Source organism: Schistocerca nitens, chromosome 1 (assembly GCF_023898315.1).
Source record: "Schistocerca nitens isolate TAMUIC-IGC-003100 chromosome 1, iqSchNite1.1, whole genome shotgun sequence".
NCBI lineage: Eukaryota > Metazoa > Arthropoda > Insecta > Orthoptera > Acrididae > Schistocerca > Schistocerca nitens.
The window spans coordinates 52,184,278-52,328,456 of NC_064614.1; positions in this window are offsets into that span (position 1 = coordinate 52,184,278).

Below are 144,179 nucleotides of genomic sequence, written 5' to 3' on the forward strand. Positions count from 1 at the left end.
GGAGCTATTTTAAAGCATACTCTGAGAGGTACCTGACTGGTTTACAATCTGGACCGGAGGCCTTGTCTTTACTAAGTGATTTAAGTTGCTTCGTTACACCGAGGATATCTACTTCTATGTTTCTCATCTTGGCAGTTGTTCTTGATTGGAATTCAAGAATATTTACTTCGTCTTCTTTGGTGAAGGAGTTTCGGAAAACCGTGTTTAATAACTCTGCTTTAGTGGCACTGCCATCTGTGACTTCACCGTTGCTGTCGTGCAGTGAAGGTATTGATTGCGTCTTGCCACTAGTGTGCTGTATGTATGACCCGAATCTCTTTGGCTTTTCTGCCAGATTTTCAGACAGTATTTTGTTGTGGAAATTATCTAAAGCATCTCGCATTGAACTACGAGCCATATTTCGAACTTCTGTAAAACTTTGACAATCTTGGGGATTTTGCGTTCTTTTAAATTTGGCATGTTTTTTTGTTGCTTCCGCATCAACGATCTGACCCGTTTTGTGTACCATTGGTGATCAGTATCATCACTTATTAATTAATTAATAATATCTCTCAACTGCTGTGGAGCCGGCCGCGGTGGTCTCGCGGTTCTAGGCGCGCAGTCCGGAACCATGCGACTGCTACGGTCGCAGGTTCGAATCCTGCCTCGGGCATGGATGTGTGTGATGTCCTTAGGTTAGTTAGGTTTAAGTAGTTCTAAGTTCTAGGGGACTGATGACCACAGCAGTTGAGTCCCATAGTGCTCAGAGCCATTTAAACCTTTTTTGAACTGCTGTGGATACTATCTCTTGGAAAACATTCCACAGCTATTCTACACTTGCATGATCAGATCGGAAGGAGTGAAGACTGTCTCTTAAAAAGGCGTTAAGAGCATTTTTATCAGCTTTTTTAAATAGATATACTTTGCGTTTCTTTTTGATGGTTGTAGGTGTTACGGTATTCAGCCTAGCAGCAACTGCCTTGTGGTCGCTAATCCCTGTATTCGTCACAACACTCACTATTTGTCAAGGATTATTTGTTGCTAAAAGGTCAAGTATGCTTTCGCAACCATTTACGCTTCTAGTGGGCTCATGAACTAATTGTTCAAAATAATTTTCTGAAAAAGCATTCAGTACAATTTCTGATGACGTTTTATGCCTGCCGCCGGCTTCAAACGTATAATTTTTCCAGCATATCGAGGGTAGATTAAATTCACCACCGACTATGATTGTATGAGCGGGGTACTTATTTGAAATCAGACTCAAGTTTTCTTTGAACTGGTCAGCAACTATATCTTCTGAGTCCGGGGGAGGGGGGTCGGTAAAATAGTTTAGTCCGATTGTCAGGTATAACACAGTTTACTGACATTGATTTGGCAACCACCCAAATCACATCACATGAATCTTGTATTCCAAAAAAATAACTTTATCCTTTATTTAATCTTGTGTTCTACATTTTGACCATTTACTGCAAGGTACATTGGCAATCGTCGTTCGAAAGAACGACGAACAGATGTTAAGTACTGTAGATGATACGGTAGAGCATGCACCAGCGATTCGGCGACGCATATCGTCTGGCGTAGCTGGGGCTTCGTCATTGACTGCATCTTTGAGTGATCCCGAAAGAAGTAAATCAAGAGGAGTCAAATTTGGGGACCTGGCAAGCCGTTTCACGACAGAATTTCGTCCTATCCAACGCCCAGGGAAGCTCTCTTTCAGGACTTGGGTTGGAACACGGAGCGAGTGAGCTGGACAACCGATGAATTTAGTCGTCGAGTGACATCCACTGTCGAATATCCAGTGGTACCTCTTCTAGAAGAACAGGCAGAGTGTTAGAAACTGTGCTTACGAATGTCCATTTAGAACGCCTGAGATGAAGTAATGACCCACAATGTAATTTTCTGTGATGCCGCACAATACATTTACGCTCCACGGCTGTTGATGTTGCACCTGACGAAGCCAGTTTGGATTTTTGGCTGCCCAGTAGTGCATGATATGTAGATTTACCTTACCGTGGTCAGTAAACGTTGCTTCATCCGTAAAGAGCACACGTTAGAAAAACGTAGGGGCGTCTAGCATTTACTGAAAGACAAACCAACAAAAATTTTGTATTACTCTTCAAATAACAGTCGTCGAGTGCCTGATGTAGTGACATTTACGCCGACGGAAATTCTGTCGATCAGGAACCAAATGACTCTCGTGTGGCTGGTTCCACATTCCATAACTGTGCTGATACATGAGCGTCATAGCCAGAACGGCCTCTTCGTGTTCTCTGCCAGTTTCAGTCTGATCGCACTCGCGTCTTAATAATTTGCGCGTCGGATATCTACACGGATAGATAACCTTTAGCCGCTCGATTTTTATGGCATTTCCTTTACATTCACCGCATAAAAGTAGTCTATCCAATTTCTCCCCACTGGTGCACATGCCTGCACGCAACGAATGTTTAAGCAGAAACTAGCAGCCTCCAGTGCAGACAAGGAAACAGGCAAATATGTAGACATCTTGACACAGAGTAGGACGAGAGCCAAACCGCTAATTCAGATTCCGTCCACCGTGCTCTCACATTCTAGGACATTTCTCAAATTTTTTTACGACAGGTTTCAACGTCAACTTCAACAAACGATATAACGATGTATCACTGTAATTGTCTTTCAAAGAGCTACCAAATGCAGTTGTAAAAGGTATACGGTTCCATTTTAGAACACTTACTTGCATCATTATCTCCAAATATATATATATATATATATATATATATATATATATATATATATATATATATATATATATATATATATATACTACTGGCCATCAAAATTGCTACACCACGAAGATGACGTGCTAGAGACGCGAAATTTATCCAACAGCAAGAAGATGCTGTGATATGCAAATGACTAGGTTTTCAGAGCATTCACATAAGGTTGGCGCCGGTGGCGACACCTACAACGTATTGACATGAGGAAAGTTTCCAACCGATTTCTCATACACAAACAGCAGTTGACCAGATTTGCCTGGTGAAACGTTGTTGTGATGCCTAGTGTAAGGAGGAGAAATGCGTACCATCACGTTTCCGAATTTGATAAAGGTCGGATTGTAGCATATCGCGATTGTGGTTTATCGTATCACGACATTGCTTCTCGCGTTGGTCGAAATCCAATAACTGTTAGCAGAATACGGAGTCGGTGGGTTCAGGGGGGTAATACGGAACGTCGTGCTGGATCCCAACGGCCTCGTATCACTAGCAGTCGAGATGACAGGCATCTTATGCGCAAGGCTGTAACGGATCGTGTAGCCACGTCTCGATCTCTGAATCAACAGATGAGAACGTTTGCAAGTCAATAACCATCTTCACGAACAGTTCGACGACGTTTGCAGCAGCATGGACTATCAGCTCGGAGACCATGGCTGCAGTTACCCTTGACGCTACATCACAGACAGGAGCGCCTGCGATGGTGTACTCAACGACGAACCTGGGTGCACGAATGGCAAAACGTCATTTTTTCGGCTGAATCCAGGTTCTGTTTACAGCATCATGATGGTCGCATCCGTGTTTGGCGACATTGCGGTGAACGCACATTGGAAGTGTGTATTCGTCATCGCCATACTGACGTATCACCCGGCGTGATTGTATGGGGTGCCATCGGTTACACGTTCGGCACCTCTTGTTAGCATTGACGGCACTTCGAACAGTGGACGTTACATTTCAGATGTGTTACGACCCGTGGCTCTACCCTTCATTCGATCCCTGCGAAACCCTGCATTTCAGCAGGAAAATGCACGACCGCATGTTGCAAGTCCTATACGGACCTCTCTGGATACAGAAAATGTTCGACTGCTGCCCTGGCCAGCACATTCTCCAGATCTCTCACCAATTGAAAACGTCTGGTCAATGGTGGCCGAGCAACTGGCTCGTCACAACACGCCAGTCGCTACTTTTGATGAAGTGTGGTATCGTGTTGAAGCTGCATGGGCAGCTATACCTGTACACGCCAAGCTCTGTTTGACTCAATGCCCAAGCGTATCAAGGCCGTTATTACGGCCAGAGGTGGTTGTTCTGGGTACTGATTTCTCAGGATTTATGAACACAAATTGCGTGAAAATTTAATCATATGTCTGTTGTAGTATAATATATTTGTCCAATGAATACCCGTTTAACATCTCCATTTCTTCTTGGTGTAGCACTTTTAATGGCCAGTAGTGTGTATGTACATAGCTTTTAGCACTGATATCAATGGATATACTGACATAAGAGTCGTCGGACGCATTTTACGATTATGATACTTCTGAATTTTAAGGCATTTACAATTTCATTTTTGCGATATTTAGCTGGAGTCACCCCAAAACAAACACTGGTCATCAGGTTTCTTTCATGCGACGTTTGGCGTCAACGGATAGCGTCGGTTTGTCTCCAACTATATAAAGCGGAGTTTTAGGTGCCCATTTCACAGAGCGCTCTCAGATTAATCTGGTACGACATTCTTTTTATGGACTTGTGTAGAAAGCGACTTTAAGGCCAGTAACCCAGCAGCGACTGAGCAGCACGGCTGCGTGGCTATGGTAGTCAGCTTGGGGCAAGAAGCTGCTCACCCGCTGCTGGAGCACTGGTTATTCTTTGCGTTTAATGTCTCATCTTAAAAAATAAAACAACGCAATACAACGCTTGTGTGGCGACTGCCGGAACTACAAACTGTTACACTACCGACGATGAGACAACTCTGTCAATTAGTTCGCCCGTTATGGACTTTTGAACAATGGATACATTTTTTTGGACCCCTCTGCATTTTGGCAGAGTATAGTAAAGCTTTCTCCATTGTTCTAACGCTTACTTTGAGACTGACGGTCGTCGCTCGGAACAGTTATAAGATCAAGTTGTTGTTGTAATGATGTATTTTTTATGTTAATAAAAACTAATTATTCATTTACAAGGTGTGTCATAATCGAAGGCGTAAATGCATACAGTTGAAAGTACACGAAACTAGAAGCAAAAACGTCTCAGTAAACATAGGGTCGAAAACGCATACCTTAAGAGCTAAGAGCAAATTTTCATCTTCGACACTGTGAAACAAATCTCTTTTACTGCAAGCTCTTTGCTTTCCATATTTTGGGAAGTGCTTTAACAATCATACGTTAAGAGCTCTGAGCACTTTTTCATCTTCACTACTTTGAAACTTAACTCTTCTAATGAACAAATGCTCATAACTTTTAAGGTATGCATTTTGAAGCACACGCTTACCGGACTTTTTTTCTTGTTTTGGTCCATACTGCCACAACCAAAAATATGGAAAGCAAAGAGCTTGAAGTAGAAGAGATTTGTTTCACAGTACCTAAGATTACTCGTAGCTCTTAAGGTATGCATGTTCGACCCTATGCTTCTAATATCGTGTACTTTCAACTGTATGCGTTTACGCCATTAATTATGATACAGCCTGTACATCAGTTAGTTGCCTAAAAATACTCTGTTTATAAACATCTACTACCTATAAAATGTTGACGCTAAAAATTTGATACACTCTAATACACAGTATTGTGGCTTCTTTGACGGAGGATGACCTTGATTCGGATTCCATCTCTGACTAGCTTCTGTGGGTTCGTATGACCTGTCGCTTGTTATCTCTTCACGGTGACTTCGCAAATTGTGGTTATAGAAATGGAGAAGTCTGCCTCTGCGCGTGGATTTATTCAGGCATGTCTGCCTTCAAACATCGTTATTGGTACAGGTAAAATGGCCAGGAAAGTTGTAGTTCAGAGAGCAGCAGTTGCGAAACGAGCCTGTAGCGTGTGCGCCGCCGCACAAAGCAGAACAACGAATTATTCAGTTGCAGAGTGTGAGTCGGAGAGACGTGTTAGCATTTTCACTGACTTTTGAAAGGCACTGGGATTTGTGCTTAGTGCGCGAACTGTAACTTTGTTACAAGTTGCATGTAGGGTGTCTGTCTGTGGTGCCGGTAAATACTTAGGAGAATGTCAGAAATTATTATCATCGATAGCTAAAGTAGGGTGGAGTTTAAAGAGAGATTGGAATGTACTCTCGTACATTCATGCTTACGAAACCAGTGAATTGCGGGGATATCACTACAACTGGGTGCTACATTTATCGTATCGCGTTGCATAGCGTGGAGGGATTTGACAAAATGTGAAACATTCAGCTGAGACAAAATCCACTTAGAAAAGATATTTACTGTAACAATACATGCTTATTAAATACCAGAAATTAGTTACTATAATTTAAATGTGAATCTGCAAACGGGATCTCACAGATAAAATCAATATAAGTAATATTTTGATACCAGACAACAGTATGGTGCTTTACCTCTTCGTTAAGGTAATCATTATCTCATAAATAAAAAGTTGAATTTCGAATGATTTTATCACCCGTGCAGTAAGTGAGTCAGTGAAAACTCTTTAGGAAAGACAGGTAGTATGGTGAAAACGCTTCTGGATCCCTACTTGGGAAAAGTTTATTATGTGAGGTTGTAAAACTCAGAGGGATTCCAGTAACAGGTTAAAATTGTAATATAAATTGTCCTTTTACCAAAATGTAACGGACACCGTGATTTGATTATGACTCCTATTTCCTACTTCTAGACAATTAAGTCGCTGGTACCTGTAAAAATGTATCTGGCGTAATGCTGTGAGCGCCTTCATTCCTGCTTTCACGTTCCAACGACGAAATTCAGGCAAGGTTCATGCGGAAATTTTAGATACTTGTACGCAGAATGTGGTAATGCCATTTTCGCTGATAAATTTTCATCAGTGCCCCCCAGAAATTTTAACAATCAATGGAACCTCTAAAATGGTTTTATATTTTGATCCGTGTCACTGCTAATTGCAATACCTATCCACCACATAATGAAAAACACATATTTCCTTCGTAATCTATTTACTAGAGAATTCTTTGATCATAGGTTTGAGGTGTAAGCGTCTGTGAATTAATAATGAGGTCAGACAATATTTTGAAGAATTTTTAATGGGTTTGGGAAGGGACACTTTGTTAGTTCAGTCTATAATAAAAATTCAAACTGCTACGTACACATGGTATTTTACTATTAAAATTATAACGTGTTACTGACGCCGCTTGACAATGTCCCAAAAACTGTTGCAATGAAAATGACTTTGAAATACCTTTCCTGTAAAACCACTTTCACGAGAAATCGAGTAACGTCGCTTAACCAGGAGCAACAGAATGAAATGTTGGCAATTAGTATCATTATATTACACTATAAAAAACCAATTATTGCCATAAGGAACCTAATAACGTAACAATAAGATGAGACTGTATATTGCCCAGCACTTGAGACATGTGTAAGATGTAATCACTCTAGAGATTAGCTCTGTCCCTTTGTTGCTTTACTGAGTATTGCCCCATGGAAATGGTATGCTCTTGTTTTCTTCCGAAATAAGTTATGCGGTCACTTATAGACAATGCAATTATAGACAATACAATTTAACATGAGGCAACTTGACGCTCTTGACACATACAAAATTATTGGCAAACGTTAAAGAAGCAGTAGATTTAGGAAAAAGTCTTTGGCTGAATGAGATTTGAAAGGCGTACATTTGAATTTGTAGCTTAACACTTACAGACAATTGGTAAATTTACCTCTTTGCCATCAAAATAATGTTTCTGTTGTCAGAACAGATGTTGAATCAATACAGTGTGTACTCTTAACATTAGGAGAGGTAGAAGGGAAAAGAATTTTAAGGTAAACCTCGGAGCAAACAATTGAAGAGAACGGCAATTTTAGACTGATACGAGATCGGATAAATTAAAGTATACCTTGCAATCTACGAAAAATTGAGGTAGATAGTTTGACCACGTTGGATGTATCACCACTCAACAATCGCGCCTGAAACAGTAACAGTTGAAATGCTTTTGCTATTTGCTGCGATTCGTTTCCTAAGTATAAAACCACCCTCTCTCCACTGTTTATCAAAAGGGAGTCCTAGACTCGCTACAACGCGTTGGCCGGTTGAAGTATCTGTAAACGAGGCGCGAGTGATATGTCTGGCGTTGGTCAGTTACTTTGGTTACTTGAGTCAAACAGGCTAAGGCTGTGTGGAAGCATAATCAGTAGGGAACTTCGTTTTGGTCCTGAATTCTGTTTCTTTCGGATTTATTTCGGGCCGTGTTCCGTACTATTAGGTGGTGGACGCTAGCTGCAATCTGCACCATGTTGCATCACACGTGATGGGAGATATCACAACGGACTCTCAGATTAAGCAGCGCATTTCACGCTTATCTACGTACTCGCCCGCATTTGTTGATCGAGCTAAGGTTGGCCTAAGTACTCTCTCACACTCTGTGCTCGTTCAATTCGAATTTCGCTTTACTCTGTGACTATTTCAGTACCGCGAGTCCGTGTAGATAATGGTATCCACTGTTACTTCATCCATCTGGAAGCATTCGTGGCATTCAATTGTTCTATCATTCAATTGACGTGAGCAAACTGTTGTGGTAAGATATTTTTACGAATATTGTTAAAATTTTATAAAAAGAACCAGAGGTTGTACAGAGTTGCAGGGAGAGCATAAGGGAACAATTGACAGGAATGGGGGAAAGAAATACAGTAGAAGAAGAATGGGTAGCTTTGAGGGATGAAGTAGTGAAGGCAGCAGAGGATCAAGTAGGTAAAAAGACGAGGTCTAGTAGAAATACTTGGGTAACAGAAGAAATATTGAATTTAATTGATGAAAGGAGAAAATATAAAAATGCAGTAAATGAAGCAGGCAAAAAGGAATACAAACGTCTCAAAAATGAGATCGAAAGGAAGTGCAAAATGGCTAAGCAGGGATGGCTAGAGGACAAATGTAAGGATGTAGAGGCTTATCTCACTAGGGGTAAGATAGATACTGGCTACAGGAAAATTAAAGAGACCTTTGGAGATAAGTGAACGACTTGTATAAATATCAAGAGCTCAGATGGAAACCCAGTTCTAAGCAAGGAAGGGAAAGCAGAAAAGTGGAAGGAGTATCTAGAGGGTCTATACAAGGGCGATGTACTTGAGGACAATATTATGGAAATGGAAGAGGATGTAGATGAAGATGAAATGGGAGATACGATACTGCGTGAAGAGTTTGACAGAGCACTGAAAGACCTGAGTCGAAACAAGGCCCCCGGAGTAGACAACATTCCATTGGAACTACTGACGTGACGGTCTTGGGAGAGCCAGTCCTGACAAAACTCTACCATCTGGTAAGCAAGATGTATGAAACAGGCGAAATACCCTCAGACTTCAAGAAGAATATAATAATTCCAATCCCAAAGAAAGCAGGTGTTGACACATGTGAAAATTACCGAACCATCAGTTTAATAAGTCACAGCTGCAAAATACTAACACGAATTCTTTACAGACGAATGGAAAAACCAATAGAAGCCAACCTCGGGGAAGATCAGTTTGGATTCCGTAGAAACACTGGAACACGTGAGGCAATACTGACCTTACGACTTATCTTAGAAGAAAGATTAAGGAAAGGCAAACATAAGTTCCTAGCATTTGTAGACTTAGAGAAAGCTTTTGACAATGTTGACTGGAATATCTCTTTCAAATTCTAAAGGTGGCAGGGGTAAAATACAGGGAGCGAAAGGCTACTTACAATTTGTAAAGAAACCAGATGGCAGTTATAAGAGTCGAGGGACATGAAAGGGAAGCAGTGGTTGGGAAGGGAGTAAGACAGGGTTGTAGCCTCTCCCCGATGTTATTCAATCTGTTTATTGAGCAAGCAGTAAAGGAAACAAAAGAAAAATTCGGAGTAGGTATTAAAATCCATGGAGAAGAAATAAAAACTTTGAGGTTCGCCGATGACATTGTAATTCTGTCAGAGACAGCAAAGGACTTGGAAGAGCAGTTGAATGGAATGGACAGTGTCTTGAAAGGAGGATATAAGATGAACATCGACAAAACCAAAACGAGGATAATGGAATGTAAGTCGAATTAAGTCAGGTGATGCTGATGGAATTAGATTAGGAAATGAGACACTTAAAGTAGTAAAGGAGTTTTGCTATTTTGGGAGCAAAGTAACTGATGACGGTCGAAGTAGAGAGGATATAAAATGTAGACTGGCATTGGCAAGGAAAGCGTTTCTGAAGAGAAACTTGTTAACATCGAGTTTAGATTTAAGTGTGAGGAAGTCATTTCTGAAAGTATTTGTATGGAGTGTAGCCATGTATGGAAGTGAAACATGGACGATAACTAGTTTGGACACGAAGAGAATAGAAGCTTTCGTAATGCTGAAGATTAGATGGGTAGATCACATAACTAATGAGGAAGTACTGAATAGGATTGGGGAGAAGAGAAGTTTGTGGCACAACTTGACCAGAAGAAGGGATCGGTTGGTTGGACATATTCTGAGGCATCAAGGGATCACCAATTTAGTATTGGAGGGCAGCGTGGAGGGTAAAAATCGTAGAGGGAGACCAAGAGATGAATACACTAAGCAGATTCAGAAGGATGTAGGTTGCAGTAGGGACTGGGAGATGAAGCTTGCACAGGATAGAGTAGCATGGAGAGCTGCATCAAACCAGTCTCAGTACTGAAGACCACAACAACAACAAATTATGCCCCTTTGTGTTATACTCCAGATTGATTGTAGTTAGCCTGTGTAAAGCTTCTTCCTACACATCCCACAGAGCTAACGTTGATTTTGCAACAGGATCTGCATTGGTCTCCTTACTAAGTTGACACTCCCTTTGTTTGTCCTTGCAGCTACTTGCTTTCGCGTGTTCACCACGAGCACTGACCACTGACCCCCTGTCCTATTGAACCGCTCTTTCTAAACAAGCAGTGCACGACTCATAGCAGCGCACAGCGTTTGAGATAGATGAGTTTAAGAATTTTTAACATTGTGCAGCCCTGTCAGCAACTGTGATAACTGAACTTGTAAAACGTCAGCCTCAGTTGCAAATAGAAACCAATCATTACCCAGGTTTCAGCCAAATTAATTTGACCTTCTTGAGAAGCCAGTGACACTAAACTATTTCGTGCCAAGTTTGGCCATGTCAAGTGTAAAACCGTAGTAACCAGTAATAAATCTACATTACTCGGGCTGAAGAGAAACACGGATAGATGCTCATCTGCAAAAGCGTTACTCACATGTGTCAAGGAAAATAAAACTCTCTTAAAGGTGTTGTAGCACTAAGCAATTAGCAGAGAAAACAACACTTAAAAAACGTATTGAGCATTTGAGGTCATGTCAGAATTTTATATAAATGCTATTAGCACTACTAGTAATTAATCGCTCATTTCGTTATTATTTTAAGTGTCAACGCCAGACAATACACCACCACACAGCACTACTTCCCTCACATCTTTAGTGCCACAGCAGTAAGATTTTGACGTTGGCGACAATGGGAGAAAGTGGTTTATCGATATGAAATGTCCCCACTTGTTCTGAAATGCCACGGGGAAAACATCTAAAAATTGTGCACTTTGCTTCCCTAGGCCACTTTTATTTTTGGGTGACAAGGAAACACTTTTACTTTGTGGACTGACATCTTAACACAGGCCTGGGAAAAATGGTTCAGGCCTACTGTGTTGCATTTCACACGCAATTCTATGAAACAAAGCTCTCCAATCATTTCCAAAATTTTTCAGTTCTAAGATAATAATTAGTTCAGTCAAATCACTATAAATTTTACATATCCTTCAATATGGTCATAATTCACGTGAGAAAGGAGACTGCCTGTTATACCTGTGCAAGCTACTACAACTTCTCTACTGAAGCCAGAAAAATTATTTGTATCCCTTAAAAATTTTGGAATACAAGATATTAGATAAAAAATTCTTTGACATATGCATTTATTCCCTAAAATGGCCAATACACGCATTTGTAAGGAAACTCGGGCTCTACTCATTACAGAGATGGCCAGTTTCAAATGAGGCGCTTATTTGTAGCAAATATTATGAAAATAATTAAGTCTGTTGGAATACATCTCAATGAAAAGAAGAAAAATGGTGACTCCTGATTGATCGGTGAGGCTGCGAGCAGTCTGAAATAGAAGACAGCTCACACAAAGTGCATCGAATAGGGGCGATATTTGATGACCGAACAACGGCCTGTCACAACTGTGCTCGTGTTAAGGGTAATAGGAACAAAGAAAGTTCTTAAAATTTATAATATAAATATTTAATTTTAAACATATACGATTTACGCAGACATTTTGTTATGAAAACGAATAAATCAGTGTGATGGATGAGGTTGCATATTTTTGCAAAGATTTTCAATTCCTGGTTGAGTAGAAGAAAATGCTCAATCACTAGCAGTATTGAATTTGCTTCTGTATTTCGCTTTCATTGCTAAATCTGTTGAAAACGCCCTTTAGCACAAGTGCTTCAAACTGGTAAGTACAGTTGCAGTGCTCGCTTTGCTATTCTGGGATAAACATTCAGGTATTTACACAAAATAATGACTAATCCATACTCTCAAAGTCATATTAGACTGCAGAATGCTTTTTAATTTGCAAAGATTGTTTTTGCAGTGTTTCCGACAGCACAACTATGGATCTGTTGCCAGTCTGTAAATGTTATTACCATACGAACTAAGCAAGTAGCGTTTGAATTCGTCAGATAGATGCTGCAAATCATTTTGTTGTGGCGTAACAAGCTAGCTACGCCACACTGAGAAGGAAGCCGAAAGGCACGCGCTAAGCTACAGCAGGATGGCCTGAAGTCTGGAACAGGATACGTATTGAATACTATAAAGAAAATGCGTAGCTTTGGAATATACTTAACTTTTAATGCTTCCTTTGGTACATCTCTCTTGACTATACAAATGAGACTCGTAAGATACATGCACTGTGACAATTGGCGCCTTGCTAAGTCGTAGCCATTAACTTAGCTGAAGGCTATTCTAACTGTCTCTCGGCAAATTAGAGCAAAGGCTTCGTCCGTGTAGTCGCTAGCAACGTCGTCGTACAACTGGGGCGAGTTCTCGTACGTCTCTCGAGACCTGCCGTGTGGTGGCGCTCGGTCTGCGATCACACAGTGGCGACACGCGGGTCCGACATGTACTAATGGACCGCGGCCGATTTAAGCTACCACCTAGCAAGTGTGGTGTCTGGCAGTGACACCACACATTTGACATTTTATTTGTAGCATCCCGATGATAAACTATGTTCGAATCTCCGCCTTGCAATTTCAAATTCATTGAGTTCGATGAAACGAAAATATCTAGCGGATGAAGCACCACGACTTGGACACTTGGCTTTCTGAATTCCACACACAATTCAGTTTGGTTTTGAATTTCCAAAAACTGAAGCACTTCATCTCTAAGTTCAAATAATTTAGATAATATATTGCCTTTTGAGAACCAGCGTACTTCGGTATCAGATACCAGATCTGTTTCCAAATATTCACAAAGGGCCGTAAAAAGAGGATTATTGAACGCACTCTTTTTAACATGTTTTACAGTTGTGTTGCATGATTTTAAGACGTCGCTGAATTCATTTGGAAGTATCTTAGCTGCTAATGTTTGACGGTGTGTAACACAGTGAATTAATCACATTGGGATTCTTTTTTCTCAATATATGCACGAATCCTGAGCGAGATCCTAGAACTGACGGGGCGCCGTCTTCGTAAGCGACGCTCATCTATTGCCACGATATCGCTGTCGTTATATGAATCACTTTTGAAGTAGTCTTTAGCTCTGTATAAAATAACATCCCGTTTCTAATTGTTTTGTGTTGTATATATCAAACGGAAGCTAACGGTTGACAACAATTTACAACATCTGTGCTCTCGTCTAACTGTAATGCGAAAAATTCTGATTCTTTCACTGCCCGCACTACCAGATTTGTTTATGTCTTTCACCATATCATCAGTCCGACGTTTCAGGTGGTGTGAGGCAAGCTTTTCTCCGACGATATCGATTTTCTTAGCCTTTGCCATAAGTAGCGATAACTCATAGGAAGCTAAGATTTCTTTCTAAACAGTTTGAGCAATGGAGCCAGTACTATCCAACTTCATACGTTTCAAACTTGCACATTTTACAGCAAAACCTCCATCAGATTACCTTCTAAAGCGATATGTTTATTCCACAAACGCCGTTAGAGACGACAAGGTCACATTTGCATCGCTGCTCAATAATTCATAACAATATAAAAAATTGCGCCAGATGGACACCATTGTTTTTGCCTCACCAAAAGTGTATTAAATGTAATCATCACTGTACTAGCGTTTCTCCGGCAAACAATGACGAAGTAAAGAAAAAAGACTGCTGTACAAGTCGACAGTTCACTTTCACATCACAAGTACACGCTACTGAACTGCTTCTTTGGTCGAACACTTCAGTCCAACTATGACTCGAGTGCCAACGCTGCTTAGAAACGAAGCTTCTGCTGGCAACCACTACCATATCGTCGACGCTGTGAGAAGTCCTAAATAGAAGAGAGTTAGCGCGAAGTGTTCCGAATCGGGTCGACGTGCGACAGCTGGCCAAGTTTTTCCACGTTTGCTGTACTCGTACGCTAATGGTTCCAGCGGTCTGACTGGTAATACATGAAGCTCGAGAAAAACAACGTATTACATTAAGCAAATTCTTACGTAAGGCTTTGTCTGTTGTGAGACATAGCAAGTACTTGCTGGTGTAATTGATTATTAACATCAATTAGTAACGCGAGCCTAATGAAGTGAAGTGCGACCACAATTTTTGCTCTCGTTTACAGGTTGGAACCTGAATGGTTTCAAACGGTTTCCGTTAACTCTAAGGCTAGATCAGCTGCATTGGTGGCAGTTTCTACATGTCTAACGTGCGCAGAAAAGGTGCTTTTGTGACACCAAGGATGTCGCCAAACTGTGGAGGTCTCAGAGGAATCGTTTGCCGTTTTATGTTAATGTTGCATTCTACATCTACCTCTATTTTTGCTAACCACCGTGATGTGCATAGCAGAGGGTACGTCACACTGTACCAGTTATTAGGGTTTCTTCATGTTCCATTCACGTATGGAGCGTGGGAGGAACTATCGTTTGATCGAGTCTGTGCATGCTGTAATTATTTTGATCTTATGTTCATGATCCCAATGTGAGCGATACGTTGGGGGTTGCAGTATATTCCTAGAGTAACAGACTTTCTCTGGATAGCTTACGTCTATCTTCAAGAGTCTACCAGTTTATTGCCTTCAGTATCTCTGCGACCCTCTCCCACGGATTAAACAAACCTGTGATCATTCGTGCTGCCGTTCACTGTATACGTTCAATACCCCTGTTTAGTCCTATCTGATACGGGTCCCACACACTTGAGCAATAATTAATAATTTGTCGTAAGGTCTTATTGGACCAAACCGCCAACGTCATCGGTCCGTAAGTTTATGCACTATGTAATCTAACTTAAACTAACTTACGCTAAGGACGACACACACACCGATGCCCGAGGGAGGACTCGAACTTCAGACGGTGGGAGTCGTGCGGACTGTGACAAGGCGCCTCTGACCGCGCGGGTACCCCGTGCGGCCCTGAGCAATATTCTGGAACTGGTCACACGAATGATTTGCAAGCAATCTCCTTTGTTGATTGATTTTACTTACCCATTATTCTATCTATAAACCAGAATTCTGTCAATAAACCGAAGTCTACCACCTGCTTTACCCACGAATTAACCTATACCATCATTCCATTCCCATGTTATCGCGCAGCAGGCGGGCGGAAAACAAGAGTGCAGAGAAAGCGTAAGTACCCTTTGACGCTTAGGATCACATACAAATTTCGTCTACAGGTTTTGAGTAGTCCATAGTAGTTCCAACCTGAACATAAGAGCAAAAATTGCGGTCACGCTACGCCCCTTGGGAGTACGATCACTTCCAGTGGGGGATGGACCATCACAATGTCCTTAGAGAAGGGCTGAAACATCCGAGTATATCAGCAATGTTAGACGTTGTCAAGAAGATCCTCCTTTGTCGTTTTGGCCCGCGAAACGTGTAGGAATAAATGGCCCAGGGAAAGAGGAGTTTCATTGACGCCCTTTATGCCAACCCCATTCTCCCCCGCGCCGAGGCCTTTTCGTGTCTATTGTGATCGGCGGTGCGTCTGACACGTGAATATGAAAACCGCGTTATTTCGACGCTAGTTTCCGCGCTTTTGAAATCCATCTCAGAAGCGTCTAACGAAGTGGTGTAATGTGGGTACGAGGAGGCTGTGGCGACCTTCTAATCGTGTGACACTTCTACGGTGGCGTTGGACAGAGTCGGCGTGAATTTTGGTGCCAAAGTGACATCTTTAACTCATTTCTTCCGAATTGCTGTAGCACGGCAATGTAGTATCGTATTTCTTAGCCCGACACCGGGCAAGCGACTTCCAAGTAAAATATCTCCCCTGTACGGGAATATACATAACGGACGAGTGAGTACAGGTTATAGACACAGGACTGACTACATATAGTAGTTTGGGTCTGGCCGTAAGTCGTGCTACAGAACATAACGTAGTGCGATCGCCAGCGAGAAGCGGGAAATACGAGTTCAAGTCCCCAACTTTTCATTGTCGTCATTCCGTTACACAGCTGACAGTTGTCCATATTCGTAGTCGCGAATCCATTTAACGTATTGTATCACGGCTGTAGTCGCCGCAGTGCCTGTTTCGTGGAACATCCTTGCACGCCCCAAGGAATATTGCATCGTAATTCGGAATAACTGAGGCACTGCTGTTTGGTAGATATGTCTGACGTTTATAACAGGCAGTTCCTCGCGATAAAAATCATTGAAGGTTTAGACACCACCTTTGTCGGCTGCAATTGACAGCATCACAACCGTGCGACTGCAGCTCCGTGGCAACCATTACTACCTCAACATCTGATCTTTTCTTGCAGAGCAAACTACAGGGTGGACAGCAGTTACCAACTAGTTTGAAAAAATTGTTAACAAATGGTTACATGATGGTAAACAAAACAGCCTTTAACTAAAGAGCCGCTGGGCAAGTTATGTTATAGTGGTAAATTATTTTTCCCTTGAATAAGAACTCGTGCCTGTGTGTGTGTGTGTGTGTGTGTGTGTGTGTGCCTGTGTATGTGTGTGTGTGTGTGTGTTTGTGTGTGTGTCGTGTGTGTGTGTGTGTGTGTGTGTGTGTGTGTGTGTGTGTGTGTGTGTGTGAAAAAGGGAAATAGAGGGGATGGGGTAGTGTGACATTTGTGACAATATGTTGGACATGCGCTAAAATTTAATTAGTGTAAAGCACTTTTTTCGATTTCCATGTATTAGTCGATGCCTGAGTTGATGATATCCAGATGTCACAAATTAAAATAAAACTCATGAATAATATGATTACAAACCCAAGGCACTGAAGTCGTTGTTGTTCATGGTCACCCATGTACCAACAATCAACGACAAATTTTTCGTCTGTCATCTCCTTCCTTTTTCCACCTTCCTCCAAACTATCGTTCTGTCTTGTTTGTTTTCATCCTACCTTTCGAAAATCTGCTGGCTATACACCTACTAGTCGACTTTGAAAGACGACAATTGTTTTGTAACTTGAACTTAGATGTTTTACATGATCTAAATAGAGTTCTGAAATATTTTTATTTTAATTTCTCGCCATTCGTTAGGCAATCCCTTTTGATAACGCATGTCTGACTCAAATAATTAGCGACACCAGATAAAACTTATGAAAGTGCAACTGAAACGTCCCCTTAGAACATTTATACAAGACTGTGCTTATACTGACACACAATATTTTGTTAGCGCAACGCAATCTGACTTTCAATAATCCCTACAAAAGAATGGGCCCCTGACTAACATTAAACTATAACTTTCACAAATCACTTACCTCACAAAAATCTTGGTTACTCCCACTACTGCAATACAGCGATCGCCACTACTGCCAGCTCAATAGTCATAATATATATAGCAGTTCATGACAAATTTCAAAACTCCGCCATCTCTCTCCCCACATCCACCACTGCTGGCGGCTCACCTCCAACTGCGCAACGCTATGCGCTGTTCACAGCCAGCTGCCTAACACTACAATGGCGAGTATTACAACAATGCAAAGCAGCCACAGACTGCACACAGCACAGCCAGTTATTTTCATACAGAGGTGGCGTTACCAAGAAAAAAAACCTAAACAGCCTACTTACATAGCCCCCATGCTCCCCACAAAAAATTTACAAATTGGTTTGGGCAGTGGCCAATACAGATTTAAAAAAAATTTTTCATAATTACAATAACAAAGAAATCAAATGCACACACTTATTGATACAATGTTGGTCAAAAGCTGAACTTTCTCACAGTCCATAAAGACAGTCCTGATCATTCATCACATTGCAGTGTTTTTCTCAAAGTCTGAGCAGTAAAAGAAAATGAACACAGAAGTAGTGGATTTCAATGCAATCTTGAAGAAGTAGCGTTGTCCTTCCAACGGAAAGACAGTACTGACTCTCGACATGCAGACAGGTCATGGGCCACAACAGAGCAAACCCACAGCGGAGTCAATCGAAGTTTTGAAGAATATCGTTTGGTAGGTCATCACAGAGCAGACCCACTGTAGTCCTGGTAGAGATTACGGTATTGGTGGGCCACCAGAGGTGCAGACCCACTGCAGTCCTTGTAGAAATAATGGTATTGGTGGGCCATGAAAGATGCAGACCCACTGTAGTCCTTGTAGAGATAATGGTACTGGTGGGCCATCAAAGATGCAGACCCACTGTAGTCCTGGTAGAGATGGCTAGCAGCCATCCGTTGCGACTGTGCAGGTGCACAATCACCATCGAAGATTCTTGCGGAGAATATAGCAAGTCCATAAACCACCACTTGCGCACTCACGAAGTTTTTTTCTAATTGTCCTTAGAACCAGCAATGCTGTTATCCCGTCCCTTGCTGAATTATTAACACACGTGCAAACACTAACAGTCCCTACTTCTCACATATTGTCCATATACTATGACCAACAGAAACGTGTGCAGTGAAATGGAACTAACAAGTTACTTAATTTGATGAACTGGTGTCAATTACAATTTTATAACATGAGAATATAATTACAAAGGTACAAAATACATCATTAAATAACATAACAATACAGATAACATTTATAGTGCAGCCTTTACAAAAGAATAGAAATAGACATATACATCAGTGTGACAGGAATTATAAGTACCTACATAAAAGATCAGAATAACTTTTGAAACATCAACTTTACACATAAGCATTAAAACAAAACAGAATAAATAATGTCTAAACATCTTTACAAAGAAAATAGCATATTATTAATGCAAATTGTATTTGATGATAACAGTATTCCTCATCATAGTGAATGTAGCTTAGTATTAGAAGAGAAAAAAATTCTATGAAACAGTACACAGAGACAGGAAGAAAACAAATACACATAGGGGGATAACACAATGGAAAGGACAGGGTTCGTTTTCAGTGTAACTTTTGGTACTGCAGTATTTAGCGAACAAAACCTTTTTTGTTCTTGGAGATCTCCCTTCGTTCATCATTATTCCCAAAAAGTCCTATCTGTACCTCTTTTCTGTATTCTAACCATATTTCTTTCATAATAAATATGGCTCATTGTACAATACTCATTTAGGCCCAAATCGTTTTCATATAACTTTCAAAGCATTCTTTCCCTATTGTCAATAGTCAGTTTCTTATGTAGTCTACCCCCTCTTAAGCTAACTTATATCTACTGAGCTCAGATGCTAAACTAAGGGACGAGGCAATGCAGCAGCACATAACATTTTAACACAAACAGCAATGACAAAAAAATGGAAAATTGCAAAGCAAGCTACAGTAAATCTAAATTACCAGACAATGCAACATTACAACTAATATGAGCCAATGTGCAGCAACAAGAAAAATAAATCAGTAGTAAAACTAGCTTAACAGAGTAATACAAAGTTAAATTCAGTAACACTATGCCTGGCAATCAGCAGAAGCAAAGGTAATAAATTATATCTAAACATGACATAGCTCAAGCAGAAAAAAAATATTACACTAAAAATGGCCATGTCTAATACCTATGTCACATCTTAACACTAGAGCGATGCTTCACGAGAACTTACACTAGCAGATAAGTTACCAAATCGTAAAGAAATTATTTATGCAATTCCTGTGAAGGGAAATGTCTATTTGTGCTCCCTCATTTTTTTGAAATATATCACAAAACTATTATTTACTGGATCTGTAGACAGAAAATATTTATATTAGTACATCTATAAAATTTTATTTGAACCAATGCTGCAGTGCAGCTAGAAACTAGATATCAAATGAAATAAGCAACTATGTACAAAGTAAAGCATAAAAATATCATTCAGTAGTCATGAGGCATTTCATAAGTTAGTAGAAAAATCTCTCAACTAGAGAGACAGTAGTCATAATCAGGTGTATAGACATAAAAATATTTCTCGTCATTTCATTAGGCATCTCAGTAAATATCATAAATTAAGAGCTCCACAGTGTAATCATATGTTTTCAAGTTCGACCGTGTCGTTTTTGCGATGCTCTCTACAAAGGAACGTCAATAGCGAGGATAATGGCCTCCCTTTTTTTTTCTACCTGTGCCACTGAAAAGGGCTCGCAATAATGGCTTTTTCTCCAGGCGTCTGACACAGCTGGGTGCCCGCGACGCATTATGTGCAGGTGGTCACTTAACTTTCGTACGGAAATATTTACGACAGCAGTTTCCGCTACAGTGACAGTCTCATACAAAAAATTTCACAGGTCAAGAATTAGCGTTACAAATCTGTAGAAACAAAATCTTATTGATATAACAGTGTCCAAAAAAATTTTCGTCGGCATTGTGATACATTCACGCATTTACACACATTTCATAACTCTTAAAAATTCTCTGCTCATTTCAATAGTGTCATCTACCTCAAACGTACTTAAAAATTATGCTCCCTTACCAAATATATCATTCAAAGCTCTCATAGTATCACAATGGTTCCGGAAAAATATGAGCATTTCACAAAGTGCAGACAAAATACAATTTCATAAGTGTGAAGTTACCCAACTGTGAAATTGCGTAAACATGTGTCACCGATGTAGTAAAAAAAAATGTTTATCTCTCAGTTAAATGATCGGATAGCTGTGTAATTTGTGTGTTACAGAAATATGGTACCGATGTGTAAAGTTGTATAAGCAAATACCATATTAGCTTGGGCTCCTTGTGCTTGCCAAACACATGGTACACAAAGTAAGTGTGTACTCCCCTGAGGATTAATGTAATTATACCCTCAGGTGTTACAGATTACAGCAATGGAATGAAATGTATCACGGAAAACCCTTGTATCATTGCACTTCAAATATCTTTAAAAAAATAAATGTTTTAAGTGCGAAATTAATCACTCAAATACGTGTACTGTAGCGCTAAACTGTGCGTCATGTTGTAAGATAATCTCTGTGGAAGTCTCGTAGTTATCGTCCTCCGAAAGCTAAGTTCTGCAGAAGTCAATGTACTTACCTCATGATAAACAAAAGTGAAATGCTTTGTGTATAGATATCGTAGTTATTACGCTTATTGTTGTGATGAAGAAAGTACTGTACCGTAACGTATTGTTGTGCTACAGAAAAGGCTGTCTCATTGTAGCTATACCACAAAAGTTACTACTAAAACATGTTTAACTTTCCAGAATAATTCAGAAAAACTGTGGAGATATAAAACAGATACACCGCAAAAGCAACATTGTAAATTGTCACTGATTAGTAGCGTCGTGATAAAATCGTGTAGCTGTCACAGAAACCAAGTACTAAGTCATCTTTAATCTCACACAAACTACTTCAAATACGGAATGTGTTTTCAAGTAAACCAAAATGTTGCATTAGAATCTCATTAGCAGTACCAGTAAGTGTCCTAAGTATGTAAGCCTGATAGTCGTTACGTAATCGTGCAACTAACAAGCAAGAATGTACAAATACAACACTGTGTCATCTGTTCACTATAACAATACACTCGTAATTTCTGTTTAAAAATGTTCCCTAGGTTCGAGACTGGATGTTTAACTTCAAACATTTTTGCATATTAACAGATTCTAAGTCAGACAAAGCATACTAGAAATGTGAAGTGAAACGTTTTATGGCAAAGACAAAGTTAAAAAACAGATTATCTTTCAATAAACGGTTTTATATGTGAAGTGTGGTGAAATCCTTTACTCTTCATAGTACTCAGAGTTTGAACTTGAATGCAATTGTCATGCGGTGTACGTCGGTAAAAAATACTGGAATTTTTCTCAAGGTTAGCGTCTATGTTATTTTTATCTGAGCCAGCCGGCGCACGCGGCAGTCTGCTGTGCGAGTCATTGTCTGTCTCTTTGTTGGCGTGCGCCGTTATTTGGATTAGGAGACCTAACTTCTACAAATTCGCCTTGCCAAGAGGGCCCAGCTCTGTTTGAATCCCGCCAGGTCTGATGCAATTCAGGTCTGTCGTTACGAATATATCGTCTGTCGTCATGTCGGTAGTTCCTGTAGTTTCTTTCTTCTCGGTTAAGTGGTGGAGAATTTCTCCCTGAATTATCACTGCACGGTGGACCGTTGCGTCTAAAGTTATTCTGTCTCCCGTAATAATAATTGTTTTGGTTCCCATATTGTCTGTTTCTCTGATTGTCTCTGTGATTGTCATTACCACGGAGAGGTGATCTTTCCCTGTAATTATTACTACTCTGCCAACGGTTGTCATACGGGTGGTGTCTGTTTCGGTCACGATTTGTGTTGTGAGAATAGCCTTGTCGCGTCCAGTTATTATTTCTTTCATCGCGGAATTGCGACGGATGTGATCTGTAATTGTTGTGCTCGTGCGTTCCGCGATTGTCAGTGTCAATTTCCAGTTCTTGTAAGAGTCCTTGAAATGCTTCAATGTCGTCTTTGCAACGTCCTGCCAAAATAATATGTCGTAAATGTTCAGGCAGTTTGATTAAGCAAATGCGAATGAGTTCTGAGGGGCTGTATGGGTTGGAAAGATACTGATTCTTTTGTAACATGTCTTCAAAATATTTCAGAAGACTGGAAAATTCAGATTGTTCGAAATGTTTCATCATTATGATGCTATGTTTTACTCAGTCTTGTGTAGCTTGAGACCAATATGCTGAGAGGAAGGCATGATAAAAATCTCCTTCATTGTGACAATCGTGAATGACCGATCGCATTCTTACAGCTGGTTCATTCTCCAAGTAGCCACACATAAATTCTAATCTGTGCTCTAATGACCAGTTGGGGGGAAAACAATGAGAGAATTGATGGAGCCACGCTTGTGGATGAATGTCGTTGGCAGAATTCTTAAATGTTTTGAATTTATGTGTAGTAATGAACAGCTTATAGTCAAAGTCATCATATCGGCGAGTCGCATATCGGTCACTGTTACGTCGTTTCGGCGGTTCCATTTCAAAATTCGGTGCACCTTGCCAATTTCTTTCATAATTTCCGAAATGCGCTGTGTTATTATTTTGTGGCTGTTCCGTATTTCTATGTCCCTCTTCCTGTATTTGGGCGCGAGTGTCCTCTGAAATACGTAATTCTTGTATTACTTGTGCCAACTGATCTTGTACTTCCCGGATTTCTCTTTTGTACTGTGTATTGATTTGATTTTGATTTTGTTTGAATTTTCTAATTTGTTCATACTCTTCTGTGTCAGTGAAGGCTACAGGTCTTGTGTCATTCAGATCATCATCTATCATTGTACATAAGTTAGTGACCTGATCCGAAAGTTCGGCTACTTTCTCCGATAGTGAACACATTTCCTCAGTGTGTTTTTCTGAACCAAGTTTCAGAGTGTCCATTTGTGTTGAAATCGAATCTACTGTGTCCTTAAAGTTTTCCTGAGTTTTTGCAAGTTGCGTAACCGAATCGGTAGATGCAACTGAGTCAAATTTAGCTTGCAAGGTCTCATGATTTTCATGAACAGTAGTTTGCAGTTCTTTTATGGCTGCTTCGTGATTCTGTAGTGCATTTTCATGACGCGAAAAAATAGGTTGGAAATGCTCACAAATTTGTGTTTTTACGTCATTACAGACTTTTTGACATTTCGATTCAATGTGATGTAACTCAGTAGTTAAATCTTCACGTGTTTGCTCAAGAGTTTGTTCCAATGAGTCTAACTTTTTAAGATTTTGTTCCATTGTGTCTAATTTTTTAAGATTTTGTTCCATTGTGTCTAACTTTTGAAGCTTTTGCTGTGTTTGTCTCTGGTGTTGTTCCATTGTGTCTAACTTTTGTAGCTTTTGCTGTGTTTGACTCTGATTTTGTTCCATTTGTTTCTGATTTTGTTCAAGCGTTGTGTCTAACTTTTGTAGCCTTTGTCCCATTTGTTGCATTAACTGTAATAACAATGCACTGGTGTCTGAAACACGTTCCTCAGTGCTTTTCGGCAGTGAAGTTGCACCGGCAACATTCACATTTTGACAAGCAGAAAATGTGTCTTGACTTATTTGAGAAAACGGTGAGGACCCAAATCCTGAATCCACAGCATTTGCGAGATTGTTTCCTGTCATTTCGGATTCCTGAGGCGAGCTGTCGCCGACCGATCGATCGATAATGCTTCCCTGTTCTCTAATTGTTTCACTGTCTACACCATTGTTTGTCGCCCGCTCCATTTCCCTATGCACAATTAACAAATTACTACTTTGAACATCAGTTAATTCATTACTCGGTGGCGCTAACACACTACTTTCGTCTTTACTGTCATTTCTCAGTTTACTTTGGAGCCTAGTATTACGTTTTTCACACGCCATTAATGTCACAATATTTCATACGATAACACAGAAAAACACAATTTGAAGAGCAAAAATAAGAGAACACATTAACATAGCACTGAAAATAATATCTCGTTAATTGTAAGTGCAGCTGCGAAATACTTGCTGCAAATCTACATGCATGCCACAACTGTTTTACTGTACAACAATGAAAAACTACAACTACAAAGGAAATTCTCTCTATGATTACGCGCTAGCAATAAACAATAGCTGCACTAATTACACAAACTACAAGAAAAAATCAGAAGATTCCAGTGAGGTATCCTAGGCTAAGGGTCGACATATGAAACGTCCCCTTAGAACAATTATACAATACTGTGCTTATACTGACACACAATATCTTGTTAGCGCAACGCAATCTGACTTTCAATAATCCCTACAAAAGAATGGGCCCCTGACTAACATTAAACTATAACTTTCACAAATCACTTACCTCACAAAAATCTTGGTTACTCCCACTACTGCAATACATCGAGCGCCACTACTGCCATCTCATTAGTCATAATATATATAGCAGTTCATGACAAATTTCAAAACTCCGCCATCTCTCTCCCCACATCCACCACTGCTGGCGGCTCACCTCCAACTGCGCAACGCTACGCGTTGTTCACAGCCAGCTGCCTAACACTACAATGGCGAGTATTACAACAATGCAAAGCAGCCACAAACTGCACACAGCACAGCCAGTGATTTTCATACAGAGGTGGCGTTACCAATAAAAAAACCTAAACAGTCTACTTACACAACGTAACTTTTGTTCTTGTGTTTCAGGACAGAAATTCCTTGATATCAGCAAGGGAGATCTGCAAAGCTAGTAGATTCTTAACGTAAAGTGGTTTGTCTTATACACAAAGACTATGCGTATGTGCATCTACATCGGCATTATTACTCTGCTATTTACAATTAAGTGCCTCGCAGAGTATTCATCGAACCACTGCCAAACAATTTATCTATCGTTCCACTCTTGAAAGGTGCGTGAGAAAAACGAGCACTTAAATCTTTCCGTGCGACTTCTGACTCCTCTTATTTTATCATTATGATCATTCCTTCCTATGCAGGTATAGATGAACAAAATATTTTCACAATCGGAGGAGAAAGTTGGTGACAGATTTTTCATCAGAAGGTCCTGCCGCAACGATAAATGCCTTTGTTTTAATGATTTCCACCACAATTCAAGTAACAAGTCCACGACACTTTGTCTATATTAAGCGATAACACGAAATTAAATATCCTTCTTAGAACTTTCTCGATGTCTTCGATCAGTCCCATCTGATGATGATCCCGCACCTCACAGCAATACTCCAGAAGAAATCAGAAAATCTTGGTGTAAACAGTCTCTTTAGTAGAGCCGTTCCAGTTTCTAAGTGTTCTGTCAATAAATCAGTCTTTGGTTTGCTTTCCTCACATCATCATCTATGCGATCGTTCCGGTTTAAGCTATTTGTAATTGCAATTCCTAAGTATTTAAGCGAATTTATAGTCTCTACATTTGTGTTATTTATCGCGTAATCAAAATTTGACGGATTTCTTTTAGTGCTCACGTTGATGACTTCACACTTTTGATTATTTAGTGTCAATTGCCAATTTTCAAACTATATAAATATTTAAGTCACTTTGCAGGGGGTTTCGCTCATCTGATGACTTTAAAAGATGGTAAATGACAGCATAATCTGCAAACAATCTAAGAAGGCTGATCAGATTGTCTCCCACGTAATTTATGTAGATCAGGAACACCTGAAGACGTGTAACAGTTTGTTGGAAAACGCCAGATATTACTTCTGTTTCATTCTATGACTTTCCGTCAGTAACTACTGAATGACTTTTCTGACAGGAACTCACGAATCCAGCAGCACAACTGAGGCGATATTCCACAGACGCGCTATCTGATTGTGAGAAACGGTACCGAAAGTCTAACGGAAATACAAAAACATGGCGACCAGTTTGACATCCCCTGCGATAGCGCTCTTATTTCACGAGAATAAAGAGCTAGTTATGTTTCACAAGAACGATATCCGTGCTGCCTGCCCGTCAATATATCGTTTTCTTCGACGTAAATCATAACGTTGGAAGACGGTATACGTTCGAAAATCCTAATTCAAATAATTGTTACTGACATAGGTCAGTAACTCAGCGTATTACTTCTATTTCCGAAGATCTTTTCATCGTGTGAAACGTCCATGGTGGCGCTTATCAGAATTGTGGTGACATCATTAACCCACCTTACAGCTCACATGAAATGAGCTGTGACCTTTCCTTCGCATGTGTCGATACCTTTCTGTTCGCAGCGTTGCCGAGCCAGAGGGTGACGTCACAGGACGTCACGCTTTTGGCCCTTAGAGAGGAAGGTTGTCTCGAACTTGAGCCAAATTTCAAAATCATGCACCGCAGTAAGAGGCAATAACGTGGTTTCGAAAAAGTAATCCTTTAATTTCGTTGCACAGTGTGCTTGCTATCGCTGTCGATATGATGCCCTTACTCTACGGGAAAATATCCAACAGGTGTCGACTTGCCCTCTAATTTAGTGTTGTACTGAAAAGAACTGAGCGTAGGCTAAAACTAGAACGCCGTGGTCTGTATTACTCAACGCAGACGTTAAACTATTTTTAGCGCGTAGCGCGGCAGGTAGCTTTCTCTGGGGCAACGCACGTATTTCCATCGTGGGCGGCGCAGCTTTTCACCTAGCCAGCCAGCTACTCTCAAGTAATGCGTTTGCGCCTGGCCGTGTGCCATGCAAATGTTCGATGTACGTGACGCGGCCGCGTTCGGCCTGTGTGCATAAGCGTGGCGCTAATGAGCCAACTATAGCACCGGTTAACCATCCAATTAGGCTCCAATCTGGCGGCGACACGCCGCTCAGTTTAGTAGACTACTGTCGTGGACTGCGACACACCGCCGCAAATCCAGCGAAAGCCAGCCTTTGAGCAGGTCGGAAGTGTGCGCAGATTTACGCTACTGTGTTCTTTAGCGACGTAGCTCACCGGACTGCTCTCGTTTTCTTGTTTGGGACGCATAATAAAGAGAAAGAGCCCGATGGTAATCGATTACAAGAGCTGTGGCGAACATCTGCATGCATCCTTCACGTGGTTAGGAACACTACGAAATGGGACAGACGAACACGTCACACACAGGGAACATAAGTAGAGAGAATGGAAAACATATAATTTCAGGAAGGGATGTAATAAAGAAAAGTACTGTAAGTGAAAGCTCATACAAGATCTCACTGCGGGCCATTTTACTGGGTGGTCCATTGTTCGTGACCGGGCCAAATATCTCACGAAATAAGCATCAAACGAAAAAACTGCAAAGAACGAAACTCGTCCAGCTTGAAGGGGGAAACCAGTTGCCGCTATGGTTGGACCGCAAAATGGCGCTGCCATATGTCAAACGGATACCAGCTGCGTTTTTTCTAAATAGGAACCCCCATTTTTATTACATATTAGTGTAGCACGTAATGAAAAATGAATGTTTTAGTTGGACCACTGTTTTTCGCTTTGTGATAGATAGCGCTGTAATGGTGACAAACGTATAAGTACGTTGTATCACGTAACATTCCGCCAGTGCTTCTTGATACACTACCCGTGTTAAAATGAACCGTTTACCAATTGCGGAAAAGATCGATATCGTGTTAATGTATGGCTGTTGTGATCGAATGCCCAACGGGCGTGTGCTATGTATGCTGCTCGGTATCCTGGACGACATCATCCAAGTGTCCGGAACGTTCGCCGGACAGTTACGTTATTTAAGGAAACAGGAAGTGTTCAGCCACATGTGAAACGTCAACCACGACCTGCAACAAATTATGGATGTCCGGCACATAGCTCGCGTCCGATTGAAGCGGTATTGAATAGCATATTTCATGACAGGTGGATTGGTTGTCGAAGCACCATACCATGGCCTGCACGTTCACCGGATTTGACGTCCCCGGATTTCTTCTGTGGGGACGGTTGAAGGATATTTGCTATCGTGATCCACCGACAACGCCTGACAACATGCGTCAGCGCATTGTCAAAGCATGTGCGAACATTACGGAAGGCGAACTACTCGCTGTTGAGAGGAATGTCGTTACACGTATTGCCAACTACGTTGAGGTTGACGGACATCATTTTGAGCATTTATTGCATTAATGTGGTATTTACAGATAATCACGCTATAACATCATGCGTTCTCAGAAACGATAAGTTCACAATGGTACATGTATCACATTGCAACATCCGAAATAAAATGTTCAAACATGCTTACGTTCTGTATTTAAATTTAAAATAACCTACCTGTTACCAACTGTTCGTCTAAAATTGTGAGCCATAGTTTGTGACTATTACAGCACCATCGCTCACAAAGCGATTAAAGTGATCCAACTGAAACATTCATATTTCTTTACGTACTACACGAATATGTAATAAAAAAATGAGGGTTCCTATTTAGAAAAAGCAGTTGATATCCGTTTGATCTATGGCAGCGCCATCTAGCGGGCCAACCATAGCGCCATCTGGTTTCCCCCTTCAAGCTAGACAAGTTTCTTCCTTTGTAGTTTCTTCGTTTGACGCTTGTTTCGTGAGATATTTGGTCAATGGACCACCCTGTATAATGCTCATCTGTTTCGAGACATTATCAGTTACTCTGAGACTGCCTGTATGGAAGGAATTCAGAGACTCTTGTCCATGATTGTAGTATTTGGGTACATTCTTTACGAAAGTTTAACATCGCTGTTCTAGAAATGAAATGGGTATCATTTCGAAGGCAGAGAACCACGGAAGCAGTAACGTTCTACGCGTCGGACAGTGAAATGACGGAATTCTGAATGTGGCAGGGAAACAAGAAAATCGGAAAAGGGAATTGCGAAGGCTGAATAACAAGTGTTTTTGAAGTGAAATGGAAATTACATAAAGATATTTATCTAGATGAAAACAGGGTAATGCCTACAGCAGAAGAAACTGAAATAATGAAAGTAGGATTCGTTATGAATAGGAACGAACTCCATACACTGTCTTTGGCGGGTCAGTAGGTAGCGACCGACCACCGTGTCATCCTCTGTCAATGACGTCACTGGATGCGGTATGGAGGGGCATGGAGTCAATCTTCGTGGCCTGATGCCGCTGCTAATCGGTCAAGCAGCTCCTCAGATAGCTGAGAGTACCCGGTCCCAGTCCACAGACCACGCAAAAATCCCTGGCAGCAGCGGGATTCCATCCCGGGTCCTCCGCATGGCAGTCAGCCGCGCTTATCACAAAGCTACGGAGGCGGTCAGTTATGAACAGAAAGACATATTGATAATTGCTACACTACAGAATACTCAGTGTTATGGTTATTCTCATCAGGACTGACGGCAAACGAAATTCAATTACATTAGTTCGACCTTAGCTCCTGATGTCACAAGCAGAGGAAGAAAAGATAGAGACAAAGTACGAGGGTACTTAACGAATAACAAAGTTTGTAAATGGAGACGAAAATCCAAGAACTAAAAATGGATGGGGATGCCTTTATTGAATGAAGGAATAGAAGCTACAGAACAATACTGCCTTGGCACTAGAAATGCAATTAATTTCGGTTAGTAGCATCAAATTCGCTGTTCAAGAACCACAAGAGACAGAGGTGCACTTTTAAAAGGTCTCCGAATGCAACACGATAATCAACTGATTTAGCACGATGACTAAGAGATACCGATATCGGATTGTAATGTTTTCCCAGCAACAGATGAGACTCAAAGTAAATGTTGAAAACTGGTCTGAATTTTAAGACAAAAGTTAGAAATTATGTCGTGAAGTATTGAGGAATCGTGGTATTCACCGGAATTCCTAAGATTGCAGATGCTGCGATAATGAATATAGCGGAAAGCATTTCCGTTGACAGGGAAGAAAAACCGCTAAAATGAGAATCACAGATGTTGCACAGAGAAATACCTGAACAAGGAAGGTTACTGTGGTGAAGCCTTTTTATTATAAATGTGGTGAATCCTTTTTATTATAAATGAAAGATCACACGACACTGGTGTAATAAATAGTCTACAATATATTGCAGATTATCGCATTTGGGAGGTGTATTTTTCTCATGGTGTATAAAATATTACATAAAGAATTGGCGAAACAGTCAATTAATACAATATAAATTCATCAAGGAAAGAATGAAATCAAAAAATTCAGGAATAGAAAGTCATTTATGTCTGAATTCAGCTGGTAGAACAGATAGGTTAAAAGGGAATGGAACCAGTTAAAATGTGAAGAAATACAGAACGAAATGGTCATTGCAAGTAGAGATTCAACGTATTGGTAAGTAAATGTAACTTTGGGTAGTTAAAAGCATTAGTGTCTATATTAAGGGAGCATGAGGAATTCTATTGCTGAACGCAGCTCACAGGACGGGCAGAGGGAACAGTGCATTCAAGGTCATTTCGAGGTGGAATAGTTCACTTCTGTAGTGATATGGATGAAATGAGTGTCGATGTGGAAGACATAGGGGATCCAGAAACAGGGTCTGACTGAACTCCGGAAGACGTGATCAAACAAGATAAAAAGCATATATAATAGTCTATCGAGATTGTTTAGAATCATAAAGCGAGCATTGATCAAACGATTATTCGCACGAGCGTGTAAAATCCACAACTGAAGACATTCCTTCGGACTTTCCGAAGAATAACAGCCACGCAAGACAGAAAACACTAAGGGCAGATAAGTGCGGAAAAAAACTACTGAGGAGCTATTGGAGGAGAGTAAGATAAAGGCAACAGAGAGGCCCAGAAATAACGTTTGGAAACGTAAATTTCTGATAATTGAGGCACGACTAAGGCAGAATCATGACAGTTTAACAGGTTTCGTCGACTGAGAAATGGCTTTCAGAGACATGAAATTTTGCAAGATTTTAGAAGTTCTGTGAAAAACGTGTATAAACCATACGGAAAGCTCATTAACGGTAAATAGGTACAAAACACACGTAAGAAAAGAGAGAGATGTATATATCTCCAACAAATAATTTAGGATAAGAAATTTTACCTTTTTAGCTTCTGTACGGTCCTTGTAGTAGAACTCATTCACTACCTCTGTCCATTTGATTTATCACCATTTGTTTGCTTTTGTTTATTTGCCAAGCAGTTACTTTAGGTCACTTCTGACCATCTAAACGTTTTTAAACACCGACAATATGAAACTAGCGTCGGCGATGACAGAGAACGAAAACATTGATCAATATTCTTGACTATGTTTCATTTGACTGCTGTGTGACAATTCTGCTTCCATCAGACAACAGCAATGACAGTGATCGTTGGGAAATGGCTCGTATAATTTTCTTAACTGAAATCTAAAGGGCAGATCTGAATGGAAGGCGCATTATGGACTTGAAGTTCCGTATCTGAACATTTGGTTGGAGAGTTAAATACATGAAGTAAATGACGCTAATAATTTATTGGTGTACAATATTTACTAACTCTGTAGGGATGTTCCTTCGGTGTTCTACGCAAATGTCGGAAAAAGAAAAATCCGCCGTAATTATTTTGCAGTTATTCCGGTTTCCAATTAATGAGCCCAGATGCATAGAATGAAAAATCACAAGAGTCCTGTACGGTATTCTACTCTGTATCTCTCGCAGCTAATCTGACGACCTACTGGGAACAAATAAATCTAAGCCCAGACGATCGAACAGGATGATACAGACCATTGTATTGTTTTTGAGAGTTGAAGTTAGCTATCAGCAATACTTATTTGCAGCGGAGTGAGGACGTGGAATAATGTGTCGTATGCAAGAAGCAACTGTTTAAACTTAGTGACATCTGCCTTACGAGAGAGGCAACGGTATTTGGTTTGATCTTACAAGTTTATATTCGTGGTTCCAATATTTGTTCTAACATTGGAGAGAAATCCAGATTTGACAGTGATCGCTATTATGTCCGTTCTAACGACAGTTTCATGATTAGCAAAGCTAACAAAGATTGTTCAGTATTTTCTACATATTTTGACGAGTGTCTCTTACTCTTTTCACTGCGAATGCAAAAACGTCTCGGAATTTCTCTCCCACATTTCATAACTAGTGACACTTCGTAGTGTGAATGCTTTATCCTCAAAACCGAATAATCTCTTCAGTGGGACTGCGAATTCTGTCCGTTTCTCCTCGTGTTCAAAAATCAAGCAAATTCCTGTGTACTCAAGCTCATAGCTGCTAATGTCTCGGAAAGTTTTTCGCACGTCTCTTGACGACGTTCTTCCAGAGTATTACATTTAACTCTCGAATTTCTTTCCTCTGTTTCTGTTTTAGTTCTTCCCGTCGTAGCTAATGCTCAAACGATTACACTAGCAACATGTTGTAACATGGGCCACCTTTAATTTGCATCAAATTTCGTTGAAATCACTGTATACATGGTTTTCACTATTATAGGTACTAACGGAAAGGACGACTGCAGAACAATCTAATAAGCAAATAATCATAATTATCATAGCTCCGAAAACCACGATTTTCCCCAATACTACATATTACCACTGAGTACACGACCACCTTTCAACAGAGTCCTCGGCGATCAAAACTGTTTATATTCTCTTGAGGACAAACAATTCACAACGAGAGTTCCTACATGGACATCGGTCGTGTGAAGGCAGACTTCAGCGTATCTCCTCTTCGCTGCCCATACACTTTCGAAAAACCCAGGCACATCTCGAGTGTAGAAAACAATCCGCAGTGTGTTCCCGTAGTTTATCAACGCTATCAGCATAACTGGAACACACCAAATATCACCACAAAAATAATCCAACGGGGTTAGGCCAGGAGACTCGAAGGATAAACAGTTGTAGAAATCAGTGCTACTTATTCCCGAACAGCCACATGAAATAGTGCTGGTGCACAATAATGCTTGTGCCGCGTTTGCACCATTTCACCAAAAACTTCATCCAAGCATCACTAACAGTGTCGTCGCATTGGCTTCATATAGCGTCTCCTCGAAAGACTGGTAAAAACTGTAGTAAAATGTTATGACAACCACAAGTGAAGTGTGTGAATAACGGGCAAAGCTATGCGTTTTTATGTTTATAAATGCGCTATAAATGGTCGAATATTAGTTTTGAACGAGAAAAACTCTCCACCCTTACGTGTCTTGAACATAAAAATATTAATAGTAAATATATTTCTGTGTAACAAATAATAAGAATAACAAATATTATATCTTGTCAAGGAATTTCTATATAACTGTTTGATGAAGACTTGGATGAAAAAAATGATCACTCCAGTGTCAGTTCCCGAACCTATAGACGCTTTTGTACAAGGTTTTTTTCTGAACGCACGATTTTGTGACTTGTACATAAGTCTTTTTCAGAATATATGTATAAAAAGTATTTGTCCTTGTAATCTCATTTCATACCTCTCCCGCCATGTGGATATAATTAAGTGGAAATAATGAATTACCTCTAGAATTCAAGTTTTATCATTGGCCATCTGCCATTATTTTGTCGTAATGGCGTCTTCGCAGTCATTACGTCAAATATAATTAATCACATGTTTTTCTGGCTTCATCCACAAGATAGCAGGAAAAAGTACCTTAAATATTTTTGCTGTCAGGAAAATAAAATACTTTTTGCAGAAAAGTTTTCACAAAACACGCAAGACAAACGCAAAGATAACAATACCAGACTCAGTCTAGCTTCTGAGTAAATCGCTGACTTGTAAAATATCTTGTTTTCACAACCGTAAACATTATTCAAATCGTAGTTAGCAGTATAAAAGGTCAGTGTTTAACAAAGAGTTTACGTAATATTGAGAATAATAGTGCAGCTACGTGGGTGGTAATATTGTGTCTCTCAATGCAACAATATTTAATTATCGGGCGTTAACTACTACAGCTTTAGTCAAACCTAGCGTATTTCTGAACTAGCCGTGTGTGTTCACGCTACCTAATACCTTTAATCAGAGTTATTTGCCTCCGTAACGGCATTGATGATTGATAGCGTATGTTTTAGTTGCTAATACGAGTGCGCGAAACATTCGCAGCGTCACGACTTATAAAATTTTCATCCATGATTCCAAACGTAACAAAAGGACACTTTTCATTAAAAAAAAAGAAAATAGAGAGAGAGATGACATAATGACTGCAAATGAGCACACTTCGTAGAACGGAAACCATTGGTTTTCGGACCTGCGTTTATTGGTATCATTTGCTTACTTTACTGTCCACTACTTGGTCCTTTCGTTTGCATCTGTAATAATGAAATGCCCGGTACAAAGTCATTTTTGTATTGTCCCGTGTTGCCAAGATATGCATTATTGTACGTGAGTGGTCGAAGTTATCTTTCAGGGCAGCAATATTTCAGTGTTTCCAGGATCACTTACGTGTTCTGATAAAAATTAAACATCAGTATGGCTGAAGTTAAAAGAAGTGGGCATCATCACATAATTTACATGGTCATTATAAGTAACACCGACATATTCGAATCACCTTTTGGTTGTGTGACTGTATGAGTACAAGGTTTAGTTACTTCAGTAAATGATCTTGTGAGTTAACGAGCATTTCGCTCTCAATTAAGTATATGGCCGAAAGAGTCAGCCTTCAGAAATTGCGAAACGAACCCAGTCGTCCAGAACCGTACGCCACGAAGGGCACAGATTCACCACGAGATGGGGAAACTCACAGGCGTCTATTGTCTATTGAGGTTCTAATGGTTCAAATGGCTCTGAGCACTATGGGACTCAACTGCTGTGGTCATAAGTCCCCTAGAACTTAGAACTACTTAAACCTAACTAACCTAAGGACAGCACACAACACCCAGCCATCACGAGGCAGAGAAAATCCCTGACCCCGCCGGGAATCGAACCCGGGAACCCGGGCGGGGGAAGCGAGAACGCTACCGCACGACCACGAGATGCGGGCTGTCTATTGAGGCCTAAGCGCTGTAGTGTGTGAATGAGACAGACGAGAACCTACGTCATAGGGAAAACCAATAGAAGGCTTTTGTGGGCAACGAGACTTAGCAGTGTTAAATACGGTGGACCTAAGATCGACCACAAAGTGAAACATTTATGAAAACTGTTTAATTCTGTAGTAGTGCTGGGAATCAAGCCACAGTAATCTTAATCTGCCATCCATACATTTTCAATAAAACTTGAATATTGATCATATCTATAATAGTTTATTTTGAAGATGGTCGAGCTTTGGTTATTTAAACATGTTAAAATGCAAAGTTATGTGGAATAAGGTGTAGCCAATCAGATGGACGGCTTCAGGGAAGGGAACTGCACTAGTCAATTGAGCGACGATACTCGGCACGCGGGAAACGCGGTCGATTACGGGCAGAGGACAGTTCTGTTCGAAACACCAAAGGAGACAGTTCGGATGGAGACGCGAAAGCGGACAGTTCGGCTGGAGACACCAAAGGGCACGGTGCTGGTGGAGGCGCGAAAGCGGACTGTCGGCCTTTAGGCAGGTACGAAGTGAAACGACTTCGATAATTTCGCGTTGTGTGGTATCAGTAGACTTAGTTTCTGAGCGGTGAGCAGCCGCGCGCCTGATGTGAACTCTCAACTTTTCGCATAGTTAACGTGGTGGAGTATCGGACTTGCAATTCACGATGAGATTGCGAATGATCGAACTGTGTAAAATGGATATGCGCTAGAGTGTAACAGTAATTCTAAATACGACCACTTTCGCTATTAGTTTGCTCTATGAATAAACATTAATGTAACCAAATCGCAACTGTGTGGCGTACATCATTTGTGGGTCATTAATTTAGTTCCCGATACTATTGTTACTGTTATTATATGTTATGTGAACTTCGTATTTCGAAAACTCGGCATCAGCCTGACAATTGAACCAAAGTGCCACAAGTGTCTACGTTAGACCGTGTAATGCGACACGTGCGGTACAACCCATAGACGAGTTTGAGCCAAGACATTTCGGCGAAGAGGAACCGCATGTGAGCCAGAATATCTTTGGGTTGTTAGCTGGCAATCTGATAAAAGTACCCGGAAACCCCTATATAATGCGGAGCTGACCGCTAGACGCCAGTATGAAAGGATGTAGTGACTACTGTACTGTCAGTAGAGGAACTGTAACAGCAGACTGCCTCCGTCAAGAGAGCTAAGTGTTTTCCAACATGGACTAGCCAGTGGGCTTCATTTGATACCCTGTGGACAGCCCAGTTAGACTGTTGGTGATGTGGTGGTGGTTGTTAGTGTTTAACGTCCCGTCGACAACGAGGTCATTAGAGACGGAGCGCAAGCTCGGGTTAGGGAAGGATTGGGAAGGAAATCGGCCGTGCCCTTTCAAAGGAACTGTAGTGGACTGACAAGGCAGCCAGTCCACAGTGACGGGTAGCCTAAAGGGCACACGTACACACACGCCGACTGGCGCGAAGTCTGGAACAGGATTCGTAATGAATGTGATAAAGAAAAGAACGTAGCTACTAGAACACTTAACTTTTATATCGTCTTTTGGTATACAGCATTCTTGATGATACAAGTGAGACTATCTTGAGATACATGCAATGGTACAAATGGCGCCTTGCTAGGTCGTAGCCATGGACTTAGCTGAAGGCTATTCTAACTGTCTCTCGGCAAATGAGAGAAAGGCTTCGTACGTGTAGTCGCTAGCAATGTCGTCCGTACAACTGGGCGAGTGCTAGTACGTCTCTCGAGACCTGCCGTGTGGTGGCGCTCGGTCTGCGATCACTGCCAGTGGCGACACGCGGGTCCGACATGTACTAATGGACCGCGGCCGATTTAAGCTACCACCTAGCAAGTGTGGTGTCTGGCGGTGACACCACAGGAACCATCCCGGCATTTGCCTGAAACGATTTAGGGAAATCACGGAAAACCTAAACCAGGATGGCTGGAGACGGGATTGAACCGTCGTCCTCCCGAATGCGAGTCCAGTGTGCTAACCACTGCGCCACCTCGCTCGGTGTGTTGGTGATGTGATTGTGAAGTGGAACGCGATGGAACAACCACATCTAAGCCAAGATTAGGGAGGATTCACGTAATTAGGGGCAGAGGCCGTAAGCCAAACGTTTGACCAGTCACTGCTGAGATGACTCTGTACACTGGATGACTGGAAACAAATGATTTGGAGTGATGAATCCTATTATAGTCCGTGGCAAACCGACGGAAGGATTCGGGTTTGGCGAACACCATCATGTGTAGTGCGAACAATTATTTACAGAGGAGGTCGTGTTATGGTATTGGGGTAGTTTTCGTGGATGGGGTGTGATCCCCTTATTTCTCTTAGCAAAGCGCCAGATGTGTGCAGTAGATGATCAGTTCGGACACTATGACTGCAGCAGCAAGACATCTACACCAGTACACCCACAAGGGGAGGGTACTTCAGATAGCACTCACTGATTTCCCGTTCCCCATTCCCCCCCAGTTCCACATTAGAGAATGACACACAAGGAGAACGATTGTTGGTAAGCCTCTGTATTTGCTCTAGCTTCTCAACCTTTCTCGTTGGGGTAATTTGGCGAGACATATGTGGAAGGAAATATGTTGTATGACTGTAGAAAGCATTTATAAGATTCCTGAAATAGACTGGCCAGCCCACGTTCCTGACCTGGACCCAGAGAAACACCTGTGGAAAGAGTTAGAACGTCGATTTCGCATCAGACCCCATCGTCCTCCATAGTACCTTCTGTGGTTTTGGTTCTTGTCAAAGAAGGGACTGCCAGTCCTCCTGAGACATTCAGACGCCTCACTGAGAGTGTCCCACCAGCAGAGTCCAAATCGCGATAAAGGCGAAAGTTGGACGTACCTCATACTAATGCCCAGTATTTGGCGTCTGGGTGTTTGTGAACATGTCGTCGGTTCCGATCCATAAATACAGGGTGAGCCACTAACTATTGCCGCCTAGAATAGCTTCGAAAGTATGATAGTAGCTGAAAAGTTTATGGGACAAATGTTGCATGGGACAACGGGGGCCTTTATATGACGTTGGTTTTTTGTTGATAGGTGGGGTCGCTGCAGAGATATGAAGGTCAACTTTGTTTTTTTTTAATGGGACGCTATAGTATGGACCTTATTTTCTGATAGCGGCTATCGAGACGAATCCAGTGATGTGTAACAGTAAGGTCTCTGAAAGTCAACGAATGTCAGAAAGGTGGTATGATCGTCCGTTTACAGAAGGTGTTCGAAGTGATGACCGTTGACATCAGCACAGTGCTGCAAACTTGTTATCATGGATTGAGTGGTATTTCATATCACGTCGGCACATGCTCTGCCAATTCTCTCTCACAAATAGGGCAAATAGTAAATATTCGCCGAATACGGCGTATCCATCTAACGTGCCATTGATATGTAAACACCATTCGACAGTTTCGCAATCCAACACTAATGGAAACGGTAAGACTAGTATCGTCGAATAAAGCGAATGTGAATGATGTATTCCTTCGAAGAACGAGTCGATATTCTTCTCATTCACGGAGAATGCCAATGCAATTCAGTGAGAATTAGAGACTTATACGCTGAAAGATATCCTCAACGTACTCACCCTATACGCCGTTTATTTAAAAATGAGAAATTGAGAGCAACTGGATCTTTCATGCATCGGAAATATATCAGGTAAAGAAAAGTTACTAATGAGGAAACGGAAATTGGTACTCTTGCCACTGAGGTTCGAGATCCTTGTGTCAGTTCGCGTCAAATCGCAAGGTAATCTGGCATGAGCCAGAGTAGTGTTTTTCGTGTTCTGCATCGCCATAAATATCATCCTTACCATATCAGTCTCCACCAAGAACTAATTGGTACAGCTTGTATGCGTCACATTGAATTCTGCGATGGGCTCAACTTCAGTTTCAGAGGGATGACACATTTATTAATTTGATTTTATTTACTGACGAGGCTACATTCACGAACCATGGAAATGTTACTTTGTATAACATGTATTCTTGGGCAATTGAAAATCCATGTTAGCTGCGGCATGTTGCACCCCAAAAACTGTGGTCGATGAATATATGGTGTGGGATACTGGAGGACAGAATTATAGACGCCTATTTGATCGAAGAAAATCTTACTGGTAGGAAGTATACCACATTCCAGCAAGAAACATTAGGTCTGTTATTGGAAGAAATACCTTTAAGAACGAGGAACAGAATGTGGTATGAACACGATAGGTGCCCGGCACATTTTTCGCTGATGACTGGAAATGAGTTGCAGAGAAAATTCCCAAATCGTTGGATTGGAAGCGGAGGAGATGTGTCGTGGCCGGATCGTTCGCCAGACTTCACGCCTCTGGATTTTTTCTCGTGGGGATTCCTAAAAGACATTGTTCATAAAGACGTTCCAACTACACCTGAAGATATGCGAAGGAGAATTGTCAGAGCACGTGCTTCGATAAGTGCCGATGTGATAATGTATACCACTCAATCCATTATAAGAAGATTGCAACACTGCATTGATACCAACGGCCATCACTTGGAACAGCTTCTGTAAATGGTCGTTCATGCCACCTTTGTGACCCTCGTTTACCTTCAAAGACCTTACTGTTACACATCATTGGATTCGTCTCGATAGCCGCTATCAGAAAATAAGCACCAAACTACAGCATCCCATTTAAGAAAGAAACAAAGTTGACTTTCATATTTTTGATGCTACCCCACCTAGGAACAAAAAACCAACGTGGCCCTGTTATCCAATGCAACTTTTCTCCCAAAACTTTTCAGTTCCTATCATACTTTCGAAATTATTCTTGGTGGCAATAGTCAGTGACTCGTGCTGTATAATACCATAGTTACTTTCCGGGGAATTTCATTAGCAATATCATGAAGTTTGAATACCCGGTGACATTGTTCGAATTTTATAAGACTACTTTCTCTAACAACATACACCTCCTTACGATACCCATATATATCGTGGCACCAACATGACAGTTCTTTAGCAGTCAATCCTAATTCTGCTCGTGAACAGTAACAGTTTAAACAAGTTCTCAGCATCGCAGTTTTGCGCCCTGTCTGTTATACTCGTATGACCAACCGTCCGTTTCGGTTGTAGCTGCTGATGCCTCACTTTACGAGGATGGCATTCGTTGGTAATGATGTGGAAGATTTCATACTGTTAATGCTAGTGATGATCTTTTATTTACATTTCAATGGTGCGTTAAACATAATGTGCTTTGAACACTGTTTATTCGGATGCTAATAGCTATTTACTATTATCTTGCCCAGCCAATAACCAATAATAAAACGAATTTCTAGTGCATCGTGAATTTTCGATATTTTATGGACACAGGCGTAGTAGAACATTCGCATTTTTCCAGATTTCTGACTAATCGATAGGGCCCGCAAAAATTTCGTCATCCGTGATGACCACTTTGTCTCAGTATAGCATATATACTCAACGTTCCCAATTATTTTCTGTACATACTGCCATCTGCCATCCCTTACATTTTTCCCCTCTACGGCTCTCTTTAGTATCACTGAAGTTATTCTCTTACGCCGTACACATGTCCAACTTACACATGACTGCTGGGGATGGTATCAGTCCGAATGTGGTAACTGTTTGGCTTACACTTATCTTATGTATGCCATCTTTACTTTTGGCACGTTTGAATACCCGTAAAACAGAGGGACATCCACTCTGATGTTGCCTAACTGTCGTTACATTATCTTTACTATATTTTTTGTGGGCTATAGTCGGACGTCTGGTCTGATACAACTCTCCAAGCCAACCTCTGATTGTTCATCCTCACTTCACTACTGTAACCTAGATCTATTTGAAATGTAGACAAGCCTTGGTCACACCTCCACAGTTTTAACATCCCCTCCACCGCCTCCCGCCACGTCCCTAAATTACCGAAGTGATGTTTACTTTATGCCTCGGGATAGGACCTATCACACGACTCATTGTTTTACCCACGTTTTGCCATAAATTTCTCATTTCCCCTATTCGATTCCGTACTTCCTGATTATTTATCTCATCTACCCATCTACACTTTCAGGAATATCCGCTGCGCCTCTTTTCATTGGAAGTAATTGTAGCGCACGTCTCATTTCTGTGCAAACACTCCAGAATCCTTCTGAAAACACTTTATAATATGTAAATTTACATTCGATGTGAATACATCCCTCTTCTTTGGTGTAGCATTTCTTGCTATTGCCAATCTTCATAGGCATACACTGTTCATGGATCATTCAGTATTTATATACAAAACTACACAACATGTTAACTTCAACTCTCAACAGTGCGCCCCCGGTAGCTGAGTGTTCAGCACGATAGAATGTCAGTCCTAAGGGCCGGGTTAGATTCCCGTCTGGGTCGGAGATTTTCTCTTCTCAGGGACTGGGTGTTGTGTTGTCCTAATGATCATCATTTCATCCCCATTTACGTGAAAGTCGCTGAAGTGACGTCAAATCGAAAGAACCTGTGAACGGTCTACCCGACGGGAGGCCCTGGTCACACGACATTTACATTTAGCTCTCAGCAACCTAACAAAATTTAATTGACATAAACATTTACAAATATTAATTGTATAAAACGCATCGAAATAGTATTTTCTACGTACAATCATAGTACACAATCGAAACCGGAAGTATCTATCGTCTAGAATTTCGCTTCCTCCACTTGGTTTGTACCCCACAATAAAGGAACCTTTATTTAATGTCAAGAAATATCTTCTGAGTATTATTTATTTCATGATGACCAATTTCAACCGAGGTTTGCTGTCATCTTTTGAAATTCTGTTGAAACCAGTCATCGTGAAATAAATAGTATTTAGCGGTATTGGCTGCAAAGGAAATTTTTTTCCATTAAATCGACAAATCGCTTCCATTACACAAACATATGTACAGTATATAGAACCTTCAATCCTTGCATGTGCTCCAATCTGCATCCGGTGACTGTGTAGAATTTTTACCACAGGTTGCGTGTTTAGACTATTGCTCTGTATTGAAAAGAAACCGGGCGTAAATTGATATCATCATAATCGAAATACCAGGAAAACTTCATTGGAGATGAGAGAAACCTTAATTTTTAAACTAAATTTTTCTACTTAACTGCCATTTAAAAACTGTTAGCACTCCCATTAGCTTCTAAGACAACTAATATATGTAACTAGGTCATGTAAATCATTCAGTAATCCTTACTAAAACCTTTTTTGTTAGTAACATATTATCCAACAGCTTCTTACGCACAATTCATTTGAAAAGTCATGCTGCATCTGCTAGTTAATGAAATAATCAGTTATAAAAGCTGCGATTAACAGCGTCAAATGCCGTATGGAAACCTCAACACAGACAGACTATCACTAGTTACTCCACTGTATTCATGATGGCACGTGGATTTATGTGCAGTTGGAGTAACCCGCCGCCCTTGTTATCAAGCACAAGTGACATTAAATATCTAAGGGGGTCATGAAAAACTAGTTGTGCACAAATTGGAGTTTCAAATGACTTGCGGAACTGGGCTGTTGTGGACAGAGATTCAAACGATTCAAACGCAGCAGCTATCACCAACGCTAACGAGGCAAAGCTCTTGTACCTGACGGAGATTCGAATACAGGAGGGACTGTTATTGTTAACTAGGCATAAAGAGACGTGAAATATCTAATTTCTGGCCAGTATAGGTAACAAGCTTCAACTTCAAATTAAATTAAGAAATTTTTGGCACTGAAGCAGGACACGTGTCCGTCTACCATTGCCCATGTTGAATATCCGTGTTGGTATTGTTCACAAACTGGAAAGTGTATGCACGTTTAAAATCGGAATTACGCGATGTAATGTTGGTCGAGGATATGAACGCAGCACATAATCGGATTCTTAGCTTGTGACAGTCAGATACCGGATATCAACTTTTAACCAGCAGCGTAATGTCTACACATTAAATAACGAAGGTAAAATATTTTTTCCCAACCAGGGCTCGAGTCCAGCACATGTCACTGAAATTTTCTAGTCACTAACAGATCTTAAACACTGGTTTTTCAATCAGTTTAGAATGCGCATGAGTGAAGTAGAAATAACGTGATACAAAGTACCGTGGTGTTTGGGAGTTGACTCCACACATGTCGCCTTTGGTGATTACACACGAAGACACGTTAACAGTGGAGTTCTTTTCTCATCAGCATCTAGGAGCGATACGTTCGTTCGTGAAACTATATGACTGTATGACTGAGCATTGAAACCGCCTCCTATCGTTATTGGTATCACCATATTAAGAGACATTATAAATCAAATTTTCACTACAGTTATGTGTGCGAAGGCTAGATCTTGAAACGACATGATAATTTTTGTGCTCGACTAGCCAGGAAGATGTCAGCAGAACTTTGTGAACTGCCGGCTGCGGTTAACTGCTGGAGCTACCGGATGTGTGTTGTGGCAGTGGTCTGACTCTTGGTCACGTTGTCTGCAGCATGTTGTTGGGACGCATTTCTACTGGAATCCAGATTAGCGCTCAGCGTTGTATGAATTGTAATTATCTACGACGCCTTGGTGTATTAGCTTCCAGGATATTTTGTGAATACGGCATTCCAAGGGAAAAAAACGCAAGCGGTACGTCACCTAAGAGGCTTGTTTAATATAGACTGTGTCCGAGTGTATATCCACTCCAAAACTGTGGATTTCACACTGGCTCTTTCAAGTTTACATTCCGAACCCAGGTAGTTCGCTTGATTAAGGAACTTTGTTCCCAGCTCGCTGGCGGCGTCTCCCACCTGATAGTGGGCGTTACTGACGTAACTACACTCCTGGAAATTGAAATAAGAACACCGTGAATTCATTGTCCCAGGAAGGGGAAACTTTATTGACACATTCCTGGGGTCAGATACATCACATGATCACACTGACAGAACCACAGGCACATAGACACAGGCAACAGAGCGTGCGCAATGTCGGCACTAGTACAGTGTATATCCACCTTTCGCAGCAATGCAGGCTGCTATTCTCCCATGGAAACGATCGTAGAGATGCTGGATGTAGTCTTGTGGAACGGCTTGCCATGCCATTTCCACCTGGCGCCTCAGTTGGACCAGCGTTCGTGCTGGACTTGCAGACCGCGTGAGACGACGCTTCATCCAGTCCCAAACATGCTCAATGGGGGACAGATCCGGAGATCTTGCTGGCCAGGGTAGTTGACCTACACCTTCTAGAGCACGTTGGGTGGCACGGGATACATGCGGACGTGCATTGTCCTGTTGGAACAGCAAGTTCCCTTGCCGGTCTAGGAATGGTAGAACGATGGGTTCGATGACGGTTTGGATGTACCGTGCACTATTCAGTGTCCCCTCGACGATCACCAGTGGTGTACGGCCAGTGGAGGAGATCGCTCCCCACACCATGATGCCGGGTGTTGGCCCTGTGTGCCTCGGTCGTATGCAGTCCTGATTGTGGCGCTCACCTGCACGGCGCCAAACACGCATACGACCATCATTGGCACCAAGGCAGAAGCGACTCTCATCGCTGAAGACGACACGTCTCCATTCGTCCCTCCATTCACGCCTGTCGCGACACTACTGGAGGCGGGCTGCACGATGTTGGGGCGTGAGCGGAAGACGGCCTAACGGTGTGCGGGACCGTAGCCCAGCTTCATGGAGACGGTTGCGAATGGTCCTCGCCGATACCCCAGGAGCAACAGTGTCCCTAATTTGCTGGGAAGTGGCGGTGCGGTCCCCTACGGCACTGCGTAGGATCCTACGGTCTTGGCGTGCATCCGTGCGTCGCTGCGGTCCGGTCCCAGGTCGACGGACACGTGCACCTTCCGCCGACCACTGGCGACAACATCGATGTACTGTGGAGACCTCACGCCCCACGTGTTGAGCAATTCGGCGGTACGTCCACCCGGCCTCCCGCATGCCCACTATACGCCCTCGCTCAAAGTCCGTCAACTGCACATACGGTTCACGTCCACGCTGTCGCGGCATGCTACCAGTGTTAAAGACTGCGATGGAGCTCCGTATGCCACGGCAAACTGGCTGACACTGACGGCGGCGGTGCACAAATGCTGCGCAGCTAGCGCCATTCGACGGCCAACACCGCGGTTCCTTGTGTGTCCGCTGTGCCGTGCGTGTGATCATTGCTTGTACAGCCCTCTCGCAGTGTCCGGAGCAAGTATGGTGGGTCTGACACACCGGTGTCAATGTGTCCTTTTTTCCATTTCCAGGAGTGTATTTTGGCCCTGGGGCTTGTCTTTATGAACTTGTCACCACTGTGGATGTTGGGCGTTAATTGCTGGGCGTTAATGTTGTACGGACAAACTGCAAAAAGTGGTATCTTGTCATAACTTATATCCTGGTGCTTGATGTATTCAACTGGTTTAATATTCTGGACCACAGTGGTGCCCAGGGGCTGTGATGTTACGGTTTTATGTGTTATATTTTAAGAAGTATTTTGTAGTGGTTAATGTGATCTGTCGTATTGTCGTTTTACGTCTACCTGGTTGCCTTGACGGTTTAGAATATAGGTGGGCATCCGCACAATATTTAATAAAGTACTCCGTCATCAGGCGACAAGTGGCCCATCGGGTCCATCCGACCGCCGTGTCATCCTCAGTGAGGACGCGGATAGGAGGGGCGTGTGGTCAGCACACCGCTCTCCTGGTCATTATGATCGTTTTCTTTGGCCGGAGCCGCTACTATTCGGTAGAGCAGCTCCCCGATTGGCATCACGAGGCTGAGTGCACCGCGAAAAATGGCAACAGCGCATGGCGTCTGGAATGGTCATCCTTCAAAGTTCCAGCCACACCCGACGGCGCTTAACTTTGGTGATATGAAGGGAACCGGTGTATCCACTGCGGCAAGCCGTTGCCCATAGTAGTAATATAATGTGGTGTAATTTTAAGTTAAGGCATTTTACTGATATGTTGATTAATTATTGTTAAGCATTGTTCTGAGTGAGTTCCATTTTGAGGCACATTCCCACGTATTTAACAATTATTTTATGGAGTAAGGTTTGCGGATTTCTTAATGTATTCTGAAGAGCTTAACTTCAAGTTGAGGCTGGATTATAGTATTCACTTCAGGTGCGGGATTGGAAGAAGGTTGGCGGCCACAGGTTGAAGTTAGCTCGACAAGACTTGCAACCTTCTGTCTCGGCCAATGCCAATACTTTTTATTTTTCAGAGCAATAGAGTTATCTATACTGCTATATAAAGGCAAGTCGTTGTTTCAAGTTGTTAGTAAAAATTTCGAAAATTGCGTGATCGATTCACCTCAGATTTTAACACAGTACTGTCACAACCGTTCAGACGGACATATGCTACATATTTTTGAAAACATATATGGCATAGAAATATATTAACTGGTATCCAAATCAAAGCAACAAACGGAGATTTTGCAAGGTTGCGGTTCTTGTGCTACAAAGCAGTGTATGTGATATTAAACAAAAAAACATTGTAAAGAATACAGAACGGAAACAACTGCGACATGCACAGTGGAAGACAAAAATTTTCTTCGTTTTCTCCAGCTTAACGGATTTGCACACGGCTGGTTAATGTGCTCAGTGTGGGGTTTGACCACCTCTGACAGCAACATAGGCCTGACAACGATAGGGCATGCTGTGAATGATGTAATCAGTTTCATGTTGAGGCAATAATGCCGATTCTTCGTGTAGAGATGCTTGCAGGTCTTGGAGAGTGGTTGGTGGACGTTGGTGGACCCAAGTGCACTCCAGATGCGCTCTATGGTGTTCAAATTGGGAGAGCGAACAGGCCACACCAAGCGTGCAAAATATTTCGCTTCCAAGATAATGGTCAACCAACCCTGCTTTATGAGGATGAGCATTATCATCCATTAATACGGAGTCTGGGCCTATAGAAACTTGCAATAAGGCACATGAAGTCTCTAGATCTCGTCACGATAACTGACACCAATTAAACCTTGCCTATTCACCCGTACAGTTTTATAACGATGTGTCTCAGTAGTCAATATAATCCCTGCTCACACCATTAGCGATCTTCCACGATATCGATTTTTGGTGCCAAAATTATGTTCCACGTTCCCTAGAGATGCGAACGTCGAGAATCACTCTCGAGACCAAATCTTGACTTACCTGTGAAGAGAACATTGGCCCACAGTTCGACCATCTAGGTGGCTTATGAACGACTGAACTCTAGACGGTCCCTTATGTGAAGACAGGTCAGAGATACACATGCAATATGTCTCTGACAGTAGACGCCACACCTGTTACCTTGATACAACACGCCCAGTAGATGCTGGAAGGTCAGATGCCAGCTGCCGTGCAGTACTAGGGTAATCCCAAAAGTAAGGTCTCCTATTATTTTATAAGTACATAACTCTGTTTGTGTGGCAGTTGGTCACACTGTTATGAAGTGTGCTTCTGGCGCTGTGTGTAAACATGCGCACGCCGCGCTGAGGTGCTCAGTCTTGGCTTGGCAGCCGTTGAGAATGGAGCTCCCGTTGAATGTTGCTACCAAGAGCGAATTGTGCGCAGCTATTGGGTTTTTTAACGCAAAGGGCACTGCGCCGATAGAAATCCATCGCCAATTGTCAGAAGTGTATGGTGAGTCGTGTATGGATGTCAAAAATATTCGTAAGTGGCGTACAGAGTTTGCAACTGATCGGACTAAAATTCACGACGATCAAAGGAGCGGGAGACCGTCAATTTCTGAGGAGACAGTGTTGAAGGTTGAGCAAAGCACGCGTGAAGATCGGCGGATCACGCTGGATGATCTCTGAACGTTGGTTCCTGAGGTTTCCCGAAGCACCGCTCACAGAATTATAACGGAAACATTGAACTACAGGAAGATGTGCGCAAGACGGGTGTCACGCATGCTGACTGAGGACCACATGCGGCAACGAGTTGATGCTTCCCGCGCATTTCTTCACCGCCTTGCAGCTGAACAGGACAACTTTCTGGACTCAATTGTCACGAGTGACGAAGCCTGGGCATATCACTTTACACATGAGACCAAGCAACAATCACGCCAGTGGAGGCATCCTTCTTCGCCAAATCTGCGGAAATTCTAACAAACACAGTCTACCGGTAAAGTCAGGACAACTGCTTTCTGGGATCGGAAAGGGGTATTGTTGGTCGACGTTATGCCCACAGGGACCACAGTTAACGCTGACAGGTACTGTGAGACTCTGAAAAAACTCAAACGGGCAAGCCGGCCGGTGTGGCCGAGCGGTTCTACGCACTTCAGTCTGGAACCGCGCGACCGCTACGATCGCAGGTTCGAATCCTGCCTCGGGCATGGATGTGTGTGTTTTCCTTAGGTTAGTTAGGTTTAAATAGTTCTAAGTTATAGGGGACTGATGACCTCAGATGTTAAGTCCCATAGTGCTCAGAGCCATTTGAGCCATTTTTTTTTTTTTTCAAAAGGGCAATTCAGAACCGGAGAAGAGGAATGTTGAGCAAGGGCGTATACGTTCTCCATGACAACGCCCGCCCACACATCACTCGGCAAACCGTTACTCTCCTGCAACAGTTTCAGTGTAACATAATCACCCACCCACCCTATAGTCCTGACTTTGCACCCAGTGACTATCACCTGTTCCCTAGGTTAAAAGAACATTTGGCAGGAAAGCGCTTAAGCTCCGTCGACGAGATGAAAGAAGAGGTTCATAACTTTATGAACAGCATGGCGACGATCTGGTATGACATGGGCATACACTAACCGACACAGCACCTACAAAAATGCATCGACAGAAATAATGATTATGTCGAAATATAGCTAAATGTTCAAGCTGTTAACTGATGTATACCACTATAGAAATAAACAGGTCTATGTACTTGTAAAAAATAGGAGACCTTACTTTTGGGATTACCCTCGTACTAAGCCCCTACCGACGTGCCCTTACAGCCAAATAACGGCCCTCGCTTTCTGATGTCATACGTGGTAGGCCCTGCCCTAGTCTTCGGATTAAAGTTTCGGTCTCTATAAACTGTCGCCACATCCGAGAAACAACAGAACGATTCACATTAAGCTATCGGACCACATCAATTTGCGACTTTCCTACTTCCATTCTTCCCATGGCAATTCATCGCAGAGAACTGGTAGGCGTCTTCTCTGAGCCGTACCACCGTCTGTGACTGAGTACGCTGCGACTGCGGACGTGGGACTACACGGCAAACAGTACTGTGTTTGATAGGTGCCCTAACATCATCGTTGGTGTGAGTTCCGTTGACCGGAATGCCATCTCCGTGCACAACGCCATCGTGCGTACAGCTATTGACAGTCTGTGTGATTACATCGTGACCTGACACAGGTCATGGAAATAGAAGTTTGTTGCTTTAATTTCGGACACCGGTATATATATACTATTTTTATTTACGCGACCAGAGAGTTGTCTACTCCGTATACCAATGATCCCAACCGATTTACTCGTTTATTGTAAACAAATTCAGTTCCCAATCAAGTCATCGTTGGCTATAATAATAATCAAAGCTCAAATTCAGCGAGAGATTGGTATAGGAGATAGAGCGGGGGATGATGAATGTAGAGAGAGGGAAGGAGGAGACAGACAGAAGAGGGAGAAAGCGGCGGTTGGCGGAGCAGGGGGGGGGGGGGTAGTAAATGACGGGCAGAAAGAGGAGTCAGTAGGAGAAGGAGATCAGAGCATATATCCGATTACCATACGTATTTTGGAGCATTGTCGGATTCGCTAGTCTCCTTATACAACCTATAAGGGAGTGGTGAATATGCATCTTTAGGACCGACGACTTCTATCTACTACATAGTAGCTGAGCCTTGGCGGCGTTGTGCTATCTTTGGACCCTTTGATTGACTGTCGTCCCGGTAAGAGGGGCGAGTGTCGCACTGATTAGCTAGATTTATCACTGTCTGAGTGAGGAAAAGGCAGGGACCTTGCCGCGGTTGGGGAGTTGGCATTGGTTCAGTTGGTACGAGGCAGCAGGAGGTGCAAAATAATGGCCAATCTGTTGACATGGTGGCCTTTGGGGCCCCCTGGTGTGTTTGGAGCAGTATGTTCGATAGCATCCGTTGTGGCTGATTTCTGGGTTTAGGAGAGAAGATGGACCAGCAATTTGCCTTCAGGCAATTTGGGTATTGGCGCCCGGAATAGTGCTTTGAATGATGGAATATGGAGTGCTAAAGAAGTTGTAGAGCGGATTGTGTTTATTCCTTCAGTGAAGCTCACCTCTGGAGTTTGAAAGGTGAGGTTTTCTTGTAATTACTATAACCTACTTGAAGCCGCTAGTGTAACTTTCCTGATTCGCTTAGTGGATTTCTATTTATATGTGTAAGAGAAGTGTCGTACGGGCAGCTGATCTCTTACAATCTCCGAGTCAGTCTCGGGTTACATGAATGTTAACTTAGATGGGCCACTGACTGAAGTGGTAAATTTGTCTTTCAACTGTTCTGCTCGGATTCTGCCGGCGGCACTTAAGCTGCAATGCTGTTTCAATTTGCTGTTCCTTAACTTTAAGTCCTTCCTTATGTATTACAAGTTTTGAGCAATGTTCAATCAGCTTTTGGTGTTTTAAACTAATATTGTCTTACATTTGTTTTAAATGGGTTTAAAACTTGTGGGTCGGCAACATAAATCTTATCTATAAATGTTAAGCCCAAATCCCGTGCCAGGCGGGTAATCTTGTGTCTATTACTCTGTAGTTTCAAAACTGCCTTAGATGTCTGTTGGTAAATCTGCAGTTGGTTGTCACAAGTCTCTTATCCGTTTACATTAGCAGTTGTAGAACAGTAATTAAAGTTTTTGCTTATTAAAAAAAGATTTAAGCCTTATTCAATTAACTTAGAGTTAAGTAATTGCTTAGCGAAAGTTACGTTACTTTAAGTGTTTTAATAAGTTTTGAAAAGCCTGAAGACCTTATCGCCGAAGCTCTTGACTTTAGTATCATAATGTGTATGCTATTTGTTGACAGCCTTCACTTCTGGGCAGTAACAATTTAACTGACGCGTCGCCTGCCCATGTGTACGTACTCCTGTATTTCGGCCTGTGCATGTACCTGGAAGGCGTCTTTTTCCCGATTGTAGGGAAGCAGCCTACTCACGCTGTAGAAAATTCACATCAGTCTTTCCATTGTGTGCCAGCCAGTCCGCTGTAACTAGCTCTGACGTCATAAATGTTGCGCAATACTTTAAAAATCAAATAAATAACCTAAAATGTTTCTAGCATGTCAGGAGTAATACTAAATTAATATGTGTTGAATATCAGTTCGATAACTTTAGCCATTTTCGAAATTTGGACGTTTACCTGTAAAAATCACTGGCGCAACAGAAAAGAGCTAGAAAGTTATAAATTTATAATTAGATTCATTTTTCATAATTACTTAATAAAAACAGTACTTTGGATTTCACAAATTAAAATTTTAGTGGAAATTCATGATTTTCTGTTTTTCGTCTTAATACTTAAGGAAGCAAGATAGATTAAGTAGGCTTATAAATAAGGCTAGGATGTTTATACTTAAGTAGAATGGAGATCCGCTATCACCATAAGGATGTGAGAAGTTTCATTTGAATACCTATAAAACTATAGCGATAGCGTATCTCCAAAGGGCCAGTTCAGAGCTCGTCTACTGCGTGCAGTGTAGTTAAATTAATTCTCTCGCCCAAAATATTTAACTTAGCCACGTCAAAATTTTATTATCAATACTTACCTGCGTGCTGAATGCACATTTAAATTAAGAGCTTCATCGGCCATCAGCAAGAGAAGCTATGATTTATTAGGTAACTTAAAGTGGTGCATTACTAGCCCAGCGGCTAGTCGGGAGAGCCGATTTGATCAGGCGTTCCCTTAGCCGTCCGCACCGCGGCTTTATAAATAAGAATGCTGCGAGAGGAAGCAAGGCCCCAGTTCTCTCCAGACGCTGAATAGGACGCCATCTGTGTCGGGAGTCGCGTCGCGTCGGTATCACTGCTACAAACAGCCTCGGATGCCGTATTAAGTTACTCGAGATACGCGTACCATGAAATCATTTTCGAGTGAAGTGTTAATTCTGGGATGACTTTAATTATCGATCTTCAGTTGCGTATTGTCGTATTTTCACGTGTCGCCGCGGGACAGACATTCTACCAATTATTTAGCGTGGCGTTTGAAGAACCTTATCATCAAATTATGGCGAGCATTCATTTAAACATTTAATTTGGACACTTATAGTTGCATCAGCGCATTAGACTTTGAACTGCTCTGTTAGTTAGATTGTGTGGATTCTTTTGTTTTCATCTGTGACTTTCAGAATACAGATCGTTTTTTCAAGACCGTTTTTGATTATAAATCCCGGACAATCTCCTAATTCCTCAGAGCTATAAGCTGTACCTATAAGTGTATTCTCAGATGAAGTGGGCACTAGGAATTCTAATTACAGGCTTCACGTTTTGCTAATCACTTTCTGGTAGCCAATATTGTAGTTAGAGAGCCAGTGTTGAGAACGGCGAAAGACAGTATAAATAATAGGAACATTTACCAACCATAATTCCACCCGCCGCCGCACATATGGTTAATCAGCCGGGAAATGCAGTGATTCTACATTCTTCAAACACTTATATAATAATTTTCCACCCGCTGCCCCACACGATTGCAACACTTTTTAAATAGAATATTTCCTCCTAGATAAATCATCGTACTGTAGCTTGGAAACTCTTTGCACATTTACATAAACCTTGATTTACCAGAATAGTATTTATAAATTCAAAAAAAGTACAGCAGCACATAAAAAATGAGTTCCGTCATGTAAAAAGGGAATCAGAAAACAAACTTTGGCTACAGAGACGAAAGTCTGAAAAGCGTTCAGTGTAGAATCCTCTTCCGTATTGTATTCGAGTCTCGGTCAGCCAAGAAAATTTTGGTTCGGCAACATTGGTGAAATGAAAAGGTCATATAGCATTATTGGCCGGGAGGCCTCATTCGGATTCGGCCGCCGAGTGCGAGTCTTATTGCAGTCGACGCCACATTGGGCGACTTGCTCTCCGATTATGAGGATGAAATGGTAATGAGGACAACACATCACCCGGTCCACAAGCGGAGAAAATCTCCAACCCGGTCGCTAATCGAACCCCGATCCGCTGCGTGGAAGGCAAGCAGGTTACCACTCAGTTAAGTAGGCGTTCTGGTAGCATTGGTAATAATTGCTGGGTCTGAATCCTTGTCGAGACCAAAACGGTTTGGTACTTCGTTTAAATCACAAACATGTGAGCAACTAGTTGGTTATGAACGTGTTAGATATTTAATGTTAGTTTGAACTAGGCAACAATGGCGATAGGTGCCTCTCCAAATGCACATAGAATCTATGCTCCGTCATGAGTACAGTGAAGATACTGTTGACTGGCTGCTGATTTTGAAGATTCCGTGTTTGACGCTCCAACCAGTTTCCGCAGGATCAAACGTAAGGCGAATGGCGGGCAATAGGTGTTCGGGAAGCCTTTTAGAGAACGGGAATATTTCGAAGAACTTTGGAAGTACAGATATTTTCGCAAAATCTGTTATTCACAAAAAATTCACTTTAACTGTGGAGCACTGAATGACTTACGTGTCTCAAAAGCAAAAGAGTGTGGTAACATTTTTAAGTGTCGCAAAAGTAACCTCTGTGCGTAGCCAACATCAGGCCCATGGGTACCAACCGACCCCATTCATGACCTATGGCAATAGTGTCACTTGTGTGCAGTATGGAGCAGCTTGTGGTAGCACACCGCTCTTCCAATCATTTTTAGGTTTCGTGACCTAGAGCCTTTAGTAATCGGCAAGTAGCTCCTCAGATGACATCACGAAACTCAGTGCACACCACCCCAGAGCTTCCACCAAGGAAAAACCCCTGACACGGCCGGGAATCGAAGCCAGGTCCTCCATAGGGCAGTCAACCTCGCTGACCGTTCAGCCACCGACGCGGATTTTTTTTTAAAATGTCACTTATTGTAAAAAGAATTTATTTTACATCCGTTAAGGGTTGTCTTATCTAATAACGAATTCCCAGATATTTGAAATATCGTAGTTTCTATTTATATCTGGACTGATAACAATCAGAACTGCTTTCTCTTGCTGTCTCTTGTGGTAACCGTTTTAGATACAGAAGAAGGAAGGTTCGTTATTTAGGCTGCGTGAAAAGCAGTCAGAACGCGAAACAGGCCCATGATAGTACGTGCGAAGTAGTGGGTTACGGTAAGATTATACTGAGGCGACAGTAGTCATGGGACACTTCCTAAAATCGTCTTGGACCCTCTTTTGCTCGGCGTAGTGCAGCAACTCGACCCAAAAATTATTTGGAAGCCGCTGCATAAACATTGAGCCGTCCATAATTGTGTAACTCATGATGGTGCAGGATTTTTTGCACGAACTGACCACTCGATTATGTTCCATAAATGTCCGATGGGATTCATGTCGGGCGGTCTGTGTGGCCAAACCATTCGCTCGAACTGACAAGAATTTTATTCAAACCAATCGCGAACAGCTGTGGGCCGGTGACAAGGCGTATTGTCATCCATAAAAATTCCGTCGTTGTTTGGCTGTAAATTGTCTCAAAGTAGCCAAATATTACAATTTCAGTCAGTGATAGGTTCAGCTGGACCAAGCGGCCAGTTGCAAAGTTTGAAAATTTGTGGTACGTTTTATGGGGCCAAACTTCTAACTTAAGCTAACTTATGCTAACAAGGGAACCTCCCCATCGCACCCCCCTCAGATTTAGTTATAAATTGGCACAGTGGATAGGCCTTGAAAAACTGAACACAGATCAATCGAGAAAACAGGAAGAAGTTGTGTAGAACTATGAAAAAAATAAGCAAAATGTATAAACTGAGTAGTGCGTGCGCAACATAGGCAACATCAAGGATAGTGTTAGCTCAGCAGTGCCGTGGTCCCGTGGTTAGCGTGAGCAGCTGCGGAAAGAGAGGTCCTTAATTCAAGTCTTCCCTCGAGTGAGAAATTTACTTTCTTTATTTTTGCAAAGTTATGATCTGTCCGTTCGTTCATTGAAATCTCTGTTCACTGTAATAAGTTTAGTGTCTGTGTTTTGCGACCGCACCGCAAAACCGTGCGATTAGTAGACGAAAGGACGTGTCTCTCCAATGGGAACCGAAAACATTTGATCGCAAGGTCATAGGTCAGTCGATTCCTCCACAGGAATACACGTCTGGTATATTCTATACGACACTGGCGACGGCATGTGCGCCACATGACAGGAATATGTTGTCGAATCACCTAACTTGTACACTTCTACCTTGCCCGATTTAGGTTCTTGTGGATGTGATAATCACTCCCAAAAAAGTGATGAGAACATAAGAGTTTGTTACATAAACTGCAACAAATGAATGCAACAGTTTCACAGTCGCACAGTAAAAACTGTGCTCTGTCAAAACATAGGTTTGTAACGTTTTCAAATTTTTCCGTGTGATACCGTCGAATCCTGCATATGTCCAAGCAAATCTGAACATGTCCTGGAATTTTGGAGAGCGAAGTTGATTATATAAAAAATTAAAATTTTCACTCGAAGGAATATTCGAACCAAGAACCTCTCGTTCCGCAGCTGCTCACGCTAACCACGGGACCACAACGCTGCAGTGCTTACACCACCATTAATGTTCCCTATTTTGCCGTGGACTACTCAGTTTGTATATTTTGCTTATTTTTTCATAGTTCCACACAACTTCTTCCTGTTTTCTCGATTGATCTGTGTTCGGTTTTCCAAGGCCTATCCACTGTGCTAACTTATAACTAAATCTGAGGGGGGTGCGATGGGGAGGTTCCCTTGTAAGGACAACAGAAACACCTATGCCCAAGGGAGGATTCGAACCTCTGATGGAGGCAGCCGCGCGAACCGTGGCAAAGCGCTCTAGACCGCACGGCTACCCCACGCGGCCGGGGTCAGTAAGCACAGCTCACAACATTATGGAGCCACCATCAGCTCGCACAGTGCCTTGTTGACAACTTCGGGCCATGACTTCGTGGCGCCTGCACCACACTCTAAAGCTACCATCAGCCTTTATCGATTTGAATCTGGACTCGTCTGACCATGCCACGGTATCCAGTCGTCTTTGGTCCAACCGACAGTCACGAGCTCAGTAGAGTCGCTGCGGACGATGTGCTGTCAGAAAAGGCACCCGCGTCGGTTGTCTACTGCCGCATTCCATTAACACCACGTTCCATCTCACTGTTTTAACGGACACGTTCGTTGTAGTCCCACATTGATTTCACAATGTTGCTTGTCAGTTAGCACCAAAAACTCTACACAAATGCCGCTGCCCTCGGTCGTTAAGTGAATGCTGATCGACCGCTGCGTTGTCCTTAGTTCAAGATAATCCCTGAAATTGCCCACTCTTGGCACTGTGCATCTCGTAGTATTGAATTCCCTCACGATATCCGAAGTGGAATGTCTCCCATGCGTACATTTCCAACTACTATTCCGCGTTCAGTCTATTAACTGTCTTCGTACGACCAAAGTAACGTCTGAAACCTTTTGCCATGAGTCACCTGAGTACAAATGGCAGCTTGGCCAATGCACTGAGCTTTTATACCGTGAGTACGCGATACTCCCACCATCTGAATATGTTCATATGGCTATCTCACGCCTTTTATCACTTCGCTGTACAAAGACTCTCAGTTTGGAGACACTGAATCGCACGCATCATCTCACATCTAGCCAGCCGAATAATGGTGATAAAGTTTTCTTCCACTACCAACATCTGAATTTGAGCATCAGCAGACAAACTGAAATGGATGACGGGTGCTATCATGGATTTTTATCAAGTTAGGATGAGATGCAGAACCATGTAAAACAGGTGAAAATATGGAGAGTAATATTTTAAATGGAGTTGATAAAGCGCCACGAGCAGCTACGCAGCAGACTCGGTTCTCCGCTTACCGCCGGGTTCCCGGGAGGCCAGCAGCGATTCTTGGGACGGTTCGGAGCTAACAGCGTTAGCTGGCTACAGGCGTCCGCCATTAGCGGGGAGGCTAATGCGCCCGGGCTAACTTGGCGGACCGGAATCTTCTTTAATCCTGCGGGCCATCAGCCGGGCCTCACTGCAGCCTCACCTACTGCCGACCCCTGCTGCCCAGAGTAACTGAAAGTAAAACGCAATAGACGCCGCTATCTACTCTATCACGCTATCATCCGTATTTCAGACTACTGAATACTGGTATCCCAATATAGCCAATATGGCTGGCAATTTCTTATTTGTAGAGCTATTCCTGTCTAGACCACAGTTCATTGAGCTTAGCTTGTCTATCTCTGTCTCTCCACGTTCTTTCTTGTTTTTGCGTCATTAGTGATCTGACTGATCCAAAGCGGCCCTCCACGAATTCTTCAGAGTAAGACTCACAACCTACTTCCTCAGTTATTTGCTGGATGGCTGGTTGTATGCCAATCTTTTTATTCCTCTACAGTTTTTACCCTCTCCAGCTCCCTCTAGTACCGTGGAAGTTGTTCTCCAATGTCTTAATATATGTCTTATCATCCTGACCCTTCTCCTTGTCAGTGTTTTCCACATATTCCTTTCCTCTTTGCTTCTGTGCACAACCTCCCCATTCCTCACCTTATCAATACACCTAATTTTCAACACTCTTCTACACCAACACATCTCAAATACTTCGATTCTCTTCTATTTCGGTTTTCCCAGAGTCTATGTTTGATTACCATACAGTGCTTATGACATTAACTGCTTGCATGGCGTGTGCTATATATTACCAAATTTGGTTTACCACGTACCATGTCCCAAGAGAACAAATAGTCGTGTCACAGGAAAAGCCACGTATAACATCCGTACTGCTTTTTATTTACGTACTGAAACTGTGTAGTAAACCCATTATGGTATATAGAAGTAGTGCAATGTTACCCTCCGAAAGTATTTTTGTAATTTTGACCGTGAAATGCCTAAAGGAGGTTGCCTATCGGACATGAAATTTAGAATTACGTAAATAGACAACTAGAAACAGATACTGTTTAGAAACTATTTTAACTATTCAAACTACTTAAATGATAAAGAAAACGGTCGCCAGCCTAGTTAAGCATAGAAATGAGTAACAACTCTTTTCAAAGAATAAGATATACGCAACTTTATTGGAAAGATATAGCCTATACTTTTCTGGTGCGAAAGTGCAATGAACCCAGTCACAGGCATACGAAAATGTTAAAGTGAGTGCCAAAAGCCTTAGGAAAAAACCTATTCTCACTAACACAACAAACACGGATGCACTTTTCTATACTAAATATTTTGTCAAACTGAGTAACTTCATTAACACTGTTACTGCCAGTCGATACTGAATTAGAAATAGGGCATGGACTCAGTTTCGAATTGACGAAAACCTTTCTACATAGCATGAATTTAAATATAGTTCACTTGCAAACACATTCTCACTATTATTTAAAGAAAAGAAGTAACTGATTTCATAGATAATAATGCTTGTGTTAACCTTACTTCTTACTATCAGTAGGCCAAAAAAAAAAAGGAACACGTGGGTACTCATGAACTTGTACTATGTCTCTTAACACACATAAGAAATATAAATTTCAGGATAAATCTCAAGACCAGTTGGCATTTTCTTTTATGTAGCAACTTTGAGTATATTGATTAACTTTCAACAGCAGGGGCCTTTAAACTTAACCATAGAAAGAAATCAAATTGGCACATTTTAGGAAACATTGACTCACCTCTTTCGCTGTTTCAATAGACTGCTCAATAATTGTTACTAAGAAGAAAATTTCAAGCCAAATTTTAGTAATACGTACTTTTGCAACTAACCTCATGGTGGTTTGGCTCAAATGGCTCTGAATGCTAGGGGACTTAACTTCTGAGGTCATCAGTCCCCTAGAACTTAGAACTACTTAAACCTAACTAACCTAAGGACATCACACACATCCATGCCCGAGGCAGGATTCGAAACTGAGGTCGCGCAGTTCCAGACTGTAGCGCTTAGAACAGCTCGACCAATCCAGCCTGCTCAAGGTGGTTTATTGTCTATCCCTATTAACACAGTCTTTTTTTTACTTTGAAGTCAGTGGTTAAATAGGTAACTTTGAAAGTCCACAAAATTTTAAATTGAACTATTTCAATCGTTGGGAGGCTTTCACAAAGCTACACTTTCCACCTCCCTCAATTTTGCTAAATGCACAGTACTCTTAACTACTCTTTTTCACTTAATATCAAGCAACATTAATTAAATGGCTATTATGCTTTGAGACCTTCATTTTTCCACAACAAGGACACTCAGTAATCATAGCTGAAACGGAGAGGTACCTGAGAGGTGTTTTGGTGAGGAACAAATCAAGGTAGGTACATAAATTCAGGTATGAGTTGCCTTATATTTGAGCACACTAAAAGTGCTGATCCCATCACTTTACAAATCTATAATTCTTCCACTTCCTTGCAGTGATTGCGCAATGTGGTGGCGAGTTCATCTTGACAGGTGGATTTGCTATTGGTAACTGTAAGCTCTTTCATTCTCTTGGAGGTGATGGGTTCCTTAGATTTTTGAATATTATTTCCAAAAACAGAGCAAGATCATTAATCCATCCATCCGCCTGAGTATTTGGCACAGTGGAACGAGGCACAAAAAGCCTCTCTCGGCACCAGCACATTACACTGTTCTATCATAAGCTGCCAGCGGTTCGGTAGCCCGTTTCCGACTAACTTCTTGGTCCACCTTTTCATTCGACCCAACCACCGTTTGCACGCGCTGCAAGTTTCGGTTCCAGGGGTGAACCACAACACCTATTCGTACACAAAGAACTAAGAGCCCTAAGTGAGGATCCGCTATTACAAAGTAGCAAACAAACATTTTAAAGAAAACATATCATTTGCTCATATTGACAGTTCAACATAAAATTATTTAAACAAAATTATTCAGTTCTAAAGATAACCAAAGACATTATGTGAGAAAGACAAAACATGTAATTTGCTCATACCCTCTGAAAGACATCAAAGTTTTTAAACAGAGAAAAGAGTATACCTTTTATACAGTACCGAACCAATCATACAATAATTGCTGAAGTTCACCGATGGAATGTTAAACAAAGCAGAAAGCAAAATGAATCAGCAAAAGGTACGTAGTATCTGAGCTATGGTGCTACACGCTGTCTTCCAAACGTACATTATCATAAATTTCTTCATCTTATTACGGCCTATGTCCGATTCTAGTTGATCTCTCTTGACCAGGAATGCCCTGTTGGCTAGTGCTATTCGGTTTAAAGTCCTTACTTCATCCGCCATGGGTCATTTTGCTACCTAGGTAGCAGAATTCCTCAACTTCGTCTACTCGTAGTCACCAGTTATGCTGTTAATCTTCTTGTTTTTCTCATTTCTGCTACTTCTCATTATTTTCTTCTTCGATTAGCTCTCAATCCCTGTTCTGTACTCATTAGACTGATCATTCCACTCAACATATCCTGTAATTCTTTGTCACTTTCACTGTAGATAGCAACATCAGAGAATCTTATCGTTTCAACCTCATTTTAATCCCACACTGGAACCTCCTTTTATTTCCGCCATTGCTTCTTCAATGTACATACTGCACAGCAGAGACGAAAGACTACGTTCCTATCTTACGCCCATTTTCATCCGAGCACTTCGTTCTTGGTCTTCCACTCTTATTGTTCCTTCTTGTGTTGTACATTACCTGTATTTTCATATAGCCTGCCAAATTATTCTCAGAACTGCGAACATCCTGCATGATTTTGCATTGTTGAACGCTTTTTCCAGTTAGACAAATCCTGTTAACGTCTGTTGATTTTTCTTCAGGCTTGCTTCCATTATCCACCCGAACGTCAGAACTGCCTCTCTGGGGCCTTAGCTTTACCTTTACCTAAACTGATAGTCAAGTAACGCATCCTCAATTTTCTTTTCCATTCGTCTTACAGTCTTCTTGTCAGAAACTCGTTTGCGTGAGCTGTTAAGCTGATTGCGCAATAATTCTGGCTCTTGCCGTCTGTTTCAATCTTCGGCGTTGTGAGGATGACATTTCTCCAAAAGTCAGATTGTGTATCGAAAGACTTATACATTCCACACACCAACTTGAATAGTCTTTTTGTTGCCACTTACGCTAATGATTTTAGAAATTCCGATGAAGGGTTATCTGCCCCTTCTGCCTTATTTGATGTTAAGTCTTCCAAAACTCTTTCAAATTCTGATTGCAATATTGAATCCCCATTTCTTTCCTATCGACCCCTGTTTCTTCTTTTATCATGTGATCAGAAAAGTCGTCGCCATCATAGAGAACTTCAACGTAGTCCTTCCACCTATGCGCTCCCTTCAATGCATTTTACATTCAAATTCCCATTGCATTATTAGTGTTGCCAGCCTTGTTTTCAGTTTGTAACAACAACAACGCTGTACTATTGTACATATAAGTAATTTTTTTTCCATCTGATTTTTCGATAAATTAGTGTAATTGATGTTCTCATTTCATTTCTTTTTTTGTTTCATGTCATTGTGTTAAGAAAACTGTAAACAAATTTCAATGTGAATATTAAGGTTTGTCAAATGTCAAACAATATTGTAATAGAATTGAAAGGTAACAAATGTTGAAACTGTTGTAACATGTTTAAAATTATAACTGTGCGTCTGGTCCATACGTAGGCAATGTGTTAGAATATGTAGAATGCAAAACCTCTGGTGAATACCCTGTCTGTAAGGGAGCGGTAAAAGGTGGATGGCAGGCGAGCGCGGGAAAATGCACGCGGGCACTGTACGGCACAACGGGCTCAGCAGTAGTAGTTGGAGTTTGGCATTGGTCTGAGCAACACGTTCTGGAGCGAGGAGGCTCTCCTGGAAGACATAGTTTCATTGAGCCTCGGGTATGCCGTTCCAACGCCCATACAGCATGGCAAAATTCCATAGGCACTAAACGGAAAAGTATTGCGACGCTATGAAGAAATAAAGTGCCGGTACGTCAAGAGCCATAGCTGTGGTTGTATGTGTGCTCTGTGCCTCGCCATCTCGCCGCCTGCCAACCGCCGCATCGATACAAACAGGTTGAAACTTTTAGTACTGTATTCGTAAGGACCAGTGCTACTTTTGTTCCATACTGTTCAATAACAACTTTATAACAACTTAAATTTTACCACAACTTTCCTATCGTTTAATTATCCTCACAACTAACCTAGACAGGGTCCTTTCCAAATGTTGTGCAATCCGAGTGTCCCGAGATGAAAAATTAAAGTTTGTGTTAATAATAATTACCTGCAGACCTAACTATGTCAGAATGGTGTTTAAAGAATTGTTTTGTTAATGAACCAGCAAATGAATAACGAAGGTCTGACAAAGTTGGAAGATAACTTTAATATTGATTTAGTAATGAAGTTTAATTATTTCGAGACAGATATAAAGTAATTAAACGAGTAGGAAATAAGATAAAGAGAGTAGTAACTTATATATTGGAAATCTTGAGCGCATAATGGTGTCAATAATTAATTTTTTTAATACACTGATCATAGCAGTTTCAAGGTCCCCCCCCCCCACTTCCTTTTTTTATTCATTTGAATTCTGAAGTGTTTTAAATTGATTTGACCAGCAAAAGTTAAAGCCACTATAAAAGCCTAAATTTATCAGTGTTTTTATTAAAATTGACATTTTGTTTGTGGCTCGAAATTACTATTTTTAGGGTAACCTATGCCCGATTTTAATTAGAAAATTTGAAAAGGGAAATGGATAGGTTAAAGTTAGATATAGTGGGAATTAGTGAAGTTCGGTGGCAGGAGGAATAAGACTTTTGGTCAGGTGATTACAGAGTTATAAGTACAAAATCAAATGGGGGTAATGCAGGAGTAGGTTTAATAATGAATAAAAAAAAAAAATAGGAGTGCGGGTTAGCTACTAAAAACAGCATAGTGAACGCAATAATTGTGGCCAAGATAGACACAAAGCCCATGCCTACTACAGTAGTACAAGTTTATATGCCAACTAGCTCTGCAGATGATGAAGAAATTGATGAAATGTATGACGAGATAAAAGAAATTATTCAGGTAGTGAAGGGAGACGAAAATTTAATAGTCGTGGGTGACTGGAATTCGTCAGTAGGAAAAGGGAGAGAAGGAAACATAGAAGGTGAATATGGAATGGGGGGAAGCAATGAAAGAGGAAGCCGCCTTGTAGAATTTGGCACAGAGCATAACTTAATCATAGCTAACACTTGGTTCAAGAATCATAAAAGAAGGTTGTATACCTGGAAGAATCCTGGAGATACTAAAAGGTAAGACAGAGATTTAGGAACCAGGTTTTAAATTGTAAGACATTTCCAGGGGAAGATGTGGATTCTGACCACAATCTATTGGTTATGAACTGCAGATTGAAACTGAAGAAACTGCAAAAAGGTGGGAACTTAAGGAGATGGGACCTGGATAAACTTAAAGAACCAGAGGTTGTACAGAGTTTCAGGGAGAGCATAAGGGAACAATTGACAGGAATGGGGGAAATAAATACAGTAGAAGAAGAATGGGTAGCTCTGAGGGATGAAGTAGTGAAGGCAGCTGAGGATCAAGTAGGTAAAAAGACGAGGGCTAGTAGAAATCCTTGGGTAACAGAAGAAATATTGAATTTAATTGATGAAAGGAGAAAATATAAAAATGCAGTAAATGAAGCAGACAAAAAGGAATACAAACGTCTCAAAAATGAGATCGACAGGAAGTGCAAAATGGCTAAGCAGGGATGGCTAGAGGACAAATGTAAGGATGTAGATGCTTGTCTCACTAGGGGTAAGATAGATACTGCCTACAGGAAAATTAAAGAGACCTTTGGAGAGAAGAGAACTACTTGTATGAATATCAAGAGCTCAGATGGCAACCCAATTCTAAGCAAAGAAGGGAAGGCAGAAAGGTGGAAGGAGTATATAGAGGGTTTATACAAGGGCGATGTACTTGAGGACAATATTATGGAAATGGAAGAGAATGTAGATGAAGATGAAATGGGAGTTAAGATACTGCGTGAAGAGTTTGACAGAGCACTGAAAGACCTGAGTCGAAACAAGGCCCCGGGAGTAGACAACATTCCATTAGAACTACTGATGGCCTTGGGAGAGCCAGTCATGACAAAACTGTACCATCTGGTGAGCAAGATGTATGAGACAGGCGAAATACCCACAGACTTCAAGAAGAATATATTAATTCCAATCCCAAAGAAAGCAGGTGTTGACAGATATGAAAATTACCGAACTATCAGTTTAATAAGTCACAGCTGCAAAATACTAACGCGAATTCTTTACAGACGAATGGAAAAACTAGTAGAAGCTGACCTCAGAAGATCAGTTTGGATTCCATAGAAATGTTGGAACACGTGAGGCAATACTAACCTTACGACTTATCTTAGAAGAAACATTAAGAAAAGGCAAACCTACGTTTCTAGTATTTGTAGACTTAGAGAAAGCTTTTGACAACGTTAACTAGAATACTCTCTTTCAAATTCTGAAGGTGGCAGGGGTAAAATACAGGGAGCGAAAGGCTATTTACAATTTGTACAGAAACCAGATGGCAATTATAAGAGTCGAGGGGCATGAAAGGGAAGCAGTGGTTGGGAAAGGAGTGAGACAGGGTTGTAGCCACTCCCCGATGTTATTCAATCTGTATATTGAGCAAGCAGTAAAGGAAACAAAAGAAAAATTGGGATTAGGTATTAAAATTCATGGAGAAGAAGTAAAAACTTTGAGGTTCGCCGATGACATTGTAATTCTGTCAGAGACAGCAAAGGACTTGGAGGAGCAGTTGAACGGAATGGACAGTGTCTTGATAGGAGGATATAAGATGAACATCAACAAAAGCAAAACGAGGATAATGGAATGTAGTCAAATTAAATCGGGTGATGCTGAGGGGATTAGATTAGGAAATGAGACACTTAAAGTAGTGAAGGAGTTTTGCTATTTAGGGAGCAAAATAACTGATGATGGTCGAAGTAGAGAGGATATCAAATGTAGACTGGCAATGGCAAAGGAAAGCGTTTCTGAAGAAGAGAAATTTGTTAACATCGAGTATAGATTTAAGTGTGAGGAAGTCGTTTCTGAAAGTATTTGTATGTAGTGTAGCCATGTACGGAAGTGAAACACGGACGATAACCAGTTTGGACAAGAAGAGAATAGAAGCTTTCGAAATGTGGTGCTACAGAAGAATGCTGAAGATAAGGTGGGTAGATCACGTAACTAATGAGGAGGTATTGAATCGGATTGGGGAGAAGAGAAGTTTGTGGCACAACTTGACTAGTAGAAGGGATCGGTTTGTAGGACATGTTTTGAGGCATCAAGGGATCACAAATTTAGCATTGGAGGGCAGCGTGGAGGGTAAAAATCGTAGAGGGAGACCAAGAGATCAATACACAAAGCAGATTCAGAAGGATGTAGGTTGCAGTAGGTACTGGGAGATGAAGAAGCTTGCACAGGGTAGAGTAGCATGGAGAGCTGCATCAAACCAGTCTCAGGACTGAAGACCATAACAACAGCAACAATAAACAGTACGATGTTTGGTAGTATACATTTCAGTGTAGTGTTATGTATTCATGGTTTTTCCATATCAGTACTGTAAGTGAAACTATCAGTTCAATAGCTCTTCTAGTTCTAAAATTTACTATGTTGTGCAGTGTTACTACGTGTTGTTTTGCATGAATGTACATCAACTTGTACAGGAAAGAAACTCAGTTAATGCCTAATTAGGCTGGCGACCGTATTATTAACAAATTGGTAGCATCTTCTGTGTTGTTTCTTGTCCGTCCTGACGTGTAGTTGCATTTCGGACTTACTTGACGTATCATTGTTATTACAGAGTAGGTGTAGGTCTGATTTGCCTCCATTCAGGTACACGCGGTCAATATCTATACAAAAATCCTGTCTTGTAAGGTGAACCGTATTGACTTATCATAGTGCAAGTTTTAATGAGTATTGTGTGCCACACGCGCACGTTACAAGTGGCTCCACGTGACAGGACATCCAGTTGTTTTCGGTCACAAATTTACGTGAATACCGAACAGTGGATGTTCAGTGGCACGAATTGTAATAATATTAGGTAAAGTAAATAACAGAGAACGTCAAGTACAGTAGTGGGGTGTAATTTGCGTTCGGTATGGACAAGAACGTAAATACAGTAGATGTGCCGAGCGTAATGGAAGATGCGGCTGGCAATGACAGGAGCTTACGTGGTCAGATAACAGATGGCGTTAGTGGTAGACAATTGGCGTACATACAATACCACGAACATGTTAACGAACAGATTGAAATGTCCGCCGCGAACACAGCAAGGAATAAAACAGGAAGTAGAGGATGTCTTAGTAGATGATAGTGGGTACGTGAACGAATTCACTGATATGTTTGATTCACCACAGATAAAGAAAGAACCGAAAAAAATTTTGATGTAGGATTGGAACACACCGATTCCGTAGAACAAAACAGTGTGAAAATTTTAAGCATGAACGACTTATTTGAACGATTAACCGAACAAATTGCAGGACAGTATGATCAGCTTAAAACACACGTTGACGAGCAGCTTAAAACACAAGTTGGTCAGCTTAAAGCACAGGTCGAAGAACAAGGAATTAAAATTAGTAAACAAATAGAACAGGTAGAACAAAAAGTGGGTAATTTAAGCTCTGTAGTAAATACTATGAAGTTTGAAACTCACACAATTAATAAAAATTTGGATACTATGCTAGGGGAAATTGACGACATTAACAGTAGGTTTGATGTTGAAATTCTCAACATCCAAGAGAAAGTAGAGCCTCTAGTTGAAACAAAAGTAGACGAAAAAGTTTTCGGTCTTAAAACTGAGATTGTAAACGAATGCCAACATGGAATCTCACAGTTGAAAAAGGTGGTTTCAGATACTGAAAGAAATTTAGGCGAAAAAGTTACCGGATGTGTACAAAAGTGTGAACAAAATACATCGAAAATTCAAGGCAAAATTTTCGATCTCGAGAGTAAAATCAAAGATAGACCTGGTGTTGTCTGTAATGGCGCACCACTTACGAAGCTGTTGGAAGGTGAGGAGCGCTTCGATCCCGCCAAGAAACATAAAGGATGGCATCTATTGAATTTCATCAAATGTGCGAGAGGATGTTTTCTGAACACTTGTCTCGTCAGGATAAGATAAACGTAGTAATTAGCGCCTTAGCAGGTGACGCTAAGCGCTGGGGAATTAAGTTGAATACCGAACTAATGACGTTCGAAGAGTTTAAACAAATGTTTACGGAAGAATACTGGTCCGAACAAAAACAGGATCATTTGTGTCGCGAGTTTATCATGGCCAAACTTTATGATAACAGGGGCAGGAATTCTTTGAAAGATTTCTGCGAATATTTGTACCGAAAGTTGACACACTTAAGAGGGAGAAGATCTGATTCTGAAATCGTATGGGAGCTATATAAAAAGCTTCCAGAAGATTCGAAGAGATATGTTGGAAGCAATCATCGCAGCTTCCAAGCGTTTCTCGAAGGGGTTGAAGACGAAGACCACTGGCGCGAAAGTCGTATCAATGATCAGAATTTTAGTAACAGGAATAACCGTAATAATGAAGAGAGAAATGACAGCGATGGGTTTCGCATCAACGTGATACAGAGAGGTAGAAGCAGAGGAAGAGGAAGTTATCTAGGTCGCGGTAGAAGGTACACCGCGCAAAATAGTAACGACGCGGGAAACTGATTTCCGCGAACGTTGCGGGCCAAACGGAAGCGGACAGTACATACCGGCCCCGATTTAAGAAATATTACCAGACTGACAGTAAAGTTATGAGACAGCTTAGAGACAGGCGTGGAACGACGCAACGTGTTGTTGCGAAACAAGCGTCAGGTGCGAGCGCAGATGACTCATCTTCGCCGCCCAGAGCGCTACATGTTAACAGGCGAGTGGAGCATCAGAGAGCAACGGCCCAGCCTAGCAGAATAGCTGTTCAAAGAGAAGCCGCTAGCAAGGCGGCAGCATTAGGTACGAATATTGTCGTAGGAGCTGGTGAATACATTACGAGTGGTAATTCCGTGGCGAAGGAAATAGTGGATGAAACAGTGGGTACACAGAGAGGTGCGGTTAGCAGTGTTAGTAATGAAGTAAATGGCGAGAATGAATTAGCAGAAGTAACTGATTGGCGTGTGCAGATCGACGATCTGTACAAGGGCCTCAAGCAATGTGAGTGGGAGGATTCTAAGAAGGAGTATGAGGCAAGGAGGTTAATTAGTGAAAAAAGAGATAGTAGGGACGTCGATAAGGTGACGTTGCCCGAATTTGAATAGGAGAGAGTAAATAGCGCCGCGCAAAGTACGCGTGCTGCCGATAGGACGATGGTTAAAGATAGGAAGGAATTGGAGGATGAAATCCTAAGCACTGACGAGGAAGTAACTTCCGTTAATGATCCGCCAACAGTACAAGCTGTTACCGAAAGGCACCGTGGGGAAGGGGCAGGTAATTGCGTAAGAGTAACTGAAGTCCACGAGGATTACACTAGATATGAAGTAACAGAGGATGTGAGTAAAGCTGATAATGAGATCGTTTTGTCAAAAGAGGATACTGAGTTAAAATCAAAGCCTGACGAAAATGCAGAGGAAGAACTTAGTGCCTGTCTCAGAAAAGCTTTTATGTTAGAACCTGAAAGCGATCCAGAATGGTCGGATTCGGACGATAGTTCAGATGACGAGTATTTCGGTACTAGTGAAAATAATGGGGATACAGCTAATAGCGATATTGTACCTACTGATGACGAAGTTTCAAAACAAAATCCAGATGTTGAGACTGAACACAGAAAGAAAGAGCCACCTGATGACTCAGTGTTTATTTTGCAAAGAGTTCAAGTAAGCAAAGACTTTGAACTCCAGAAACCGAGAAAGCCACCAGATATAAGTGGTTCACAGGACAGGAACGTATCTTGGGACAATGTCACAGTCGACCAAGGTGCGTTGTGGAAAAAAACTGGAAGGGGCATGATTTAGAGTCTGGGGCAGATATATATTGGACTTCGAGAATGTCATGAACACCTTACATCATGAAACTACTGGGTTCCCACCGGAAGAAATTTTGTTAGGTAGCAGAAGTAAAAGTTTAATTGAGGAAAAACTAGAGTTTCCACCTTGTACAAGCTTAGAGTTGAGTCAAAAGAAAGAATTAGTTAGAAAAAGGGCAAAGCAAAAAGCTGAATCTAGATCTAAAAGACATGATAAAAATCTGAAAGTTTCAAAATTTAAAATTGGGGATTATGTTCTTTTAAAAACCCACGAAAAATCTAGTGAACTGAACCATGAAATTTCCAAATTTAAATATATTTATAATGGACCATATATAATACAGAACATTCCACACGATAATGCTTACTACCTGATCTACCCAAAATCCAAGAGACCTTTAGGTGTAAGAAACGTTGTGGACCTGAAACTGTATGTTCCTAGGAGTGAGTGACCTAAGTACAATCAGAAAGCAATCTGCAGTAAATGTGCTGCATCTTATACTGAAACTATTTTATTTTAAATATAACAAATCTTTGTAAATGTCGGTATTCCAATGTCAGTGTGCTAATGTACTTATGTAAGTTTCTGATTACCAAATGTACTATAAATGTAAAGGTGTATGGAAAAAAGGGCTGAAAACAAAAAGCAAATGCTGCAAGCCAAATAAAAGATGGGACTGCCAGAATCAAAGTGGGCAGTATATGAGTCATAATATAAAGGACTGCCAAACACCAAAGAGGGCAGATAAGTAGTCAAAGGAGAATTGTAAGTGTGGTACAGGTGATGTGACAAAAAGATGCGAAATGGACTGCCCAAATCTGAATAATAGGCAGCAAATATATGTAGTGATTTTTCTAAATATTATTGTGTGTTTATTAGTAAATAAGGAAATGGACTTCCATTCAATGCAAACAGCAACAAATTGTCTTATAGCGTATATAGGTATTTGTATATGCTTTGTAGTCAAGTGCTTGTATTTCAGCTTTTGAATTTATTTTTCTGAGAAATTTAATAATAAGTAATTTGCTATTTAAATCATATTGTGATAAGAGGTTGGACTGTGCCAAAGGCACTTAAGTAAATGATAGGTAAATGTTCTCGATATATTAAAAAGTATATACCTGTATAATGTGAGAGAAACGAAGTTTAGTGATACAAAATTTTATTCAGAACCACTGTATAAATATAAACTTAAGTGTTCCCATCATATTTGCACTTAGTGAAATTTACTGGAAACAGGGGCATGTGTAACAATAACAACGCTGTACTATTGTACATATAAGTAAATTTTTTTTCCATCTGATTTTTTGGTTAAATTAGTGTAATTGATGTTCTGATTTCATTTCTTTTTTTGTTTCATGTCATTGTGTTAATAAACAGTAAACAAATTTCAATGTGAATATTAATGTTTATGTCAAATGTCAAACAATATTGTAATAGAATTGAAAGGTAACAAATGTTGAAACTGTTGTAAGATGTTTAAAATTGTAACTGTGCGTCTGGTCCATCCGAAGGCAATGTGTTAGGATATTTGGAATGCAAAACCGCTGGTGAATACCCTGTCTGTAAGGGAGCGGTAAAAGGTGGATGGCAGGCGAGCGCGGGAAAATGCACGCGGGCACTGTACGGCACAACGGGCTCAGCAGTAGTAGTTGGAGTTTGGCATTGGTCTGAGCAACACGTTCTGGAGCGAAGAGGCTCTCCTGGAAGACGTAGTTTCATTGAGCCTCGGGTATGCCGCTCCAACGCCCATACAGCATGGCAAAATTCCATAGGCACTAAACGGAAAAGTATTGCGACGCTATGAAGAAAGAAAGTGCCGGTACGTCAAGAGCTATAGCTGTGGTTGTACGTGTGCTCTGTGCCTCGCCATCTCGCCGCCTGCTAACCGCCGCATCGATACAAACAGGTTGAAACTTTTAGTACTGTATTCGTATGGACCAGTGTTACTTTTGTTCCATACTGTTCAATAAGCCGCGCGGGATTAGCCGAGCGGTCTGAGCGCTGCAGTCATGCACAGTGCGGCTGGTCCCGGCGGAGGTTCGAGTCCTCCCTCGGGCATGGGTGTGTGTGTTTGTCCTTAGGATAATTTAGGTTAAGTAGTGTGTAAACTTAGGGACTGATGACCTTAGCAGTTAAGTCCCATAAGGTTTCACACACATTTGAACATTTGAACTGTTCAATAACAACTTTATAGCAACTTAAATTTTACCACAACTTTCCTATCGTTTAATTATCCTCACAACTAACCTAGACAGGGTCCTTTCTAAATGTTGTGCAATCCGAGTGTCCCGAGATGAAAAATTAAAGTTTGTGTTAATAATAATTACCTGCAGACCTAACTATGTCAGAATGGTGTTTAAAGAATTGTTTTGTTAATGAACCAGCAAATGAATAACGAAGGTCTGACAAAGTTGGAAGATAACTTTAATATTGATTTAGTAATGAAGTTTAATTATTTCGAGACAGATATAAAGGTAATTAAATGAGTAGGAAATAAGATAAAGAGAGTAGTAACTTATATATTGGAAATCTTGAGCGCATAATGGTGTCAATAATTAATTTTTTTATACACTGATCATAACAGATTCAAGGTCACCCCCCTTCCTTTTTTTATTGATTTGAATTCTGAAGTGTTCTAAATTGATTTGACCAGTAAAAGTTAAAGTCAATATAAAAGCCAAAATTTATCAGTGTTTTATCTTTATTAAAATTGACATTTTGTTTGTGGCTCGAAATTACTATTTCTAGGGTAACCTATGCCCGATTTTAATCAGATCAATAGACAGTACGAAGTTTGGTAGTATACATTATAGTGTAGTGTTATGTATTCATGGTTTTTCCATATCAGTACTGTAAGTGAAACTATCAGTTCAATAGATCTTCTAGTTCTTAAATTTACTATGTTATGCAGTGTTACTACGTGTTGTTTTGCATGAATGTACATCAACTTGTACAGGAAAGAAACTCAGTTAATGCCTAATTAGGCTGGCGACCGTATTATTAACAAATTGGTAGCATCTTCTGTGTTGTTTCTTGTCCGTCCTGACGTGTAGTTGCATTTCGGACTTACTTGACGTATCATTGTTATTACAGAGTAGGTGTAAGTCAGATTTGCCTCCATTCAGGTACACGTGGTCAATATCTATACAAAAATCCTGTCTTGTAAGGTGAACTCCATTCACTTATCATATTGCAGGCTTTAATGAGTATTGCGTGCCACACGCGCACGTTACAAGTTGCAAAGAAGGTTGTTTTTACTTTTTTGTATGAAGAGTCCGTCTTTCCGAGGATCATTTCTTTCTTGAGTTTCACACATTTTTCAAACAGCCATTTTGCCTTAGCTTCATTGAACTTCCTACTCATTCATTCCCAAGTGACTTTTATTTCTGTGTACAGTGGCGAAATAAGCTGCCGTATTAGCACGAGAGCTACCTTGCAGCGTAAATACTGAATACGTCCCCATTTCAATATTCATTTTTTGCTTAGTACGCTTTTCTTTACTTAGCCTATTTTTCTGTTTATTCGATCAATATGACTTTACAATGAGGTAGAAGACATTCATTTCTACAGCTCTTTTGTATGATGCAAAATCCAAACAGGAAGACACAGTCCAAACTGATATTAATTGCAATAGGAATGCTATGCCTTCTTTATTGTTTTATCGTCAAACAAAGCAACAACTCAACGAACAAAATAAAAATCAAATATTTTCTTCTGGTAGCTACTAACTGCTTCAATATATTTGGAAAAATGCATGATGAACATAGTGTTATCTTGTGAATTATTTGTTTCCAACCGGTTTCGGTCATAGACCATCATCACAATGGAAAAATATCTTTTACAGAGGCAACATCACATGCCATGAATGTCATGTGATGTTGCCTCTGTAATACCGACCGAAACCGATTGTGAATAAATAATTTACAAGACTACAATATGTTCATCATGCAATTTTCAAAAATAAGAAAAAACGCTATATAGCCTTTAAAATTTCGTTGAACTGGCTCACTTGGCATAAAGAGGGTGGCTGCATCTACTATTCGAAACGAAGAATCAAGCGTCTCTGTGCAAGGAATATTTAGGTCTTGTGGAACTGTTTCTCAGCTCAGTCCAATATAATTCCCCTCATGACTTCATTTAATACATCTCCACCCCATTCAAACTCTACTACCCTCTAACTCTTCCTTTCATTTTGATCCATCGCTGCTTCTTCTTCTGTGTCTTTTTCCCGTCGTTTTTCGCCCTCGTTCTTTTGACCTTTCTCATTTCTTTCGCCTATTACAAAAAAGCATCCCTATGGCAACGGGAGTCATGGAACCAGTGTTACGTAATTCATTACCATACGTTTAACGCAGCATGAACATAACAACGACAGTAACAGAATATTTAGAATAGAGCACTAGATCATATGGTAATGCTTGTCTTGTTGTGTGAGTTCTACAATTCTATAATTAGCAAGGCGGCAATAAATACCATTCCAAAAATCCTTCAACAATGTACCTATGAAATCTGATTTCGACAGCGGGGCCAACTAAGCTTCGCTCGATACACTACAACCTTTTGACGTTGGATGTTCGTCAACGTTTGCTACCTTCCTGGCTCCTTTAGAAGATGTTGTAGTGTGAGCTCATACAAGAAATCCAGACGCAGTGGGATGCAATTAAAGTCTAGGCTTACGTTTCGAGGGCTGCAATACAAGACCTCCTGCAGATCTGTCACATTATATGATGCTATCGTCAATCTATGTTTACCTCATGAGGAGAGATATACAGTTTGAGATCATATGAAAACGGTCTACAGTAGTTTTACTAAGCACCCTGTTCAGATGTAGAGATATGTGAGGAGCATGTAATAAAATTCAGTGTGTCTGGTTGTACGAAAAGCCTCTGCTGTTAGATACCTTTCATGCCGCGAATTCGTGAGGGCGTCGACAGGCATTTGTCTGTCTCAATGGTCTGTAGCCATTCATCCATCTGCCGGGGTAGTACATCTGTGGGTTGAGACTGTAAGTTAATTCTTGCCAAACTGTGCGAACGTTGGCAGAATTCAACGAATAGAGAAGCTAGACAGAGGAATGCATTTGAGAGACCCCTTGTCTGGCAGTGAAAGCCTGTCTCTGGCCTTACATCTGCTGTCATGATGTCATGTCCCGATTCTACCTCGCAGTATAGAGGCTCTGTCTTGTAAATTGGTCATGATCAGTCGATTTCGTTCTTCATTGTCGTTGGTGGTTGGCATGCTCGCACAGCATTTGCGTGATTATACATTACGTGTTTTTCCAGATTACAGAGCATTAGATTTCCTTCATTGATACTTTTTCAGTCGAGTTTAACATTGGACACGTTAGACCTATGTTAACACATTCAGTTTTTCAGAACAGGAGGGATCAATATCAGATTTTATTTGAGTCATCCATGGCTTCTAGTTACAAAAGGTCATAGGTAATTCTAACTCACTCTGATTCAGCGAAGGACATCAACTTATACCATGCATATGGTCTGCTACATGTAATTAAATCACTAATTTTTTCTGACAAATGTCTCTCGGGCTTCCAGTCATGTCGGGTGATTTAAAATCCACGAGGTTTTGACCGAGTACTTCTCGGAAATTGTCAGGTGGTGACTATGATATAGATGTTGCTGCCGTCCTTATATAGCTGCGCTACTTCCTATAACATCATTGATTCCCACTCCAGCGCCATATCAGGTAATGTTTCGGTTGCAAGACGACCGCGACCGCTTCGACCTTCCGTTTCCAGGGTCCGAAGCTGTGGTTAACTGCAGACTGACGATTTTATTGAGGTTCTTTTCAGAATCTTTTGTCTCTATCGCTTCTTTTCTAATGCTTTCCCAGCAGCAAATTATCAGTTTATTAACAGACGTTGCATCGAGTGCAGTTCGGTGTCAGTTGTCCAGATGCTGCTCAGCTGCCGCTGATCTTTCAGGACGCAGTGGCCGGAAACACCTCTTACGTTCTGTGCAGCACCGTTTAAAAGCGTGCACATTCTGTACAACATAAAATTGTCCACACACGCACGGTATTCTGCATATTCCTGGCGTTCTCAGGCCTCTATATCTTCCTACAGAGGCCTCACATATTACTGAATTTGCTGGAGGTTTGAAGACTGAATCGATTTTATGCGTCTTTACAAGCGGCTATGTTTCCTGTTACTGAGCTACAGCACAGCAGAAACCCAATCTTGTTCACGTCCTCCTGGGGTGTCTTCTGCTTAAGATTCTTTGATAAAATAGCTTACACAATTTGTTTATTGTTGTAGTGGTCTTTTTTCAATGCTTTTCGTAAGTGGCTCAGTTCTCTCGGAAAATTTTCGTCGAATGAAACTGCTTTCGCTCCATGTGCCAATGTCCTCAGAATGAAACCTTTTTTCTCCTGGGTGGTCACTGGTAGTAGGCAGATACGGATCCGTGGGGGTGGGTTTTCGATTACCACTGTGGCTGAGTCATCACCTCCTTTTCGACGGACAAAAACGTCAAGGAATGGCAAGACATCGTCCGTCTCCACCTTTATCGTGAACTTGATATAGTCGCGAGTCACGGCTATTGTTTCTATGGTACCAGAAATCTTGCAGCTTTTCACATCCATCAGCTCTGACCCGTAATGTGTCACCAACATAACGATGAAAGCAATTACGCTTTGGAGGGGCTATGTCCAGTACCTCAATGTACTCCATAACCAGGTTGCCTAATCTGCAGCTTATAGATTTCCCACCGTGACACCATACAAAAAAATGATTACTTTAGATTTTTCTTAAATAAATCCACAACGAATTCTTCTTTCTACGTTTTCCGCATATTTTATGTAAGAAATCTTCAGACATCTCCATCCTTTCTTTACTTCTGTTACTAAAAGTTCACGGACAATAGTATTAAGGAGTTTCGTAATTAATTTAAAAGAAAATATTGTTACAGGTATCTACGGCCTGGGAATTCAATGCATTCTCCACATTTCTCGGCAGATATAGAACTGCTGGAATTCTTATAGATCACGTTCATGTGGCAAATGATAATAGTATCAACAGTATGAGAAGACAACAAACTCCATCTCACTGTGTGTGAACCATAGACGGGAAACAAGCAAGTATCGTTAAACCACGGAAACCAAGTACCCGGTGTTAAAATTACAAGAATTGCTGACAGTGATAAATTTTTTTGTGGTTCACAGATGTGCGGACATTTGATCAGCAAGGAGAGAGTAATATAGCAAGAGCAACTGAATTCCGAAAACTATTTTTAACCAAACTGCGAATATGCCACATCCTAGCAGACTGAGAATTCCTTACGTGTTTGTGGCTTCTATAATGACTGAAAACTTGACGAGGTCATATTCTGCAAAAAACCTGACTTATAAACAAAATATCTTTTACTATAGACAACACGAAAACGGTATTATGTAAAATGTGCATTTGGAATTTTGTATAAGAAATGGAGAACATTCTATCGACCAGTCGACTTACAGATGTAGTGAATACTGTTAATTAAGAACGAAGCCCGTTTGTTAATTTTTTGAGACAACAAGATGTCTAGTTTTTATGACACACACTATCATGTAGGATGGAATGTACTCCTGCTCATGGGACAAAAGGAACTAATAGCAGGTAATATATGAAGGGCTTATTTCAATAATGGTACAAGTTCATTATTTCCACTTTTATGTCTGTAATGCTTCTGAAATTAATGATCCAAAGAGAAAGAAAGGTTCATCTCTAGCAAGAAGCCATATGCTTGAATATTTCTAGTATCTCCACTGCAGATTTTTCAGCCCTCATTTAATTTCAGGACTCTGTATCTCAAAATGAACAAAAATGGACTTGTACCACTATTGAAATAAGCCCTTCAGAGCAGAGACTGTTTTGCTGACCACCCCTGTTTCCCTCAGGGGTCTATACATTCCAAGATCATTTCGGAAACATCCTCGTATGAACATCTGTTTCAGTAGTCACAAAATTGGCATTTTGGTATTTTTGTTGACACATACTTATGAATACATTTGGAGACATCAATAAAAACATTCTCTGCCCGGACCTGTCAAGATACGACTGCTGTTTCTCATCTATTGAATTCGAATTTTAGAAGAGCAGCATTAGTGCTAGCCACGATTCCCTATTTTATATATACGCTTCATCCCGTGTGCTGCAGAGACATGGTTGTTTCTGCACTTCCGTGATGGTCAATTAACATCTAGACGCTCCATTTCACACATACTAAAACACAATAACAGGACGGTGCTAAAAACTCCCATTTCCCGGTGTTTGTGGTCGTAGCTTTCTACACGGCAATGACACGTATATTGTGGGCCGCTACATGCCTTGCGAGGAAGTCTTCTAATCACTGAACTCGAGACTCATTGCCACCACTGTTACGTTTAGGAAGTCGTACTTGCCAACAGGTGAAATGATATGTGTTATTGCTATCAACGACCTTATATGTGTTCGTAGATTTTCCCGGCGAATGAAATGCTTGAAGATCTCTCGGGCATGCAGCCTGGTTGACTGGTCGTTGTAGACTCTGCGTATGGACCGAGGGATGTTGAGGCCTCGGTGTTGGGTGTAGCTCGCGCTGACGAGATGACTGATGGGTGTCAGTAGGCATGCCGCCTTCGGAGGGTGTGGTGCCCCGTTTTCGCTGCTCCTGCAGAACTTTTATTACTGGATTCCACGCTTGGCTGAGTTGAAATCCGTTGTCCTTGTTAATAAGGTTCTCGTGCAGCCGGATTTAAATCGCTCCCTTGTATACATAGTCCCAAAAGCGGGATGTGTTGTGCAGGACTTCTGTGTTCTCGTATTTCATACGATGATTTGTCTCGAGGCAATGTTCTGCGATTGCAGATTTTGTAGGCTGTCGGAGATCGGTGTGCCGTTTGTGTTCAGTGCACCTTTCCTCGATCGTGCGAATGGTTTGCCTCACATATGCTTTCACAATCCCTGTCGCAGAAATCATCAGCGGAGTGGAACAAGTCGCCTCCAAGCTGCCACCCGACGCGGCGGAGGAGTTACGACGGGAGACGTGCCGCTCACTCGCCAGGGCCGCGCCGCCGAAACACAACATCTCCAGACGGGAAAGGGCCGCGCTGCGTTCTCTGCGTGACGATCCAGACATTGTCGTCCTCCCAGCAGATAAGGGGAACATAGCCGTTCTACTAACGGCGGCAGAATACAAAGAGAAAATGTACAAGATCTTGGACGACCCTGCTTACAGGAAGATGACGACGGATTCAACCAGTCGGATACAGCGCAAGACGATTGAACTTCTTCGAAGTACCTTTACAGACGGGATAGCGAAGAAACTTCGGCCGCGTGCTGCTGCACCACCTAGAATCTACGGACTTCCAAAAGTACACAAGATGGGCACTTCTCTGAGACCGATAGTGAATACCATAGGAGCGGCCAAACACTTGACCGCAGTATTGAGTCCATTGGTTGGCAAATGTGAGCACCACATCAAAAACTCGGCTGAGTTTGTGGAACCTATGGGGAAACTCAAGCTGGCCAGCTCAGATCTTATGGTCAGTTTCGATGTTGTATCACATTTCACGAGAGTTCCACTCAAGGATTCGCTGGATCTTATTGAGAAGAAATTTGGGCCCACATTCACGAAAGTATTTAACTTTGTGCTCACGTCAACTTATTTTCTTTTTGACGGACATTACTACGAACAGACAGACGGCGTACCTATGGGTAGACCTCTGTCACCCGTGGTGGCCAACATGTACATGGAAGAATTTGAGGAGAAAGTGTTAGAATCAGCACCACTTAAACCAACAGTCTTCTGCAGATGTGTGGACGACACATTCCTCATGTGGCCTCACTGTGAAGAGTAGCTCCAACTGTTCTTACAGTATCTGAGCTCTAACCACCCCCAAATTCGGTTCACCATGGAGGTGGAGAAAACCGGGCAGCTACCATTCTTGGATGTTCTGGTACGGAAAAAGCCTGATGGAACACTGGGACACAGCTTCTACCGGAATACAACCCACACGGATCTGTACCTTCACGCCTCCAGCTATCATCACCCGTCACAAAGGGAAGGAGTACTAAATACATTGGTTCACAGAGCTCGTGAGATCTCCGACGAAGAAAGCTTAACACCGGAACTAGAACACCTCAAGCATGTGTTCCAGAAGAACGACTATAGTGATCGCCAAATTCGACGCGCCCTCAAGCAGAAGACCACACCACAGCCGACACCTGATGATGATCCACCGAAAGCAACTGCCTACATACCATACGCGGGCAAGAAGCAGGATTCTAGGACGTCAAAACATCAAATGCGTCTACCGCCCGCCGCCAAAGATCAAGTCCCTTGTAGGGACAGTGAAGGACGATTTAGGACTCCGGAAATCTGGAGTTTATTTCATACTGTGCGACTGTGGGAAAGCATATGTGGGGAAAACCATTCGCACGATCGAGGAAATGTGTACTGAACACAAACGGCACACCGATCTCCAACAGCCTACAAAATCTGCAATCGCAGAACATTGCCTCGAGACAAATCATCGTATGAAATACGAGAACACAGAAGACCTACACAACACATCCCGCTTTTGGGACTATGTATACAAGGGAGCGATTTAAATCCGGCTGCACGAGAACCTTATTAACAAGGACAACGGATTTCAACTCAGCCAAGCGTGGAATCCAGTAATAAAAGTTCTGCAGGAGCAGCGGAAACGGGGCACCACACCCGCCGAAGGCGGCATGCTTACTGACGCCCATCAGCCATCTCGTCAGCGCGAGCTACCCCTACCACCGCGGCCTGCACATCTCTCGGTCAATACGCAGAGTCAGAAGAGGGGAGAGGCGACAGGTATATATACCCCACCACCCGCCGGCCTAGGACGTCAGTCAACAGGTGTAACCTGATGATGATGGCGCGTTACGCCGTCAAAAATTCGTTCTACAACGACCAGTCAACCCGGCTGCATGCCTGAGAGACCTTCAAGCAACGACCTTATGTGTCCACTGTCCTATGTTAATTCATCTGGCACGGTATCAACCTGTAAAAGAAATTACCTTATTGTAAAATGTCCATTAGGACACAATTTCTGACAGCCTCAGAAAATTTATGTAAAATAATAATATGAGGAGAAAACGATAGTGAATAGTGCTCTGTGGACAGCCACACGTGTTCCAATCACACGGCTCCACCAAGTGGTGCAGTGGCAAGAGTTGGTCTTCGGACGACATTGCCTGCACTGTGGAGGGGAGGCGTCGCCGTGCGGGCCCGACGCGTCGACGGCTGCGCTTTCAGAAGTTGGAGGGTCACAGAGAAGCGAAGCGGCTCCTATCTGCCGGGTGTGGGGGCGGGAGGGAAGAAAGGCGTTGAGGGGGTGTGAGGGGAGGCGGCGGCAGCTGGCGCGCCAGTTCCGCCCGGCCGATGTCGGCGGCGCGGGCGGCCGCTCCGCTCCGCGTCGTTAACTTGGCGAGCTTTGTCCCCGCTTTTAAGCCGCTTAACTGGCTGTTAATAAAATACGTGCCAGGCGGCGATACAGCCGGCCGCTTAACTCAAACAGATTTCCTTTGTGGATGCTCTTCGCCGCGGAACTCGGTGCGCCAGATCCTTGTTATTCCTGCCATTGTGCCGCGGGCGGCCTACCTGCGGAGGGGAACCACCTTCCGATAGCGCCCGCGTCGAGTTGCGTCACCTCCGCACAGGCCGCGCGTTCGGAGCGCCTTCTGCGCCCGTGTTATGACTAACTTCCAGCGAGCTGTTCACTGGGGCCCTATGCTGCGAAAGGCTGAAATTTCCTTCCTGCCTCCCTACCCTCCCCCCTACATTCACATCAATATCCCGCAAGCCACCTGACAGGGGTGGCGCGGTGTAATTCTAGTGACTGAATCTGCTGCGACGCACTCACTACCTCTATTACGGCAAAGCAGAGCATTCACTTGTGGCGGTTTCCGCGTTATGAGAATGAGTTTCGCTGAAACAACAACATTCTGTTCTCAATCTTGTAGCAAAACAATTTAAGTTTATATCTGATGAAGCTGAAGGGCTAATATATTACTCACAATGGCTGGGGCACTATAATACGAGTCTCCAAACAGGTCTCTGTGTAACAACAACGACTCTGTACTATTGTACATATAAGTAATTCTTTTCATTGGATTTTACGATAAACTTGTGTAATTGATGTTCTGATTTGATTTCTTTTTGTTTCATGCCATTATATTAAGAAAACTGTAAATAAGTTTCCATGTGAATTTTAATGTTTATGTCAAATGTCAAGTAACATTGTAATAGAATTGAAATGTAACAAATGTTAAAACTCTTGTAAGATGTTTAAAATTGTAACTGTGCGTCTGGTCCATCCGAAGGCAATGTGTTAGGATATTTGGAATGCAAAACCTCGGGTGAATACCCGGTCTGTCAGGGAGCGGTCAAAGGTGGATGACAGGCGAGCGCGGGAGAATGCACGCGGGCACTGTACGGCACAACGGGCTCAGCAGTAGTAGTTGGAGTTTGGCACTGGTTTGAGCAACACCTTCTGGAGCGAGGAGGCTCTCCTGGAAGACGTAGCTTCACTGAGCCTCGGGTATGCCGTTCCAACGCCCACACAGTATGGCAAAATTACATAGACACTAAATGGAAAAGTATTGCGACGCTAAGAAGAATTAAAGTGCCGATACGTGAAGAGCCGTAGCTGTGGTTGTATGTGTGCTCTGTGCCTCGCCGTCTTGCCGCCCGCCAACCGCCGCATCGCTACTAGCAGGTTGAAACCTTTAGTACTGTATTCGTATGGGTCAGAGAGTGAACTGTGTTTGTTTGGTGCAATAATAACCTAAATTTTACCACAACTTTTCCATTATTTAATTATCCTCACAACTAAACTAGACAGGGTCCTTTCCAAACGTTGTGCAATCCGAGTGTCCCGAAATGAAAATTAAAAATTGTGTTAATAATAATTATTTGCAGAACTAGCTATATCAGAATGGTGTTTAAAGAAATGTTTTGTTAATGAACCGGTAAATGAATAGTGGAGTTCTAACGAAGTCGAAAGATAACTTTAGTATTGATATAGTAATGAAGTTTATTATTTCGGGACAGATTTAAAGGAATTTAAATGAGTAGTAAATAAGATGAAAAGAGTAGTAACTTGTATACTGGAAATCCTGAATGAATAATAAATTCAGTAATCATTTTTTTTTAAATAGAGCGATCATAACAGTTTCAGGGTCCCCCCTTGATTCACTTGAATTCTGAAGTGGTGCTAAATTGGTTTGACCAGCAAAAGTTAATGTTAATATAAAGGTCAAAATTTATCAGTGTTTTATCTTTATCAAAATTGCCAATTTGTGTGTGGCATGAAAGTACAATTTCTAGGGTAACCTATGCCCGATTTTAATCAGATTAATAGACAGTATAAAGTTTTGTAGTAAACATTACAGTGTAGTGTTATGTATTCGTGACTTTCCATATCAGTACAGAACGTGAAACTATCAGTTCAATAGACTTTCTGGTTCTAAATTCTACTATATTATGCAGTGTTACAACTTGCTGTTTTGCATGGATATATACCCACTTGTACAGGGAATAAACTCAGTTAATGCCTAATTAGGCTGGTGACCGTATTATTGTCACATGTAGCATCTTCTGGTTTGCTTTTGATCCATCCTGAGGTGTGATTTCATTTCGAACTTATTTGACGGATCATTGTTATTACAGAGTGGATGTAAGTCTGACTTGTCACCATTCAGGTACACGCGGTCGATATCTATGCGAAAATCCTTTGTCATAAGGTGAACCCCGCTCACTTACCAGAGCACAGGCTTTAACGAGTACTCTTTCAGGGATTACATGTCATAAATAAGAGAATAAATCATTCTCGTTGCTTCAGTCGCTAGGATTAAACACTATACAACTGTAAATTGCTTCGAAGGGGGAGCAGGAAAAAGTAATCGGGTAAAAAAAGAATATGAAGCTTATTGTAACAAACATAAACAATCTTCTCTGATGGAGTCAATTAGGAACGTAGTAACTCAAAACAAGTTACTTCTTGAATATAGTAATACACACATCAAAAAAAGTTTTGCATCATCCCAGTTCCCAGAACTACTGAAGGTAGACGCTGACTGTGGTTATTGCGTCAGAGACACACTCCCTTTTACTGCTCTGAGGTGTCACTAAACACGCTCAAAGATGTAAACAACCATGCGTGAGCAGCGCCTATTAGACAGTGGGGTTCCGACAGCCGATCAGTTCCAGTCGTTCCAAAAAGGGAGGAGGAACACAGCTCTCTATTTCAACCATGTCTAGACGGTCAATACCGCGGTACGAGTGCGTCCGAATTGTTACTTTGTGCCAGGAACGGCTCTCAACAAGGGAAGTGTCCAGGTGTTTCGGAGTGAACAAAGTGATGTTGTTCGGACTTGTAGGAGACACAGAGAGACAGGAATTGTCTGTTACATGCCTCTCTCAGGCCGCTCAAGGGCTACTACTGCAGTGGATGACCGGTACTTACTGATTATGGCTCTGAGGAACCCTGACAGCAACGCCACCGTGTTGAATAATGCTTTCCGTGCAGCCACAGGACATCTTGTTACTACTCAAACTGTGTCCAATAGGCTGCATGATGCGCAACTTCACTCGCCACGCCCATTGCAAGGTCAATGTTTGCAACTACGACACAATGCAGCGCGATACAGATGGGCCCAGCAACATGCCGAATGGACCGCCCAGGATTGGCGTCACGTTCTCTTCACCGATGAGTGTCACATAAGCCTTAAGTCACACAATCGGTGGATACGTGTTTGGAGGCAACCCGGTCAGGCTGAACGCCTTACACACACTGTTCTGCGAGTGCAGCATGTTGGAGGTTCCTTGGTATTTTGGGGCGGCATTATGTGGCGCCGACGTACGCCGTGGTTGATCATGGAAGCCGCCGTAACGGCTGTACGATACGTAAATGTCTTCCTCCGACAGACAGTGCAACGATATCGGCAGCATATTGGTGAGACATTCGTCTTCATGGACGACAATTCGCGCCCCCATCGTGCACATCTTGTGAATAACTTCCTTCACGATGACGACATCTCTCGACTAGAGTGGCCAGAATTTTCTCCAGACGCGAATCCTATCGAATATGCCTGGGATAGATTGAAACGACGACGTGACCCACCAACCACTCTGAGGGACCTAAGCCGAATCGCCATTGAAGAGGGGGAGAATCTGAACGAACAGTACCTTGATGAACTTGTGAACTTCATGAACTTGTGAACAACATGCCAAGACTAATTAAGGCTTGTTTCAATGCAAGAGGACGTGCTACTGGGTATTAGATGTACCGGTGTGTAGAGCAGATCTGGACCACCACCTCTGAAGGTCTCGCTGTATGGTAGTAAAACCTGCAATGTGTGGTTTTCAGTGAGCAATAACAAGGGCGGAAAAGATGTTTATGTTGATCTCTATTCCAATTTTCTGTACAGGTTCTGGAACTCTCGGAACGGAGGTGATACAAAACTTTTTTTTTATACGTGTAATATCAGAAGGCTTGAACTAAACGTATACAGTCCAAGTCTAGAAGAGACATCCAAAAGTTTAAATTCATGTTGTCAATGAAAAATCAAAACAAATATTCCGAAGTTCAGTCGTCGATCATGGAGCTGGAGACCGCGAAGAGCGTGGGCGGTATATGGCAGCTCCCGGAGGCGAAGGCCGACGTGGACAAAAAATGGTTCAAATGGCTCTGAGCACTATGGGACTCAACTGCTGAGGTCATTAGTCCCCTAGAACTTAGAACTAGTTAAACCTAACTAACCTAAGGACATCACAAATATCCATGCCCGAGGCAGGATTCGAACCTGCGACCGTAGCGGTCTTGCGGTTCCAGACTGCAGCGCCTTTAACCGCACGGCCACTTCGGCCGGCTGCCGACGTGGACAGCGGCGGCGTCTAGCTGAGTGGGATCCTGACTGTACCAACGCTTTCGCAGTCGGCGCGAGGCCGAGGAAACTCAGTCGGAGTAAGCTGTGGGCACAGCCCGGACGCCGTCCTAAATACTGCCCGGACACTGCAGGCACTACTTTCGATCACGTGGCTCACGGAGGAGAAGGGAACGACGGTAGGCCAGCGACCTGTGGTGGTGCGCGAGGAGCCGCCTGGTGGGTGGGCGGAGCGCAGAAATCCCTTGCGTGTCGCTTTAGGGGATATCTCCTCGAGGTCCGTACCCACATATAAAGTGTGGGTTGTTTTTTGCTCGCTAAGAGCAAGGCCTCGACACAGCTAAGACAGTTGTAAAACGTGTATATTTCTATGGTCTATTGTGAAACCACAATTTATGAAAGATGTTTGTATTTTATTAATAGGATTAAGTAGGAATAATTAATATTTGTCATGTTGGAAATAATTGTGGTTGCAGGCAATGTCTGCACCAAAGTATGGTTGGCAAGAGAGACCGCACATTGATATAATTTTAAAAAGGGCGCCGGCCGAAGTGGCCGTGCGGTTAAAGGCGCTGCAGTCTGGAACCGCAAGACCGCTACGGTCGCAGGTTCGAATCCTGCCTCGGGCATGGATGTTTGTGATGTCCTTAGGTTAGTTAGGTTTAACTAGTTCTAAGTTCTAGGGGACTAATAACCTCAGCAGTTGAGTCCCATAGTGCTCAGAGCCATTTGAACCATTTTTTTTTAAAAAGGGCAGGAGAGACCGCGTATGCATACATTTTAAGAAACGAGCGGGAAAGACCGCGCATTGATACATTTTGTAGCAGGGATTGTCTGCTCCAGAAAGCACTGTTAGCGAGAGAGACCGCACTTTAGCGTTCGTAGGAAGTCAGTAGTAAGGGAGAAGTTAAGCGAGTCGGTAGCAGGCCTGAAGCGAGAGGCTGAGAGGAGCAGTGTGCATGCCAGCCACCAGCTATGATTTAGAAGAGACTATAAACGGATGTTTAGAGAAATCAGCTAGCTGTTATCATAAGAGGAACTAATATTATTGAATTAATTTTTTGAGAAACTCAAGACTACTGAAGGTATGTTTGAGCATTGCTAGTTCTAAAACTATTGTAAAAAGTAAGTCCCATTTGAACGGTTGTAAAATCATTTCATTCAGAATATAATTAATTTTTGCCAGCAATATTGCATTACTGATTATAATCCATCTCAAAAACCATCAACGTAAAACTTCGCAAAATTTTATTGTTATCCATAAGAAGTTTAAATATGAGTTACGTAACTTAAGTAAAATTAATGAATAACGTCAGCTTTGCTATTAAAGAATAACGTTAGCTTTGGTAATAATACAGCCACTTATAATGACGGCCCACCAGCAGCTAATAGAGTATAGTAAAAGAGAGTAAGTATATTCATGTCGCAGTTCGATGTAGCAGTCAGATGTCGATCCAGTAACAGTAAAAAAGTAAGGAACAGTTTTGGGTTATTGCAGGTAACGACTGAGGGCCACGACGATGACACATTCTATGTTCCGTAGAAATAATCAGCAAATCACTTCTAATAAGCAGCATTTAAATTTGTATGCGAAGATTGCACTCATTATTGTTGAGAAAGAGAATTAATTTCAAAGGGAAGATTTCATTTGTTATTATTAAGCAAGAGATAGAAATCCGAAGGGAAGGTTTCATAGGTTATTGTAGAAGGGAAGGTTGCGTAACAAAAAAAGAGAGATATAGAGGAGACGGGAAGGTTTCACAGTTACACTTCATTCGTAAACTCACTACATAAAAAAAAGTTGATCTGCTGAAACAACTTTGATATATTCGGATGAAAGAATTACTGATCATATGCCTCGTTTTAATAAATTCCTAATAGACTTTAAATTGTTTAACGTATTTGCACTAGCCTGGGGCAATGATAACTGGCGACCGTAGATTGGATGCAAAACAGTGACTACACAATAAATGTCTGATCTTCATTCTTGAAATAACAATGGTTGGTTCTGATCTTTGAACTGTGCAGTTATCAAGGGACTAATAATTTTATGCGTTCTCTAGATTTTGAGTTTCGTCTTAGCTGATCTATGACTGCTTGCATACTTGGAGAGGGATGCACGGTCTTGTAACAGATGCTACCAGTACCATCAGTATAAGACGACAGGAAACCTCACTGTGTCTTATCTACAGATGGAAACCACGTATGTATTGTTGAACCGTGGAATAATGCAGCCAGTATTATAATGACGTGGATCAATTTTCTGTTGTGCTAATGACCATAGCAGGCAGCATTTATTATTCCATATGCATAGATGTAGCGACATTTGGTCATAAAGGAAACTCAGCAGCGAGTAAAACTGAAGTAGACAAAAAACAAGCTTAGAATGTTCCCCATCCGTGCAGACTAAAAATCCTTTACGTGTTTGCGGCGTTTAAGATGGAAAATTTAATGATACCATAACCCACAAGAAACCTGAATAGTAAACAAAAGTTAAACTTGAGGCTTTCACGAGCAAGTAAGTAGAATGTGCATTGCATGGGCATTATTTGTGGCCACCGTCTTCACATTTGTCTTCCGCGTATTCTGTTCCAGTTCCGGGGTTCGTAACAGAGTGGTGGCTCAGAAGATCTTAGTTCACAAGAAAATGAAACAGATTTTCGCAATATGATTGATAAAAATATTTTCTTACTACTTATCACCCTTCTCCAATCATTTACCAAACGTTTGTAATTCATTATCGAATCTTTACATTTGGAATTAATATTTGGGGGGGGGGGGAATAAAATTAACGGATGTAACTGCAGCGCTACACTCTGCCACCGCCTTATGTCGTAAGATGAACTGTGAAGCACTTTAGTGTAAGAACAACTTCCCATACCGTTGTATACACTCTATACGTATAAAAAAGGCTACACAAAGAAATTGTTGCAATGGAATGGAAATAGCTTACATGTGATCTACATGTACAGACAAACAAGTGATTTCAATTGAGAGAAACTGCATGACTTTTTGAAGGACAAGAGCTTCTCAAATTGAGCAAGCCAGTAACGTGTTGGTCCATGTCTGACCGTTACGCAGGAAGTTATTCGGTGGGACTTTGATTGATGGAGTTGTCGGATGTACCCCTGAGGAATACTGTGCAAAATTCTGTCCAACTGGCACGCTATGTCGTCATAATCCAGAGCTTGTTCGAGAGCCCTGCCAATAATGCTACAAAGTTCTCAACTGAGGAGTGATCCGGCGGCCTTCCCGGCGAAGGTGGGGCTTAGCAAGCACAGGGACAAGTAGCAGATACTCTAGCCTTGCTGAAATGAAACCCCAGGAAGGCTTGCCACCAAGGGCAACAAAACGGGGCGTACAATATCGTCGACGTATCGCTGTACTGTTAGGGTATCACGGACGACAGCCAAAGGGGTCGTGCTGTGAAAGGAAATGGTACCTCATACCACGTCTTGGTTGTCGGGCTGTACGGCGGCGACATGCAAGTTCGTATCCCACTGTCGTTCAGGGCGTCTCTGGACATTTCTTTGCTCGTCATCGGGGCTCAGTCCGAAGGGGGACCCATCAGTGTAGGCAATTCTACTCCACTCAATGGGATATCAGGCGAAAGACGGTACTAACCTGATTGTCATCCGCCATACTGCCCAACAACCAGGATTCATTGTCCAGGGTGCCATTCCTCTTTATAGCAGTTTCCCTTTGGTTGTTTAGTGGCGCCTTTACAACAGAGCGGTACTTTGACGACATTCTACACCCCGTTTTGATGCCCTACGTGGCTGTCTATGCTGGCCTTACATTTCAGCAAGATAATGCCGACCTGCACACCGCTATGGTTTCTATTGCTTGCGTTCGTGCTTGCCAAACCCTACCTTAACTAGCAAATTACCCGTATCTCTCCTCAACTGAGAACGTTTGTAGCATTATGGGCAGACCCTGTAACCAGATCGAGATTATGACGACACAATGCGCCAATTGGACAGAATTTGGTACCATCTTCCTCAAGAGGACATCCACCAACTCTATCAATTAGTGCCAAGCCGAAAAACTGCTTTCATAAGGGCCACACGCAAATCAACGCGTTACTGGCTTGATTGGTTTGCTCAATTTGTGTAGCTTCTTCTCCTGTATAGTTCATTGAGTTACTTTTGAAATTATCATTAATTTTTTGTCTGTACATATACATCATACATACCGATTTCCGATAAATCCAAGGTAGCGCATCCCTTTTTCTTTGACCTAGAGCGGAGCGGACGGGTATTATTAGGCTATTAGACAACTTCTGACAGGACCAAGTAACGATAAACCATCACAGGAAAACTTTCTGAACACAAGCAAAAGTATACAGATTTAGAGACCTTCACGTGCGTTGCTTTCCTGCAAATTTCACTATATTAATCATCATAACAGGAAATAACTGCCCCGCACTCTTATATGGAGTCTTAAAAATTAAAGGTCTCATCAATGTGAGGGGTAGGTCGAACACCACAGTGTTGTACTAACAACAATCCAACAACTTTGCCATACAAGGGTCCTGTTTTCCCTTACCTGTGAAGAAAATGAGGAATAACTTCTAAGGGAAAGTACTGGAGGAATACAAGATGACGTCTTGGCAATGCTATTTGCCTGTTTCGTCATAAAAAGATGGATTATATATTTATTTTTTTTTTGGTTAATTACTCTGAATTTCGTCAGCTATTTCGAGAAAAGGTGTAGAATCGTTTTGAAGAAACAGTAACAAACCAATAGCACAAAGCTGGGGGAAGACATTTTAGTGGGTGATGAGAAGAAAGAAAATGTGCATCTTCCTTGATTTAAGTGAAAATAACTTGATAATGGTGTAGTGAGAAGAAACTAAAAATATTTTGCGAAATACGTAAGTCTTAACATACGAATGAAGACGAGCATTTGCAGGAATGGAGGCTTCTGTTTGTAGATTAACTAACAGTTGTAATGAAAGCTATAAATGAGTAGAACATAGTGTCTCATGAAATTAAAAGGACTTTATTGACTGCTGTGAAAGGGTCGTGTCGTTGAGCAGAGATAGCGTTGACAAGAGGCGTTGGTTCTTTTATTTATCTAAATTGAAGTACTTCAGATAACATGATGAAATTTTGAAATATACTGATAATATGTTAGTAAAAGAGGAATATTATTGAGAGAATGACACGCAAAGACAGTGTGTAAGAAAATGAAGGAAAGGGGGGTGAGAAGTGATTAGTTAGTATGGACGGGCATGATTGAATGAGTGAACACAGTCCATTAGAACACAGTTAAGGAGGCGATAAGAAGGACAGGAACAGCTGATAAACATCACAGGGGCAGCAGGACCGAAAATGAGGGGGGAACAAGATTTGCCTAGAGAAGACAGCGAGAAAACAAAGTACACTTGGTTACTCTGAAATTTCAGATATGTTTTTGAGATAAAAAGTTTGCTGGATAGAATAACTTAAAGTAATTCCCTGTATTTGATGCATTATCAAATAATATCACTAATAATAACAAAATTATACAAATACTATATCAGGTGTGAAAGCACTGTGTAATACATAGAAGAACGACACGTTCAGCCTTACTAATGTTGCACTATCAAGAATTGTCCATATTATTGGGAGGAGGATAAGCTACAGCGGATACGTGAAGACAGCCATGAGTGAATACCCACCCACCTCCCCAGGGGTCGTAACCCCTGCAACCCATAGAAGATAAGGATGCTTCAGTAGCTGAATTAGTATTTTAAGCCTTTAAAAAATCTAACGAGATAGATTAAACTGATAAGAACATGCATGGCTGTCTTCACTTAGCCGCTGCAGCTACGAAAGGTGGGTGACCTTGAACGAGCTTCGCCTGGCTGCCGCCAGAGCTGCAGGATCGCGCTCTAGTTTTAACAGAGCGCGATCCGCAGTTATTGCTCGCTTCCTGGGACGCCATTGCTCTTATCAGGGCCGCAACTTCCTGCTGCGCCCATGTTATCAGTAAATACGTCACTGCTACTGAGGCAGCAGCATGTTCAGTCGACTCGAGGAAGCCGCAGAGTAGAGACAGCCATGCCATACTGAAGGAGAAGATATTCAAGAAGAGCAAGACTACCAGTCTACAAGAATGTTGATACATTTGGTTTTAAACCTAAACAGCCTGTACAACAGCAACTGCTTGGAGGACCTATTACTTTTGTAGGGTGTAAGATTAATTTTTCTTGCACTACTACAGAGGTTGTCAGTGGTAATTCTTGGCTTACAATTATTCTATTACGTGGAGGTGATTCAGCACTTGGATCACTTGAGAGCTACAATGAGAGAGATATTATTAGCTACCGTACGTTTTCTATTGGTGTTATTCCTAACAAGACTTATGGTAGTTGTGTAGTAACAACAGACAAACCATTCTATTTGTATACAAAGAACAGAAGGAAGATTAACGCCAATGAAAGACGTAATCTATGGTGCAAAAAAGTGGTGTTTTAGAATGATACATAGATAAGCATGCCGGTTGTGACGCCGCTGCTGATAAGAAGGGTCCGCAGCTCGCGGTAGTGCGGTAGCGTTCTCGCTTCCCGCGCCCAGGTTCCCGGGTTCGATTCCCGGCGGGGTCAGGGATTTTCTCTGCCTCGTGATGACTGGGTGTTGTGTGATGTCCTTAGGTTAGTTAGGTTTAAGCAGTTCTAAGTTCTAGGGGACTGATGACCATAGGTGCTGAGTCCCATAGTGCTCAGAGCCATTTGAACCATTTTGATAAGAAGGGCGCGGCCGGAAGTAAGGGCCCTGAAAAGAGCAATGGCGGCACCGGAAACGAGCAATAACTGCTGATCGTGCATAGTTAAAACTAGAGCGCGATCCTCCAGCTCTGGCGGCAGCCAGGCGAAGCTCATTCAGGGTCACCCGCCTTTCGTAGCTGCAGCGGCTAAGTGAAGACAGCCATGCGTGAACACTCACCCACCTCCCCAGGGGTCGTAACCCCTGCAACCCATAGAAGATAAAGATGCTTCAGTAGCTGAATTAGTATTTTAAGCGTTTTAAAAAAAATCTAACGAGATAGATTAAACTGATAATAACTTAAATGAATTAGTATTTTAAGCTATTTAAAAAAAAATCTCATGAGATACAGCGAACTGATCTCAACTATTAACAGTACTCAAATTAAAGACACAGATTAACAGAGTAGACCCAGAGTATCCCGGCGTGCCCAGAGTACCCAGAGACCATCCCAGAGTGACCCAGTGAACTAGAACACTACGAAGAATCGCTTCTCGGCTTTTGGCAAGATCAATGTGTAGTTGGATAATAACATTAATAAAACTAAAAACCCCCTTGAAAATGTCCTCCGCACATGGGGACCACGACATAATAGCCCGGACTATTTCATTAATTGTAACAATTCCGGCTGTGAAAGTTTACATTTTACAACGTACACTCCTGGAAATTGAAATAAGAACACCGTGAATTCATTGTCCCAGGAAGGGGAAACTTTATTGACACATTCCTGGGGTCAGATACATCACATGATCACACTGACAGAACCACAGGCACATAGACACAGGCAACAGAGCATGCACAATGTCGGCACTAGTACAGTGTATATCCACCTTTCGCAGCAATGCAGGCTGCTATTCTCCCATGGAGACGATCGTAGAGATGCTGGATGTAGTCCTGTGGAACGGCTTGCCATGCCATTTCCACCTGGCGCCTCAGTTGGACCAGCGTTCGTGCTGGACGTGCAGACCGCGTGAGACGACGCTTCATCCAGTCCCAAACATGCTCAATGGGGGACAGATCCGGAGATCTTGCTGGCCAGGGTAGTTGACTTACACCTTCTAGAGCACGTTGGGTGGCACGGGATACATGCGGACGTGCATTGTCCTGTTGGAACAGCAAGTTCCCTTGCCGGTCTAGGAATGGTAGAACGATGGGTTCGATGACGGTTTGGATGTACCGTGCACTATTCAGTGTCCCCTCGACGATCACCAGTGGTGTACGGCCAGTGTAGGAGATCGCTCTCCACACCATGATGCCGGGTGTTGGCCCTGTGTGCCTCGGTCGTATGCAGTCCTGATTGTGGCGCTCACCTGCACGGAGCCAAACACGCATACGACCATCATTGGCACCAAGGCAGAAGCGACTCTCATCGCTGAAGACGACACGTCTCCATTCGTCCCTCCATTCACGCCTGTCGCGACACCACTGGAGGCGGGCTGCACGATGTTGGGGCGTGAGCGGAAGACGGCCTAACGGTGTGCGGGACCGTAGCCCAGCTTCATGGAGACGGTTGCGAATGGTCCTCGCCGATACCCCAGGAGCAACAGTGTCCCTAATTTGCTGGGAAGTGGCGGTGCGGTCCCCTACGGCACTGCGTAGGATCCTACGGTCTTGGCGTGCATCCGTGCGTCGCTGCGGTCCGGTCCCAGGTCGACGGGCACGTGCACCTTCCGCCGACCACTGGCGACAACATCGATGTACTGTGGAGACCTCACGCCTCACGTGTTGAGCAATTCGGCGGTACGTCCACCCGGCCTCCCGCATGCCCACTATACGCCCTCGCTCAAAGTCCGTCAACTGCACATACGGTTCACGTCCACGCTGTCGCGGCATGCTACCAGTGTTAAAGACTGCGATGGAGCTCCGTATGCCACGGCAAACTGGCTGACACTGACGGCGGCGGTGCACAAATGCTGCGCAGCTAGCGCCATTCGACGGCCAACACCGCGGGTCCTGGTGTGTCCGCTGTGCCGTGCGTGTGATCATTGCTTGTACAGCCCTCTCGCAGTGTCCGGAGCAAGTATGGTGGGTCTGACACACCGGTGTCAATGTGTCCTTTTTTCCATTTCCAGGAGTGTATATGTATTTTAGCCGCTACTAAAATCATTGGGGGAGAGGGCACCAAAATGAGTAGTTAAGATGGTATGGGGATTGTATAAGTGTGGCGATACACCACCCGACTTTCGGAAGAATTCAAATGGTTAGGTTAGGTTAGGTTAGGTTAGGTTCAAATGGCTCTGATCACTAAAGGACTTAACTACTGAGGTCATCAGTCCCCTAGAACTTAGAACCACTTAAACCTAACTAACTTAAGGACATCACACACATATCCATGCCCGAGGCAGGATTCGAACTTTCGACCTTACCGGTCGCGCGGTTCCTGATTGAAGCGCCTAGAACCACTCAGCCACATCGGCCGGCGTTCGGAAGAGTAACATCCACACAATTCCGAAGACTGCAAAGGATGACAAGTCCGAGAACTATCGCACAATCATCTTAACAGCTCATGTGTCCAAGTTGCTAACAAAAATAATATACAAAAGACTAGAAATGAAAATTGATGCCCTGTTAGGTGACCATCAGTTTGACCTTAGGGAAGGTTAAGGCACCAGAGACGCAATTCTGGCGTTGCGGTTGATAACGGGAGCAAGGCTGAAGAAAAACCAAGACCCGTTCATAGGATTTGTCGACCTCAGCAATGTCAAATGGTGCAAGATATTTAATACTATGAGGAAAATAAGGGTAAGCTGTAGTGAGAGACGTGTATTATACAACATGTACAAGAGCCAACAGGAATTAATATGAGTGGAAGACCAAGAACGAAGTGTTCGGATTAAAAAGGGTGTAAGAGAGGGATGTAGTCTTGTGCCACTACTGTTCGATCTACAAATTGAAAAAAAATGAGACAAAAAAAAAGAAAGTTTCAGGAGTGGAATTTAAATCCAGGGTGAAAGGATATCAATGATCCGATTCTCACGACATTGCTATCCTGAGTGAAAGTGAAGAAGAATTACATAGTTTACTAAACGTTATGGACCATCTACTGAGTGCAGAATATGGACTGTAAGTAAATCGCAGAAGACGAAAGTAATGAGGAGTAGCAGAAATGATAACAGAGAGAAACTTAATATCAGAGTTGATGGTGACGAAGTACCTGAAGTTAAGTAATTCTACTACGTAGGCAGCAAAATAAGCAATGAAGGACGGAGCATGGACGACATAAAATACAGGCCAGCACTGGGAAGAAGGACATGCCTGGCCATGAGAAGCCTAGTAGTACCGACCACAGGCCTTAATTTAAGAAAGAAATTCCTGAGAATGTACTCCTGGAGCACAGTATTGTATGGTAGTGAAACACGGACTATGAGAAAACCGGAACAGAAGAAAATCAAAGCATTTGAGAAGTGGTGCGACAGACGAATGTTGAAAAGTTGGTGCAACGGTAAGGTAAGGAATGTGGAGGATCTGCGCAGAATCGGAGAGGAAATGAGTACTTGGAAAAACTGGCAATAAGGGACAGGATGATAGGATATCAGTTAAGACATCATGAAACAAATTCTGTGGTGCTATAGAGAGCTGTAGAGGGTAAGAACCCCAGAGGATGGCCGAGAGAGGAATATATCAAGCAAGTAATTTGGGACGTAGGTTGCTACTCTAAAATTAAGAGGTGCCTACAGGAGAAGAGTTCGTAGCAGGCAACATCAAACCAGTCATGATATTGATGAATAAAAAAAGAATTTTTGTGATAATGTGTGGCATAACTTAAACGCAGGAGCCGTCTCTCCACACAGCCGCCTGTTACTGACTGCAGTCCAACAACAATGTAACTCTTTGTTTGCTGCACACGCTACAGCTCGTTGTTGGCGTAAGCGATATTATATTGTAGCATGTATGTGTTATGTACGACTTCGTACACAACAGCAAGGAGAGTTAGGTCACAGACTGTTGCCTTAACTGTAGTGTTATGAAAGCTGCACAGGAGCAGAAATCATTGGCGAACAACGAAGTGGTTCCTTTATCTTCGGAATCAAATCGAAGTCAGAAGGACTTAAGTCTTGGGACAATGGTGGATGGTACAGTACCACCCAGTCCCATCGACCGAACAGAGCAGCCACAGCTTGCGCTGTATGCGCCCGCGTATTAACGTGAAAAATTATGAATGGGTTGTGCAGAAAGTGTCGCTGCTTCTTTCGCAAAGCTGGTCGCAGGTGATGCTCCAATCACGAACAGTAATACGACTTAAGTCCTTGCGAAGATGAAGGAACTATTTCGTGGCATTCGCTTCAGACTGTCCCAGAGATTCGACAGGCAGTAGACCGCTTCATTAGCACCAATAATAGAACAGGCTCTGCTAACGGCATACTACACCTTCCACATCGCTGGCAACGGGTTCTACACAACACTGGTGACTACCTTGAAGGACGGCGACAGGTGCAAACGTGTAACTCTTTTGTATCGGTTGTGAATACATACTTGCCACTATTTAAGTTCCAACCCTCGTATTTTAAATAGCACCCTTTATTTTCCCATAATCCACTTCTTCTTCTCATTAAATATTCAAAAACGTATCACACAAACATGACGTTAATAAAAACGTAGTACAGAATCCACCTTGACTCTACTGTACACGCACAGAGGCAGATATTCAGTCTAACGTAAATCCTCCGCTTATTGGAATAGATGTGGAATGTGTGGAAATACGAGGTTCTTTGGAGTACCTGTGTGTGAGTAGCTTTACGTCTACACTCAACGATATTAAAATAAATGTAATGAAAAAGCATTTTTGACCAACGTATAGTTTAAAAATACTGGACGTATCCGTATTGCAAATAAAAAAGAATATTTTTGGACATGGTACTTTTACATTATCCATCGATGAGCAACATTTCTACCTTTCCTTCGTTGGTGTACACTGTACTCACACAGAACTTCGTCTGAAGACGGTTGACTGAGCATCAAGTGTGGATTTTACTTGTTTGCTGTCGACTTTGAAAGATGGCTACACTGAGCCACAGCGCCAGAGATCGCGCTAGAGAGTATTGTTCCGCCGCCTCCACTGGCAGTGATTGTTGAGATGTGCTAGTAGGGAGTGCTTGCTGAGATGTGATACTGAAAAGTTCTTGTTGAGATGTGGTAATAGCGAGTCGGTGTGGAGATATATTGTAATGATTAGAGTGATTTTGGTCAATATATGAAGGTAACGAAACTTGATTTATTTTTCATTATTTAATGTCGTAAATAATGCTTCATTACAGGTTGAGTCAACAAAGCATCTGGCTTGTGTTCTGGGATTAGAGTGTAATTCTGGTTTTCTTGAGTAATTATGGTATTTCTATTTCCTTTAATTAATTCAGTACAAATGTTATTTAAAATTTCTTGTGTTATTGAAGAAGAACCGTGCCACATGCGTACGTTGAGTCATACTTCCACACACAGAACAGTTATACTTGTGCTTTGATTTCGTAGGTTTTATAGTTTCTGGGGACTTAATTAATTAATTGTGTTAATGAAAATTTCCATTTCAGTCTTTGTTATTGTTCTATGCAGTCAGATAGCGTAATAATACTAGTCAGGGCCAACCGTTTACGAGACTTCGTAATCGAACAGACAGCTACTGAAGCAAAAAAATTAAAATTATTTGCATTTTATTATAATTAAGCCCCCATGCAACTTCAGCAAGCGCATGATTTACGTTACCGCAGATATCTGCACTTTGTGCTGATACGGGAGAGTCAAAGTCAGTTTTGTATTACGTTTTCAATAATGTCATGTTTACGCGCATTGCACACTGGGAAACGTTTCTGAACGGGTCTTGAGGAGAGGAAGTGGGCTATAAAAATGTATAGAAGACTGTCGATAAGAGACCTACCGCTGTTCGTATCTGTATAGCCTAATATAATGCAAAAAGTTAATCATGCTGGTTAACGACATTTTCCTGATATAATATTCTCATTTTGTTCCCAGAAAAGATGTTTTTTTGGGTTGGTCGAGATAAATGAGACACTCTGATTCAAAAGTCACTGTACACACTTCGTGTTTGTGATTTATGTGTCAAATTAGGAATAAAATGTCAAATAAAGTTATTTTGTGTAACTGATTTATTCCCGATTTATTATGCATCACGTATTTAGTGTCACCTAGGCATTACATCATGGGGATCTACAAGCTTTTGGCGTGTCGTGTTCGCTTGCATGTCGACTGATGTTGCTTTCTATACCCCTCTACACTTCTCGGAAAAACCTTTGTTTACTTGACTTCGGTGTGGTATATTGTACTCTATGGAGCTATTTTAGTGTAGCGGCACTAGCCGTACTATGTACGTTGGTAGTTCATAGTACGCAGTTATGTGTGGTACGACGGCTAACTCAAACGGTGAATAAGTGGATGCGCAACTCTTTTACAGCACAGCAGAAGGCAGTATTTTCAAGGAGGAGAGTATCAAACCATCAGGCTTTCACAGCTGCAGACAGGTGTTCAAGGGGATGTGGTATTCGTGGTGCGCCACGGTTAGATCAGCCTCATCTGGATGGAGTAGGTGTTGAGAAAATCCTCGAAATAGTAGACGAAGATCCAGCAATTAGTACCCGCCTTATAAGTGCCACTGTACGGTTCTTGAATGAACCGTATGGCGCCTGCTTCTGAGACAGTAAATCCACCCACTTCACCTACAGAAGGTAAACGATCGGACACCTGTAGAACAACCTAGACATCAGAATTTGTGCCAGAGGTCACTGCTGCGCCATGCTGCTGATCCATTGCTCAGTTATTGGATACTGTTTACGAATGTGAGCCTCTTTACCCATGCACGTATCCTGAACGCTCGTAACACGCACATGTGGACGTACGAGAATCCTCGCGTAACTACAGTACCAGAATATAGAAATCGTTTTGAAGTAGACAGTCAGTCACTCGGACCGCATGATATTCCAACCACCTAACTGGCAGGGCGTATCGACAGATTTTAGAAAACGCATTAAGTGGTCTACATCATAATGCCTCACCCCCTGCATGAACTATCGGTTTATGATGATGATGATGTTAGTAAGTGGGGCGTTCAACATCGTTGTCATCATCTGCCGATTCCATTCCCACTCTCGCCACTACTCGAATGATGAAACTTCCTGGCAGATTAAAACTGTGTGCCCGACCGAGACTCGAACTCGGGACCTTTGCCTTTCGCGGGCAAGTGCTCTACAACTGAGCTACCGAAGCACGACTCACGCCCGGTACTCACAGCTTTACTTCTGCCAATACCTCGCCTCCTACCTTCCAAACTTTACAGAAGCTCTCCTGCGAAACTTGCAGAACTAGCACTCCTGAAAGAAAGGACATTGCGGAGACATGGCTTAGCCACAGCCTGGGGGATGTTTCCAGAATGAGATTTTCACTCTGCAGCGGAGTGTGCGCTGATATGAAACTTCCTGGCAGATTAAAACTGTGTGCCGGATCGAGACTCGAACTCTGGACCTTTGCCTTTGGCGGGCAAGTGCTCTACCAACTGAGTGCTCTACCATCCCGAGTTAGAGTCTCGGTCGTGCACACAGTTTTAATCTGCCAGGAAGTTTCATATCAGCGCACACTCCACTGCAGAGTGAAAATCTCATTCTGGATACTCGAATGATGATGAGAATATGAGGACAGCACAAACAGCCAGTCTCCGAGTGGAGAAAATCTCCGACCCGACTGGGAACTGAACCCGGAAACCAGTGATGCACAGGCAGCGACGTTAGCCACCAGACCATGAGCCACGAACGCACGACGGTATGCTATACAGTATGTCAGTGTTGCTGATCCCGGTAAGTGCACGGTAAGTGCACATGTCGTGCAGGACAGTTGCTTGGCCCGCCTGATCTCCAGACCTTAACCCGTTGGACTTGTACCTTTGGGACCATCTCAGTGATCTCGTCTATGGTGCTGCAGCTGTACAGCTGTACAGAACGTCTCTCCAACATTCCGAGAGCCGTAAGACGTTGAGAACGCCACTGTCTTCGTCTGCGTGGACATAATTTTGCACATGTTCTGTTGTAAATGTACAGACGTAAAGAAACTTCCTGGCAGATTAAAACTGTGTGCCCGACCGAGACTCGGACTCGGGACCTTTGCCTTTCGCGGGCAAGTGCTCTACCATCTGAGCTACCGAAGCACGACTCCCGCCCGGTACTCACAGCTTTACTTCCGCCAGTATCTCGTCTCCTACCTTCCATACTTTACAGAAGCTCTCCTGTAAAGTTTGGAAGGTAGGAGACGAGATGCTGGCAGAAGTAAAGCTGTGAGTACCGGGCGTGAGTCGTGCTTCGGTAGCTCAGATGGTAGAGCACTTGCCCGCGAAAGGCAAAGGTCCCGAATTCGAGTCTCGGTCGGGCACACAGTTTTAATCTGCCAGGAAGTTTCATATCAGCGCACACTCCGCTGCAGAATGAAAATCTCATTCTGTACAGACGTAGTTTATTTCATTCTCTTGCGTGTCGTTTCTTTCACAGAAGGTATCACTTTACTCATTTTACAGAGGGCGTTCCATAAATAATGCGACGAATTTTTTTTTTCTGACGCAACGGAACACCACAGCGTATTGTAACCGGATGGGGTAATTGTAGCGGGCGGGGGGGGATGGGGGGTGTTAGCTTGAAAACGCTCTTTGTCTCATTCGGCTGCGAGCTGCGGAGGGTCAGGACGTGCATTTCCGTCAACCCCGTTTTGAGTTTATGTAACACGGCACAATGGATCATTCTGTAGAGCAACAGTACGCTACCAAATATTGCGTTAAACTTGGGAAGTCCGCCACCATAACGTTTCCATTACTTCAGCATGCCTTTGGGAATGATTGCTTCTACAAATCACAAGTTTTCCGATGGCACAAGACGTTCATGGAGGGCCGAGAGGAGATCACCGGCGAACCTCGCAGTGGATGGCCATCAACCGCACGAGTCGACGAAAATGCCACGCGTGTGCGCGATTGTTTTAACTCTGACAGACGGCTGAGGTTTCAATTGATAGCACAAACTCTAAACATGACCGCATTGTGACCGAAGATTTGAATGTGACAAAGGTGTGTGCCAAACGTGTCCCAAAAGTGTTGACCGACGAACACAAGCACATACGAGTGCTTCGGTACCGAGAAATGTTGGAAACGTGTGAAAATGGTCCTCATTTCTTAAACTCAGTGATGAGTCTTGGATTTCTGAGCACAAGCCTGAGACAGAAAGGCAGAGTTCAGAGTGGCACACCCCATCGTCACCCCGTCCGAAGAACGCACGCTTGAGCAAGTCCAGGATAAAAACCATGCTCATTGCCTTCTTTGTCGTCAGAGGCATTGTCCACCACGAATTCGCACCTACCGGGACTACAGTGAACTCAGCTTACACTTGGAAGTGCTCAAAACACTGAAATTGAGGATCTCGCGCTCCCGAAGCGACATCAAGGACACGTGGAAAGTTCACCACGACAACGCGCCGAGTCACAGCGTCTTCATTGTCAACGACTTCCTGGTCAGGGCCGAGACCCCATTGGTTCCCCAGCCTCCCTGCAGTCCTGACCTGACCGCGCGGGATTAACCGAGCGGTCTTGGGCACTGCATTCACAGACTCTGCAGCTGGTCCCGGCAGAGGTTCGAATCCTCCCTCGGGCATGGGTGTTTGTGTTTGTCTTCAGGATAATTTAGGTTAAGTAGTGTGTAAGCTTAGGGACTGATGACCTTAGCAGTTAAGTCCCATAAGATTTCACACACATTTGAACATTTCTGGGTCCTGACCTGGCTCCCACTGACTTTGTTTTTGTTCCCTCGGTTAAAAGGAGTCATGAAAGGAAAACAATGGGACGCGATTGAAAGCATCTAGGCGCATGTTACATCAGCTCTAAAGGACATTCCACAAAAGGCATTCCAGGATGCCTTCCAGGCATGAAAACACCGCCACCAGAAGTGTGTAGACGCAAGAGGGCGCTATTTTGAAAATTTTTGATTATTTGTACGAATATATTTAATAAATGATTTTTTATCAATTGACAAAATGTTATTTAATATTTTACTCTTATTTTGATGTACACATTGCACCCACGAAATGTGTACAACTGTTTTTGAATCACTGAGTATACTGAGGATACATGACGCCGCAAGCACGAATACCGTGAGAGTGATTTCTTTGCCGCAACGAGTGGGACCTATCGCTGTCTTGTTTGAAGAGTGGAGGTCGGCACCACTGGTCAGGTCTTTCAGTCTTTCGCGGCGCAGCCCTCCGTGCTTTTCATCGCCGGCGCCGTGAAAAGGTCCGAGTGGCTTGTCAGCATTGTCTGTGTAAAGTTAAAGAGTGAGCGAGTGTTGCCGTAAGCTGGCGAAAGGCGGCGTGAGGGAGGCTGTTGCTCGGCGGCGCCAATAAACGGTGGAGTGGATTAGAGGACCGATAGCGAACAGATGGCTGAGATTTCTCTCAGAAGCCGCCAGTCGCCGAAGAAAAAGGACGAGCAATAAAGAGAGTTTGGAGATATCGATTGCCGGGCGTCGGCGGCGGCGCGGGCGCCGTGGTGGGGGCGGCAGCTCGCAGGCAGCCCCAGGGGCGGCGCGCTACCCGCTCTGCCTGCCGTGGCCAGAGGCCCTACACCGGCAGCGGCAACTACCTGCTGCCTGGCTGCGTAGCGACTGACGGGGGGAGGAGTCGTTAAGGGCCTCCGTAACCTGTGCGCCGCACCTGTAAGCAGGTTTACGTGCTCCGGATGCAGTGCGCACACGAGCTGCAGTGACCCTCAGAATAATACAACTTCAGTTATCAACATCACTACCTTCAGAAAAGTATTGTACACTCCTGGAAATTGAAATAAGAACACCGTGAATTCATTGTCCCAGGAAGGGGAAACTTTATTGACACATTCCTGGGGTCAGATACTTCACATGATCACACTGACAGAACCACAGGCACATAGACACAGGCAACAGAGCATGCACAATGTCGGCACTAGTACAGTGTATATCCACCTTTCGCAGCAATGCAGGCTGCTATTCTCCCATGGAGACGATCGTAGAGATGCTGGATGTAGTCCTGTGGAACGGCTTGCCATGCCATTTCCACCTGGCGCCTCAGTTGGACCAGCGTTCGTGCTGGACGTGCAGACCGCGTGAGACGACGCTTCATCCAGTCCCAAACATGCTCAATGGGGGACAGATCCGGAGATCTTGCTGGCCAGGGTAGTTGACTTACACCTTCTAGAGCACGTTGGGTGGCACGGGATACATCCGGACGTGCATTGTCCTGTTGGAACAGCAAGTTCCCTTGCCGGTCTAGGAATGGTAGAACGATGGGTTCGATGACGGTTTGGATGTACCGTGCACTATTCAGTGTCCCCTCGACGATCACCAGTGGTGTACGGCCAGTGTAGGAGATCGCTCCCCACACCATGATGCCGGGTGTTGGCCCTGTGTGCCTCGGTCGTATGCAGTCCTGATTGTGGCGCTCACCTGCACGGCGCCAAACACGCATACGACCATCATTGGCACCAAGGCAGAAGCGACTCTCATCGCTGAAGACGACACGTCTCCATTCGTCCCTCCATTCACGCCTGTCGCGACACCACTGCAGGCGGGCTGCACGGTGTTGGGGCGTGAGCGGAAGACGGCCTAACGGTGTGCGGGACCGTAGCCCAGCTTCATGGGGACGGTTGCGAATGGTCCTCGCCGATACCCCAGGAGCAACAGTGTCCCTAATTTGCTGGGAAGTGGCGGTGCGGTCCCCTACGGCACTGCGTAGGATCCTACGGTCTTGGCGTGCATCCGTGCGTCGCTGCGGTCCGGTCCCAGGTCGACGGGCACGTGCACCTTCCGCCGACCACTGGCGACAACATCGATGTACTGTGGAGACCTCACGCCTCACGTGTTGAGCAATTCGGCGGTACGTCCACCCGGCCTCCCGCATGCCCACTATACGCCCTCGCTCAAAGTCCGTCAACTGCACATACGGTTCACGTCCACGCTGTCGCGGCATGCTACCAGTGTTAAAGACTGCGATGGAGCTCCGTATGCCACGGCAAACTGGCTGACACTGACGGCGGCGGTGCACAAATGCTGCGCAGCTAGCGCCATTCGACGGCCAACACCGCGGGTCCTGGTGTGTCCGCTGTGCCGTGCGTGTGATCATTGCTTGTACAGCCCTCTCGCAGTGTCCGGAGCAAGTATGGTGGGTCTGACACACCGGTGTCAATGTGTTCTTTTTTCCATTTCCAGGAGTGTATTTACTTATCGTAAGGCAACACATATAAAAAGATTACAAATTTCTTGACGTTACAATAAAAAAAGAAAACGGCAAACATACCGGGTGATCGAAAAGTCAGTATAAATTTGAAAACTTAATAAACCACGGAATATTGTAGATAGAAAGTTAAAAATTGACACACATGCTTGGAATGACATGGAGTTTTATTAGAACAAAAAAAAACTAAGTTCACAAAACGTCCGACACATGGCGCTGGACAGCAAAACTGCTACCGTGACGGGTGAGAGGTACGCCGATATGTTACAGAATCGCATCATCCCCAGCCTGGCTGATAAACACCTGCTGGAACGTACGATGTTTATGCAGGATGGCGCTTCACCCCATATTGCTAGACGCGTGAAAGATCTCTTGCGCGCGTCGTTTGGTGATGATCGTGTGCTCAGCTGCCACTTTCGTCATGCTTGGCCTCCCAGGTCCCCAGACCTCAGTCTGTGCGATTACTGGCTTTGGGATTACCTGAAGTCGCAAGTGTATCGTGATCGACAGACATCTATAGGGATGCTGAAAGACAACATCCGATGCCAATGCCTCACCATAACTCCGGACATGCTTTACAGTGCTGTTCACAACCTTATTCCTCCGCTACAGCTATTGTTAAGAAATTATGGTGGACATATTGAGCATTTCCTGTAAAGAACATCATCTTTGCTTTGTCTTACTTTGTTATGCCAATTATTGCTATTGTGATCAGATGAAGCGCCAGCTGTCAGACATTTTTTGAACTTTTGTATTTTTTTTTTTTTTTTGGTTCTAGTAAAACCCCATGTCATTCCAAGCATGTGTGTCAATTTGTACCTCTCTATCTACATTATTCCGTGATTTATTCAGTTTCCAAATTTATACTGACTTTTTGACTCGGTACATTTAATATCTCGAGAAAACCAACAGCCACAGACACAATAATACGTTCCACGTCTAACCATCCCTACAACCAGAAACTTGCAGCACTAAGACATATGTTATATAGATTAAACAGAATCCCACTCAAGAAGAGAAACTATGAAAAAGAAATCAGACAGATAGCTAGGAACAACAGAACTCTCAAGCTGCAAACTTACAAACACACTGTACAAACACACAATGTGACAACACCACACAGAAAAGACCCAGATTGTACACCATGACTTATACACGTAAATTAACACACAGAGTTGCAAACATCCTAAAGAAACAAGGATTCCAAATAGCAGACACGATTGGGCAAACCCTCAAATCACACCTAACCCAACCAGCCACCAAGAGGGATAAATTCCAACAATCAGGAATATATAAAATTGAATGTCAAAGTTGTGATGCAGCATACATAGGCATTACATGCAGGAATTTTAAAAGACGGTACGAAGAACGTACCAGGAGTTGGAAGGACGAAACAAACCATTACACATTTGCAGAACATTTCAAACACCATAACCACCATGCTATAAACATGGAACAAGAAATGGAAATAATGACAATAAGCAACCATGACAAACATCTTATACAATTGCGAGAAAAGTCCCACATTCAGAAAGCCATCGCTGAAAACAAACATGTGATAAATGGACAAACACACATCAGCACAGGCTCCCTATTACACTTAATAAAAGAAATGACAAGATAAAAATCGTCCCTTACACAACCAGAAAAAACTCTCCCCCCTTCCTTCGCATTCTGGACACACACACACACACAGACACACACAAACAAACACACACACACAACACACACATACATACAGGCCACAAAAGAAATTATATCACACCAAAACACTCACATACACACACACACACGCACACACACACACAAACACACACACACATAGCTAAAAAAAAGAAATGCATACACAAACAGATCACAGATACTTCAGTAATTACTCTAGAAAGCTGGCAATAACATTCCAGCTTTTTTTTCCAATAACATCTGAATGTCGGCAAGACAAACCAAAACACTGGATCAAAACAAGCGTTCAGTTCCTAGTGCTCTGAAATGTGGAGAAAAAACCGCAAATTGGCATTTATAAGAAGAGGAACAACACCAAAAATGCAACAGGATCGTAAACCGAAGAAAATCGTCCACGCAACCTGTAAGTACGGTTCAAAATATTACTACATAATAGCAACAACCAACCACCTGACCTGTTTATAATATATAGGTACATTGACCAAAATATAAACTAAATAGCAAAAATATGTATATATTCCAGGCTACTGAAGATGCTTGGCAGAAAATAAAGGCGATTCGCGTATGGCACGAAAATTGTGTTTCATTTAGTTGTAGTCAGACGGTCTATAAAGTAAAAATTGTCAGTATACCGTAATATTACAGAACTACTACACGTCAACATTTAGCGCACAGCTCTCCAGTGTAAAATATCAGACATGACAACAGTTACATCTGGATATCAAAGACTTTTATGTACTTTATAACATCACTCATCGCTGTGAGGAAATCTTCGAAAGGACCCTTGTAGGTACGTGCGAGGCCTCTCGATACATCATGAACAACTATCTGTCTTTCCGCACCACAGTCACAAGATGGTGATGAAGAGTTTCCACGAATGTAGAGACTGTCTGCACATCGTCACATCGTCCATGGCCCGTTCAGATACGGTTCAAGGTAGTCCAAATTGCACGGGGCTGGTCGAATCCAGGGGATTTCTTTGGATGCAAGGCAGCTTTTGGCACTGTGAGGAACAGTTTTGTTGCCATCGGCGTTTCCGTTCATCTGTGGTGTTGAGTTCAGTTTCTATGAGAGTCCTCAGTGTGATGAGAGTGGGATGTCTTGATCTTGGCTCTTTCGCTTCGCAGGAAATACGTCGTCCATTATTGGAAGGTCAGTTTTATTACCAGTCTTCTGATACTCACGCAACAGCGTGCTCTTCCATTTGATATGACGAGGAGAAATGTGGCTCAAAATTGATAGCCAGTACGTGGCAGTAGATCGTCCTGGCCCACTAACAATGCGCATGGTCTCGTTAAGTTGTACGTCTATATTGTTTACGTGTGCGCTATTAAGCTAGATAGGCGCAAAGTACTCTGCTGCTGAGTATACCAAGAGTGTCGGCTGACGATACCCAACGAGAGCCGCAGAGTCTATGGAGAATGTTGTTTCTGGGTTTGAGCTTAGCGTATGTTCGTGTCAAGTGCTTCTAAAAAGAAATTGTCGAATATAACGTGATCCCAAGGTATATTAGATACATATTATAACGAACTTTCTCTCCTTCAAAACAGACATCGAGGGCTTTGTGTCCCAAGCTATTGGACAGATCAAAAAATGAAACTTCTGTTTCGTTTAAGTTTGGTTGTAATCTCTATCTACGGAAATAGTGGCTTACGATGTCTAGATCAGAAGTTGGGATTTCTTCAGTTGTTTCACAAGTGTTGTGTTGGATATCTATTCCCCAGTCGTCTGACAGACTTTCCAGTAAGAGGGGGGCAAGGATGGATCCCTGTGGTAAGCTATTATTCAATACATTTGGGTAGATAGTGTCTTTTCTGTAGTTGCAGTAACTGTCATTTCACTTAACATATTACCAGTTAGTTCTGTTGTCCGTTTGCATGGGACAAGTTGCAATAATTAACAAGGCAGTTCATGCCCCAAACTGTGCCTTATGCTGCAGTTAGATCAATGAAAGCAACTGATGTTTTCTGCTTCATTTGGTATAGCGCTTCAATAAACGATGTGAAAGATAAGACTTGATGAGTGTAGCTCCGTCCTGGTCGGAAACCAGCTTGCCCATTAGGAAGGATCTGAAAGATTACTGGGCTAATACGATTGTACATAATTCTTTCAAGGAACTTATAAATGGTGCTTAGTATTGCGATTGGGCGATAGTTCTAACGCTGTTTGCATCTGCGACATACCATAAGTGACACGTGACCTCTGGGTGGTGCTAAAGAAGTCACTTGAAGGCAAATATGTAAAGCCAAGGAGCAGAGGCAGCCAGATAGCCTCAACAGATATCCTGACTAAAATGAATTTGTCACAAGACAAGGACTCGCACGGTCCTTCCCAGGACCCTCCTACTAAGTATTTCCTTCCTTTTCAGAGACTATTTTGGTAATTATTATTGTTATATTATTATTATTATCTTTCGTAATATAAAAACAAACGCCTTCGGTCACAGTCGTGATTTTATTTCAATGCACGACTTATTTCGAGCGATGAGGAGTCATCTTCAGATGATTTGACGCTCTACATCAGTTTTTATTTCTTTTCTCAAATTTAATTTAATTCTGCTCTACTTCTAGTAGTGGAGACGTGGCTTTTAGGCACAGTCGTACAGTGAATTTGTATTTCTGTACTTGTGTAGAAAAAAAATTTTTTTGTAAATATCTTCTTCGCTCCATGCCTTGTATCGCTGACTCTATTTTGAATCACGTAATCTGTATAAGCTACTGTTACGATTTGTTATCGCTATTTAATACATATGTATGTTAATATATTTTATTGTACTGTATGGATTGTTCCCGCTAATGCAGCGAATTTTGATAATATTCCTTCTCACCCACGGCTAACTGTAGCATTTTCTGTAACTGCCTGTAAGTTTTGTTGAATTTGACATCTGGAGTACTAATATCGGCACATCATCTGGCGGGCTTTTAGTTAACTTCGCTCTGGTTAACATGATTTGTTTATTTTAGTTTTCATGTTCAACTACTGCACTTGACTGTTCTTCTCTGTGAAATATAGTGCACTACATGTCAGTGCTTATGCCACTTCCTTTGTTATGTACACTGGTATGTATTCTGTAAATTTCTCTGTCATTTATTTAGCCTTTCTGTGCATTTCATGAAGTATTTTTGTGCTCATGGTCTTTATATTTTTTAGCAAATTGTCTGATAATGGGCCACGCCCAAAATGCATAATGAAGAGTTTGGATACAATACAACATTGCTATCGAACAACAAACATCTGTTATTACCTACCAATCAGCATTGTACGAGGGTTATTCGGAAAGTAAGGAACGATTGGTCGCGAAATGGAAAATACAGTGCAAATCTGATGAAGCTTTGGACAGATGCTTTGGACACTGTGTCTAGTATGCTCGTCGATCGCATCATTTCGCTCTTTTCAGTTCTGAGCTCACAATGAGAACGTAAAGATGGCTAGAAATTAGCGTCTCCTGCCTAGTACGAGGGCCTGGCGAAAGATTTCGCTTGAAACTATGCAATCTATATAACATAAATGTCGTGCAGATCTTCTACAAGACAATTCTCGGCCGCACTCTGCAGGGGTAATGAAGATGCTCCTGTAGCGTTTTCCATGGGAACTGTTTGATCACCCACAATACAGCCCGTTATTGGCTACCCCTGCAGTTCATCTCTGCCCAAATGAACGGCTGGATATGAAGACAATATTTTGACACAGACAACGAGCTGCATTCCAGAATAAAAAAATTGTCGAAAAGCATTGGCGGCTGTCTTCTATAACGAGGGAATTGAAAAGTTGGTACAACGCTATGACAGATGTGTAAGTCTGAGCGGCGACTGTGCAAAGAAGTAGCTGGAAGTTGTAGCTAACCGTTGCAAATAAATCTGTTTTGATTTTCACTGTGGTTTCCATTTCGCGACCAATCAATCCCTACTTTCCGGATAGCCCTCGTGTATGGTCATATACCTCGTGGGTGACTTCAAGTCGCAATTGCGAAGAATGCCATTTTTGCCAGTGATGATGTGTTTTTTAAGTTCCCCTTACTACGGCCATCATGGGTTCTTTTGCTGACTAGGTAGCAGAATTCCTAAACTTCACCTACTTCGCGATCACCAATCCTGACAAGTTTCTCGCTGTTCTCATTCCTGCTACTTCTTACGACTTTTGCCTTTACTCTCAGTTGATATTCTGTAGTCACTGAGTTATTTGTTCCATTCAGCAAATCCAGTCATTCTTTTTCACTTTCACCGAGGATAGCAAAGTCATCAACCAATATTATACTTGCTATCCTTTCATACTGAATTCTGATCCCACTCTTGAACCTTTATTTTATTTCATTCATTGGTTATCGAGTGTATAGACTGTACAGTAAGTGCGGAAGATTATATCCCTGTCTTACACTGTTGTTAATCCGGGCACCTCGTTCTTGATCTTTCACTCTTATTGTTCCGTCTTAGCTATTGTACAAAAATTATGTTAACCTGTTTTTTCCTATGCTTACACAAATTTTTGTCATAATTTCAAACATCTTGCACTATTTGACATTGTCAAATGTTTTTTTCCATGTCGACACGTTCTATAAACATGTCTTGATTTTTCTTTAGTCCTGCTTCTATTATCAACTGCAACGATAGAATTACCTCTCTGGTGCCTACAATGTAAGAGGTACTATAACTACTGTTGTTTCAGTATCCAGCAGAAGATGGATGTATGGTGATTAAGAAGCGCATGGGCTGTGTTTTCTTATGGCGCGTCGTCGCTCTAATGTTTCGTCAAAAGGTTAAGATGTGACATTCTTCTTAGTATGTGTTGCGTAACTAATACTAAAGTGTTGATAGGGTTAATAGAAACGCAATGTGTGCGGTGTTACACGAAGCCCACATCTATAAACTTTGGTAGGGGACAGTCGATGAGAAACACAATTATTATATGTAAAACGTGGTACATGGAGGTGCTTCCGTCATATTAGTAGATTGCCCCACGATAAGCAGAGAAATGGCAGTTGTAGTCTAATATCAGAATGTCAATAATACTAAATCAGCCAGGATGTGCCCATGTCAACAATGGTGTCCAGAAGGGGTCTTCCAGTAGTAGTAATGTGTGGAATGTTGGTGCCAGGAAAAAGCTTTTCAAGGACGATTTGTCAAATCTGCTGATGTCGTGGATCACTACGACCCAGATACTGAATATGTTCTGAAAGCAGATGCGCTTCAAAGTTTTTACTTTTGAAGTAAACGTGAAAAATTATCTAAGCGAGTTAACAGTGTTGCGTTCCTTAGCATTATGTAAGTGAGTTAACGTAACAGCTTGTTACCTTCATTATCTTCAGAAATTAATAGAACATATCCTGGTAATAAAAACCGAAAAAATTAAGTCCTTTTCAGTGGTTTCACAGTAATGTTCTGGTCATTCACCCAGAAAGTACACAGTATGTTAAAAGCACTCAGTTTACAAGTGAACAATGTTTAATACACGTTGAAGCATTCTTACAAATAAAATTTTGGATGAACTTCACAATATTAAAAATTTGTTGTTAATCTAGAAGTATTTGGAAACAATGACTTCTCTCAATACAGAAATTGCAGTGGATGTAATTGAAATATATTATTGTGAGATATCATTGAAACTTAACTACACAGTTTCTCAAAACAACCTTCTTTACACAACATGTGAGAGTAATATTGTTCTGCATCTGCACAGTTATCATCATGGTACAGAGTACTTCAGCACTGTCGCTCAGAGAGAAAAAAATGTTTACGGAAAATTGGATCAGCGTTCAGACTACATTGAGGAGACCACAGCAGATTCAACTCCTTGTTCTTAAAAATGCGAATCGGCAGGTGTAATAAGGAGAGTAATAGTGCCTTTACAAGACATTATGTACGTAAATATCTTCGTGGACCATGTCACAAGATCCGTGAAACTATTCGCCGATGATGTAGTGTTGTAAAATGTAATGAAATGCCCGAAGATCTGCAGAGGGTCATCGCATGTTGCAGGGACTGGCCGTTGACAGTGAACATAATAAATGTAACGTATTGCCCATAAATAGGCCGAAAGGACCAGTACTTTTCGATAACGCTACGGGTAATAAATCACTGGAAACAGAAACATCGTAAAATATAGGGGAGTAACCGTACAGAGTGACTTAAAGTGGAACAACCACACATAAATTGTTATCTAATTATTGGAACAGCACATCCCAGGCATACTGTGATTGGAAGAATTCTAGGAAGCGTATTTCATCCTACTATATATTGACCCATGTTCGACTTATTCTTGGGTGATGTTACTCCGCCTCGGACCCTTACAATAGAGTGTTAGTAGAGGAGCGCTAAAGGTATTTTTTTGTAAGAGAGGCCAGTTACGTCGCTTGCTCGTTTAGTATGTGCGAGAGTATTATGCAGATCCTTATTAACAGTTTCAGCCGCAGTGAGAGGTGCACTATGCAGTAAAGAGAAGTTCCTAGAACGTATGTTTCGAGACGAGGCAAGCAGCATGTAATTTCCTCCCACATTAATGATGTAGCAGTAGACTGTGTTGACGTCAGTGAAACTTCGGTTTACTACGATGTAATCTCTGTGTAAGACAGAAAGTCAGTCGGTCTGTTATCTGAGAAATAATTTTATTTTCGCACAATTGAGAATTTGTTAACAGTTGAGACCTCGATTCTGTTACGGTAGTAAGATTTTGATAGCTTTTATCAATGGAAAATATGTTTTTTAGAAGAAACCGGTGAGTCGTGATGTACAAACATATTTCAGTTTTTGATAAAATCAGGGCAGTAGCGGAGGACACATTCCCTGGAAGAAACGCGGTTATAACCAGTACTGTTGGTTTTCTACTACGTATGCCACTATACTTCAACAATAAAGCTCAAGTCATATAATGTAATAAATGTTTCAGTGGCATTATACTGAACAGAGACCATGATTCCTACCAAAGATAACCCCGAGAAACTGTGGTTAACGATACTAATGATAAATCTGCGAAGCTATCGTGTCTGTTTGTTTGTCTCAACATGCTTTTCGAGATATACTGGACGTATTTCCACTGGGTTTTATCAGGTAAATCGAGAATAGCTTGGAGCACCGTATACGCCCAATTTAATGAAATTCGGGTATTGGAGAAAAGATACCGCAGTAGAAAGTTTTATCCATGTTAATATTCTAAGTGCGAAATTAATTCTGTCAGTAACATTTTCATGACTAACCGGCTGAATCGATTTCGATGAAATTTGGTAAGGGAATAGCCTAAACCCTGAGGAAGAGCACATGTTATTTTAGAAAATGTGATTCAACGAGAAAAATATTTTCGCTTCTGAAAAGCGATTTAGTCTTTCACTTTTGATATTTATCATATCCGTGAAAATGCTTTTATTGGTTGGTATGTGCTACGTGAAATGATTCAAAGTAATGAATACAACGCTTATGCAATCTTCAACGTGTTTAATCCAGACTTCTACACTACTTGTTGCATATTACTATGCAGACGCATCGTGCACTGAGACACAAAAAAAAAAAAATGGCTCTGAGCACCATGGGACTTAACATCTGTGGTCATCTGTCCCCTAGAACTTAGAACTACTTAAACCTAACTAACCTAAGGGCATCACACACATCTATGCCCGAGGCAGGATTGCAATGAGACAGCATGGGAGGGGAGAGAGCAGTGTGCACATGATGAGCTGTGCTTCCTTAAACAGGCAGACATGTGAGGGCAGCTGTTGTTATTGCATGCACATAGCTTACTTACTCTCCATCTCACCATCACTCATGATAATGAAATTACTGATAAACGAGAACAGATGCAAGTAAGGGCTAGTCTGAAATAAAAGTACTGAGATTAGAAGTTGGGGAAGGCTATAAAAGAAGAGAGAACCAGATAATGCACAAATTAATGCAACAACCAGACAATGTCCACAACATGATTACAGGAAGACTCGGATGGTCAGCACATGATGACCACTTACCTGCACACCGTAGCACCAAAGTTACGAAGATCTGCAAGAAATCATCCGCTTATCAGAGCAAGCGATAGATGTTGAAAGTGGGAGGTTATTAGTTCTGTACTTGGTCGGTCCATATACGCTGGGTCAATACGTAAGCAGCTATGTAAGTGACTGAATAACTACGTGACGTTGTCAGTGCTCAGTGTGAAACTTTTTCTTTCTTCTTTTTTTTTTTTTGGCACTGAAACGCTTTACATATATTATTCGCATGAATAAAGTATCCAGTTATTAGCGTACTGGGTGGTCAGAAACGTTGTGAAAAGCTTGTAAGAGAGTTGCAGGTTACGTCTTTTCTTATTTATAAATTTATTTTTTGGGCTTTGGGGTTAACCATTTAGCCAGGGAAGTCAGTATTTACATATTTGGTTTACAGTAACATATATACAGCATAGTCATTATATATTACATTAATACCATGTAAACTTCATGGCACACTTTGTATATTGACACACTCAACGTAGTCCATACGTTAAGACCTCTCACCCTGGATCTTACTATCTGCTTATAACTGGTCATCCGCTTCTTGAGGAATCCCGGCAGTACTGGCGTAGTTCGTTGTGGACAGCTGCCGGAACAGGTGCGTCACGGGTGCAGGTTTGGGAACTCCGTTCTGATCGAGGCCCTCAGAAACTTGCGGCGTTGTCTGTCACAGCGTAACCACCTTACTGACACATGGCTGAGGTCTTCAATCTCAGTTTGGTGGACTTCGCAGTATGAGAACAAAATAGAATGTGCTGAGAAATTATTGTTAAGAAAACAATGCGAAGCGTCCCGCCGCTTCCGCGTTCCTCAGGACTGAACTTATCCGATAAGGCCAATGGGCGCCCAGATTCAAAGGGCCCGTCAGATACAATTAGTATCAGATGTTCTCACAGCGTACGAGTCTACTCAATCTTTGTCTCGGGTTCGAAATTTACTCACGTCTGTTTCCGTTTTCTGTATCGCTCTCATGTTCAGTTTGAGGAAACCAAACGTAGAACACGTTTTGAGGCACCGTTTCTGGCGGGTCCCTTGAATTTTCGCGAGCTGCGGCTTCATTGGCTAACTTCAATGCTACTTAACTCAGAAACTGCGCAACGTGCGCATTTTCTTTCTTAGAAGTTATTTCTCAGCCCAATATAATCTGCAACGCCATTATAAGCTTTTCAGAGTATTTATGACCACCATGTATATGTGTCTGAGTTTTTTCGTTGCGATCATAGCTTTCGTATGGATAGATTCTATGGCATTGCGATATTCAGCATTGTGTGAAATGCATCATCAGAATTATAGTCTTAAGTGCTCCGAAATAGTTCTCGTTAGACTTTTTACGTTTCATACTGTTTTATTAAGAGTTCCAACAGGTTTATTAAAATTTTAGATCCAATTTCATCACTGTATATTTTCAGACAGATGTAGATATAACACCGTTTAAAGCCCCATGTGCACAATAATCCGATTACACAATTGCTGAAAATATTTGTTTCGTTTTTTGCGCACTTACGAAGTCCAAGGTTGAAGGTCACAATCTGAGAAGTACTTACACGATTTTAAAGGTTGCAACTCATTAATTAAACGAGACACAGATAAGATATTCGTACTTCATAATATAAGAATAAAAACGCCCGGGTTCCACTACGCTATAGCTACATGGGTAGCGCGAGCTGTGTGGAAGGAACGGAGATGTTTTTTACGTTAGAGGGTCTCGGGAAAGTACATTATGGGAATCGGTCTGAAAGGGGGCTGGGCAAACACAGGACGATGGTAGACGTAGCAGATATCGGTAATGTACTTGCTAATTGTCGTAGCTGTCTAAAGAAAGAATCTGAGTTCCAAGCGCTGACAGAAAGCACTGATGCTTGAATCGTTGTAGGTACGTAAAGATGACTAAAGCCGGGGTAATCAAGCCGAAATTTTTACAAAAGTTCAAGCTGTGTTCGGAAAGAATAGATTAAATACAGTTTATTGCTGTCAGGAGTCGTTTAGCTTCTAGTGAAATTAGACACTTCCTGTAAAGATGGATGTTACACTTGAAACCGGTATAAATTAATAATTGGTTCCTTTTATCGACCTGCAGAGTCGGAAGATACAGCTGCTGAAAAGTTCGAAGAAAACTTGAGAAATCCTACTCAATGTGTAACACCATAGCTTAGACACTACATACATTTTTGTTGATTCATTTAGCGTTCTGTTTTGTTCAACATCCCATCGTTGAACTTCTGTAACTGGTGTACGATTAATTCGATTCTGTAATGAAGTGTAATCTCTGTAATATGCGCCATATGAGAAAATGATCTTTTTTCTTTCTCATATAATCTCTTTGGTCATCTTTAAAATTAAATAATTTTATTTAAATAATTTTGTGTAGAACTACCAATATATGCAAATGTTCTGTTTTAATTAACATGTTTGGTTGTTATAATGTTATTGCTGATCCTCCCTTAGGATTTTTAGTTATGTGTATTGTGCTGGTTCCTAGAGAGGCTTTTCCTGACGCTTTCCAGTGCCTCGGATAGATGGATAAACAGCTGGAACCATTCTGAAATTGGTATCTATCGTCGCCATCAAGAAATGACAGAGACCAGCAATTCTACCTGCTAATCCTCCTACCAACACGCAATCGCCACAACATTGCGCAATCACTGTAATGGAACCCGATAGTAATCTACAGTGAAGGATCAGCTCATAGGATGTTATAGTGTGCCCAAATATAAGGTAAAATTTGACTGAACTCTTACACCTACCGTGATTTATCCTCAGTCACATATCCACTTAGGGTCCCTCCCACGCTAAAGTGTTTACCGAGTGTCCTTTATTGAAGGCATATTAAAATTAATATGGCATTAGAGTGTGCTAAAATTAATATTCTTTGTTGAAAGATCTTGCAAATATCTCAAATATGTGTTTCAATGCAGTAAAAGTTCATAACTGCAGCTGTTGAGAATTATATGTTCATGCTTGCTAAGTACTTGTTTCTCTAGTGTATTGAAAGTGTGTTTAGTTTCCTTTGCTACAGTGGCCAAGATTAAGGTCCCCCTCCATTGAAAGTAGTTCAAATGCACAAAGTTACTTAATTATAGAAAGTTTTAATTACTCTTGGTATTCAAGTCAAATTCTGTACAATATTGGATTCATCTTCTGTATTGAGAGTGCATATTAATGGTGTAACAGTATCAACAGTTCGTCTATTGTGCTCATGCTAATAACGATTAATAGTAAGACCACTATCTATGAAAACAATAATTTCTTTATTCAATAGACAGGGAGAAGTAATCTGTAAGTGAATTCCATTTAATTTTCACTCTAAGTAGAAAGGTGTTTAGTAGTGAAAGACGTAATCTATGCACAGTAACTAAATTTGCTGTGGACCATATCCATGTTTCAAGTCAGATACGAATTTGTTTGAAAAGTAATATTAAACTTATGTCTAATTTACGATTCTACAGTGAATATTAATAGTAACGTTATTGAGACCATTCAGTTTGACTAAGTCCTCAAGTTAATAGTGTGTTTTGTTATCTGTTATATGTATGCAAACAGTTTGTTCTGATCTGTTAGCTCCAACCTTAACGTGAACATACTGTATTCAGGTGCCATGGTTCATTGCACTGGCGTGTGGCAAAATATAGGTTGTGTTTGTCCGTTAAAGTTACTCATACCTATTTTCATGAACAAGAATGTCAATCATTCTTATGCCTAATTAGGCTGGAGACCGTTTTCTTTATTCTTTGAACAGTGTAGATAGGTAAATTATTGTTTGTTACCGTTTAAATATTTGCCTAATTCTGACTTTCACTTCCGATAAGCTACCTCCGTTACGTATTTCACGGTCAACACAAACAAAATTCCTCTCAGTGGGTAACACCGCTCTGTTGCTTTATACCATAATTACTTTAACCAAATAGTTCCATTTTACGATATGCTTCCCCTCTTTAAGTTTATGGTATAGCAGTAGCGGACGGGAGCGTTATAAGTGCTTTCTCAGAAATTTATTTTGAACAATTGCTTCAGGAATGCAACTGAAGTGTTAAAGATTGTGAAAATATGCTTGACCTCTTAGCAAGAAATAATCCTGAGTAAATAGCATCATGACAGGTAGAAGGATTAGTGAGCACAATGTCGTTGGAGCCAGGCTGAATACCGTAGGATTCAAATCCACAAAAAATAAACGCAAAATATATCTATTTAAAAAATCAGATAAAGGCTTAACACCTTCCTAAGAGACAATCTCCACTCCTTCCAGTCTAACAATGTAAGCGTTGACCACATATAGTTTCAGTTCAAAGAAATAATACTGACGTCAGTTTAGAGATAAGTGTCATACAAATTAATGAGAGATGGTATCGATCCCACAAGGAACACAAAAACGGTCAGAAGCATGGCAAATTCAAAAGAAAAGAAAATCCCCAAGCTTTGTGAAGATTTGCAGAAAGACATTTAGCGAGATATTCAGTGCTAGATACTTTTAATAGTTCTGTCTAGATATCTGTTCTGTCAAGAAATCAGTCAGAAAATCCGTAGAGATTATGGTCGTATGTAAAGTACACAAAAGGGGCGTTCCCTTTCATGAAAATCGCGCAGCAGCTGTAAAAACAGATAAAGGTGTCCTGGAAGGACGGATGATTGCGTTCGAGAGCAGTAAAAACACAATGAAAGTAACGCAGAATGGCGAATAGTAAAGTATATTGCTCAACTTTATTAACACTGGTTACAGCAATTGTAGAATGTGGGTTTATCAGTACTAAGCAGTCTTTGGTTCACCTTCCCTACAGCGTGTTCTTTGTGATGCCTCCCACGTAAGTGCTTGATAGTTGTCATCATTATGTATGTAATTGAATCTACAACTTTTTAGTTTGTGTCAGTTATCAAGAAACTGAACCCTAAAGGATTTTTTCCTTGTTCAGGTGGAGGACCTCACAGTTGCATAGGGCCAGCTGCAGTTTTTAGTGGCGTCGTGTACACATCTTGTCTAAATCGTTTCGCAGTTCTTTTTAATCTTATGATGACTTTACTGACCGGTAAAGACAACATCATCTGCAAACAATCTAAGAGGGCTGGTCGGCTCTATATTGTCAAACGGCTAAAACGATCATACGGTCAACCACTTGTACTTTGCCTATCTAACGGCTTCCAGGGTCAATAAAAATTTGATTTTTACTGTTCGTGTAAATGACTGAATTTATAAACTTAAAACTCTGCCATATTCTACTCATTAATAGGTATGGTAGTAGGAATGGTGGTGCCAGATTGAGAAGTGTGCAATATTTACTTAACATATCGACATACAGTATATATGAAAACTGATAGTTCAAAATCAAACAACGAACTACCTGTAATCACGCACATACACAAATTATAGAGATCTCAAATCACGCCCATTAAATTAAATTACAGAACATCATGAAAAGAGAATTCTATCAAATTTAACTCTCGTACTAGCCAGTTGACAACGTCACAATAAAATAAATCTTAGACCAAAGGCAGCATAAAAAAACTGCAAAACACTCATATGGTTTCAAACTCACTCTCGTCCTTTCCAACATCATCTCCAAACAGTAAACACAAGAAACAAAAAAATCATACTGTAGTCTAATTAGGACCACCCTAAAAGGTAGTAGCTTTATTTATTTAATCGTATGGTGATTTTATACAGTATATAGTTGATACAAGGCAAGTGATTTTATACAATATACATATGATATAAGACAAGATTAAACCTCAAAGTCCGTGTTTTTCAACCAATTAATTCAGCCGGGTGTGAGAGTGAACAAGTCGTCGGGAATTCCAGGGTATGCATGAAGTGGACAGCGTTGGACTAAATGTTCAATTGCCTGCCCTTCTTGATTACATTCACACATTGGTGAACTGATGCAGCCCCATTAGTACCTGAAGTAGCTGTAACAACCATGACCAGTCCTTAACCTGTTGAGGCAGCACCAGATGATCCTCGGTAGGTCAAAACCTTTTGGCTTCTTTGTGGGATGAAGGTGATGGGCTCTCGTTCCCAATGTTTTTGGTGTCCATTCATGCTTCCAGGATTCATTTAGATCAAAACCATCCGCGATGAGTTGTCCTGCAGTATCACTTGCTGGTCTTCTTGATCGCAATTGTTGCTGTGGCGGATGACAGAATTCCTGGTGCAGTGGTTGGGAGGGTGATTCAGAAATTTTCTTGGCCTCCCTCAGTAGAGCTTGTTTCCGCCTTAAGTGAGGTGGAGGGATGTGACTTAGTACAGGTAACCAGTGGTATGGGGTTGATTTTATGAAACCAGTAGTACAGCGCATTGTGTCGTTAAGTTTCGTGTCTACCTTCTTCACATGTACACTTTCCAACCAGACAGGTGCACAGTACTCAGCAGCAGAGTACACAAGACTGATGCCAATTAAACGCAGACAGTCAGCAGAGGCTGCCCAGGTGGTACCACTCAGCTAATGCAGTATGTTGTTTCTTGCAGAAATTTTATGAGAAAGGTTGGTGATGATCTCTTTGTAGCTCAGGGTTCTATCTAGAGTGATTCCGTGATATTTTGGGAAAGGATTGTACCTCAACGTTTGTCCATTGAGCAGAACTCTTGGTTTGTAGTTCGCAGCACGATTCGCTAAATGGAAACAAGAAACTTCAGTTTTTGATGTGCTTGGGATCAATCTTCAGGTCTTAAAGAAAGTTGACATCTTCTCCAGATGCAGTAACTGAAATATGAGCAATAATGAAGACTACGACTTATCGTAAACGAACTTGACGAAAACAACAAGCAATGCCACTGAGTTTGCAATGTTAACTAACATGGGACCTACGAGTGCTAGTCAGTAATAAATAGAAAACGTGTTTACAGATTGAAAAACACAGTTACAGTTAATCCAGTCGGTAGCTCTCACGTGGGAAAGCATCGCTGTCCAGATGACGATGCAATACATTTCAACCACCTTTTAACAGAGTATACAAAATGTCCGTAATCGAATTTCACTGTCACACAACAAGCAAGGTTCCTAGGGCCGTGAAATCTTCTCTTCACACAGCACAAAGTGAGCCGATTCCGCACCAAGATACTGTACCAGCCGCGAATTCCACTTGATAAATCCACTACAGAGAGCCGAGTGGAGACACCTGTGTGTGAAGTCAGGAAGCCTCTTCGACGCTAGTAAAACACTATTAGATTTAAGTCGTTTTTTCACAATGTTTACGAGCCACAGCTGTTGCCTTTCAGCTGCGTGTTGAACTCCAACTGACGTTTGTCCAGTCACCTCAACTGTTGCACGTCCAGGAGAAGACATCAGTGACGCTGGAGCCGCGGTGGATTGGCAGCGAGCAGGCGTGGCCACTGCCCAGTGCGAAGCGGTCGCGGAATGGTTGCTGTGGCGCCCTCTGTCCCATTCCGAATTCTACCATGAGCATTGATGACCCATCCGAGACGTACCTTGTATCGGCAGTCGTGTTCAGTGCATCTCCTGTCTAGCCCTGGTGGGTTTCAACATCTGGAGAATCCTGAGTGTTGAACTCATGAATATGTACCTCGAGGCCTTGTTGCTGGCTTCCGTGTTGAAGTTTCATGCTGGCAGCACCGTTCGGTGTGGTTCCTCCTTCAGTAGATGAAAGGCGGCGAACAGCATAAAGTTCATCAGATGGAGGCCATCATCTCGAGTACATCTTAGGATAGTTCATAAGCTGTCCTGGAGCATCTGGAACATAGTATCGTAGTCATGGAATCGAATGCTGTCGCTGTGAATCTCATCGATCCCAATGATCAGCTGGTGACGAGGGTTGGAGTATTTAAAGGTAGCTGGCCTAGGGTTATGGCGCAAGGTTCAGTTCGTAATGACGGGATGTCTCCACCTTATTCTGCAACATCCACTGAACAGAGTGTTAACTGATATGTCGGTTCCTCGCTATGTGCTCTTGTGAAAGAGATAAAGACATTCAGCCGTGGTAAAAATTATTGTTTTGAAGAGCGCGCCGCAGCGCGTAGCAGTCGCCCTCCTTTTCTGGCGGTGGCGCCGCTGTGGTAATTGCAGTTTTGGTATCTCCCTCTGCTCGGAAACGTTGCCTGTTCACGTGCATTTAAGGGGCGCTATGTGCTCGCCAGTCGGTCAGTCTGGGTCAGTCTCTCGTCCCCCAGCTTGCTAGTCTGTCTCTCGTCCGAATTTGTCAGGCAGTTAGTGTCTGTCTGTCGTTCGGAGTGCTAGAATGTCTGTCGTTCGGATCAACCTTTAAAGCCGGCAAAATGAGAGTTTCCACTCCGCCAGTCAGAGAAATCAGCGAGTGGTTGCCCGGTCGGGGCATAGTTCCTGCATCTGACTCTGCGCGTTAGGCCGTCAGTCTGCTCGAGTTTGCTCAGGCAATGGTCATTGGCGGTTGGATCGATGGGTTGGTCGGTCGCGCACTGAGACACAAGATGACTTGTCCGTCTTGAGCGTCGGCGCATTTGAGGTCGCCACGTGAGTCCAGTGGGCCGCGGCGTATAGCGAGGGGTAGTGACTTCGCGGTTGACACGAGAGCAACAGGAGTCAACCCACGACATCAGTCTGGCCGGTGCGAACTGAGACGCCGTGAGACGGGAGATTGGCGCCCCTTCCTGCGTCCGTTGAAGCGGCTGGCAGCGGACGGTTCGGGAGAGCGATTTGGGGGTGCTACGCCAGGTCTTCTCGAGATATCGCAGTTTATTAGAAGTTAAGTGATTAATGATATGTTGTTTGATTTACTCTTGTTAAATTCTACTTGGTCTCTTGGTGAGGTCACCAGCCGTTTTGCTTTGGGGTCGTCCCACCATTGTTATCCGTTTGCCCAACCGCGGGAAGGTGGTTGTCTATAAATTGGATGGCCCGTTTTCCCTTGTGGAGTAGGGGCGGGATAGAGTAACCTGCGGTTCTGGTTGTTCGGTAATCTCCCTATCAATCTACCATAGGTTAGTAGCTGCCTCTGTCATGTTTGTCGGATTTGGTGCGTTAACGAATTTATTCCTTGGAGTGTAACGGCCTAATACCTGAAATATGTTTTGATCTTTGGAAACTTTGATATTATTGCCTATGATCTTGAGAGGCGGTATCTGTGTACTGTAGAGCATCTAACTATTGTTTGGCCAACCTTGTAGAATTTTATATAAGATTGCATTTCATGGGCTTTTATTTAAATGATCCTTTTTAATGTATAAAGTTGCCACCCTTTTACCGTAAGACTTTTCTTAGAAGTTAAAATCAAGTTGCACCTTCGGTGGTGAGGTAAATATTTAATTGTTTTGTACCATTTCCATCGCTCCTACGGGGGGGGGGGGGGGGTGCATAGTTTGTGTGCTTTTGTAAATTGTTAAAACTCGTAGTTTAAAGTTATCTGGTTATCTGGTGTGCTGCAGATTTGCACCAGTGTAGTCTTTCAGAGGCTGTTGTGAGCAGTCGAAACTACGGCCGTGTCAAAAGGGAGCGGCAAGGTTCTCTGCCCGAAAGCTCATACAGTCAAAACGTGTTTCTTTCTGCCTTTATAGGGTGCTTTCTGATTATAATTTTAAGTCTGTTTCTTTTAAAAACTGCTTTAGGCACTATTAAAGTGAATAAAATTCCCTTTAGTTAAAAGGAATTTCGTTATGATTTCATCAGTTACTCCCTGGCAACTACTTCCATGCTTACATAGTGTGATTAACTGTGTTAATGTTCTTGACGAATCGCTAATAAATAAAATAAATTCTTAAGAATATTCTTTGAAAATAAATCACGATTCACACATCAAAAATGTTTTCCATCACCCCTGCTCTCAGAACTCCTAAAGATAGACGCTGACTGAGGATAGTGTATCACAGACACAGTCCCTCTGACTGTTCATAGTTGTCATTAAGGCCGCCCGAAGATGTGAACTACCACGCATGATCAGCGCGTATTAGACGTAGAGGGTGCGACAGCTGATGAGTTCCAGGCATTCCACCAGGATGGAGGTACACGGTTCGTGTTGTCTGTAGTTCAACCATGTCTAGACGGTCAATACCGCGGCTCGATCGCGTCCGTATTATTACTTTGTGCCAGGAAGAGCCCTCAACAAGTGGAACTGTGTATGCGTCTCGGAGTGAACCAAACCGATGTTGTTCGGATATGGAGGAGATACACAGAGACAGGAACTGTCGATGTCATGCGTCACTCAGTCCGCCCAAGGGCAACTCCTGCAGTGGATGACCGCTACCAACGGATTATGTTGAATAACGCGTTTCATGCAGCCACAGGACGTCGTGTTACGACTCAAACTATGCGCAATAGGCTGCATGATGCGCCACTTCACTCCCGACGTCCATGGCGAGGTCCATCTTTCCAACCACGACACCATGCATTGCGATACAGATGGGCCCAACAACATGAAGAATGGACCGCTCAGGATTGGCATCAGATTCTCTTCACCGACGAGTGTCACAGTTGCCTTCAACCAGACAATCTTCGGAGAAGTGTTTGGAGGCAACCCGGTCAGGCTGAACGCCACAGACATATAATGTCCAGCGAGTGCAGAAAGGTAGAGGTTCCCTGGTGTTTTGGGGTGGCATTACGTCGGGACGACGCAGGCCGCTGGTGGTCATGGAAGGCGCCGTAACGGCTGTACGATACGTGAACCATCCTCCGACCGATGGTGCAACCATATCGGCAGCATATTGGCGAGGCATTCGTCTTGATGGACGACAATTCGCCACACCATCGTGCACATGTTGTGAATGACTTCCTTCACGATGACGACATCGCTCGAATATAGTGGCCAGCATTTTCTCCAGACACGAACCCTATCGATCAAGCCTGGGATAAATTGGAAAGCGCTGTTTATGGACGACGTGACCCACAAACCACTCTCAGGGATCTACGCCGAATCGCTGTTGAGGAATGAGGCAATCTGGACCAACAGTGCCTTGATGAACTTGCGGATAGTATGCCACGACGAATACAGGCATGCATCAATGCGAGAGGGCGTGCTACCGGATATTAGAGGTTCCGGTGTGCACTGCATTCTGTACCTCCAACTCTGAAGGTCCCCGCTGTACGGTGGTACAACATGCAATGTGTGGTTTTAATGAGCAATACAAAATGGTGGAAACAATGTTTATGTTAATCTCTATTCAGATTTTCTGTACAGGTTCCGGAACTCTCGGAATCGAGGTGATGCAAAACTTTTTTTGATGTGTATAGTTATTTGCAACACTTCGTACGAACTAACGGATATGCATGTCTCACTTCCTTTGGTATACTGTCGCAATTTTTTTCTTTTTTTGCTGGACGCGTTTTAATAAATGTTTCTTTTAATTTCTATGCTTTAGTACTCCGTGCCGTAACACCACTTCCTCACCAGGCCGAGGACCTTGGTAGGCTAAACCCACGCACCACCTTGAAAGGTCTCTGTTGGATTCCTTTCATGTTGATTTCTTAAATCTGTTGCCATTTACGGCATAAATTCCTCTTCTAAATTTACTGTGGGGTTTCTGAATATCTGGGAGGAGACTGAGTAGTGGAACGTGTTACTTTTACACATAAACAAGAACGATCTGTCACACTACTACACTTTAAAACACAGTTTATATGTAATTCATGTCACACAGTCTCATACGGAACCTACATCCGCTTTCTTTTATATACTGTATATGATAAGATACTGCCATCCCCCTTCCCTTCTGTGTGCGAGGATGAATGAGCAAATGTATTTCTAGTTGCATGCTTGAGGGTAGCAGACAAGCCTGTCTGCTAGAGAACAGTAGGACCAACGTCGGAACAGGTAGGTACGCTTTCTAAAAGCAGAGAGGTTTCTATTCTTAGTATGGTCCTGGACGTCCCTTGTCATGTTGGTATAGGAAGCTGCCTCTCTGGCCACTTCCGTTTGTATTTGTGAGCCACCCTCAGGAAGGGACCACGGCAGTCTGTCCGCGGCGAGCGTCTGAAGTGATAAGATCTCCGGCTAAGCGCGTGTCTGTTAAGTCCGTAGGACAATGGATTTCTTAAGTTCAGCCTAACTGAAAATTTAATCACCTTTATTTCAGGTTTAGCTATAAAATATCTAATGTTATCTTAAATTGCAACGCAGTGTGATTCGAGTGTACAGTTCACATTATTCCAGTAGTTCCTTTGTCACTACTTTGTGAGTAAAGTGGAACCACGTGTTGATCAGTAACTCTAACTCAGATAATCAATCATAAATGCGAATGTGCGTGAGATTATAACGTCTCGTCTTGACAATATTTTTCAATATAGCAACTTTTCTTTATGTTCAACCCACGTGGGGTGTACTTTGTGAGACCACTACCACGTGCTTATACAATTGTTTGACACATCAGGTTAATAGTAAGACGATAGTAACCAGTTCGAGGTTTTTCTTTTGTAAATTGATTTTCGATCTAATTTATTTTAATTATCAAAATTATTGTGGAGTTACTCTCTTTGTGTAAACCAAGTTGACCACGTGAAGCATGTAGTGTAATCATCAAAGTAGCCCTCAGCTATTCTTTTCGGGAAGATTTCACAGAGAGTTAGTATGAATTTAGTATACCAGTGTGTGGTAATTACATGACAGACAGGATTGTGTTACGAACGTAACTTCTTTGGGTGAAAATTGAATCGGTTGGTTGTGGTTAATTTCCTCTTGCATATGTTTCACCGTTCTTCGTGTGTTATTTTATGAATGCAATGTTGTATTCAGTCTCCCAATCTTGGCTCCATATTTGATGTGTTCTGTAAGATTACAAACTCACATTTTCACAATCCTATATAAGGCACCAGTTTAGTTATGAATCAAGTTTAATTTGCTGAAATTACAATGATCAATGTTACATTAAATTTCCAAATATAAACTGATTTATTTCTTTTTATTTAAATTCTCTTATGTCGTATGGCTATTAAAAGATTATAATTAATGTTAGTCTGGTTGGGAATTTGGTAAGCTAGACTGGATACCTGGTGAAACAGTCGCTCAGTAATGCAAGGTTCACTTCCCCAGACAGCTCACAGCTTTTAACCCGCTTTTATTGTTTATCAGCACCGCTTTCAGAACAAATTAAAGAACAACATTACAGCCTGTGTGAAGACAGATCATGTTTTCTCGTAGAGCTGTCGACATGGAAGGCCACGCTCGGACGACGCACAGCCGAAGGCAGGCCCGCAGCGCCCCCGGCACTTCCGGTGAGAGTGTGCATTTCTTCGGCGGCGTGTATAAGACCCACCGGAGCCGTTCTGGGGCGGCGAGGTGATGAGAAGAAATTTAATCGTCACCAGGTTTTTAACACAGTAAGTCAGTTATAAAAGGTAGAAACTGCGTGTATGTCTTGAGGCAGGTTAACTTATTGCAGCGGCTGGAATAACACTCGGCGTTACAGTGGTGGTGTTTGCCTTTATCCTTGTGGGACCGAAATGATACCACAGCACATAAAATGTTAGATCACTTTATTATAACATGAAAAAGATAAAATGCTTAACTCTGTTACTGTTCACGATCACGGGAATCTCATGAGCATTTATTACTGTCACGGAACATTAAGGTATCACTTGAGACAGCCAAGCCAGGTGGCGCAGTGGTTAGCACACTGGACTCGCATTCGGGAGGACGACGGTTCAAATCTGCGTCCGCCCATCCTGATTCAGGTTTTCCCTGATTTCCGTAAATCGCTTTAGTCAACTGACGGGATGGCTCCTTTGAAAGGGCACGGCCAACTTCCTTCTGATCCCTTAATAATCTGATGGGACTGATGACCTCGCTATTTGGTCCCCTCCACCAAATCAACCAACCTGTCACTTGATACATAACACGTCTCTTATCACAAACTGCAATTGATGATAAATATTTATGCAAATTTCCATCTGTTACAACTCTCGCACTGCTGGCTCGGTAGAGACTCGATGCTGTCACCTTCGCTCGATGATTGCTGACTTGGCTGAGCGGCACTGAGCTCAGACGTGAGTAAGCGAGTTGACGTCGTTGAGTATGGAAACTTTTCTAAGCGTGTCTACGCCACCGTCTCTCATTCTTCATTGCTTCCGGCAGCGACTATATTTACTTGTGTAGTAAAACGAAAACCAGCAGCCCTCCTTTCGATGTTATATATTATACAGCAACCTGCTCTGCTTCAGTACACCGCCTTCAGGCCTTAACTGACGCTACAGGGGTGATCTCCAATCGTATTTGCGACCCCATCAGTGGTCAACATCTACGAACTGGCTTCCGTGGACTGTAATACTGATGTTGAATCTGTCGTTATCAACCACCATTACGTATGTGAACGGCCAAAGTCCCACAAACCTTCAGTCGGAAAGATGAACATACAAAACGTTGATGTTTGCTTGTGGTTCCGTCTTCAAGTACTGACTTGCTCTGGCACCTCGCTCTTCGGACGAAACCACGTAACTCATGCGCGCAAATTATCCAGACCATATTCGCCCACTAATTCAAGTGCACTTAGCGACTTGAACCAAACATTATACATATTTTCAAATAATTTCTGAAATCTTTCTCGTTGACGCCCCCAAAAAGTTCCCAAATGAAGAAAGTTTGTCGCTAACTACATTTTAGCTCTTCATGTAATAAAACGTTAGCATGAGGCATGAGGTTTTAATTTATTACTTCCTTCCAACTAATTACATTCGCAACACGTTTTGGTTTATGTACAAGGTGTCCAAAATTAGTTCCAATTTCAAAACGCTATAAAAAGAAGGTCACTGCGCAGAATGACATCAAATCTGAACAGCAGATTATTAACGCAGGCGGAAACGTCACGGAATAAAAATAAATGTTACGAAATTTTGGCGAGTAGATGGCGCTGTAAGCGGCAGAAAGTGCTCGCCAACAGAAGTCAAACATGGCTGTCCCCATGAAGGACGGCGCGCTACTCTTTTACAAGAACGGCGACTGTGCGCCAGTAGCCCTGCGGAACTTCCGGGCTGACAAATTTATGAAAAAAGGCATTGGTTCGATGTCTGATAAGGGTCCGGAGAAAATGATTAGAAAGTTGGAAAGGACATGTTCTTCTAACGTGCACCGTGGCGAAGGGAGGAAGGCAGTTGATCCGAAGTCTGTCGATGTGGTCACAATACTGCGGGTCGAACGGTGGTGTGTGAACATTCTGTGCACGGGTGTTTTTCGCCAGGCGTTTCATATTCCTGCGAGCATGATGCATAAAATCCTACGAAACATCCTCCATTTCTACCCGTACAAAAGCACCCATGTTCAGGAGTTGCTTCCTGCTAAGTTGCCAGCAAGACAAACGTTCACTCTCGAATTTCTTTCTACCACAGACGTGGACAATGAGTGGCAATGGAACATTCTGTGGAGAGACGAATCCCATTTGCATCCCCAAGGACATGTCAATACGCAGAACTGCAGAATATGGGTAACTGAAAATCCGCACGGACAGCAGAGGTGCAAGGGTCAGTGTGTGGTGCGGGTTGACAGCATTGTTTCTCGTAGGAGCGTATTTCTTCTAGGAGACGAGCCCTTCGGCTTGTTTTACCTGTACCGTCAATGGCCAACTCTTTGAGAGTCTTCTGCTCAGCTACGTCTTTCCAGCCCTACAAAAGCGTGGATCTATGACTAAGACCATTTTCATGCAAGATTGCCGGCCGGAGTGGCCGAGCGGTTCTAGGCGCTACAGTCTGAAACCGCGCGACCGCTACGGTCGCAGGTTCGAATCCTGCCTCGGGCATGGATGTGTGTGATGTCCTTAAGCCAGTTAGGTTTAAGTAGTTCTAAGTTCTAGGGGACTGATGACCTCAGAAGTTAAGTCCCATAGTTCTCAGAGCCATTTGAACCATTTTTTTTTTTCTCATGCAAGATTGCACTCGTCCGCAATTTTCGAAGCTAGTGAAGCGGCAGCTGCAGATTCATTTCAAAAATGCTACAATTATCAACCGTCATTTCCCTACACCTTGGCGGTGCAGATCACCTGATCTTAACCTGATTGACTTCTGGCTGTGCGGAGAGCTCCAATTAAGAACGTAACTGGATTGAAGACACGCATTGCGCAATATGTTCTAGACGTCACCTCTGCTACATTCCGATCTACTGTGAAACGTATTGTTTCTCGATTTCAACTTGTGTCAAAAGACGGTAGACAGCATATTGAATATGTCTTGCGCTAATCTCACGACAGTTAGAAACTGATGTCATTTTGCTTTTTTGCGGCTTTTAGCCCCATGACAGCAAAAACCCGACGGCATTTTGTTTATAATTAAAAAACAAAGTCATTTTTCTCGTAGGTACTGATTGAAAAGTGACTGTTCACAGTCCTTGTGTGTAATGTATAGACCAAAATAAGAGTAAAATGTTAAATAAAATTTTTTATGTAACCGCTTTATTTCAGAGTTATGATCCATAATGTTATGTGTAGTAGGCATTACATCATGGCCCAGTATAGGTGTTTGGCGTCTCGTGTTCCCCTGCATGTTAACAAATACTGCATTGTCGTCGGTGCCCCTACATGTTTCAGTCGGGAGGCAAGGGCGTACCTCAAAGTCGCTCATCTCCATAAGTGCACAGGTCGGGCACAACTAGTTGCTTGGCCGGCTAGATATCCGAGCCTTAAATCCTTGACTTCTCCCTTGGGGACATTTCAAAGAGCCCATTTGTAGTATTGCAATAGGGAATGCAGCACAATGTAGTGAACTGAAAATAGTTGTGCAACTGGGCAGAACGCGATGAATAGAACCTGCAAAATTCCGAGAGCGTTAAGAAGTTGAGCACGTGAGTGTCTTCGTCTATATGGGTATCATTTTGAACGTGTCCCGGGTAAATACTGGGGTAAACGTACAGTGAGAAGTTGAATTTCGGGTCCCTCGCGTTATTATTTTCCGAGAAGATTTAATTTTGTTCTTGTTTCGCACTTGTGATCCCTACTCTACTGCATAATTCTGAAATTAAGCAGTGTCAGTTAAAGATTTAACATTTTACTCTTATTTTGATGCATGCATTATACCCACAAAGTGTGTACAGTTACTTTTGAACCACCCTTTACATGCACTGGAAGACTTAAAATCGAATAAGGCAGAAGGAATAGGTAACATTATATCAGAATTTCTAAAATCACTCGGGGGAAAGTGGCACTAAACTAATTGTTCAAGTAAGTGTGTAAAATGTATGAGTCTGATGATATACCATCTGACTTTCGGAAAAATATTATGCATACAGTTAACAGGTTTGCAAGTGCCAAAAAGTGCGAGAATTACCTTACAATCAGCATAACAGCCCATGCATCGACGTTTCTGACAAGAATAATACACAGAAGTATGGAAAAGAAAACTGAGGATGTGTTAGATGACGATCAGTTTGGATTTAGGAAAGTTAAAGGCACCAGAGGCTCAGTTCTGATGCTGCGGCTGATAATGAAAGCAAGACTAAAGAAAAATCAAGACACGTTCATAGGATTTGTCGACCTACACCTGATTAAAAAGGGTGTAAGTCAGAGAGGTAGTTTTCACCCTTTTTGAAGAAGCAATGATGGAAATAAAGGAAAGGTTCAACAGCGAAATTGAATTTCGAGGTAAAAGGTTTTCAGTGACAAGACTCGTTAATGACATTGCTATCCTCAGTGAAAGTGACGAGAAATTACACGTCTGCTGAATGGAATGGTCTATTCAGCGCAGAATATGTATTGAGAATAAATCCAATAAAGACGTGAGTAATGAGAAGTAGCAGAAAGCAGAACAGCGAGAATCTTTATATCAAGACTGGCGGTCACGAAGTAGATGAAGTTAAGGAATTCTACAACCTAGGCACAAAATAACCAATGACGGTAGGAGCAAGGAGGACATCAAAAATGGACTAGCACTGAAAAAAGGGGCATTCCTGGTCAAGAGAAGCCTACTAGTATCAAAAATAGTTTCTGAGAATGTGCGTTTGGAGCACAGCTTTATATGGTAGTGAGGCATGAATTGTGGGAAAACCAGAACAGAAGAGAATCGACGCATTTGAAATGTGGTGCTACAAAGGAATGTTGAAAATTAGGTGGACTGATAAGGTAAGGAGTGAGAAAGTTGTACGCAGAATCGGCAAGGAAAAGCTTATGTGGGAAACAGTGACAAGATGAAGTGATAGTTTGATAGAACATGTGTTAAGTAATTAAGAAATCAAGGAATAACATCCTTAGTACAAGAGGGTAGAGGGTAAAACTTGCATAGGAAAACAGAAATTGGAATACACGTAGCACGCAGCAAATAACTGGGGACGTAGGCTGCACGTGCTACATTGAGATGTAAAGGGTCTATGGTGCACCAGTGCATGCAAAACTGTAATTTTGGTGCGATGAATTGGTACTGTGGTGAACGGTATATGCCGACTGCGAGAATCGGAAATTCTGTACTACGAACACATCTCTCTGTCTTACCGTACCAAAGATTTTGTTTTATGGACTCTTTGAGAAGGAAGTGGTGTGATCGGACGTGAGAGAGGAGAATGATTGTGTTGTTGTGAGACGCCATTACGGTATATAGTAAATGTTCAAATAGTGTTTTGCACAAAATAAAATCTAATAACTAACAAAAAAAAATGGTTCTAATGGCTCTGAGCACTATGGGACTTAACTTCTGAGGTCATCAGTCCCCTAACTTAGAACTACTTAAACCTAACTAACCCAAGGGCATTACACACGCAAGCCACCTATCAGTTCTCCCTTCTATTCCAGTCTCGTATTGTTCGTGGAAAGACTGTCGGTATGCCTCTATGTGGGCTCTAATCTCTCTGTTAATTACTTTTGAATACATTTTGGGGGTGACAGTGATCAATCTGTTACAAATATTTACTATAAAACCGGCTTGATCACGATTTATTTATTAAGGTCACCGGTTTCGACCACTACTGTGGTCATCTTCAGACCATTGAGTAGGAACCTATTTCTGGTGTGATTCTCCAGCAGAAAGAGGTTCCTACTCAGTGGTCTGAAGATGACAACAGTAGTGGTCGAAACCGTTCACCTTAATAAATAAATCGTGATCAAGACTGTTTTTATAGTAAATATTTCAAATCTCTCTGATTTTATCCTCATGGTCTCTTCGCGAGATATACGTAGGAGGGAGCAATATACTGCTTTGACTCCTCGGTGAAGGTATGTTCTCGAAACTTCAACAAAAGCCCGTACCTAGCTACTGAGCGGCTCTCTTGCAGAGTCTTCCACTGGAGTCTATCTATCACCTCCGTAACGCTTTCGCGATTAGTAAATGAGCCTGTAACAAATGGTTCAAATGACTCTGAGCACTATACGACTTAACTTCTGAGGTCATCAGTCGCCTAGAACTTAAAACTAATTAAACATAACTAACATAAGGACATCACACACGTCCATGCCCGAAGCAGGATTCGAACCTGCCACCGTAGCGGTCGCTCGGTTCCAGACTGTAGCGCCTAGAACCGCACGGCGACTACGGCCGGCGATCCTGTAACGAAGCGCGCTGCTCTCCGTTGGATCTTCTCTATCTCTTCTATCAACCCTATCTGGTACGGATCCCACACTGGTAAGCAATAGTCAATCAGTGGACGAGCACGTGTACTGTAACCTACTTCCTTTGTTTTCGGACTGCATTTCCTTAGGATTCTTCCAATGAATCTCAGTCTGGCATCTGCTTTACCGACGATCAACTTTATATGATCATTTCATTTTAAATCACTCCTAATGCGTACTCCCAGATAATTTATGGAATTAACTGCTTCTAGTTGATGACCTGCTATTTTGTAGCTAAATGATAAGGGAACTATCTTTCTATGTATTCGCAGCACATTACACTTGTATACATTGATATTCAATTGCCATTCCCTGCACCATGCGTCAATTCGTTGCAGATCCTCCTGCATTTCAGTACAATTTTCCATTGTTACAATCTCTCGATATACTACAGCATATTCCGCAAAAACTCTCAGTGAACGTATGATCTTATCCACAAGGTCATTTATATATATTGTGAATAGCAACGGTCCGACGTCACTCCTCTGCGGCACACCTGAAATCAGTTATTATTAGTTAATTTTCAAGGTACAGATATTACGAGACGTTGATCACTCGGAGGTGAAGTTTGGAACGATAGTGAGAAATTCCATTGTCCACGGTCAGAATTCGTCGATAGATTATCTCCGAATTAATAAACGTTAACTCGTTAAATTGTTGGACCTATCATCCAGACTCATCAAACAATATAACACACAACTATGCCGAACTGTCTGCGTAACGAGTAAATGTTTTTTGAGATTGCAGGTGGAGTAGATAATAACGAGGAACTTTCGCGAGATCGCCGCTGCGAAATAGATCTCTTGCTGTCCGCCTGCTTAGCGGAGTGGTAACGTGCTCGCCTACCGTGAAAGCGGGCCCGGGTTTGATTCCCGGCCGGGTTGGAGATTTCCTCCGCTCGGGGACTGGGTGTTGTGTTGTCCTCCTCATAATTTCAACCTCGAGCAAGAGGCCCAATGTGGCACTGAATGAAATAAGATTTGCACTTGGCGGCCGAACTACCCCGAATAGGGGCCTCCCGGCCAACGATACCATACGCACATTTCCATTTTACACTTCTTGCTCTCTTGTTGTATTTAAAACGAAATATTTATATTTTCCTGATTTTAAGGAGAGTATGTAGAGGCTTATCTCACTAGGGGTAAGATAGATACTGCCTACAGGAAAATTAAAGAGACCTTTGGAGAAAAGAGAACCACTTGTATGAATATTAAGAGCTCAGATGGAAACCCAGTTCTAAGTAAAGAAGGGAAAGCAGAAAGGTGGAAGGAGTATATAGAGGGCCTATACAAGGGCGATGTACTTGACGACAATATTATGGAAATGGAAGAGAAAAAATGGCTCTGAGCACTATGGGATTCAACTTCTGAGGTCATAAGTCCCCTAGAACTTAGAACTAGTTAAACCTAACTAACCTAAGGACATCACAAACATCCATGCCCGAGGCAGGATTCGAACCCGCGACCGTAGCGGTCTTGCGGTTCCAGACTGCAGCGCCTTTAACCGCACGGCCACTTCGGCCGGCGAAATGGAAGAGGATGTAGATGAAGATGAAATGGGAGACATGATACTGCGTGAAGAGTTTGACAGAGCATTGAAAGACGTAAGTCGAAACAAGGCCCCGGGAGTAGACAACGTTCCATTAGAACTACTGACAGCCTTGAGAGAGCCAGTCCTGACAAAACTCTACCATCTGGAGAGCAAGATGTATGAGACAGGCGAAAGACCCTCAGACGTCAAGAAGAATATAATAATTCCAATCCCAAAGAAAGCAGGTGTTGACAGATGTGAAAATTACCGAACTATCAGTTTAATAAGTCACAGCTGCAAAATACTAACACGAATTCTTTACAGACGAATGGAAAAACTGGTAGAAGCCGACCTCGGGGAAGATCAGTTTGGATTCCGTAGAAATATTGGAACACATGAGGTAATACTGACCGTATGACTTATTTTAGAAGATTGATTAATTAAAGGCAAATCTACGTTTCTAGCATTTGTAGACTTAGAGAAAGCTTTTGACAACGTTAACTGGAATACTCTCTTTCAAATTCTGAAGATGGCAGGGATAAAATACAGGGAGCGAAAGGCTATTTACAATTTATACAGAAACCAGATGGCAGTTATAAAAGGCGTGGGACATGAAAGGGAAACAGTGATTGAGAAGGGAGTGAGACAGGTTTGTAGCCTGTCCCCGATGTTAATCAATCTGTATATTGAGCAAGCAGTAAAAGAAACAAAAGAAAATTTCGGAATAGGTGTTAAAATCCGTGGAAGGAAATAAAAACCTTGAGGTTCGCCGATGACATTGTAATTCTGTCAGAGCTAGTAAAGGACTTGGAAGAGCAGTTGAACGGAATGGATAGTGTCTTGAAAGGAGGATATAAGTTGAACATCAACAATATGAAAACGAGGATAATGGAATGTAGTCGAATTAAGTCGGGTGATGCTGAGGGAATCAGATTAGGAAATGATAAACTTAAAGTAGTAAAGGGGTTTTGCTATTTGTGGAGCAAAATCACTTATGATGGTCGAAGTAGAGAGGATACAAAATGAAGAGTGGCAATGGCAAGAGAAGCGTTTCTGAAGAAGTGGAGTTTGTTAACATCGAGTATAGATTTAAGTGTCAGGAAGTCATATCTGAAAGTATTTGTGTGGACTGTTGCCATGTATGAATGTGAAACATGGACGATAAATAGTTTCGACAAGAAGAGAATAGAAGCTTTTGAAATTTGGTGCTACAGAAGAATGCTGAAAATTGTATGGGTAGATCACATAACTAATGAGGAGGTATTGAATAGAATTGGGGAGAAGAGGAGTTTGTGGCACAACTTGACTAGATGAAGGGATCGGTTGGTAGGACATTTTCTGAGGCATCAAGGAATCACCAGTTTATTACGGGAGGACAGGGTGGAGGGTAAAAGTCGTAGAGGGAGACCAAGAGATGAATACACTAAGCAGATTCAGAAGGATGTAGGTTGCAGTAGTTACTGGGAGATGAAGAACTTGCACAGGATAGAGTAGCATGGAGAGCTGCATCTAACCAGTCTCAGGACTCAAGAACACAACAACAACAACAACAACAACAAAAAGCAGAGTAAAAAAAAAGGAAATAAGGAACTAAGCTAAACCATCTAAAACCAATAACTAAACCAATAATTAAAATAAAAGTACACATAAAGAATATTTCTTTCTAACCGTAAATAAAGAATGTTTTTAATTAACTAACCAAGAACAATATGTTAAAGGAGAGGAATTAATTGTGTGCCTCATCAAACAAGTCAGGAAAGTGATGACTTAAAAAAAGAAAAAAAATGGTTTCCCTTGCGCTAGTAATATGCTGCTCCAATTTGACATTCTGAGCAGTGATTCTTTTTGCAGAGCATTTTGAAATTGAAAGTCGGCCGCGGTGGCCGTGCGGTTCTAGACGCTGCAGTCCGGAACCACGGGACTGCTACGGCCGCGTGTTCGAATCCTGCCTCGGGCATGGATGTGCGTGATGTCCTTAGGTTAGTTAGGTTTAAGTAGTTCTAAGTTCTAGGGGACTGATATAGTGCTCAGAGTCATTTGAATCTCTTTTCTTTTTTTAATTGAAACTTTCACTACGGACAGCCTACACTTGCGGCAGCTCTTTGCAGAACGCCACGTATGCTCCGTAACTTGCCACGGTGTGGGAATGGGAATACGTTTTTCGTGAGCGGAGTATTCCAACGCTACCTGTCAATGCAAAGCAGATAGGTCGCCACGTATACCGTGTCACGTTAAGTCTCACGTGACGAGACGAGTCTAGCGCTACCTGACGAGAGGGAAGTGGGACAGGCGGATGGACGTTCCGCGGCGGCACACGCCGGCAGCGTCTATGGGGGCCGACGACGGCCGTGTGATCGCGCCATTACCTGCCGCTCGCTCCCTCATATATATTCAAATCGGAATTTGCATTTCATGGACGCGAGCGGGCGCGGCGCCCGGCACGTAATGCCTTTCTAATTCCCGCGACTCTGCGAGTCGTCTCTCTTGTCGCGCGCGGGGGCGGCGGCGAGACGGGCAATCCGAGGCGCCCACGCCGGCGGCTGCGGCGGGCAGAGGGAAAGGGATTTGTCGCGGCGCCTGGCACGCACCACCTGCGAAAGAGCGCAAACTTTCGTCGTGCCTCCGCTGGCGAAGGCGCTGTAAACAAGCAGGAGCACGTGTGGCACCCACTGGAGGGCCTCTCCGAGAGATCTGTTTGTGCTTATAGGCGCGAAGAGTTGTGCATTTTTGTGTTTCTTATAACACAAGTATATTTAACTTTTACAGAAAGAGTTTCCGAGGGTACGGATGTAGACACATTCAGTGAGAAACCTAAAGAACTTTCAACATTTCAGCGCGTCAGCAATCGTAAGTATCGAAGTAATTATGAAAAATCCGCCTCGATTGCACAAACTACCTGGTGTTTACCTATGTTTCAGCGTGGGTAACCACGCCTTCTCCAGAATAAATATAAAGCAGCTTGCCTAAATAGGCATAGTTAAAGGCTAAAATCGACACCTACAGTGGCAAGCCCCCGTAATTTTTTTTTTTTTTTTTTTTTTTTTTAACACTGTTTAGAAAAGGCATATGACCGGGTTCCTAGGAGGAAGTTATTGTCTGTTCTACGAGAGTATGGAATAGGAGGCAAACTTTTGCAAGCAATTAAAGGTCTTTACATGGATAGTCAGGCAGCAGTTAGAGTTGACGGTATATTGAGTTCATGGTTCAGAGTAGTTTCAGGGGTAAGACAAGGCTGCAAACTGTCTCCACTGTTGCTCATATTATTTATGGATCATATGCTGAAAACAATAGACTGGCTGGGTGAGATTAAGATATGTGAACACAAAATAAGCAGTCTTGCATATGCGGATGACTTAGTTGTGATGGCAGATTCGATTGAAAGTTTGCAAAGTAATATTTTAGAGCTAGATCAGAAATGTAAGGACTATGGTATGAAGATTAGCATCTCCAAAACGAAAGTAATGTCAGTGGGAAAGAAATGTAAACGGATTTAGTGCCAAATAGGAGGAACAAAGTTAGAACAGGTGGACGGTTTCAAGTACTTAGGATGCATATTCTCACAGGGTGGCAACATAGTGAAAGAACTGGAAGCGAGGTGTAGCAAAGCTAATGCAATGAGCGCTCAGCTACGATCTACTCTCTTCTGCAAGAAGGAATCTGTGCACTGTTCAATCTTTCGACCAACTTTGTTGTATGGGAGCGAAAGCTGGGTGGATTCAGGTTACCTTATCAACAAGGTGGAGGTTACGGATATGAAAGTAGCTAAGATGATTGCAGGTACTAGTAGATGGGAACAATGGCAGGAAGGTGTCCACAATGAGGAAATCAAAGAAAAACTGGGAATGAACTCTACAGATGTAGCAGTCAGGGCGAACAGGCTTAGATGGTGGCGTCATGTTACACGCATGGCAGAAGCAAAGTTACCCAATAGACTCATGGGTTCAGCAGCAGAGGGTAGGAGGAGTCGGGGCAGACCAAGGAGAAGGTACCTGGATTCGGTTAAGAATGATTTTGAAGTAACAGGTTTAACATCAGAAGAGGCACCAATGTTAGAACTGAATAGGGGATCATGGAGGAATTTTATAAGGGGGCTATGCTCCAGACTGAAGGCTGAAAGGCATAATCAGTCTTAAATGATGATGATGATGATGAAATACACGGTAGATATTTACTAAGCCAATAATATTACATATCTCAACCCTGTGTGTGCTGGCTCGCACCAGCCAACGTACGAGGGTCACAGGCTCTCCACCAAAGTGAAGCACCGCAGGCTGCTCACATGCGCGGCTATCGAAATCACTGCGCATGCGCATAGGTAACACGGATCGGGACCTAACTGATTGCCAAAAGTTGTTGCACAAATAGCAAATTGAGCAAATGATAAAAGCGATGATGCCGGAATTAAGGCATATTTAACAGCAAAGCACGACAAACTTTGTGCACGGATGGTAAATCAGCCACAAGCTAATATGGAGGCCCTAGAATTAGGTAGAAACTACAACTAAACTAAAACGATGGCTATGCTAAGGACGTTATTGTTAACGGATAAAACCGCACTAATAATATCTGCAGCAGAAACAATCATAGTCGCTACATCGCCATAATACTAAGCGGCCAACCAGGCCGTAATCGGAAGACCTTAAAGATTTATAACATACCTTGGCTCCATGATCTTATAATCACATAGAAGCCAACGAAGATACTTAAAATATCTCCTAAAAGCGCGTAGCAATAAGAAAATACAAATGGTGTTTTTCTTGGCTAACCAAACCCTCAACACACAAAGGTTAATGCGAGAGCTTGTGACCATCGTACGTTAGCTGGGGCGAGGCAGCACACACAGTGTTGAGATAAGTAATATTATTGACTTGGTACATATGTACCGTGTATTTGTAAACAAATTTTATGGGGTCTTGCCGCTGTAGGTGTTGATTTTAGCCATTGACTATTCCTATTTTTTTTTCTTTATTGTAATTTTAGGCACCTCATACAAGGCGGGCTGGCAGCAGCATAATACGCTGCTCTTCAGCCTTAAGGGGTACAATAAGACGATAGATAGGTGACATAGACAATACAAAAAATGGCGGGCAAAAAAAGTAGATACAAAAACAATAAACATGAAGCCGTTCACGCTGGACGAAAAAACAAAAACACTAACACTTGTTGACACGGCGCACAGAAGACGGACGATGGCGACGGCACACGTGAACAGTTGAGGCGTGCCGACGAAAGAACACTAAACGCAGACGAAGGCACACACACGAGACACTGATGGCGATGATCTCCGGCGCGCGAATGTTCACTGAGCGTGTGCGAGTCCGGGGACCTGCCAAGAGAAGAGGAGGAGGAATGGGAGTGGGAGAGGGAGAGGGGAGAGCAGAGATGCCAGGGGCATGGGAGATAGGGGGAGGGGGGAAGGGGGAGGGGAAGCCCGTGGGAAGAGGGGTGGAGGGAGGGGACGGGGGAAAAGGAAAGAGAAGGGAGGGAGGGTGCCTAAAGTAAAGGCCACCGGAAGTGGGGGGGCAGGGTCAAAGTTGATAGGAGGGGTAGATGGAGGGGAGGAGGACATCATCAGGGAGGGGGAGCTGGTGGAAGCCACCTCGGGAGAGGGTAAGGAGGGTGGAGAGATGGAGACCGGGGGGACGTGGGAATACAGGTGTGGCAGCGGGCGGGGGTGGGAGAGGATCGGGGAGACGAGCGGGTGAGGAGGATCGAGTTTACATGAGGTGTACAGGATCCGTATCGTTTCAAGGAGGAGGTGGGGGAAGGGGATGAGATCGTACAGGATCCGTGTGGGGGAGGGGAGACGGATGCGATAGGCGAGGCGGAGAGCATGGCGTTCAAGGATTTGGAGGGATTTATGAAAGGTAGGGGTGGGGGGGCGGAGATCCAAGCCGGATGGGCATAACAAAGGAGACTATTCCTATTTAGGCAAGCTGTTTTATATTTGTTCTGAAGAAGGCTTGGTTACCCACGCTGAAACCTAGGTAAACACCAGGTAGTTTGTGCAATCGAGGCGGATTTTTCATAATTATTTAGAAACCTAAAGCTGCATAGCATTTCTAGAGTATCGAGAAATTCAAGGCAGTGACATCCAAACTAGACCAGTTGCGACGTACCGTCACTTGCGCTAGAGTGTGCGATACGCCCTGCAAAAGCCGCTGTACAGGACAGGACATTACAGGTAGTTGAATTGTGGAAAGGGGCCAAAATGAGCGGCTGCCAGTTACACTCGAACACATATAACTTTATTTATTAGACCAAACATTACAGTAGAAATTCTTGAAGTTAGCAATCGTGTAAATACGCCACACTATCTTCTGCCTTAAGGGCACGACAACTTCATTTTTTTTTTACAAAAAAAGGCTAAAAGCCATTAACTCAAAATTCAGATGCCAAAAGAATATTTAGAAGGCAGAAGGCCTCACGTTAAGTAGGTTCTATAACTTGGCTGAAGGCCCAAAAATGTAAGACTTGAAAAGCAACAACCTTAATTTAAAGACGGCTGAAGACCGATAATTAAAGACTCAAGGTAAAACTAAATAAAAAACCACAAGGCAGAAGGCCTTTTCTTCATTTAGGCCGAAGGCCCCAAACAGTCTGATGCTCGAAAGACAAAGATACTTATTTTAAAAACGGCTGAAGGCCCCATGACTTAAGACTCAAGGTAAAATAAATTTAAACAACAAAGCCTTATCTTAAATTAGGCTGATAGCCCCAAATAATCTAACCCTTGAAATGCAAGGAACTTTAATTCAAAAGTGGCTGAAGGCTCGTGGCTTAAAACAAAACTAAAATAACTTTTAGTAGGCAGAAGGCCCAAGGCTTTATCTTTAACAACATTTGAACCAGGCTCAAGGCCCAAACAATCTAACACTTGAAAAGCAAGGCACTTTAATTTTAAGGCGCCTGAAGGCCCATGACTTCAAACGCCACTAAAAACAAGTCAAATTTAATTCAAAACCATTGGCTATGAACCATACAAATACACACAACAGAAAATAAGAAAGGGCAGTGCAACTAACGGCGCTCAGAAGTTCAGGGGGTCGGCCAGCACTTGAAATACTAACGATCTCTTATGTGAGACAGGCAGTCGGCCCAACCATTCTCGATCCGACGAAAACCGAACCAACAGACAGTCAACGGACCCACCGACAAGGTAACTTGCGCTCCACTCAACCAGCACTCAACCGGCAATTCAATGCAAATGTAAAAGGCATGGACGTCCACAACTAAGCATACATTAAGCTGTCGAGCTACACACGGTGCTGGACAGCGACTACACGGTGAGTAAAGGACACTGCCTACATTTACCTCAACGGCCAGGGCAGGTAACCGTAACGTTAACGGCCACAAGGCAGAAAATTCAGCTGGTGCACTTCAACTGCAAATAACCATAAACAGATAGACTCCACCGGACCGTGGCTAAACCTGCGCCAACTCGAACACACACGTTGTTGGTAGTGGAAACGTCCCAACAGCCAAATAAGAGAACCAAACGGCACAATGTGAACAGTCTTGACCTGCTGACAAATTAAATCCAAACTCAACTTTCGTGTCCAGGGTCGGTGAGCCACGGACATCGTAGCAATGGGAACAGCCCCACACACTCCGACACTGCGTGGAGACCGGCAGCGGGCCCGGCAAACCACACCCCGCAGAGATTTCCTCGCTGCTCCACGCCAACCGACCGACTGCCACACATCAGCATGGAGACAGCAGGCAGCGACTGTGCAATAACAGGGACGAATCACGAGTCGGCACACGCAGGCAACTCATAAGCGATCGCCGGCCAACATACACGTCGCCCGACAAGACGACCAACCAAGGTGGTCCGCACTCAAGTCATATGTATCGGCAACCGTCCGGACCTCACTGCAGCTGCCCCCCGACTGAACTCCTGCCGCGTCCTAAGTCAAACACTGCCAGGTCCGAACTGCACTGCTAACGCCTCCCAACTCCCTGGCAGATCCGAATTAACCCGGAACACACGACAACCGGGAAGTAATAGCAGTCAGCAAAGATAAAACGCCAGGGCTTATGTAGAAAGGCGACGCTCCCGCCGCGGACTGGCAGGCAAGGTGGCAACTCAGTGACACCAGTAATTGAAAGTAGCATACCTTGGTGGTAGTACAGTAAAAACTGGGTGTCAAATGAGATATGGCACGAACACGAGCCACGCATGGCTCAGTGTGGATCGCTATTGGTCAATAAATAGTTTCTCTGACGAACAATATATAGCATTCCAGTCCTTCATAAGTACAGAGTGGCGTATACAGTGCGCCAAAAAATGAAGAAAAGCACCGATTAGGCTTAATATGTAGTGCGGGATGCAAACTGATCTGTTTTCAAGAAGGAGCCCATATCCGGAAATGCGCAGCTTGGGCGCTGCAGAGCGTCTGAGTACGACGGTTGTAACGGTCTGTTCCGATTTTTAAAAAAAATATGTTCAAATGTGAGTCAAATCCTATGGGACTTAATTGCTAAGATTATCAGTCCCTAAGCTTACACACTACTTAACCTAAATTATCCTTAGGACAAACACACACACCCATGCCAGAGGGAGGACTCGAACCTCTGCCAGGACCAGCCGCACAGTCCATGACTGCCGCGCCCTAGACCGCTCGGCTAATCCCACGCGGCTCTTCCGATTCCTTTAGTCATCTGTTCCAGGTGGGCGACCTGAGCCTAATATAATTACTGCTCATGAGCCACATTCCTTTACACTGCCCTTGTGCGCATCCTGCTGGGAGATTCCGCAGTCTGCCAGTTGAGTAACGTTGTTGACAGAAGTGTGACATGTACCGGTACATGACAGCGGAAATGACCTACATGGTGCTTGCATACGGCAAAGCGAATTGCAATGGGAGATCTGCCGCAAGATTAATAAGTTTCACGTCGTGTTTTTTTATGTAAATCAGTTTATTAGAATCTGCGTTCCCTCTAATCTGGTCGGGAGGTCACACTACCACTTCATTTTCTAAACATAAGCACAATTTTGTATTCCGAAATTTTTCTTTCACACTGGCAACAAGCCGTGTGTAATTGCTTATTTACACGAAGAAAACGTTGTAGTGCATATGTGTATTCCATTCACGTGTTTAAGCCAAGTATTAGGCATATTTATGCGATCAGGAATGCTCAGTAGCAGCCAGGCTACATGTACATTTAACGATTAAGCGTCAGCAAGGAGCATTAGAGATGATATCATAGGAGGCAATGTTGTGCAACCTTAGTAAGGACAAGATCCGACTATTCGGGAGTAAGTTCTTACAATCTGAGACAGTTTTCCGAGACAAACTTCCGTCACAATGTCCGCAAACGTGACGTCGGAACCGCCTAGCAACAGCGATCTGAACGCCCGTTGGCTGATGGA